Genomic DNA, 113,260 nt, shown 5'->3' with positions numbered 1-113,260 from the left:
TAATGTCTATTGTCTGTACAAGTCCCCTCTATAATTTGTAAAGCGCTGCGGAATATGTTGGCGCTATATAAATAAAAATTATTATTATTATTATTATTACTATCTAACATCTATACTTCCACCTTGCTCTTTTTTCCATATAATATGGCATGACTAAAAACTTGCTCATTGAATGTCCGAGGACTTTAAGTTCCAGAGAAAAGAGTTCAAGTGTATTATCATCTGCATAAACAAAACGTACATTTTTTCTTTCTTCAGGAGACCCACTTTAGCGGCGATCATATACCTCAATTTACTAACAGATATTACTCCTCTTGGCGCCACAGCACAAATGCTGTTTTGAAGTCTAAGGTGCTGAGTATAGGCTGACACAAATCACTGCCGCATACTATTTTAGAAACACTGCCTGACACGGAGGGGAGGTATGTGTTTGATCTCCATCTACTCCAAAATTTTTACTATGGCAAACTTCTATCTCCCTAGTTGTGACCAAATTAAGACATGCCATCAATACTTAAACATATGTAAACATTTTGCAGAGGGCCTTATCATCATTCAAAATGACTTTATTTTGTCATGGATGTTTCTTTAGATGCATCCCTGGGCCGGAGTCACCAATCTAAATCACAAACAAAAGCTTTGCTAAACGTTCTCCGGTCTCTCCAACTGGTTAATGTATAGAGGATATGACATCCAGACATAAAGGATTATATGTATTATTCTCCTATACACAATACATGCCATGCCGTTAACGGCAATAAAGGGGCAGGACGGTGTACTGGGACCCGCACCTGTCCCTGCCACTATAAAGGGGCCCTGGCTTACCCTTATCTCAGGGGTACCTATAATGGTTAGGAGGCCTGAGCCGCCAGCGTATCCCTGTCTCCTGTGTGTCTATCAGTGGTCCCCTCTCCCCCCCCAGGGAGGAGGACTGCACCAGTGTATTAATATGACAAGTAAACAGGGTATGCAGACAAGGTAACTAAAATCTCAAACTCACCAAATGCTCACACAGCCACAGAGGAAACACAGAGAAGGGAAGAGGGGGGAAAACACTAGGAAGGAAAACAGGTTTAACATACAACCAAAACAGCAGACAACAATCTCTGTAGATAAACCTCCAAGCTCCTAACACCACACTCCTTCCCACTTCAAGCCAGGCAGCAGAACTGATCACTGACAACAGTTGTAGTCCAAGCTGAGTCTATATAGGAGAGGAGATTACAAAAACCAATTCAGCTGAGAGACCAAGCTTCATCCCCCTCCTTCATCCGAATGAGATTATATGCCCCCCTGAGGTCTAATTTGGAGAACCACTTAGCCCCCACAATTTGATTAAAGAGGTCCGTAATTGGATTTAAATCACGGAAATCTAAGTAAACCCCCACCCTTCTTCTTTACAAAGAAGAACCCAGCAGCAATGGGTGATGACGAGGGTCTGACATGACCCTTGGCCAGACTCTCCGTGATATAGTCCTTCATGGCCTGTCTCTCTGGGGCAGAGATGTTGTATAGCCTACTTTTAGGCAGTTTAGCACCAGGAATGAGACATATGGCGCAATCATAAGGGCGGTGTGGAAGTAGCTCCTGACTCCCCTCCTCAGAGAATACATCCTCAAAATCTGAGATGAACTCGGGCAGAACCTGAGAACTCAACCCTGCCAGCCGAGTGCCCAGGCAATGTTCCTGACAAAACTCACTCCATCTAGTAACCTCCCGAGTCTGTCTGTCTAGCACCGGGTTGTGTAACGTGAGCCATGGTAAACCGAGAACTACAGGCGACGGCAATGCCCCCAACACATAACAATCTATTGACTCGGAGTGCAACGCCCCTATTTGTAGGCTCACCCCACGGACGATCTTAGTGAAAGTCCCCTGGCTCAAAGGTGCAGAATCAATAGCAATTATAGGTATGGGTCTAGACAACTCTTGAGTTTTAAGCCCCTGTGCCTGAACAAACCCAGCATCAATTAAATTAAACCCTGCCCCAGAGTCCAGGAAGGCAGAGATTATAAGCCTACTTTCACCAAGACGAATCTCGACTGGTAAGAAAAATTGTGGCTTACCTATGGAGGAAACAAGTACACCCGAGTTGCCAACCTCTCCGCAACCCGGGCTCAATAGTTTTCCGGCGGTTGTCTTCTAGAGGGACACACATTCGCATAATGACCCCTTCTACCACAAAAAAACATGCACCTCCCTTACGCCATACTACTGCAGCACCCTTAGAACGAGAAGCGCCACGCAACTGCATAGGTTCCCCTAGAGACTCAGGTTCTGGTAAGTCCAAATCTGTGTTACCCTTGAATAGCGGCAATTCTTTAAGTCTCTGGAGCAGGCGGTGGTCCACACGGATCGCTAGAGACATAGCTGCCTCCAGTGTGGTTGGTGTCTCCTGTAGGGGGAAGGCATCTTTTATCTTATCAGATAGTCCCTTATAAAATTGACTGCGGAGTGCAGGGTCATTCCACTTTGTGTCAGTAGCCCATCTCCGAAACTCAGAGCAGTACTCCTCTACTGGCCGGTCTCCCTGCCACAGGTGGCGTATTGTGAACTCAGCGAGGGAGACGCGGTAAGGATCATCATACACTTGACCTAAGGCTCGAAATAACTCCTCCACAGTCCGTAACGGCAAAGCGTCAGAGGGAAGTGAAAAAGCCCAGGCCTGGAGATCACCCTGTAGGACGATACTACAATTCCAACCCTCTGCTCCTCTGAACCTGAAGTGTGAGGACGCAACCTAAAGTATAATTTACAGGCCTCCCTGAATGTAACAAAATTGTCGCGCCCCACTGAGAACCTGTCAGGTAATGCAATTTTAGGCTCCAGCGAAGCTTGTGGAGGTGTAGCAACCCCTGCAGTGGCCACTGGAGTGTGCTGTACAACCGCCGAGCGGAGGTCAGCCACCTCTAGGCAGAGTTGCTGCAATTGTCCAGCTAAAGCAGCAATGGGGTCCATATTGGACCAAGAAAATTTTAAGGGTCAGTGATACTGTCACGCCGTTAACGGCAATAAAGGGGCAGGACGGTGTACTGGGACCCGCACCTGTCCCTGCCACTATAAAGGGGCCCTGGCTTACCCTTATCTCAGGGGTACCTATAATGGTTAGGAGGCCTGAGCCGCCAGCGTATCTTTGTGAAATCGGTGTAGAGAAGAGCAGGGGTGGCAACGCTTTTGGTTTCATCATTAGTTGTCCTAGTGCAGAATTTCCTAATACATACAGAAATACACCAAAGAACAAGTTTTAGTATTACATACACGACAAGGATAAAGGCAACGATGTGTAACAAACTTTGCAAGATACCAGCTATCCAGCCCCCAAGCCCCTTAAACCAATTGGCTGGATAAAGAAAGGAGAAGGTGTCTGCCCACCAACTGTCCTTATTATGGTCATTGTCTTTATCATATTGATCTCTGAATCTTTGAATGTCCTCTAACTTTAACTTCATAGTGCTATTGGGATTTATATAATGACAGCATGCGGGTCCAATAACCTGACACATACCACCCTGTGCTGCTGTTAAGTAATCCAGTACTACAGTATATTGATTAGTGACTATGTTAAGTTGGTTTCGGACAACAACAGTAGTATTAAGTATATCCAATATATCCCAAATTTGATCATCTAGAAAGTATGTGGCCCTAACCAATTTATCCCACATTTGTGTAATCATAGGGTAAATGAAAATAGAACTGACAATTTTATTGGCTATACCCATCTGTACTACTAATCTTTCATAATATTGTACAAACATATTATTTAAGGATATTCGGGAATTTAGGCTGTCCCATGCGGTTATCAATATTATTATATGGAAATACGAAAAACCAAAACATTATGTCCCCTTATTTTCTACTAGTCTGTTTAACCAGTGTGCATCGCGATGCGTGGATCCACGTCGACCTTCCTTCCAGTTTAGCTGACATAGGAGTAATGAGGAGGACTTGGTAGGGACCGTCATACAAGGGTTCTAGTCCGTGTTTTCTGACATGGCTTTTCACGACCACAAAATCACCAGACTTCAGGTTGTGACAAGTGTCGGTTTCTGCTGAATCTGGAAGGGAAGAAAAAACTAAAGCATGGGGGTTAGCAAGATTTTTACTAAGCTGAATAACATATTGAACAGCATGGTCAGTTTCCTCTGACAACTGCTGAAGCTGGAAATTTACAACTGGGGGCCTAGCACCAAACAATATCTCATATGGGGACAGACCATGTTTTGCAATAGGGGTAGTACGAATGTGGTACAGTACAGTGGGTAGGAGCTCTTGCCATGCAGCTGTAGTCTCCTGCATCATTTTGGTCAATTGTCCCTTCAGTGTGCCGTTCAACCTCTCAACTTTCCCACTGGATTGTGGATGGTACGGAGTATGGAGGGCTACAGTGGATCCAAGCATTGTCAGAACCTCCTGATACACATAAGAATAAAAGGCCGGACCTTGGTCACTTTTGACAACTTCTGGAACACCATATCTGCATATGACTTCCATCACCAGTTTCTTTGCTGTGGTTTTTGCAGTCATGTTGGTAACGGGGAATGCTTCTGGCCAATTGGACAACATGTCGACAACCACCAGACAATATTCATACCTTCCAGACTTAGGCAACGTGATGTGGTCCACCTGGAGCCTTTGGAAAGGATAGTCGGGCTTAGCAAGGTGCTTCGGGGGTACACGTTAAAGTTGACCGGGATTGCAGGTCTGACAGATATTACATGCACAGTTGAGTGCTGTCAGGACTGTAGAAATACCTGGAGCCCAGTAGAATTTTTGTACCAGGGCAAGGGCGTGTTTTTTTCCTCGATGTGTGGGCCCATGTGCCCACGTGGCATTAGCAGGGTACATCCGCTTAGGGAGACACACAAATTGGTCCTTTTTTCAGAGACCATTGTCCATACATGCTCCATCAGCCTTCCACTGCTTCACTTCTTCCTTTGGGGACATTCTCTGCATCGTCATTAAGCGGTCTCGCGGAGTCCGACAGAAAACTTCAGTCTGTCGTGGATCATCAGGCTCCTGTAGAGTCAGTGTTTCTTGTAAATGTTTACACTGAGAGCGTATGGTCAGTTCAATGGGTAGGAGAGCAGCAGCTTTTGCTTGCATATCCGCAAAGCCGTTACCAACAGTCTGTGGACTGTTCCTAGGACCGTGCGCCTTGACCTTGACAATGGCCACCTGGATATGTAATTTGATTGAGTCCATGAGGGTTTTAACAGCTTCAGCATTCTTCACTGGAGTCCCGGCAGTGTTAATAAACCCTCGATTGGCCCATAGGGCTCCGAAATCATGAGCAATATCAAATGCATACTGTGAGTCCGTGTATATATTAGCCCACCTGTCTTTGGCCAGAACACATGCAGTAGACAGAGCCTGAAGTTCTACTTCTTGTGCAGACAGTGAGGGAGGGAGGGAGCGCAGCTGCATGCACTACAGTATCTTACGTAGTAACAGCATATCCGGTGTGGAAGCTGCCAAAATTTTCAGCATATCTTGAACCGTCTTTCAGGGCATTGTAGAGAGGTTGCATTATGCGGGATGCGTCCGGTATCCACTGACGACAATAAGTACATAGTCCAAGAAAACGCTGGAGTTCAGTCTCATCTTTTGTTAAAGGAAGGGAGCTGACGGCTATTTTTCTTTCTTTTATGAGGTGTCTGACACCCTGAAGGAGACAGTGACCCAAAAATATCACTTGACCAAGGCAGAACTGAAGTTTCGAGGCCGAAACCCGACAGTTCAGATCTGCCAGATACTTGAGGAGGCTAACAGTGGCAGCAATGGCTTCCTGTTCTGTTCGTGCACACAACAAAAGATCATCCACACTCGCCCATATTTTTTGCAAACTGATTGGGACTGTTTAGGTCCCCTTGTGGCATAACTCTCCACATCAATTGTCGTCCCTGATAAGGAACGCAAATAGAAACTGGCAATCTGGGTGTAATGGAATGCTGAAGAAGGCATTGGCAAGGTTGATGACTGTGAACCAAGCAGCATCCTGAGGTATCTGGGACACAAGAGTATGTGGGTTAGGCACCGGAGTTTCCAGAACAGTAGCTGCATTAACTGCCCGTAGATCTTGTACCAGCCGGTACACAGGGGGTTGGCCGGGTGGGGTCTTTTTCTTAACGGGAAACAAGGGCGTGTTACATAGGGAAACACAGGGTACCAGAGTACCATTATCAAGTAATGTTTGTATTTGCTCCTTGAGGCCCCGCTCCTGATCATGTTTCAAAGGGTATTGATGGACTTTGGGAAAAGGGGCACCAGGTTTGAGAAACACATTTACTGGTTCTACAGGCATTATTGGGGGTGGATCTGAGCCTATCAGGGCCATCATAACCGTGGGAAGGGCATGTAAGACACACATGTCCTCATTATGCTAATCTGCATAGGGGTTATATAACGTAAGTACCATCTGACCATCATCTTGGAATTATATTCTGGAGCGGAACTGTAATAATAAATCTGCCCCCAGTAAATTTATCGGACATGTGGGAGAGATTAGGAACTTTTTTATAGTAACTTCAGGGAAAGGTCCCACAGGGATGGGTTTTGTAAGAATATATTTATTGGGTCTGCCATCTACACCGATTAAAACAAGCTCTTGGTCTGAGAATTGACATGGCGGGGCTGGGGAGTGACATTCCCAGACATAGGGTTAAAAGGGATATTGGAGTATGGGACTGGATTTGTGTATGGGAGGAGGGCTGGAGCTGGAGCCTGCTACGTGGACCACTGATAAGGAACCAGCTGCGTCCTTGTAGCTGGGGTGGGAGCTAAGGTTGGAGCAGGAATTGCTGTGGCCGTTGATTTAACCTTTAATTTCCCTGCTGATGCAGAGCGGGGTAAGTTCTGAAAACTTTGTACTACTTTTAATGCATCATCCGGAGTGGAAGTCTCAATATCGGGTCCGACTGACATTTTTGCCTCTTTCAATTCAGATTTAAGGCCAGACATTAAAGCTACTACAAAAAGGTGTGTATGGGCTTTATTTTACAATGAGAATCCCAGATCTTTAAATACTACCATAAATCTCCTATAGAACTTCTCGGCAGTCCAGGATATATTGGTGCCTTGGGGTTAAGGGGCATAGGGCTTACAGTCAGGAGTAGAGGCTTAATTTCCTGGGGAGGGACCATATTATCTAGCAAGGAGACCCCCTGTCCCAAATTTTTAATTGTTTGCTTTCCCGACACATTAATCTCAGTCACTTTCTCAGTTCCTTCTAGTACCACAAAACATTCAGTTTTTTTGTCATAGTAATATATCAACCACTCAACTTGAAGCAGGTGAATCTTTTACCAATCTTTCAATCACACTGATAACCAATCACTTACACATTTCCTTCTAAAACTAGGCAACATATTTCACTTTCAACTTCCAACTTCAACTTACAATATTTCTTTCTACTGCAAAACAATACTGTTGCTTTAAACAAAACACAGATCTCCCAGCACATACTACACCAAGGACACAAAATACAGAGAATCGAGAACGCAGCTATGTGCCCCCTCTGTTGTGAATTCTGCTCTTGGGTTCCCTCCGGTGGTTGTAAGTGGGAATGCAGTTGTCTCTGACTCACAGCCCTGGCCAGGTGTATCGGATGATCACAATTCTGACTGGGATATTTAGGTGTGCTGGATCCTTTAGCACTTGCCAGTTATCAATGTTCCTTGTGAAGTGATGGATCACTTTCTGGCTTCCCCTGCTTGCTGCCAAATTCAGCAAAGATAAGTGTTTGTTTTTTTGTATCTGTGGCACACTGCTGTGTGCTTGTTTCAGTTTTATTCCTGCTCTGAATGTAGGATTCACTGGAGTGGCAGATTTACGCTCCTACATCTTTAGATAGATGTAGGAAGTTTTTGTATTTTCTGCTGTGGATGTTTTTGTAGGGTTTTAATACTGACTGCACAGAACTCTGTACTATCCTGTTCTATCTAGCTAGTGTGGCCTCCTGTGCTAACTCCTGTTTTCTGCCTGTGTATGTTTTTTCCTCTCTGACTCACCGCCAATATTTGTGGGGGGCTATCTTTCCTTTGGGGATTTTCTCTGAGGCAAGATAGTATTCCTATTTCCCTCTTTAGGGGTATTTAGTTCTCCGGCTGTGACGAGGTGTCTAGGTGTGTTAGGTACACTCCACGGCTACTACTAGTTGCGGTGTTAAGTTCAGGATTGCGGTCAGTATAGTGGCCATCATCTCCAGTGAAAGTTCTCATGCAGCTCCAATGTCACCGGATCATAACAGTACAACTGGCCCACAATGAGTTAAATGCATCTCAGAAGAAGGGAAGAAAGCTCTTGAGCCATTATTTTTTCTTCAGTCTGTTTTGTGTTCTTTTCCCTCTTAATATCTGGGTGGCTGAGGAGCCAGGTGCAAGCATGAATGTCCAGGATTTAGCTTCTCGTGTAGACCAACTTGCTGCTAGGGTGCAAGGTATTTCTGATTGTATTATTCAGACTCCTGCTTTAGAACCAAAGATTCCTACTCCTGATTTGTTTTCTGGTGACAGGTCTAAATTTTTGAGTTTCAAAAACAACTGTAAACTGTTTTTTGCCTCGATCCTCTGGTGATTCCATTCAGCAGGTAAAAATCGTTATCTCACTACTGCGTGGCGACCCGCAGGAGTGGGCGTTTTCCCTGGAATCTGGGAATCCGGCTTTGCTTAATATTGACTCCTTTTTTCAGGCTTTGGGATTATTGTATGATGAACCTAATTCTGTGAATCAAGCTGAGAAGACCTTGTTGGCCCTGTCTCAGGGTGAAGAGGCGGCTGAATTGTATTGTCAGAAATTCAGAAAATGGTCTGTGTTGACTAAATGGAATAATGATGCTTTGGCGGCAATTTTCAGAAGGGGGCTTTCTGAATCCGTTAAAGATGTTATGGTTGGTAATAACGGGTACTCTGGAGGCTGGGAGGAGGTTAAAGGCAGCTCAGAGTCAGTTGGAGGCGGTCTTGCTGAGTAAGGCTGAAAGGAAGAGGGAATTCATGAATCTGGCCTATTACCAGGAGGGTGAATCAGTGGGTCATTTGCTATCGCTGGTGGCGTCTGCCCAGAGAAATACTTCCTTTGTTCACTCTTTGGTGTCTGGGACTGGTGTTGCTGTTTCTGAGACCTCAGAGATTTTGGAGATTTTTGCAGAATTTTATGCAGACTTATACTCCTCTCAGGTAGATGGGTCAATGGAGGACACGGTGGCGTTCCTTGAGGGGTTGGAGCTCCCGAGGCTGAGTGACATAGCTAGGGAGGATTTGGAGGCTCCCATTACGGAGGAGGAATTGAGACGGGCATTGCAGTCGATGGCTAATGGGAAGGCGCCTGGCGTAGACGAATTTCCTGCCGAAATTTATAAAAGCTTGGGGGAAGTGTTGATCCCTAAATTGAAGGCGGTCTTGGAGGAGGCTAGCAATGGTGTAAGGCTACCGGCATCTATGCGGGAGGCCACAATAGTGGTGATTCCAAAGGAGGGGAAAGACCCGACACAGCCGGACTCATATCGGCCAATTTCTTTGCTTACTATTGACGTTAAACTCCTGGCTAAGGTGTTGGCGATGAGGTTGACAAGTGTTATTTCTGGCCTGATACACTCAAACCAATCTGGCTTTATGCCTGATAGGTCAACTGCGATCAACTTACGAAGGCTGTATATGAACTTGCAACTCAGAGCCGATAACTGTGGCCAGAGAGTTATTGCATCTTTAGACGCTCACAAGGCGTTCGATAGTGTGGAGTGGGGGTATCTCTGGCAGGTGTTGCGGAAAATGGGGTTTGGACCGCAGTTCATATCCTGGATTCAACCAATGTATTCGATGCCGATGGCCAGGGTTAGGGTAAACGGGGAGTTGTCACGGACCATACAATTGGCTAGAGGGACGAGACATAGGTGTCCGCTCTCCCCCCTTTTGTTTGCTCTGGCTGTGGAACCGCTGGCCGCTACGCTTCGACGGTCTGATGAGATGACGGGGTTTAAATATGGGGTGATTGAAGAAAGGGTGGCGTTGTATGCGGATGACATTTTGTTGTTTCTGGCGGATCCAGTAGCATCCTTGGAGGGAGCCATTGGGATTATTGAACGATTCGGATCAGTGTCAGGGCTTAGGATAAATTGGAGTAAGTCTATCTTGTTTAAGGTGGACGATGAGGATGGGGAACCATTGGAGGATGGACGACTGGAGGTGACGAGTAAATTTAAGTATCTTGGAATATGGGTATCTATGCCGGTCACTGAGTATATACATGAGAATCTGACTCCAATCTTGGGTGCCCTCAAGGCAAAGGCGGATGCTTGGCTTAAGCTGCATTTATCTGTGATAGGTAGGGTGAATCTTATCAAAATGATTCTGATGCCGAAAATACTGTATATTCTCCACAATGCACCGGTTTGGATACCACGCGGGAAATTTAGACAGATCAACTCTGTTTAGGAATTTGATATGGGGGAGGCAGCATCCGCGTATCAAACTGGAGACACTTCAGCGACCCAAGGATGATGGGGGTCTGGCATTGACTAACCCTGAATTGTACTTTCTTGCAGCCCAGAGTCAGCATCTAAGGGGCTGGGCGTATGAAGGGTCATCTGGGGCGGTACAGCGGCTGATGGAGGTGGTGACAAAAAGAAGGCCAGTGGTGCAATGTTTGGAGGATGGATCCTTGGAGAGTCTGGGGAAGTTACATCCGACTGTGCTGTTGATACGCAAGCTGTGGAGTAGATTGAGGCACATACGTGGGATCACGGACTTGACTAGATACTCGCCGCTATGGCATAATAACAATCTGAAAGAATTTGAGGCATTGGGGGTACTGATAGAGTGGCTGGGCAAAGGGATTCAGTATGTATACCAAATAATTGAGCAAGGTGAACTGAAATCATTTTCCCAACTGCAGGCGGAATTTGGCCTCGGGACTGCAGGGGAGTATCAGTATTTGCGGATGAGGCATGCCTTTGGAGTTCAGAGTAGGAACGGAGGTATTAGGATTCAAAGGGATATAGTACTGGAGTATGTGTGTAATGATGGGACGACTGGAGGAGTCATATCCACGCTGTATAGGGATCTGTTGCACACTTTCCTATTGGGGTTTCCAATAATGGCGAGAGCTAAATGGGAAAGGGATCTGGGTCCAATGGATAATGAGACTTGGGAGTCGGTGTTGGAATGGGTCCCAAGATTGTCGCTGAGCGAACCGTATAGGCTGTCACAGCTTTATGTGATACACAGAGTTTATAAGTCTCCAATGGTGCTATATAAGGCAGAATTGCGTAATGACTCTGAATGTCCGAGGTGTAAATCTACGGATGCAGATATTTTCCATATGATGTGGACATGTCCGAGGTTGGCTGCCTTCTGGGTGGTAGTTTTGAGTCGTATGGAAGGTGCGTATGGGTGCACGGTGCCAAGGGATCCAGTTGTCTGTTTGTTGGGATGCGTGGATGAGATTGGAGTGGATAAACACCTAAAGATAGCTATAGCCAGATTGCTATACATGGCTAGGAAGGTGATAGCTCGAAATTGGATTAAGGAAGAGCCACCGTCAAGAGGAGAATTCCTCCAGTATGTGAAGCAGGGCCTGACACTGGAAAAGGGGATTTATAAGAAGAGAGGGAAAACCGAAACGTTCAATAAAATGTGGTCTTCATGGATAGCTATGGGATAGTAATGTAAAGTGTGGCTTATACGATTGGTTGAGGGATTAGATAATCTATTGTCTTAATGATGGAAGTAATTAACAAGATGAGCTGCTTTGTGGGGTGGGGGTGGGGGGCCTTGGGATTGAAGGGGGTTGTTTGAAGGGGGAGGGGGGGGAAATACTCTGTATTGAAAATGTGAATGTAACATGTTAATTGTCTTGTTATTCTTAATAAAAATGTATTTGAACAAAAAAAAAGATGTTATGGTGGGGTTTCCCACGCCTTCCGGTCTGAGTGATTCTATGTCTCTGGCTATTCAGATGATCGACGCCTGCGGGAGCGCAGAACTGTACGCGCTGTGGCGTTATCCTCAGAGCAGATTCCAGAGCCTATGCAATGTGATAGAATTCTGTCTAGAGCGGAACGACAAGGTTTCAGACGTCAAAATAGGTTGTGTTATTATTGTGGCGACGCTTCTCATGTCATTTCTGTCTGCCCTAAGCGGACAAAAAGGATTGCAAGTTCAATTACTATCAGTACTATACAACCTAAATTTTTGTTATCTGTGTCCTTGATCTGCTCATTGTCATCATTTTCTGTCATGGCGTTTGTGGATTCAGGCGCCGTCTTGAATTTAATGGATTTTGGGTTTGCCAAGCGTTGTGGTTTTCCCTTGCAGCCTTTGCAGAACCCTATTCCTTTAAGGGGCATTGATGCTACACCCTTGGCTAAAGATCAGCCCCAGTTTTGGACACAGGTAACCATGCGCATGGCACCAGCCCATCAGGAAGATTGTCGATTTCTGGTGTTGCATAACTTGCATGATGTTCTCGTGCTGGGTTTTCTGTGGTTGCAGGTACATAATCCTGTGTTGGACTGGAAGTCCATGTCTGTGACTAGTTGGGGTTGTCAGGGGGTTCATAATGATGTTCCTTTGATGTCATTCTCCTCTTCTTCACCTTCTGAGATTCCAGAGTTTTTGTCTGAGTTTCAGGATGTATTCGATTAGCCCAAGTCCAGTTTCCTTCCACCGCACAGGGACTGTGATTGTGCTATTGACTTGACTTGGCTGTAAGTTTCCTAAGGGTCGACTTTTCAACCTATCTATGCCTGAACATACCGCCATGCGGAGCTATATTAAGGAGTCTTTGGAGAAAGGGCATATTCGACCATCTTCTTCACCGTTGGGAGCGGGGTTCTTTTTTGTTGCTAAAAAGGATGGTTCCTTGAGACCCTGTATAGATTATCGCCTCTTGAATAAAATCACGGTCAAGTTTCAATACCCTTTACCTTTGCTTTCCGATTTGTTCGCTAGGATTAAGGGAGCTAGTTGGTTTATGAAGATTGACCTTCGAGGGGCATATACTGTAATCTTGTTTGTATTAAGCAGGGTGATAAATGGAAAACTGCGTTTAACACGCCCGAAGGCCATTTTGAATACCTTGTGATGCCATTCGGACTCTCTAATGCTCCATCTGTTTTTCAGTCCTTTATGCATGATATTTTCCGGACTTATCTTGATAAATTCTTGATTGTATATTTGGACGATATTTTGATTTTTTCCGATGATTGGAACCGGTCGGTATTCTGAAGGAAGGAGTGGTCCTTTCTGCCATTTCCCCTGATTCGCGACGGGCTCTTCAGGAGTTTCAGGCTGACAGACCTGACCATTGTCCTGTGGGGAAATTGTTTGTTCCTGACAGATGGACTAGTAGAGTGATTTCTGAGGTTCACTGTTCCGTGTTGGCTGGTCATCCTGGCATTTTTGGTACCAGAGATTTGGTTGGTAGGTCCTTTTGGTGGCCTTCATTGTCACGTGATGTGTGTTCTTTTGTGCAGTCCTGTGGGACTTGTGCGCGGGCTAAGCCTTGTTGTTCCCGTGCTAGTGGGTTGCTTTTGCCATTGTCAATCCCTGAGAGGCCCTGGATGCATATTTCGATGGATTTTATTTCTGATCTTCCAGTCTCCCAGAAAATGTCTGTTATCTGGGTTGTTTGTGACCGGTTCTCTAAGATGGTTCATTTGGTGCCCTTGCCTAAATTGCCTTCCTCTTCAGATTTGGTTCCGTTGTTTTTTTCAGCATGTGGTTCGTTTGCATGATATTCCGGAGAATATTGTGTCCGACAGAGGTTCCCAGTTTGTTTCTAGGTTTTGGCGGGCCTTTTGTGCTAGGCTGGGCATTGATTTGTCTTTTTCTTCTGCATTTCATCCTCAGACAAATGGCCAGACCGAGCGAACTAATCAGACCTTGGAGACTTATTTGAGATGCTTTGTGTCTGCTGATCAGGATGATTGGGTGGCCTTCTTGCCATTGGCCGAATTTGCCCTTAATAATCGGGCTAGTTCTGCTACCTTGGTTTCACCTTTCTTTTGTCATTTTGGTTTTCATCCTCGTTTTTCTTCTGGGCAGGTTGAGCCTTCTGACTGTCCTGGTGTGGATTCTGTGGTGGACAGGTTGCAGCAGATTTGGGCTCATGTGGTGGACAAGTTGGTGTTGTCTCAAGAGGAGGCTCAACGTTTTGCTAATCGTCGTCGGTGTATTGGTTCCCAGCTTCGGGTTGGGGATCTGGTCTGGTTGTCCTCCCGTCATGTTCCTATGAAGGTTTCTTCTCCTAAGTTTAAGCCTCGGTTGGTCCTTATAGAATTTCTGAGATTATTAATCCGGTGTCTTTTCGACTGGCGCTCCCGGCCTCTTTTGCTTTCCATAATGTCTTCCATAGATCTTTGCTGCGGAAATATGTGGAGCCCGTTGTTCCCTTTGTTGATCCTCCGGTCCCTGTGTTGGTTGATGGGGAATTGGAATATGTTGTTGAGAAGATTTTGGATTCCCGTTTTTCGAGGCAGAAGCTTCAGTACCTGGTCAAATGGAAAGGTTATGGCCAGGAGGATAATTCTTGGGTTTTTGCCTCTGATGTCCATGCTGCTGATTTGGTCCGTGCCTTTCATCTGGCTCGTCCTGATCGTCCTGGGGGCCCTGGTGAGGGTTCGGTGACCCCTCCTCAAGGGGGAATACTGTTGTGAATTCTGCTCTTGGGTTCCCTCCTGTGGTTGTAAGTGGGAATGCAGTTGTCGCTGACTCACAGCCCTGGCCAGGTGTATCGGATGATCACAATTCTGACTGGGATATTTAGGTGTGCTAGATCCTTTAGCACTTGCCAGTTGTCAATGTTCCTTGTGAAGTGATGGATCACTTTCTGGCTTCCCCTGCTTGCTGCCAAATTCAGCAAAGATAAGTGTTTGGTTTTTTGCATCTGTGGCACACTGCTGTGTGCTTGTTTCAGTTTTATTCCTGCTCTAATTGTAGGATTCACTGAAGTGGCAGATTTACGCTCCTACATCTTTAGATAGATGTAGGAAGTTTTAGTATTTTCTACTGTGGATGTTTTTGTAGGGTTTTAATACTGACTGCACAGAACTCTGTACTATCCTGTTCTATCTAGCTAGTGTGGCCTCCTGTGCTAAATCCTGTTTTCTGCCTGTGTATGTTTTTTCCTCTCTGACTCACCGCCAATATTTGTGGGGGGCTGTCTTTCCTTTGGGGATTTTCTCTGAGGCAAGATAGTATTCCTATTTCCCTCTATAGGGGTATTTAGTCCTTCAGCTGTGACAAGGTGTCTAGGTGTGTTAGGTACACTCCACGGCTACTACTAGTTGCAGTGTTAAGTTCAGGATTGCGGTCAGTATAGCGGCCACCATCTCCAGTGAAAGTTCTCATGCAGCTCCAAGGTCACCGGATCATAACACCCCTCCATACCAGAGACACAGCAGAGATAAGAACAGCAAATCCAGCAGTGGTTTGATTCCCCCCTCCCATCAGGTATTCAGCAGAGATAAGAATTCAAAGCATTCCTCAACACAGAAAGAAGAAAGCAATAGCGCAGCTGTTTGACCCCTCTCATCAGGTATTTTAGAAAATTTCACACAGAAACAGAATACAGCAGTTCTCAGACTTAATTAATTTTTACAAAACCTTCATCACAAAATTCACATGCCAGAACACCTTAGAAGAACCAATGATTGAGAATATTTTACCTGCATTCCTGACAGATTTCTTTCCCCGTCTTTGGGCTAACAGTATCAGATTCATCACATAAATTCAAGGTCTTCTTTTTCTTCCAAACATGATTCTACTTTAGAGCTAAATATCCTTACTTTAGTCGTGCACATTACCAGAGCGGCCGTATAGTCTATTCTACCGGGTCTACCTGTCCTCCACCGGGACAACCCAAAAAACGCGGTACTCAGTGAAAGGAGGAGGGCGTCTCAAACTAACCCTCCAGACACCTCTGGAAATATACATATATATCTATATATTCCTGAGTTACGCATCCTACCCATCTTCGATCACCTCACCGCGCCTGATTCTAACAGTGATTAGGAATTCAGGATATTTTGACTATAAAGAGAATTACATCACTGGTCAATCTGGGGTGTCCGTCCCTTATGAGGTACGGTTCAAGCACTGGGCTCCCAACGGGACTACACCTCTATATGATTCCACCCAAAAATCACCCCACCATCGGGGACAAACCTCAGATCCTCTTTGCAGCAACAAACAATGGAAAACCACACCAAACGGTCAGTCTGGACAGTATAATTGCTAACTTACCGTGGTTGTTGTGGGGGATGATCAGTCCCAATTTTCCAGTGCCTGTGTCCAGTCCGAGGGTCCTTTGTTTTGTTGTCCTCCGTGGGGCAGAGGCGTTCCTGTTTGGGGCCCCACGTTTCGGGCACCAACTGTTGAGGGAGGATCTAAATTGATCCTTCACGGTTGACTCAGTGATTTCCAAATTAATCTACAGGGTGTTGGCAGCAACTGAAAATGACAAGACGGAGACGTGTGTCTCTGAGGGGATCAAGCAGATCTCTGGCCTCCGTTTTATTGTGCATCACTTTTCATAGTCATAGAAATTATACTTCAACCAATCAGCATAAGAACACGCTCAGAGTTCTTAACCTATAAGAATGCAGGAACAGTCTGTATGACAAAGCCTCGTAGAACAATACACCCTCAGTCTCATGTCCTGTTCAGATTGCAACAATCAAGGTCTCATAACAGCTGTGAACTTTAGCCTAGTAACAAAATTTATCTTAAAACAGCAAAATGGAGTCGAAAAGCACAAAATGGAGAATCTTTCTTAATTTGTTCCTTCACAGGATTACCCCGAGGCAGCGAGCTTGTGGGACAGGGGAGAGTGGGCAGCCGTTTACTGTAATGGATAGGTTAGTTGGGGGGTCGCGTGAGATGGGGGAAAGATGATGAATTCTGTTTTGTCCATGTTAAGTTTCGGAGAAAAAGGATGAAATAGTGGACAGACATTGAGGGATTCTGGTTAGTAGGGAGGTGATATCTGGTCCAGAGACGTAGATCTGTGTGTCATCAGCATAGAGGTGATACTGAAAGCCGTGAGATTCTATGAGCTGTCCCAGGCCAAAGGTGTAAATGGAGAAGAGCAGGGGCCCTAGGACTGAACCTTGTGGGACCCTGACAGATAGGGGGTGAGGTGAGGAGGTGGTGTGTGAGTGGGAGACGCTGAATGTCCGGTCTGTTAGGTATGACGAGAACCAGGATAGGGTCAAGTCTGTAATGCCAAGAGATGAGAGGGTCTGTAATAATAGGGAATGGTCCACTGTGTCGAAGGCAGCCGACAGGTCCAGGAGGAGGAGGACAGAGTAGTGTCGCTTGCTCTTGGCGGTTAAGAGGTCATTGGTGACCTTAGTTATGGCAGTTTCAGTGGAATGGTGTGACTGGAAGCCAGATTGTAAGCAGTCGAAGAGGGAGCAAGAAGAGAGATGGGAGGACAGTTCAAGGTAGACGTGTTGTTCCAGTAGTTTGGAGGCATAGGGGAGAAGTGATATAGGGCGATAGCTAGATACAGAGGATGGGTCAAGAGAGGGCTTTTTGAGGATAGGTGTGATGGAGGCATGTTTAAAGCTTGAGGGGAAAACACCAGTTGATAGTGATAGGTTGAAGAGATGGGTTAGGGTTGGGATGAAAACTGTGGTGAGGTTTGGGATGAAGTGGGATGGGATCGGGTCAAGTGCACAGGTGGTGAGATGCGATCTTGAGAGTAGAGTGGAGAGTCGATCTTCTGTAATGGTGGAGGAGTTGGTTTTGGAGGTGGAGGGCTGTGAAGTCGGGAGGAAGGGCTCTCAGGGTTGTTGACCAAAACTGTCTCTGATGTTATCAATCTTCTGCTTGAAGAATGAGGCAAAGTCTTCAGCTGAGATAAGTGGGGGGGAGGAGGTGCTGGGGGACGGAAGAGAGAATTGAAGGTGTTGAATAATTGTTTAGGGTTGTGAGACCGGGAGGATATGAGAGATGAGAAGTAGGTTTGTATAGCTGTGGCAAGTGTGGTCTTGAAAGTAGTGAAAGACTGTTTGAATGCGATGAAGTGCTCGTTGGAGTGGGATCTTTTCCATCTGCGCTCAGCAGCCCTGGAAGCTCTCCTCAGTTCTTTAGTCAGACTGGTGTGCCAGGGCTGTCTGTTGATTTTGCGAGCTTTGGTATGTGTAAGTGGGGCAACAGATTCCAAAGCTACAGCTATTGTGGTGTTATATAGAGCGGTAGCGTCATCCGCATTGTGTAAGGAACTTATATATGTGAGAGGGAGGAGGGATTCAGAGAATGAGTGTAGGTCAAGGTGTTTAAGATTTCTGCGAGGGTGTGAAAGTTTGTGGGGTGGGGATTGTAGACATGGAGTGGAGAGGGAAGAGAATGTGAGAAGGTTGTGGTCAGAAAGAGGAAGAGGTGAGTTAGAGAGGTTAGATAGGGAGCAGAGGCGGGTGAAGATGAGGTCCATTGTGTGGCCATCCTTGTGGGTGGCTGTAGAAGACCATTGAGTGAGGCCGAAGGAGGAAGTGAGAGATAGAAGTTTAGTGGCAGCTGAGAGGGAAGTGTTAATGGGGATGTTGAAGTCGCCCATGATGATAGTGGGGATGTCCGAGGAAAGAAAATGAAGTAGCCAGGTGGTGAAGTGGTCAAAGAAGGTGGTGGCTGGCCCTGGGGGGCGGTAAATGACAGCCAGTTGGAGGTTGGAGGGGGAGTAGATGCGCACAGAGTCCACCTCAAAGGAAGGGAGGGTAACAGAGGTTGGCAATGGGACAGCTCCTTCACCAGTTATCCGACAGGAGAAAACCAACTCGTCCGCTATGTTTGCTGCTGGGTCGGGGTATGTGAGAAAGGTGGGAGCCACCATAAGAGAGTGCAGCAGGAGGGGCTGTGTCAGAAGGGGTGAGCCAGGTTTTGGTGATGGCGAGGAAGAAAAGTTTGGTAGTAACAAAACGATCATGGATGTAGGAAAGCTTGTTGCAGACAGAGCGAGCGTTAGATAGAGCTCCTGTTAGTGGGACTGGGGAAGCGGTGAATGGGTATAAGGTTAGAGAGGTTACGGAAGTTTGCGATAGAGCGTGGATGGGAGGTAGAAATGACTGTGGGGATGTGGTGAGCAGGACCCGGATTTGGAGAGATATCACCAGCAGTGAGAAGGAGCAGAGAAAGTGTTAGCAGGTGGGAGCAGGAGAGGGCATGAGGGGGCTGTCTGTGCTTGGAGACAGAACATTGTATGTTGAGGAACAGTTCTGAGGAGGAGGTGAGATGGATGGGGAGGATTGAAGAAGAGATGAACAGTTCCTTACTAGGTGTAGGGATCAGGGGAGTTAGCAGAAAGTGAAGGATTATAGTGGTGAAAGTGAAAACAAACTACAGCGTACACAGAGGGGTCTTTGACCAAAGCTGGGGGTATATGGGTGTATACAGCGTACACAGAGGGGTCTGTGACCGAAGCTGGGGGAATACGGGTGTATCCAGCACACACAGAGAGTCTGTGACCGAAGCTGGGGGTATACGGGGGTATACAGCGTACAAAGAGGGGTCTGTGACCGAAGCTGGGGGTATACGGGTGTATACAGCGTACACAAGGGGGGGGGGTCTGTGACCGAAGCTGGGGGAATACGGGTGTATACAGCGCACACAGAGTGGTCTGTGACCGAAGCTTGGGGTATACGGGTGTATAAAGCACACACAGAGGGGTCTGTGACCGAAGCTGGGGGTATGCGGGCATATACAGAGTACACAGAGGGCTCCATACACAACACGGCTCCGCTCTGTACACCTCGTACACACGGCTCCGCTCTGTACACCTTGTACACACACGGCTCCGCTCCATACACTTCGTACACACATGACTCTGCTACAGCCACACTGTAAACCCCTCCTGACCCCACACAGAAACTTCCCCTCATCCTGCACCATGACAACCAGCACAGCAGAGTCCTGCATACACTGAGACCCTGATCATGTGACCCCTGACTCCTCCCCTCCTGTGACCTCATCACAGGTCCTGTGCGAACAAAGCAGCCATATATGTGGTGGCGGGCTGGCGGCTCTGCAGGTCAGTGATGGGCAGTCCTGCTCTTCTTGCAGCTACTTTCCCCACTTTTCTCCCTCCATTCCCTTCTCTATAAAGCCTGGGCCTCATTATACAGCTGTACTGGGGTCTAGTGGAGGCTTTTTAGCCATTTCTCAGACTGTAGCTCCTGGGAACAGGCCCTCACTCCAGTCCTTTCACTATAAAGCCTGGGCCTCATTATACAGCTGTACAGGAGCCTAGTGGAGGCTTTTTAGCCATTTCTCAGACTGTAGCTCCTGGGAACAGGCCCTCGCTCCAGTCCCTTCACTATAAAGCCCGGGCCTCATTATACAGCTGTACAGGCGTCTAGTGGAGGCTTTTTAGCCATTTCTCAGACTAGCTCCTGGGAACAGGCCCTCGCTCCAGTCCCTTCACTATAAAGCCTGGGCCTCATTATACAGCTGTACAGGAGCCTAGTGGAGGCTTTTTAGCCATTTCTCAGACTGTAGCTCCCGGGAACAGGCCCTCACTCCAGTCCCTTCACTATAAAGCCTGGGCCTCATTATACAGCTGTACAGGAGCCTAGTGGAGGCTTTTTAGCCATTTCTCAGACTGTAGCTCCCGGGAACAGGCCCTCACTCCAGTCCCTTCACTATAAAGCCCGGGCCTCATTATACAGCTGTACAGGCGTCTAGTGGAGGCTTTTTAGCCATTTCTCAGACTGTAGCTCCTGGGAACAGGCCCTCGCTCCAGTCCCTTCACTATAAAGCCCGGGCCTCATTATACAGCTGTACAGGCGTCTAGTGGAGGCTTTTTAGCCATTTCTCAGACTGTAGCTCCTGGGAACAGGCCCTCGCTCCAGTCCCTTCACTATAAAGCCTGGGCCTCATTATACAGCTGTACAGGAGCCTAGTGGAGGCTTTTTAGCCATTTCTCAGACTATAGCTCCTGAGAACAGGCCCTCACTCCAGTCCTTTCACTATAAAGCCTGGGCCTCATTATACAGCTGTACAGGAGCCTAGTGGAGGCTTTTTAGCCATTTCTCAGACTGTAGCTCCTGGGAACAGGCCCTCGCTCCAGTCCCTTCACTATAAAGCCTGGGCCTCATTATACAGCTGTACAGGAGCCTAGTGGAGGCTTTTTAGCCATTTCTCAGACTGTAGCTCCTGGGAACAGGCCCTCGCTCCAGTCCCTTCACTATAAAGCCTGGGCCTCATTATACAGCTGTTCAGGCGTCTAGTGGAGGCTTTTTAGCCATTTCTCAGACTGTAGCTCCTGGGAACAGGCCCTCGCTCCAGTCCCTTCACTATAAAGCCTGGGCCTCATTATACAGTTGTACAGGAGCCTAGTGGAGGCTTTTTAGCCATTTCTCAGACTATAGCTCCTGGGAACAGGCCCTCACTCCAGTCCTTTCACTATAAAGCCTGGGCCTCATTATACAGCTGTACAGGAGCCTAGTGGAGGCTTTTTAGCCATTTCTCAGACTGTAGCTCCTGGGAACAGGCCCTCGCTCCAGTCCCTCGCTCCAGTCCCTTCACTATAAAGCCTGGGTCTCATTATACAGCTGTACAGGAGCCTAGTGGAGGCTTTTTAGCCATTTCTCAGACTATAGCTCCTGGGAACAGGCCCTCACTCCAGTCCTTTCACTATAAAGCCTGGGCCTCATTATACAGCTGTACAGGAGCCTAGTGGAGGCTTTTTAGCCATTTCTCAGACTGTAGCTCCTGGGAACAGGCCCTCACTCCAGTCCCTTCACTATAAAGCCTGGGCCTCATTATACAGGTGTACAGACGTCTATTGAAGGCTTTTTAGCCATTTCTCAGACTGTAGCTCCTGGGAACAGGCCCTCACTCCAGTCCCTTCATTATAAAGCCTGGGCCTCATTAAACAGGTGTACAGACGTCTATTGAAGGCTTTTTAGCCATTTCTCAGACTGTAGCTCCTAGGAACAGGCCCTCACTCCAGTCCCTTCACTATAAAGACTGGGCCTCATTATACAGGTGTACAGACGTCTATTGAAGGCTTTTTACCCATTTCTCAGACTGTAGCTTCCGGGAACAGGCCCTCACTCCAGTCCCTTCACTATAAAGCCTGGGCCTCATTATACAGCTGTACAGGGGTCTAGTGGAGGGTTTTTAGCCATTTCTCAGACTATAGCTCCTGGGAACAGGCCCTCACTCCAGTCCCTTCACTATAAAGCCTGGGCCTCATTATACAGCTGTACAGGAGCCTAGTGGAGGCTTTTTAGCCATTTCTCAGACTGTAGCTCCTGGGAACAAGCCCTCGCTCCAGTCCCTTCACTATAAAGCCCGGGCCTCATTATACAGCTGTACAGGCGTCTAGTGGAGGCTTTTTAGCCATTTCTCAGACTAGCTCCTGGGAACAGGCCCTCGCTCCAGTCCCTTCACTATAAAGCCTGGGCCTCATTATACAGCTGTACAGGAGCCTAGTGGAGGCTTTTTAGCCATTTCTCAGACTGTAGCTCCTGGGAACAGGCCCTCACTCCAGTCCTTTCACTATAAAGCCTGGGCCTCATTATACAGCTGTACAGGAGCCTAGTGGAGGCTTTTTAGCCATTTCTCAGACTGTAGCTCCTGGGAACAGGCCCTCGCTCCAGTCCCTTCACTATAAAGCCCGGGCCTCATTATACAGCTGTACAGGAGCCTAGTGAAGGCTTTTTAGCCATTTCTCAGACTGTAGCTCCCGGGAACAGGCCCTCACTCCAGTCCTTTCACTATAAAGCCTGGGCCTCATTATACAGCTGTACAGGAGCCTAGTGGAGGCTTTTTAGCCATTTCTCAGACTGTAGCTCCTGGGAACAGGCCCTCACTCCAGTCCTTTCACTATAAAGCCTGGGCCTCATTATACAGCTGTACAGGAGCCTAGTGGAGGCTTTTTAGCCATTTCTCAGACTGTAGCTCCTGGGAACAGGCCTTCACTCCAGTCCCTTCACTATAAAGCCTGGGCCTCATTATACAGCTGTACAGGAGCCTAGTGGAGGCTTTTTAGCCATTTCTCAGACTGTAGATCCTGGGAACAGGCCCTCACTCCAGTCCCTTCACTATAAAGCCTAGGCCTCATTATACAGCTGTACAGGAGCCTAGTGAAGGCTTTTTAGCCATTTCTCAGACTGTAGCTCCTGGGAACAGGCCCTCGCTCCAGTCCCTTCACTATAAAGACTGGGCCTCATTATACAGCTGTACAGTGGCCTAGTGGAGGCTTTTTAGCCATTTCTCAGACTGTAGCTCCTGGGAACAGGCCTTCACTCCAGTCCTTTCACTATAAAGCCTGGGCCTCATTATACAGCTGTACAGGAGCCTAGTGGAGGCTTTTTAGCCATTTCTCAGACTGTAGCTCCTGGGAACAGGCCTTCACTCCAGTCCCTTCACTATAAAGCCTGGGCCTCATTATACAGCTGTAAAGGAGCCTAGTGAAGGCTTTTTAGCCATTTCTCAGACTGTAGCTCCTGGGAACAGGCCCTCACTCCAGTCCCTTCACTATAAAGCCTGGGCTTCATTATACAGCTGTACAGGAGTCTAGTGAAGGCTTTTTAGCCATTTTCAGACTGTAGCTCCTGGGAACAGGCCCTCACTCCAGTCCCTTCACTATAAAGCTTGGGCCTCATTATACAGCTGTACTGGAGCCTAGTGGAGGCTTTTTAGCCATTTCTCAGACTGTAGCTCCTGGGAACAGGCCCTCGCTCCAGTCCCTTCACTATAAAGCCTGGGCCTCATTTTACAGCTGTACAGGAGTCTAGTGGAGGTTTTTAGCCATTTCTCAGACTGTAGCTCCTGGGAACAGGCCCTCGCTCCTCATCTGTATTGTGGCTTATTGTCTAATATCTGATATTTATGGTTTCTCCATTAGTCAGCGCTGTGACATCTGGAGAACATTCTTATTAGTAAATCCTTGGAGACGTGTTCAAGGCTCTAAGGCCGGAGTCACACGTAACGTCTAAAAAATCAGTCCGATTTTGATGGCCGAGAATCGCACCAATGTTCTCCGTATGTAATCCGCTTGAAATGTGATGTTGCGATTTTCTCGCAGCTATGTATCCGTATGGCTTTACATTTCTCACTGCTTTTCCTCATTGAATTTAATAGCTCAATGGGCTGAAATGAGGAAAATATGTGCATAGTTCTCACAAGTCACATGGATGGTCCGTGTGGTGTGCAATTTATTTTCTTGCACCCATAGACTTGCATTGGCAAGACTCAGCCGATATACGCGTAAAATCGCAGCAGCCTGAATACGCACTGGTTACATCCTGACTCTACTGACAGTGAAGTTTTAGTAATGATCATTGAGGTAGTACTGCCTGTAAAAAGGTTTACAGAGGTGTCCACGACTTTACCATTGATAGTCTTAGTCGGGATCACACATGCGAGAAATACGGCAGAGTCTCGCATGTTAATACCCGGCACTGCACCCGGCACTCGGTAGCGGAGCTTGCGGCCGCACAGCAATACATGGAGTGTTTTTCCAGGATAATCTTTTATGCGGCTTAATTCATATATCCTTCGCAAAGATGAACCTGCCCAATTCCAGCCTTGCTGAGGCATCCCCAGATCAACACCTGGTCGTCTAATGGTTAGACGGAGACCTGGAGAGGTGTACAAGCCACAGTGTCTTGCACCCAATGTGACCTTTGGTGGAGGATCGGTGATGATCTGGGGATGCTTCAGCAAGGCTGGAATTGGGCAGGTTAATCTTTGAGAAGGACGTATAAATCAAGCCGCATACAAGGTTATCCTGGAAAAACAGTTGATTCCTTCTGCTCAGGCAATGTTCCCCAGCTCTGAGGACTGTTTTTTTTTCCAGCAGAACAATGCACCATGCCACACAGCTAGGTCAATCAAGGTGTGGATGAAGGACCACCACATCAAATCCCTGTCATGGCCAGCCCAATCTCCAGACTTGAACCCCATTGAATACCTCTGGAATGTAATCAAGAAGAAGATGAATAGTCACAAGCCATCAAACAAAGAAGAACTGCTTAAATGTTTGTACCAGGAGTGGCATAAGGTCACCCAAAAGCAGTGTGAAAGACTGGTGGAAAGCATGCCAAGACGCATGAAAGTTGTGATTAACAATCATGGTTATTCCACAAAATATTGATTTCTGAACTCTTCCTGAGATAAAACATTCGTATTGTTGTTTCTAAATGATTATGAACTTGTTTTTTTTTTTTGCATTATTTGAGGTCTGCAAGCATTTTTTTTTTGTTACTTTGACCATTTCTAATTTTCAGAAAATAAATACAAAATGTATTGCTTGGAACTTCGGAGACATGTCAGTAGTTTATAGAATAAAAGAGCAACTTACATTTTACTCAAAAATATACTTATAAAGAGAAAAATCAGGCAAACTGAACATTTTGCGGTGGTAGGTTTTATTACTAGATGTAAAGAAGGAAACTGAATACTGTAAAATAATAAATCTCCTCATATGTTTCCCTTATTATCTCCAGTAATTGTGTTATTACACAGGATTTTTATGATGTTACATCGGCTCATCTTCTCATTCAGGTCTCTACAATATCGGATCCTCTCAGTGAAGATTTTCTATAGAAGAGAATTTTCCTGATTTACCCATCAATCATTGATATGGACAGAGACAAGATGGGGGAGAGAATATTACACCTCACCCTAGAGATCCTCTTCCACCTTACTGGAGAGGTGAGAGATTCTGATGACGTCACATTACATCATTTTTACCTATGGGAATAACAGATGGACAGAACTGGAGAGGTGAGGACTCTGGAAATGTCTGTAGTGAGATTTATTAATGTGTCTCTCCATAACCAGGATTACACAGTAGAGAAGAAGACCTCTAGTGAGCGCTGTCAGGACCCTGTGTCTGAGGGATGGGGAAGACCCCTGAGCCCAATCACAAGGCCTCCACCTCACCCCCTGATCCATGATGACATCAATGACCAGAAGATTCTAGAACTCACATACAAGATGATTGAGCTGCTGACTGGAGAGGTGACACTGCTGGGAATGCTGGGACATTATACAGTAACGCTATGAAGGGATCTGGTGATGACGGTATCATTGTATGTGCCAGGTTCCTATAAGGTGTCAGGATGTCGCCATCTATTTCTCCATGGAGGAGTGGGAGTATTTAGAAGGACACAAAGATCTGTACAAGGATGTCATAATGGAGGTTCCCCAGCCCCTCACATCACCAGGTAATAGACAGGACTAAATACACACGGCCTATAATTATCTGTATGTAAAGAATGAATTCAGTCCCTTTATGTATTTCCTCCAGATCTATCCAGTAAGATGACAACCCCAGAGAGATGTCCCCGTCCTCTTCTTCCACAGGACTGTAAACAAGAAGATCCCAATGTTCCTCAGGATCATCAGGTAGATGGAGATGGGTCATGAGATCTCCCCTATGATGTGTAGACGGCTGTGAAGGTCTTGTGCTCAGTCTTGTTTTATCCACCAGTATTATATGTTTTATACTTGTGTAATGAGAACGGTGGAGATGGCAGGATTAGAGCTGATCATAGATGTGACCTCCATCTGTCGGTGACTTTTACAATATTTGTTTCAGGGTGAAGATCTGACCCATATTAATACTACAGAGACATATGTGACGGGTGATGAGCGGTGTAAAGAGGAGATTCCTACATATGACTACCCAGGTGAGTAGTAACCACTAAATGCAGAGAAGTCACAGATTCTTCTCAGTCACCGGCTGTGGCTGCTTTATCAGTGGTGTATTCCGGCCGTATTACCATGTTCACCATTTTGCCTCTAGACCACAACATTCTCCTCCACCCAAAACTGTTGAAATGACTTTGGTCATTGAAAGCCCTTTTCTATAGAACTTACAATTTGGAGGATCCACCTACCCCCTGGGATTAGAAGGCTCTGACCGTTACCTGCCCAGATCTGTAAACTACAAAGCCAAATGACAGCATATGTAGAATGTGCTGACAAATTAGAAAATCACTTAAAGAAAAATATTATGATGGGCCTGTAAGAGAAAGTGGAGGGTAATGATGCTGTTGGCTTCCTAGAACCCTGATATCTTATTGGATGAATATTCCTTCTCCCCCTTCTGTGCTGCTGAATGTGCTCATATGGTCCCTACAAGACCAGGTCCAGTCTTTGTGGCCAAACTTCACTTTTATGATCGATAGCATTGAATGTACAGTGAGGCCAAGTGTGAACTTCTGTATAATAACAGCAGAGTTTCCCTTTATCCTGACTTTTCAATTTGTATTCAAACTAATTAATTTCAGGGAGGATTGTGATAAACTACAGGAAAAACATTACTCCTGTGCTATGATCTATCTCTGAGCTGTTCGTGGCTGAAGGCTGCAAAATACATTTATTCCCGCCTGCAGGAGATGTGTTGGCTCAAGCCCTGGTTTCATGGATTCACTCCACGTCATAAATTACATTAAGTTTTCAATCCAAGGAAATTCAGATTACTGCACAATCTCTCCTGAAATGGGGGTGCTAATACTTTCTCTAATCTTCTGGTCAGGACTCACAGTAGCTCCAATGGTCCACCATAAAAGAATGCAACTCCGGATTACTGTTGGAATTCTCCACTCGTACATACGTTGTTGTTGGGGATGTAACATATTTTTTTTATCCTACTTTTTTTTTTTACCTGTTCATTCTGTATGATAGTTTGATTGTGGTGGGATTGATCTGCCTCACTTATGTGAGTCTGTAACTCCCTGATAGTCTTAAAAAAAGCTCTCCATCGCCTTTTCGAAATACCTAAGATTTAAATTTAAAGTGAACCTGTCAGCAGGATTGTGCACAGTAACCTACAGACAGTGTCAGGTCGGTGCCGTTATACTGATCACATAGATACCTGGTGATGAAATGCATCTTGTGGTTGTTGATCAATCTTTATTTGTAGTTTTCAGTTAATGAGATTCTCGTGCTCTGGGGCGGGGCTGTGGGCGGGGCTTTATGTGGTGCCCTGATTACATATTCATCTGTATTGGCTTATGGCAGCTCACTGATCCTTCAGTGACCTGCCCCCTATTTTATGTAATTCACATAATAGCGTTGATAATGCCTATAATATTGTGGTTATTGTGAGGCTTAGAAAAATAAATTACATCCAGCAAAATGACATTGGCGGCGATAGCATTTACCGTATATACTCGAGTATAAGCTGACCCGAGTATAAGCCGACCCCCTAATTTTGCTACAAAAAACTGGGAAAACTTATTGACTCGAGTATAAGCCTGGGGTAGGAAATGCAGCAGCTACAGGTGAATTTCAAAAATAAAAATAGATGCTCCATACCGTTCATTATTGTCCCATAAGATGCTCCATATAAAGCTGTGCCATATATAATGCTCCATACCGTTGATTATTGCCCCATAGATGCTCCATATATAGCTGTGCCATATAGAATGCTCTGCACCGTTCATTATGGCCCCATAGATGCTCCACATAAAGCTGTGCCGTATAGAATGCTCTGCACCGTTCATTATTGCCCCATAGATGCTCCTTATAAAGCTGTGCCCCATATATAATGCTCTGCATCGTTCATTATGGCCCCATAGATGCTCCATATAAAGCTGTGCCCCATATAGAATGCTCTGCATCGTTCATTATGGCCCCATAGATGCTCCTTATAAAGCTGTGCCCCATATAGAATGCTCTGCACCATTCATTATGGCTCCATAGATGCCCCACATAAAGCTGTGCCCCATATAGAATGCTCTGCACCGTTCATTATGGCCCCATAGATGCTCCATATAAAGCTGTTCCCCATATAGAATGCTCTGCACCGTTCATTATTGCCCCATAGATGCTCCATATAAAGCTGTTCCCCATATAGAATGCTCTGCACCGTTCATTATTGCCCCATAGATGCTCCATATAAAGCTGTGCCCCATATAGAATGCTCTGCACCGTTCATTATGGCCCCATAGATGCTCGACATAAAGCTGTGCCCCATATAGAATGCTCTGCATCGTTCATTATGGCCCCATAGATGCTCCTTATAAAGCTGTGCCATATTGAATGCTCTGCACCGTTCAGTATTGCCCCATAGATGCTCCATATAAAGCGGTGCCATATATGCTCTATAGCGTTCATTATGGCCCCATAGATGCTCCTTATAAAGCTGTGCCATATATAATGCTCTGCACCATTCAGTATTGCCCCATAGATGCTCCTTATAAAGCTGTGCCATATATGCTCTGCACCGTTCATTATTGCCCCATAAATACTCCACATAAAGCTGTGCCATATAGAATGCTCTGCACCGTTCATTATTGCCCCATAGATGCTCCTTATAAAGCTGTGCTATATAGAATGCTCTGCACCGTTCATTATGGCCCCATAGATGCTCCTTATAAAGCTGTGCCAAATATAATGCTCTGCACCGTTCATTATGGCCCCATAGATGCTCCATATAAAGCTGTGCCATATAGAATGCTCTGCACCGTTCATTATGGCCCTATAGATGCTCCTTATAAAGCTGTGCCATATATAATGCTCTGCACCGTTCATTATGGCCCCTTAGATGCTCCTTATAAAGCTGTGCCATATAGAATGCTCTGCACCGTTCATTATGGCCCCATAGATGCTCCTTATAAAGCTATGCCATATAGAATGCTGCTGCTGCAATAAAAAAAGAAAAAAAGACATACTCACCTCTCTTGCTGACCGCAGCTCCTCAGCGTCCTGTCTCGGCGTCTCTCCGCACTGACTGTTCAGGCAGAGGGCGGCGCGCACACTAGTACGTCATCGCGCCCTCTGACCTGAACAGTCAGAGCAAGAGGACGGGAAGACGGAGCGGCGCCCGGCGGGTGGAACGTGGACAGGTAAATATGTAATACTCACCTGCTCCCGGCATCCCTGGCTCCTTATCCCAGAGAGATGGTCTCCGGGTGCCGCAGCCTCTTCTTCTGTCAGCGGTCACTGGCACCACTCATTAGAGGAATGAATATGCGGCTCCACCCCTATGGGAGTGGAGTCCATATTTATTTCTCTAATGAGCGGTCCCACGTGACTGCTGAACAGGGGAAGAGCTGCGGCACCCGAATACCATGGGACAGGCAGAGGGAGCCCCGGAAGCAGGTAAGTATGCGACAGACGTCTCTCCCCCTCACCCGCCGACTCTGCCGCCGACCGTGACTCGAGTATAAGCCAAGAGGGGCACTTTCAGCCCCAAAATTTGGGCTGAAAATCTTGGCTTATACTCGAGTATATACGGTATCTCTTACAGTACTTATAGATGCTACTGCGCAGGCGCCGCCATCGCCGGTGACATTTTGCTGCATGTAATTTTTTTTTCTAAGCCTCACAATAGCCACAATATTATAGGCTTTATCAACAATAATATCAACGCTATTATATGCATTATTTAAAAATGGGAGGCAGGTCACTGAAGGAGCAGGGACCTGTCATAAGCCAATACAGATGCATATGTAATCACTAGTGATGAAAGAGCCTGCTTGCCACTACTCAATGCTCGCCACTACTCGGTGCTCGCTATGCTCGGAGCTCGCCGAGTATTTCCGGCTTTGCTCAGCGGTAGTTCGGGTCACCGTCCTGCATGTTTGGCATGCTTTAAAGCACCAATCAATGTGCAGGGATTGCCTGCCACACACTGTAATGCCACAGCCATGTTGGTTGTGGCATTACAGTGATTGGCCGGCCACACAGCATCATCAGGTCTATGAGACACCTGGCGCCGTCCTGCTCGGCACATTCTGCTCCGGACTCAGCTAGTGTAGGGAAAGCTGCTGCTGAGATAGGGTCACTATCGTCCTTGTAATAGTTAGTGTGGTTCTGCTACTGTTCATTTCACAAATCCTGACAAACCAACAGTCCTTTTTAGGGCTAATTCGTGGGTACAGTGATTGCAGCGCTAGGTAGGCAGGAGAGTCTATGTGCGCATATCCACATCAGTGCAGGGCATGCAGGCACTGTATGTGAGTACATAGCTCTCACTGCTTACCTCCAAAAGCTCCATTACTGTCTTATGCTTCTGCTTCTTTAAGGCTACTTTCACACTTCCGTCATTTGGCCACCGTCGCAATGCGTCGCTTTGGCAAAAAAACGCATCCTGCAAACGTGCTTCAGGATGCGTTTTTTTTCCCATATACTTACATTAGCGGCGCATTGCGACGTATGGCCATAGGTCACAAGCGTCGCCCACTGGAAGCGTCGGCCCGTTGTCAAGAAAAAACGTTCAAGGGAACGTTTTTTCATGCGTTGGGACCGCCGTTTCCGACCGTGCATGCGCGGCCGGAACTCCGCCCCCTCCTCCTCGGACTACAGAATGGGCAGCGGAAGTGTTGTAAAACTGCTTCCGCTGCCCACATCTGGCATTATTTTCACAACGTGCGTCGGCACGTCGGGTCGGCGCTAGTGTGAAAGTATCCTAATATATACCTTGCTGCAGTTATCTGTGGCAATTTATTTTTTATTTTTTGCATCTTATACCTGCTCCTTTTATTGTAAAGCAATCCATAGCCCCCTTTTGTTCTACGCTTACTTGCTTGGTCACACTGCAGACTACAGCCTGGTCATTGTAATTGAAGAGTGTGCAAATCTAAGAATTGCAAATTTATTTATTTATTTTTTGTACTAGTCATCAGATGTAAGTGCTCCCCCCAAATTTTTTTTTGGGGTACTATCTAATATTTTGTAATGTCTTACAACATTTTTGGACACCATTTTGCTGCTCCAAATATCTGTAGCTGTTCTAAAAATATTTACTTACAGTTCTTAGATTTATCACTGTAAGCTGTACGCATCGCATATAATTGTGCTAAATATCTTACCATTTTAGTACTCCTTTTTTATTTTTTGTGTCATAGCCAACTTGTTGACAATTTTGTTGGGCCAAAAAAAAAATCAAGGTCACACTTGTTCTACTCATTTTTTATTTTTTGCCAAATTAAAAAAAATTATACAGTTTGTTATCAGAGGTTGAGGCCTGGTGTATCTGTGGTGGAAAAATCGTAGCTTCGCAGGCACACGTAGCATACGGTAGTTCTGTCTGCTATCCTTCTTCTCATTTTTTTTTCCAAATTTCCAAAGAAACATAAATAAAAAATGATACAGTCTATAATCTGAGGCTGAGACCTGGTGTATGTGTGGTGGAAAAATCTACGCTTTTGCACGCATACTGATCACATATAATTTTTCACCAAAGAAATAAATTTGTCATGAGCTTTTGAAATAGTTCAGTAGTCCATTTAAAATGGGCAAGGGACGGGGAAGTGGATGTGATGCTGATGGTGTATGCAGAGGACGAGGCCGTGGCTAAGGTGAAAGTGAGCCACTACAAAGACCCACATCTTGTCGCTCGACCTTCCTGTCCCAATTTCTAGGGGACCGCAGCACACCACTATTGGAGCCAGAGCAGTGTGAAACGGTTGTTGATTGGATAGCGGATAATGCCTGCAGTCACTTAGCCACCTCCACCACCACCATGTCTTCCACATGGTCAAGTCTGAGTAGCCGTTAGTTTGGACCGGATATTCCTCACCCTGATCCTCCTTCCTCCCACCATGCCGAGTACCCTGAGACAACTGATCCCACACTTGGACACTCCGAAGAGCTGTTCAGTTTTCAGTCAAGATTCCGGACTCTCGGCCAGTCAACTTGAAGTGGGGCCAGATGAGGTCGCATGTAGCGATGCCCAAATCTTTGAACAGCCACGGTCACACGAAGGTGATGGTGAGAAAGTGTCAGAAGACGTGGACGATGATGAGACACAATTGCCTGAAAGTCAGGAGGAGGAGCAGGGTGTGGATGTGGAGGACGAGGTGGTGGATGACTATGTGACTGACCCAACCTGGCAGGAGGACATGCAGAGCAAGGACAGCAGCACACATGGGGAAGGAGGCATATCACCCCTACAGTCAGAAAGAAGCAGTGTGGTGGCCACAGACAGAAGTCGTGCATCCGTTCTCCGTAACACCAACATGAGGGAAGTTGCCATTCCAACTGTTAGATCTTCCTGAGTCTGGTTATTTTTTATAGACTCTGCCGATAGCCCCAAAATGGCCATTTGCAGCACCCGCCATGCCTGCATCAGCAGGGGTAGCAAAACTATCAGCCTGACCACCACCAGCATGATAAGCCACATGGCAGCAAAGCACCCGACTTTGTGGGCTGAGCCCCAGGCTCCAGGAACACTGTCTGCAGGTGACACCACTGCTTCTTCCACTGTTTTGCGTAAAAGCCAGTCCACCGTGCATGTGAAGATGCCTCTGGCCCTTCATGTGTTGTTGCCCACAGTCAAGCAGCACCATCCTCAAGCCCGTCCATGTCCTTGTCCCAGCACTGCCTTCAGTTGTCTATACCCCAGTCATTGGAACGCAAGCGTAAATACCCAGCCAACACCCACAGGCCACAGTACTAAATTCTAACATTTCTCCTCTGCTTGCGCTTGAAATGTTGCCTTCTAGGCTCGTTGAGATGGAAGCTTTCCGCAACCTGATGGCGGCGGCCGTCCCAAGGTACTCAGTCCCCAGTCACCACTATTTCTCCCGATGTGCCATACTGGCATTACACCAGCATGTGTCTCACAACATTACCCGTGCCCTCAACAATGCTGTTACTGGGAAAGTCCACCTAACCACGGACATGTGGACAAGTGCTTGTGGGCAGGGACGGTACATCTCACTGACAGCACACTGGGTTAACATAGTGGAAGCTGGGACTCAGTCGGACCTTGGGATGGAACACATCCTCCCCACGCCGAGGATTGCGGGTCCTACATCAATCAGGGTTGCCCCCACAGTCTACAGCTCCTGCACCTCCTCCACCTCTTCTTCAGCCTCCATCTCTGAAATGGACATATCAGTCAGAAGCTGGAAGCACTGCCTCAGCCAAGCGTCAACAGGCTGTGCTGAAGCTAATCTGCTTAGGTGACAAAGCACAATGCAGAAGAGTTGTGGACAGCGCTGAAAGAGCAGTCAGATATTTGGATGACACCGCTGAACCTAAAGCCAGGCATTGGTGTGTGTGACAATGGCTGGAACCTGGTGGTGGCTCTGAGGCAAGGTAAGCTCACACATGTACCTTGCCTGGCCCATGTGCTTAACCTCGTGGTTCAACGTTTTCTGAAAAGTTACACGGAGCTGCCGGATCTGCTAGTGAAAGTACGCCATCTGTCTGCCCATTTTAGAAAGTCAGCTACAGCTTCAGCCGCCCTTGCCGTGCTTCAGCAGCGTTTGCTGCTTTCGGCTCACAGACTGGTGTGTGATGTCCCCACATGTGTGATGTCCTCACTCTACACTACATATGTTGGAAAGGATTTGTGAGCAGAAGAGGGCAGTTGTTGACTACCAGCATTAACAAGGCCGTCGATATTCAGTTCGGACTCCACACATAAGACCTCAGGAGTGGACATGGATGTCAGACATATGTACCATCCTCCAAAACTTTGAGGACTGCACCAAGATGGTGAGCGGCGATGACGCTATAATTAGCATCACCATCCCACTTCTCTGCATTCTGAAAACCTCTCTCCTCACAATTAAAGAGGATGCATTGCAGGCAGAGCATGAGGACAAGGAGCAAGAAACCATACTGGGTGATTACACTCAGCCCAGCCTCATGTCTTCCCAACGTGGATTGGTAGACAATGATGAGGAGGAGGAAGAACAGGAGCTATTTTAATGCACTATAGATAGTACTACAAGCACAGCTGTCATACCGTTTGTCTAGCGGGGATGGCCTGAGGACAGGGAGGTGGAGGACTGCATGGTCAGTCGTCCTGTTGTTGAGGACATGGAAGTTTTGCCTGTTAGCAGTCTGGCACGCATGGCTGACTTTATGTTGCGCTGCATTTCACGTGACCCATTATTAAAATTTTTGACACTCATTACTGATTGGTGACACTTCTAGACCCACGCTACAAGCAGAACTTTCAATCTCTTATTCCAGAGGCAGACAGGTGTACTAAAATGTTGCAGTACCAGAGGGCCCTTGTAGCGGAATTACTTAAAAAATTCCCATGTGAGAACGCTGGCAGTAGGCGTCAGAGTTTGTTGTACAACCAAGGAGTCCAAGCGAGAGAGACAGAAGTGCAATCCAGCTCAGGCAGGGGAACAATGGCAAGTTCTGGGACACTTTTCTCAGACCTTCCCATCGTGCTGGCACAGAGCCAAGGGGTGCTGAGGGAGTACCTTGCAGATCGTACAAACGGCCTCCATGACTCCTCTGTGCCTTTTAATTATTGGGTATCCAAGCTGTACACGTGGCATGAACTGGCTCTCTGCGCCTTGGAGGTCCTGGCCTGCCCTGCTGCTAGTGTTCTGTCAGAGCGGGTTTTTAGGGATCAGCTGACTCTGCACAGTCTGAACAAGGCGGAGGGAGATGAGTGAGAGGCTTAGATATGCACTGCGCATGCCCAGGAATCCCATCCCCGCAGTGAGAATAAATCAGAAGACACTGTGGGGCGGGATGTCTGGCAGGGCGGCCGCACAGGCGCAGTCAGCTAGACTGCAAATGAGGACAGAGGATGGGCAGCACTCACTGCGCATGCCCAAGGCATGAGAAAAGAGCGCAGGCGCCGGCTCATTTGAAAACAGCGCTGAGGAGGCGGCACCCGGCACGCACAGGCCCAGAGTGACTGCTGTGCTGCGTCTGATTAGCAAGGAAAGACCCGCCTCCCTGGCGATTTCAGGGTAAGAGGGGGCACATTTTATAAGTGTTTATTTCAGCATGTGCAGGGAGCATAACTAAAAGAGCCACCTTGTCAGAATGCAGCATTTGTGCTGCAAAAAGTTGCTCTTTTAGCCACAAACGCCTGAGGGGGGTGACAGGTTCCCTTTAATATCTGATTTTTGTAACTTTTACAAGGTCTGGTTTTCTTTGATACGCAAAGGATCGCGCTGGACCAGAAGGTGCGGAAAAGTCACTTCTACTTCTTAATTTTCACAATCTTTGGAGAGTACAGTAGCCACCACCAGCGCCAATCATATTCACAGGTCACATAGCCAGTTATGTGACCCATTGCCAATCTTGTGTGGCCTTCTACCACTTCATGGACTTCACTGTCTTTGCTAAATGAAAAAATCCTTGTTTTTATTTTTTGTTTCACTACATGGGATGACAGTCCAGTATTGCTGAGTCCCTGTGATGGGTTCTGCTTCCTGTAACCGAGATTTTCACAAACTCTCCTCCTCTTTGTAGTCCTGGTTTGTACAATACATGAACTGGAGGTTAAGAATATTTTTCTCAATCCATTTGAAAAGTTGCATGGGTGTTAAGATTTGGTGTGAATATGGCCTCTGGCAGGTACGGACTGGGGCTGAAATTCAGCCCTGGCATTTGAAACCACACAGGCCCATGTTTTCCTCGTCCCCAAGAACCAGATGGGATATATTACTAATATTACCCTGGATGGAGGAAAGAAAGATTTACTACATGACCAATATTTCAAATGATACCCATGGCATGTTGGGTAAGTGATGGAGTCAGTGACTTTGTGCTTCATCACATCTGTTAACAGTATGGGTGTCCTGAGAACATCGATTCTGTTAACAATGTAGCAGACAAAGCAGCCCACAACCAGACCGGCCCTTCTGGCATTTGCCAGAATTGCCCAATGGCCAGTCCGGCCCTGGCCTCTGGAGGCTGGAGTTGTGGGCCTGTCATCTGCTCTGCATGCACTCTCTGCCCCTAACAAAGCTTTCTCCTCTGTCCTCTCCTGCTTCTAAGGCCTCTTTCACACTTCCGTCTTCCAAATCTGCACAGGATCCGTCAACACATTGAAATGACGGATCACGTACAGATTGTGGAAAACGTGTGCACTGGGCCCGTCTTTCTGATGGACCCGTCGAGGCTATGTGCACCTGTTGTGTATGTGTCTTCGCAGCGTTTTTCCGCATAGGCAGCGTCAATAGTAAAAAGAGAAATAGAGCGAGCGAGAGAAAATTTCCCTGATGGGAAATTCTGCGCATGCTCAGTTTGTAAAGACGGGACCCATCGCTGGATTCCTGCTTTTCACAGTCAGCGACGCATCCTGCGCCCATAGGCTTCCATTGTAGCCAGTGATGGGCAGCGCAGGATGCGTCGCTCACCGATTTTCCGACGTGCAGAAAAAACGTTCCTCTGAACGTTTTCTCTGCCCGACGGACCGTTTTTTTTTACACAGGATCCAGTGCACGATGGATGAAACGGATGGCCATCCGTCACAATCCGTCGCTAATACAAGTTTATGAGAAAATTCAGGATCCTACAAATTTTTTTTGCAGGATCCTGCATTCTCAAAAATCGACGTATCTCGACGTAAGCTGAAAGACGGAAGTGTGAAAGAGGCCTAAGGCTACTTTCACATTTCCGTCGGTAGTCGGCCGTCACAAAGTGTCGGTGCGACGTACCGACGGACGTTTGGTAAATAGTGGCAGTGGATGCAGTGTTTCAACGGTTCGCTGTCTGGAAAGCCAAAGAGAGAGATTTCCTGCCGGGCATGCGCAGTAGGAAACACAGGATGCAACGTACAGAAAAACGTTCCCTTTAACGTTTTTTCCAGACGACGGGCTGCCAAATTCCGATGCATCCAGTGCACGACATACGAAACTTGTGTCCATCTGTCGCGATACATCACTAATACAAGTCTATGGGAAAATGCAGGATCCTGCAAATTTTTTTTTGCATTCTGAAAAATCAACGTATCTCGATGGGAGCTGAAAGAAGGAAATGTGAAAGTAGCCTAAGCTGTAACATAATAATACAGTAAGATCTAAAAATCATGGATTATTTGGTATATATTAGACCCCACACTTTTACACCACAGGCTGAACAGATCTGAATTCAAGATTTTCGAATTGACACTGTAATAGTTTTATTTTTTAAAATATGATCCCATCACGATCCCAACTTAATTTTGGTACAAATGTGGCTAGGAGCATAGAAAGCATATGTGGAGTTTTTGAAATTTTTAAATTGAATTTTTTTTTTGGAAATGCGTTTTAAAATTTTGCGTTCGCATGGGTAAAATATTATCAAAGATACTCTTGTGACATATCTGGTGAAAGCCTGTACAGTTCTGAGTAGAATGGTGTTTATTTTGTTTCTCTATCTTTTTTCTAGCCTGAGTTATGAGGAGAAATGTAAAGGCAGGTAACACCGAAATTCGCACTTTTTCCAAACTTTGAAAATCAAAAAAAAAAAATCTAGAATTTTTTTTTCTTCACATTTTGCATTCTCTGACACACTATTACCAAATAACAATATCTCAAAAGAATTAAAACTATAGAGGTAGAAATCATTGGTTCACTTGACATGGAATGACCCCTTCTCACCGAAGCCTGTTTACACCTTAATGACTGGGCCAATTTTTACAATTCTGACCACTCTCACTTTGTGAGTTCATAACTCTAGAACACTTCAATGGATCCCTCTGATTCTGAGACTGTTTTCTCATGACATATAGTACTTCATGATAGTGGTAACATTTGTTTGATATGACTTGCATTTATTTGTGGGAAAAAAAACTCCGGAAATTTGGCAAAAATTTTGCAATTTTCAAACTTCTTAATTTTTACACCCTTAACCCCCAAGGGTGGTTTGCACATTAATGACCGGGCCAATTTTTACAATCCTGACCACTATCCCTTTATGACAGGGGTGGGGAATCTTTTTTCTGCCAAGGGCCATTTGAATAGTGATACCATCCTTCGGGGGCCGTACAAACTCCGCCCACAAAGTACATCCTGACTCTTTGACTGGTTTCAGGACGTAATCTTTCATTGCATGCCCTTCAGTGTTCAGTAGTGAACACTGCATGTGTGCTAACAGAGCAAGAAGAAATTAATGAGCTGGTTGTAATCAAAATACACCTCCCTGCCAAGAATGCGGTCCCTGAGAATCTGCTCGGGGGCCTGATAAAAGGTCATCGAGGCCCGTAAATGGCCCTAGGGCCTGAGGTTCCCCACCCCTGCTTAATGAGATAATAACTCTGAAACGCTTGCATGGATACCGGTGATTCTGACAATGTTTCCTCATGACATATTGTACTTTATGATAGTGGTAAAATTTCCTCGATATTACTTGCATTTAGGGCGGTTGCACAATTCCAGATATTTCCGGTTCCGGAAAAATCGGTACTGGAAATATCTGTGTCTGTGTGCTCACGTGGCCCATCAGTGTGGCACACATGCGGCAGCTGTGTGCCGCATGAGGACCACTCGGACTGCCGCAAGAGAGGCAGCGCTACAGTAAGCGCTGTCCCCTGCATGTGGTGCTGAAGCCGGCATTCATCCCTTCTCCCGTGCTCGGCCGAAAGCAGCGCGAGCAGGAGAGAAGGGACAAAAAAATCAAGTTTTTTATTCTGTTTTTTTTTTTTAAATTAAAGTTTGGGGTCATATCACAGAGTCATATCACACAAATAGTTAATAAATAGCATTTCACACATGTCTCTTTTACATCAGCACAATTTTGGAAACATAATTTCTTTATCGCTTCATTGGGGGACACAGGACAACCATGGGTGTATGCTGCTGCTGCTAGGAGGCTGGCACTATGCAAAAAAAGGATAAGGCGTAGCTCCTCCCTGGCAGTATACACCCACCGACAGGCACCAAGCACCTCAGTTTGTGCTTAGTGTCTGTAGGAGGCGACATGGATCTTCAGATCCGCTGCTAACCTTGATTCCTTTACAGGTTTTGTTGTTTTTATTAACGTTTTGGCTTTCCTTTTCAGATCACAGCATTCAGGGATTCAGGGTGCAATCTTCCACCCTGCCTCCCCAGGAGGGTGGCTGAGCGAGCAGTGTGGTATCGTCCGCATCGCAGCTCTCAGACCGCCGGCAGGACATTATCCCCTGTCACCCTCCCAGGTGCTCCAGGGTCTTTATGGTGGCAGTCCTTGCCAAATGGTCCCCCTCACCCCTGTCCTCGGAGAGGGCTGAGAGGAAGACGGTGGTCACCAGCGGTGACCCTCCCCCTTGTCTTTGGGGTCGAGGCCGTCTTCTAGACGAAGGATTCCGTTTCCAGCGACCCCTCTCTCTTTGGGCCCCTGGACGATCCTCTCTCCCCACTCTACCTGCGGAACCGGACATGCAGGTACCAGCGCTTCAGCAGCCGCTCCACCGCAGCAGTAGCTTCCCCTGTCTAGATGTACAGTGCTCTCACACAGAGTCCCGGCCATTTTTACTTTCACTTTCATTCTCACACAGAGTCCTGGCTGTTTTTACTTTCACTTTCACAGCTGTGGCCGGCCACGCCCCCAATAGACCACGCCCCCTTTTCAGGCGCTCTTTTTCAGCGCTCTTTTCCTTCTCCACTCAAGATGGCTCTTACATCTGGGGCACACCCTTCCTTTTCGGTGCGGCCCTGTCAGGAGCCTTGGCTTATTCCTCGCAGCACAGCACCGCCCCTTTTTCACCGCTGGCACTTCCTGCCTCAGCAGCTTCGTGCACAGGAGACATCTTGCGTTGGGGGACACAGAGAACTCTGCTCTGTGGTGCGGTAGGATTGCGACGCTATATTGGCCCCTCCCTCGGTATTATCCATACCACTGTAGGCCCCTTAGTCTTTTCTGTAGTATAGTACTGCAGAATATCCTTATGTCCAACTCTTCTGGAGCCTTCCCTACCAAACCTACCATAACTCACTACGCCTGTGCTCGTTGTAAGATAAAGTGGTCAGTAGGCCAATCGTCGCCCCTCTGCCAGTCCTGCAGTCCTCCTGCCATGTCTGCCCCGCAGGAAGCTTCTGACTCTCGGGATGGGGGCGCTCCCCCTCCCCCTGAATGGGCCGTTGCTATCTCGCAGTCGGTCTCTGATTTGACTAAGGTATCTCAGTCCCTGATGCAGGCGCTTAAACGTCTTCCACAGCTTCCTTCAGCCACCAGTGCTCCGACCGTCTCCCATGTCGAGTCGGCTGCACCTGACCCTGAACCACAGGGAGACAAATCAGCCAGCCGCTCTAGAAAGAGGACTCTGGCTCTTCGTCTGGTTCTCCGGGTCCCTCCGCAGCGCTCAAACTTCTCTCCTCCTCCCAATTTCCCTCTTCGGAGGAGGACATTGGGTCTGATGTGGATTCCCTGTCCGGTTCTGACTCAGATTCAGACCAGGCTTCTAGCATGCAGGCTGTTGTCGATAGTCTTATTTCGGCTATCTCGCAAACCCTCAAACTAAAACAAGACGAGGTTTCCCCCCAGGATTCCTCTGTCTCTCTTAAGCGGGTGAAGCATCCCTCTCGCTCCTTTCCTACCCATGATGAGTTTGATTCTACCCTGTATAAACACTGGGAACATCCTGAAAAATGTTTTTCGGGTAGAAAACATCTGGATGTGCTTTATCCCTTTAGCGCCGATTTTCTCTCCCAGTGGGCTGAGTCCCCCAAGGTCGATCTGCCGATTTCCCATCTTTCTTCCAAGACGGTTCTCTCCTTACCGGACGGCGCATTGCTTAAGGACGCATCGGACAGACAAATTGAGGCACTGGCTAAGTCAGCTTTCGAGGCAACGGGTGCTTCCCTCTGTCCCAGCTATGCTTCCACCTGGGTGGCTAAGGCCATCTCTGCCTGGGCCAAGATCCCCCGTCGGGGCATTTTGGCTTCTGCCTCCCCTACCGAGCTGGCTGACCTCGCAGACCAGATTAATCACGCAGGGAAATACCTTATCACTACCTCCCTAGATGCAGCAGCCTTTTCGGCCAGGGCAAGCAGTAACATTGTCGCTATTCGCCGCATTCTTTGGCTCAAAGCATGGAATGCAGATGCTACTTCCAAAAAGTCTCTCACCAACCTGGCATTTCAGGGTTCCAGGCTTTTTGGTGCTCGTCTGGATCAAATTATCTCAGACGCGACTGGGGGCAAGAGTACCTCTCTCCCCCAGTCCAAGCCAAAACGCTTCTTTAACCCAAAGGGTCCTCGAACATTTCGCCCGTTTGCAGCCTCAGATTCCTCATCGCAACAAGAGCGACCCACTACCACGGGTGAACGTAGAAAACCCTCTTACAAGCCAGCTCCCTTGTGGAGATCCAGGGCTCCACCTCCCAGGTCTTCCGGACCTCGTTCCAACAGATACCGTTCCAAGTGACGGGTCACCCCCACCTGGGAGTCTTTCCAGGGTGGGAGGCAGGCTTCTTCTCTTCAAAGACACCTGGCTGTCAGTGATCAGCGACGCCTGGGTCAGAGAGATTATTACCTCCGGGTACAAGATCAAATTTTCTACCCTCCTGGAAAATCGCTTTTTTCTCTCTCGTTCCCCAAAGCAACCGTCCAATTTACCCGGCTTGCTTCAAGCCGTAACGTCTCTGGTCGCCGCCGGAGTCGTAGTTCCCGTTCCTTCCGAAGAACGTTTTTCCGGGTTCTACTTGAACCTTTTTGTAGTCCCAAAAAAGGACGGGTCTCTTCGGCCTATCCTGGATTTGAAGCTTCTGAACCGCCACGTCCGACCTCGCCATTTCAGAATGGAATCCCTGCGGTCAGTGATTGCCGCCATGGAACCCGGGGAGTTCCTCGGCTCGGTCGACATTCAACATGCGTACCTTCATGTTCCCATCTGTGTACGGCATCAGAGATTCCTTGGGTTTGCAATCGAAGACAGTCACTACCAATTCACGGCTCTCCCTTTCGGGTTAGCGTCTGCCCCCAGGGTCCACCAAAATCATGGCGGCGGTCATGGCTCTCCTCCGTTCCAGGGGGATCCTCGTTATCCCCTACCTGGACGATCTGTTGATCAAGGGGTCCTCTCGTCTAGACTGTGCTCACAGTCTCCAGGTCTCTCTGGACAATCTGACCCGTCTCGGCTGGATTGTCAACCGGACCAAGTCCTCCCTGATCCCGTCCCAACGACTGTCCTTCATGGGCATGGTGTTCGACACGAACTTAGCTCGGGTCTTCCTCCCAGAGGACAAGTTCTCAGTGCTCCTCAAGGCAGTCCGCCTTCTCAAACGCCCAGCTCCCCAGTCGCTTCGGTTCTGCATGGGAGTCCTGGGAAAGATGGTGGCCTCCATGGAGGCTGTTCCTTACGCCCAGTTCCATACCCGCACCCTCCAGCTATTCCTCCTATCCACCTGGAACAGGTCTTTGGACTCCCTGGACTGTCCCGTCCACCTTCCTCTCCAGGTCCATCAGTCCCTAACCTGGTGGATGCTGTCCTCCTCTCTCCTGAGAGGAAGATCATTTCTTCCCCTTCAGTGGCAGGTCATCACCACCGATGCCAGCCTTCTCGGGTGGGGAGCAGTCTTCCGACAGCACACGGCTCAGGGCCGTTGGACCACCCAGGAAGCTCTCCTTCCCATCAACCTTCTGGAGATCAGGGCAATCTTCCTTGCGCTAATCCACTGGCAGTCTCTTCTGACGAATCTTCCCGTCCGCATACAGTCGGACAACGCCACGGCCGTGGCGTACTTAAACCACCAGGGCGGGACTCGCAGCGACCAAGTAATGGCAGAAGCAGCAAAGATTCTTCGGTGGGCGGAACGCCACGTTACGGCCATATCAGCCGTTCATATCCCCGGGGTCGAAAACTGGGCAGCCAACTTTCTCAGTCGCCAGGGCCTAGCAGCGGGCAAGTGGTCTCTCCACCCAGCAGTCTTCAATCAAATCTGCCTCCGCTGGGGCACGCCAGACGTCGACCTTATAGCGTCACGGATGAACCACAAGGTCCCTCAGTTTGTCGCCAGATCCCGGGACCCTCTTGCCATCGGCCATGACGCTCTGGTAATTCCATGGTCCCAGTTTCGGTTTCCCTACCTGTTCCCACCCCTCCCCTTGATTCCAAGGGTGATAAAGAAGATCAAGTTGGAAGGGATTCCAGTCATACTGATAGCGCCAGACTGGCCGAGGCGGCTGTGGTACGCCGAGCTCGTAAACATGCTCGCGGACACTCCTTGGAGAATCCCGGATCGCTCAGACCTCCTCTCGCAGGGACCTCTGTACCACCAGAGTTGTCAGTCGCTGAGTTTAATGGCATGGCTGTTGAAGCCGCAGTCTTGAAGAACTCTGATCTCTCTCCCCAGGTCATACAGACCATGGTCAGAGCCAGAAAACCGGCATCTTCCCGTATCTACCATAGGTACTGGAAAGCATTCTTCCGGTGGTGTGAAACTAATGAAGTTTTTCCAATGTCCTTTTCTCTTCCGGAGCTTCTCGGTTTCCTCCAGTCTGGTCTCGATTCGGGCTTATCCCTCAGCACACTCAAGGGACAAGTGTCCGCTCTGTCGATCCTCTTCCAGAGTGACCTTTGCTCCATTCACCAAGTTCGGACCTTTCTACAGGTAGTTGCGCATATCACCCCTCCTTTCCGTCCTCCCTTGGAACCTTGGGACCTTAACCTGGTCCTTGGCGCTCTTCAGGCTGCTCCCTTTGAGCCTCTTCATGACGTGTCCTTTTCCCTTCTTTCTTGGAAGGTCGCCTTCCTCATTGCCATTACATCTATTAGGAGGGTCTCCGAGCTGGCAGCCCTGTCATGCCATTCCCCCTTCCTGATTCTTCATCAGGATAAGGTCGTTCTTAGACCGGTTCCCGAATTCCTTCCCAAGGTGGTCTCGGCTTTCCACATCAACGAGGACATTGTCCTTCCATCATTTTGCCCTTCTCCGGCTCATCCCTTGGAGAAGTCCCTTCACAAGCTTGACGTGGTCAGTGGCATTTGGGTCTATCTTTTTAGAACCGCTCCTTTCCGTCAATCCGATTCTCTCCTTGTCGTTTCCGAAGGCCGTCGGAAGGGCCTTCAAGCGTCTAAATCCACTATCTCGCGCTGGATTCGCTCGGCAATTTCAGAATCGTACCGTGTTCATGAGGCATCCTCCTCCAGGAGTGCGAGCTCACTCCACCAGAGCTGTCGGAGCTTCTTGGGCTATTCGCCACCAGGCCTCCGCCTTGCAAGTTTGCAAGGCCGCAACCTGGTCGTCTTTGCACACGTGTACGAGGTTCTATCGAGTTCATACCCAAGCCTCGTCCGATGCAGGTCTTGGTAGGAAGGTACTGCAGGCGGCGGTCGCACACCGGCCGACCTGAGACCTTTTCTCATTTCCTTTCTACCTGCCCTTTTCCGGGACTGCTTTTGGACGTCCCATGGTTGTACTGTGTCCCCCAATGAAGCGATAAAGAAAGAGGGATTTTTGGTGCTTACCGTAAAATCTCTTTCTTGGAGCCTTCATTGGGGGACACAGCACCCTCCCTACTTGTTTGTTCTGGTACCGTGTTTGGGGCCTGGATGCCCTAGTTGAGTTGGTACTTTTACTATTATGAGTTCTGTCTTTTTGCACTAACTGAGGTGCTTGGTGCCTGTCGGTGGGTGTATACTGCCAGGGAGGAGCTACGCCTCTTCCTTTTTTTGCATAGTGTCAGCCTCCTAGCAGCAGCAGCATACACCCATGGTTGTCCTGTGTCCCCCAATGAAGGCTCCAAGAAAGAGATTTTACGGTAAGTACCAAAAATCCCTCTCTTTTTTGTTAGGAAGTTATAAGGGTTAAAAGTTTACCAGCGATTTCTCATTTTTACAACACAATTTGCAAAACAATTTTTTTTTTAGTGACGACCGCACATTTGAAGTGATTTTGAGGGGCCTATATGACCGAAAATACCCCAAAATGACACCATTCTATTCTAAAAACTGCACCCCTCAAGGTGCTCAAAATCACATTCAAGAAGTTTATTAACCCTTCAGGTGCTTCACAGGAACTTTTGGAATGTGGAAGGAAAAAATAAACATTTACTTTTCTTTCACAAAATATTTCCTGTCATGATCCCAATGGCAGGGGATCACTAAAGGACAAGCACAGATACAAACAAGCTCTAGGGCGATGGAACCTGAGCTGACCGCGACCCTGAACCTAACACACAAATAAAAGTAGCCGGGGAACGTGCCTACGATGATCCTAGACGTCTCGCTCCAGCCGAAGATCTAACTTCCCCTATTAGAAGAAACACAGACCTCTCTTGCCTCCAGAGAAACACCCCACAGAAATAGCAGCCCCCCACATATAATGACGGTGAAATGAGAGGAAAGCACATACGCAGTATGAAAACAGTTTCAGCAAAATGAGGCCCGCTAAAGCTAGATAGCAGAGGATACAAAAGTGATCTGCGCGGTCAGCGAAAAACCCTTCAAAAAAACCATCCTGAAATTACTTGAACTCATGTGCCAACTCATGGTACATGAGGAGCAATTTCAGCCCACTAGAGCAACCAGCAGCAAAGAAACAAATATCTGCAGGCTGGACTAAAAACCAAATAAAGCAAAACACCAAAACAGGAAAATCCAAACTTAGCTTGACCAGAAGGTTCTAGGAGCAGGGAGCAGAGGTAACAAGACACACTGGATACATTGATAACCGGCGAGGAAATGCCAGCAAAGCCAGGTTAAATAGGAAACTCCCATATCCTGATGGAACAGGTGGAACCCAGAGACCCAGGAAAGACAAGTCACCCAGTACCATCAGTAACCACCAGAGGGAGCCCAAAAACAGAACTCACAACAGTACCCCCCCCTTGAGGAGGGGTCACCGAACCCTCACGAGAACCACCAGGGCGACCAGGATGAGCCCTATGAAAAGCGCGAACCAAATCATCAGCATGAACATCCGAGGCAACCACCCAAGAATTATCCTCCTGACCATAACCCTTCCACTTGACCAAATACTGGAGTTTCCGTCTGGAAACACGAGAATCCAAGATCTTCTCCACAACATACTCCAATTCTCCCTCCACCAGCACTGGAGCAGGAGGCTCAAGCGAAGGAACAACAGGTACCTCATACTTCCGCAACAACGACCGATGGAACACATTATGAATAGCAAACGATGCCGGGAGATCCAAACGAAACGACACAGGGTTAAGAATTTCCAAGATCCTATAGGGACCGATGAACCGAGGCTTGAACTTAGGAGAAGAGACCTTCATAGGAACAAAACGAGAAGACAACCACACCAAGTCCCCAACAAGAAGTCGAGGACCCACGCGGCGACGGCGATTAGCAAACTGCTGAGCCTTCTCCTGGGACAACTTCAAATTGTCCACCACATGACTCCAAATCCGATGCAACCTATCCACCACCATGTCCACTCCAGGACAATCAGAAGGTTCCACCTGACCAGAGGAAAAACGAGGATGAAACCCCGAATTACAAAAGAAAGGAGAAACCAAGGTAGCAGAACTAGCCCGATTATTAAGGGCAAACTCGGCCAGCGGCAAAAAGGTAACCCAGTCATCCTGATCAGCAGAAACAAAACACCTTAAATAAGTTTCCAAGGTCTGATTAGTTCGTTCCGTCTGGCCATTCGTCTGAGGATGGAATGCAGACGAAAAGGACAAATTAATGCCCATCTTAGCACAGAACGTCCGCCAAAATCTAGACACAAACTGGGATCCCCTGTCAGAAACGATGTTCTCAGGAATCCCATGCAAACGAACCACATTCTGAAAAAACAGAGGGACCAACTCAGAGGAGGAAGGCAACTTAGGCAAGGGTACCAGATGAACCATTTTAGAAAAGCGATCACACACAACCCAGATGACGGACATTTTTGGAGAGACAGGGAGATCCGAAATAAAGTCCATGGAAATGTGCGTCCAAGGCCTCTTCGGGATAGGCAAAGGTGACAACAATCCACTGGCCCGAGAACAGCAAGGCTTAGCCCGAGCACAAACCTCACAAGACTGCACAAAAGAACGCACATCCCTCGACAAGGAAGGCCACCAAAAAGACCTGGCCACCAAGTCTCTAGTACCAAATATTCCAGGATGACCTGCCAACGCAGAAGAATGGACCTCGGAGATGACTCTACTGGTCCAATTATCCGGAACAAACAGTCTCTCAGGCGGACAACGATCAGGTTTACCCGCCTGAAACTCCTGCAAAGCACGTCGCAAGTCTGGGGAGACAGCAGACAAAATCACCCCATCCCTAAGGATACCAGAGGGCTCAGAATTTCCAAGAGAGTCAGGCACAAAACTCCTAGAAAGAGCATCCGCCTTCACATTCTTTGAACCTGGCAGGTATGAAACCACAAAATTGAAACGAGAGAAAAACAGTGACCAACGAGCCTGTCTAGGATTCAGACGCCTGGCAGACTCAAGGTAAATCAAATTCTTGTGATCAGTCAAGACCACCACACGATGTCTAGCACCCTCTAGCCAATGACGCCACTCCTCAAATGCCCACTTCATGGCCAAAAGTTCCCGATTACCAACATCATAATTCCGCTCAGCCGGCGAAAACTTTCTAGAAAAAAACGCGCATGGCTTCATCACTGAGCCATCGGAGCTTCTCTGTGACAAAACCGCCCCCGCTCCAATCTCGGAAGCATCAACCTCAACCTGAAAAGGGAGCGAAACATCTGGCTGACGCAACACAGGAGCAGAAGAAAACCGGCGCTTAAGTTCCTGAAAGGCCTCCACAGCCGCAGGAGACCAATTAGCAACATCAGCACCCTTCTTAGTCAAATCCGTCAAAGGCTTAACAACACTAGAAAAATTAGTTATAAAACGACGATAGAAATTAGCAAAGCCCAAGAAAGAAATCTTCTGGACTCCAAAGAGACACTTTGAGCCTTTTACAAACAAGGAATTGGCCCGCAGGACCTGAAACACCTTCCTGACCTGCTGAACATGAGACTCCCAGTCATCAGAAAAAAACAAAATATCATCCAAATACACAATCATAAATTTATCCAGATATTCACGGAAAATATCGTGCATAAAGGACTGGAAGACTGAAGGAGCATTAGAAAGTCCGAAAGGCATTACCAAATACTCAAAATGGCCCTCAGGCGTATTAAATGCGGTTTTCCACTCATCACCTTGCTTTATTCGTATAAGATTATACGCACCCCGAAGATCAATCTTAGTGAACCATTTAGCCCCCTTAATGCGAGCAAACAAATCAGTCAACAATGGCAAAGGATACTGATATTTTACGGTAATCTTATTCAAAAGACGATAATCTATACAAGGCCTCAAGGAACCATCTTTTTTGGCCACAAAATAAAAACCTGCTCCCAAAGGGGACAAAGATGGACGGATATGTCCCTTTTCCAATGACTCCTTAACATAATCCCGCATAGCAGTATGCTCAGGCACTGACAGATTGAACAAACGACCTTTAGGAAATTTACTGCCTGGAATTAAATTTATAGCACAATCGCAATCCCTATGAGGAGGAAGCGAACTGAGCTTAGGCTCCTCAAAAACATCCCGATAGTCAGACAAAAACACAGGAATCTCAGAAGGAGTAGAAGAAGCGATAGAAATCGGAGGTGCATCATCATGAACCCCCTGACAACCCCAGCTTAACACAGACATTGATTTCCAGTCAAGGACTGGATTATGAGTTTGTAACCATGGCAGACCAAGCACTAGGACATCATGCAAATTATACAGTACCAGGAAGCGAATCACCTCCTGATGAACAGGAGTCATACGCATGGTCACTTGTGTCCAGTACTGAGGTTTATTCATAGCCAAAGGTGTAGAGTCAATTCCCTTCAAAGGAATAGGGACTTCCAGAGGCTCCAGACTAAACCCACAGCGATTGGCAAATGACCAATCCATAAGACTCAGGGCAGCGCCTGAATCCACATAGGCATCGACGGAAATGGATGATAATGAACAAATCAGAGTCACAGACAGAATGAACTTAGACTGTAAAGTACTAATGGCAACAGACTTATCAACCTTTTTTGTGCGTTTAGAGCATGCTGATATAACATGAGCTGAATCACCACAATAAAAGCACAACCTTTTTTTCCGCCTATAATTTTGCCGTTCACTTCTGGACTGAATTCTATCACATTGCATTATCTCAGGTGACGGTTCAGACGACACCGCCAAATGATGCACAGGTTTGCGCTCCCGTAAACGCCGATCAATCTGAATAGCCATAGTCATAGACTCATTCAGACCAGTAGGCGCAGGGAACCCCACCATAACATCTTTAATGGCCTCAGAAAGGCCATCTCTGAACTTTGCAGCCAGGGCGCACTCATTCCACTGAGTAAGCACCGACCACTTCCGAAATTTTTGACAATAAATTTCTGCTTCATCTTGCCCCTGAGAGAGGGCCAACAAAGCTTTTTCAGCCTGAATCTCTTGGTTAGGTTCCTCATAGAGCAAACCCAATGCCAGAAAAAACGCATCCGCATTAAGCAACGCAGGGTCCCCTGGTGCCAATGCAAATGCCCAATCCTGAGGGTCACCCCGCAGGAAAGATATAATTATCTTGACTTGCTGAGCAGGGTCTCCAGAGGAGCGAGATTTCAAAGAAAGAAACAACTTGCAATTGTTCCTAAAATTCAGAAAACGAGATCTATCTCCAGAAAAAAACTCTGGGACAGGAATTCTAGGTTCAGACATAGGAGCATGTACAACAAAATCCTGTATATTTTGAACCTTAGCGGCAAGATTATTCAGGCTGGAAGCCAAACTCTGGACGTCCATGATAAACAGCTGGGATCAGAGCCATTCAAAGATTAAGAGGAGGAGGAAGTAGCCACGCTGCAATAAGGCTAGGCAGCAAACTCTGAGGGAAAGAGAAAAAAAAAAAAAACTTCCTCAGACTACTTATCCTCCTACTTCAGCCAATACAATTAACACTTTGTTGGCCGGTTATACTGTCATGATCCCAATGGCAGGGGATCACTAAAGGACAAGCACAGATACAAACAAGCTCTAGGGCGATGGAACCTGAGCTGACCGCGACCCTGAACCTAACACACAAATAAAAGTAGCCGGGGAACGTGCCTACGATGATCCTAGACGTCTCGCTCCAGCCGAAGATCTAACTTCCCCTATTAGAAGAAACACAGACCTCTCTTGCCTCCAGAGAAACACCCCACAGAAATAGCAGCCCCCCACATATAATGACGGTGAAATGAGAGGAAAGCACATACGCAGTATGAAAACAGTTTCAGCAAAATGAGGCCCGCTAAAGCTAGATAGCAGAGGATACAAAAGTGATCTGCGCGGTCAGCGAAAAACCCTTCAAAAAAACCATCCTGAAATTACTTGAACTCATGTGCCAACTCATGGTACATGAGGAGCAATTTCAGCCCACTAGAGCAACCAGCAGCAAAGAAACAAATATCTGCAGGCTGGACTAAAAACCAAATAAAGCAAAACACCAAAACAGGAAAATCCAAACTTAGCTTGACCAGAAGGTTCTAGGAGCAGGGAGCAGAGGTAACAAGACACACTGGATACATTGATAACCGGCGAGGAAATGCCAGCAAAGCCAGGTTAAATAGGAAACTCCCATATCCTGATGGAACAGGTGGAACCCAGAGACCCAGGAAAGACAAGTCACCCAGTACCATCAGTAACCACCAGAGGGAGCCCAAAAACAGAACTCACAACAATTTCCTTTAGACCTAATTTTTTTTTAGTTTCTCAAGTGTAACAGGAGAAAATGGACCATACAATTTGTTGTGCAATTTATACTGAGCATGCCGATACCCCATATGTGGTGGAAATCTATTGTTTGGGCACACGGCAGGGCTCGGAGGGGAAGGAGCGCCATTTCACTTTATGAATGTGCTGGCATAATTAGCGGATGCCATGTTGCGTTTGGAGAGCCCCTGATGTGCCTAAACAGTGGAAACCCCCCACAAGTGACCCCATTTTGGAAAATAGGCCCCTTTGCAATTGATCTAGATGTGTGCTGAACACCTTGAGCCCTCAGGTGCTTCACAGAAGTTAATAAGGTTAAGCCGTGAAAATTTAAAAAAAATCAAATTTTTCTCGCAAAAATCTTTTTTTAGCTCCAAATTTTGTATTTTCACAAAGGTAACAGGAGAAAATGGACCCCAAAAATTGTTGTGCAACCAGTAACATGGAAGACACTATATTTCCGATAACAGATAACAGACCTGAGTGAGGGCTTGCTTTTTTGGGTATTGAGTTGAAGCTTTTATTAGGAACATTTTACATAACATTTATGATCAGTTATCCGGCGCTCTACGCTGAGCACTTACATTGGGGTTTCCTTCTAAATACCCGAGTGACATGACAGATGAAATCCCCGATGGATCCATTCACTATAATTAGGCAGCAGTTACTCTGGACTCCGTCTGGTCTCCGTTGAGCGGTGTAATTTTCAGAAGTGCACAAACCTGTGGCTGCAATCCTAAAAAGACGGACACCCCCGGATCACAGGTTAGACGGTGTCCACAGTGCCTCCATCTGCCTCATAGGGAATCTTCTGCCAGAGGTTCCTTCTGAATTACATATTTCAGAGATTTAGATGGAAACTGCAGTGTAAGCGCTCAGAGAACCGAACAGGATAAATGTGCGCTGAGCCTTACTGCAGAATGAAAAAATCAACAGCATGTGAAGAATTGGTTTTATTTATTTTTTATGGCCTTCCTTGTGCGGTATAAGTGATTAGGTGACTTTATTCTTCGGGTCGGTGCGATTCTAGTGATACCAGATTTATATCACGTTTTTATGTTTGGCTGCTGTCACACACTAAAAAATGCTTTTTATTGCAAAAACTAGTTTTGCATCACAACACGTGTGGTAAAATTGGTAAGGCAGCCTTTTTCTTCAGTTCAGTATGATTACAGCGATACCCAATTTATATTTTTTTATGTTTTGGCGCTTTTACACAATAACATCTAATTTTACAGAAAAAATAATTATTTTTGCGTCGCTTTATTCTGAGAGCTATACCTTTTTTTTTCTTTTCTGCTCATGGAGCTGTATTATGGCTTGTTTTTTGTGGGACAAGATGACATTTTCGGTGGTACCATTTTTATTTGCTTTTGTCTTTTTTATCGCGTTTTACTGCACTTTTTGTTCTGCGTATGATGATAATGCATTGTTTTTTGCTTTGTCTTTTGTTTTTTTACAGTGTTCACTGAAGGGGTTAACTAGTGGGACCGTTCTAGAGAGTGTGTTGTCACGGATGCGGCGATATCAAATTTGTGTACTTTTATTGTTTTTTTTATTTACATAAATGTAATCATTGGAAAAAATATTTGATTTTTTTTCTTTATTTAGGTGTGTATATATACATACAGTCATGGCCAAAAGTATTGACACCCCTGCAATTCTGTCAGATAATACTCAGTTTCTTCCTGAAAATGATTGCAAACACAAATTCTTTTGTATTATTATCTTCATTTAATTTGTTTTAAATGAAAAAAAACACAAAAGAGAATGAAGCCAAAAGCAAAACATTGATCATTTCACACAAAACTCCAAAAATGGGCCAGACAAAAGTATTGGCACCCTCAGCCTAATACTTGGTTGCACAACCTTTAGCCAAAATAACTGCGACCAACCGCTTCCGGAAACCATCAATGAGTTTCTTACAATGCTCTGCTGGAATTTAAGACAACAACAATTTCCTTTAGACCTAATTTTTTTTTAGTTTCTCAAGTGTAACAGGAGAAAATGGACCATACAATTTGTTGTGCAATTTATACTGAGCATGCCGATACCCCATATGTGGTGGAAATCTATTGTTTGGGCACACGGCAGGGCTCGGAGGGGAAGGAGCGCCATTTCACTTTATGAATGTGCTGGCATAATTAGCGGATGCCATGTTGCGTTTGGAGAGCCCCTGATGTGCCTAAACAGTGGAAACCCCCCACAAGTGACCCCATTTTGGAAAATAGGCCCCTTTGCAATTGATCTAGATGTGTGCTGAACACCTTGAGCCCTCAGGTGCTTCACAGAAGTTAATAAGGTTAAGCCGTGAAAATTTAAAAAAAATCAAATTTTTCTCGCAAAAATCTTTTTTTAGCTCCAAATTTTGTATTTTCACAAAGGTAACAGGAGAAAATGGACCCCAAAAATTGTTGTGCAACCAGTAACATGGAAGACACTATATTTCCGATAACAGATAACAGACCTGAGTGAGGGCTTGCTTTTTTGGGTATTGAGTTGAAGCTTTTATTAGGAACATTTTACATAACATTTATGATCAGTTATCCGGCGCTCTACGCTGAGCACTTACATTGGGGTTTCCTTCTAAATACCCGAGTGACATGACAGATGAAATCCCCGATGGATCCATTCACTATAATTAGGCAGCAGTTACTCTGGACTCCGTCTGGTCTCCGTTGAGCGGTGTAATTTTCAGAAGTGCACAAACCTGTGGCTGCAATCCTAAAAAGACGGACACCCCCGGATCACAGGTTAGACGGTGTCCACAGTGCCTCCATCTGCCTCATAGGGAATCTTCTGCCAGAGGTTCCTTCTGAATTACATATTTCAGAGATTTAGATGGAAACTGCAGTGTAAGCGCTCAGAGAACCGAACAGGATAAATGTGCGCTGAGCCTTACTGCAGAATGAAAAAATCAACAGCATGTGAAGAATTGGTTTTATTTATTTTTTATGGCCTTCCTTGTGCGGTATAAGTGATTAGGTGACTTTATTCTTCGGGTCGGTGCGATTCTAGTGATACCAGATTTATATCACGTTTTTATGTTTGGCTGCTGTCACACACTAAAAAATGCTTTTTATTGCAAAAACTAGTTTTGCATCACAACACGTGTGGTAAAATTGGTAAGGCAGCCTTTTTCTTCAGTTCAGTATGATTACAGCGATACCCAATTTATATTTTTTTATGTTTTGGCGCTTTTACACAATAACATCTAATTTTACAGAAAAAATAATTATTTTTGCGTCGCTTTATTCTGAGAGCTATACCTTTTTTTTTCTTTTCTGCTCATGGAGCTGTATTATGGCTTGTTTTTTGTGGGACAAGATGACATTTTCGGTGGTACCATTTTTATTTGCTTTTGTCTTTTTTATCGCGTTTTACTGCACTTTTTGTTCTGCGTATGATGATAATGCATTGTTTTTTGCTTTGTCTTTTGTTTTTTTACAGTGTTCACTGAAGGGGTTAACTAGTGGGACCGTTCTAGAGAGTGTGTTGTCACGGATGCGGCGATATCAAATTTGTGTACTTTTATTGTTTTTTTTATTTACATAAATGTAATCATTGGAAAAAATATTTGATTTTTTTTCTTTATTTAGGTGTGTATATATACATACAGTCATGGCCAAAAGTATTGACACCCCTGCAATTCTGTCAGATAATACTCAGTTTCTTCCTGAAAATGATTGCAAACACAAATTCTTTTGTATTATTATCTTCATTTAATTTGTTTTAAATGAAAAAAAACACAAAAGAGAATGAAGCCAAAAGCAAAACATTGATCATTTCACACAAAACTCCAAAAATGGGCCAGACAAAAGTATTGGCACCCTCAGCCTAATACTTGGTTGCACAACCTTTAGCCAAAATAACTGCGACCAACCGCTTCCGGTAACCATCAATGAGTTTCTTACAATGCTCTGCTGGAATTTAAGACCATTCTTCTTTGGCAAACTGCTCCAGGTCCCTGATATTTGAAGGGTGCCTTCTCCAAACTGCCATTTTTAGATCTCTCCACAGGTGTTCTATAGGATTCAGGTCTGGACTCATTGCTGGCCACCTTAGAAGCCTCCAGTGCTTTCTATCAAACCATTTTCTAGTGCTTTTTGAAATGTGTTTTGGGTCATTGTTCTGCTGGAAGACCCATGACCTCTGAGGGAGACCCAGCTTTCTCACACTGGACCCTACATTATGCTGCAAAATTTGTTGGTAGTCTTCAGACTTCATAATGCCATGCACACGGTCAAGCAGTCCAGTGCCAGAGGCAGCAAAGCAACCCCAAAACATCAGGGAACCTCTGCCATGTTTGACTGTAGGGACCGTGTTCTTTTCTTTGAATGTCTCTTTTTTTCTCCTGTAACCTCTATGTTGATGCCTTTGCCCAAAAAGCTCTACTTTTGTCTCATCTGACCAGAGAACATTCTTCCAAAACGTTTTAGGCTTTTTCAGGTAAGTTTTGGCAAACTCCAGCCTGGCTTTTTATGTCTCGGGGTAAGAAATGGGGTCTTCCTGGGTCTCCTGCCATACAGTCCCTTTTCATTCAGACGCCGACGGATAGTTCGGGTTGACACTGTTGTACCCTCGGACTGCAGGGCAGCTTGAACTTGTTTGGATGTTAGTCGAGGTTCTTTATCCAACATCCGCACAATATTACGTTGAAATCTCTTGTCAATTTTTATTTTCCGTCCACATCTAGGGAAGTTAGCCACAGTGCCTTGGGCTTTAAACTTCTTGATGACACTGCGCATGGTAGACACAGGAACATTCAGGTCTTTGGAGATGGACTTGTAGCCTTGAGATTGCTTATGCTTCCTCACAATTTGGTTTCTCAAGTCCTCAGACAGTTCTTTGGTCTTCTTTCTTTTCTCCATGCGCAATGTGGTACACACAAGGAAACAGGACAGAGGTTGAGTCAACTTTAATCCATGTCAACTGGCTGCAAGTGTGATTTAGTTATTGCCAACACCTGTTAGGTGCCACAGGTAAGTTACAGGTGCTGTTAATTACACAAATTAGAGAAGCATCACATGATTTTTCGAACAATGCCAATACTTTTGTCCACCCCCTTTTTTATGTTTGGTGTGGAATTATATCCAATTTGGCTTTAGGACAATTCTTTTTGTGTTTTTTTATTAATTTAAGACAAATTAAATGAAGATAATACAAAACAATTTGTGTTTGCAATCATTTTCAGGAAGAAAATGAGTATTATCTGACAGAATTGCAGGGGTGTCAATACTTTTGGCCATGACTGTATATATTAATATTTTTACACTGCAGAGTATCACATCAGCATGTGAAAGGCAGGGAAGAAGGCATGTAAGCACCTGCTCTCAGCAGGCACTCACAAGCCACCTTCCCTGCAGGACCCCGCAGCCATCTTGTGGCCAGGGGTATCCATGGAGACCATCAAGACAATGCGATCGCATTGCTTTTTCCTGATGGAAGCGCGCAGGGAACTCATTCTCTGCACGATGCTTATCTGTGCCTCTGTCATTACAGACAGCAGCATCAGATGGGTTAAATGCCTGTGATCAGTGCTAGCACCGAACGTGGGTGTTGCTGCGGGGTCTCAGCTATCACACAGAGCGGACACCTACACCCGATCGCCGCGTCGCTCAGTGTGAGGCCGCGCGATGGGTGCGCCGGTCCTGTACTGCTGTTTGCGGGAACACAGCTCTTGCAGAGCAGTACATGTACAACACATGTTGGGAAGGGGTTAGAGAGGAATAAAAACAAGACGAGACAAAGAAACCCAGGGATTAGAAGGAAAAGGGGCAGGTAGAAAACCACGGTTATTACAGATATCTTGCCATATCACCACGTGCAGCTGTAGACTTGAACCCCTTTCCGTCATCGGGTGTAATAATACGCTAATGTCTGATACCCTCCCTTTAATGGGGGTTCTGGCGGTGAGCCCACATCTTTTCCGGCACATGTCAGCTGACATGTTCCGCTAACAGATGCTGGAGGAATTGCAATCCTCCCGTTAAACCCGTTAAATACCCGTTAAATACCGCTGTCCAACTCTGATAGCGGCATTTAACTCGTTCTTCCGGCAAGTGCTAAAGAAATCCCGCCCATCGGCGCTCGTGACACATGACCGCGGGTGACCGATGGGTTGGCATGACAACCAGAGGTCTCCAGCAGACCTCTATGGTTGTCACTGCCGGATTGCTAGGAGCGCCGTCCTGTGGTCGGCGCTCATAGCAAGTTAGCAATTCTGCTACGTACAGGCAATCTGATCATCGCCTCTATGTAGCAGAGCCGATCGGATTATGCCAGCTTCTAGTCTCCCAAGGAGGCTAGTGAAGCATGCCAACAGTAAAAAAAAAAAAAATGTTTTAAAAATATATATATAAAAAAATTCAAATCGCCCCATTCAAAATAAAACAATAAAAATAAAATGAAACCTACACATATTTGGTATTGCCGCATTCAGAATCCCCTGATCTATCAATATTAAAAAAAATTAACCCGATCGCTAAATGTCGTAATGAAAAAAAAGTCAAAATGCCAGAATTACTTTTTTTTTTGTTGCCGCAACATTGCATTAAAATGCAATGGCGGGCAATCAAAAGATCTTATCTGCATTAAAATGGTATCGTTAAAAACGTCAGCTCGGCGCACAAAAAATAAGCCCTCACCCAACATGAGATCATGAAAAATGGAGACGCTACGGGTATCGGAAAATGGGCATTTTTTTTTTTTAAACAAACTTTGGAATTTTTTTTCACCACTTAGATAAAAAAGAATCTGGTTTGGCGTGTATAAAATCGTAATGACCTGGAGAATCATAATGGCCGGTCAGTTTTAGCATTTAGCGAACATAGTTAAAAAGCAAAACAAAAAACAATTGTGGAATTACACTTATTTTGGAATTTCACCACACCTGAATTTTTTTTCCATTTTCCAGTACATATGTTAAAACCAATGGTGTCCTTCAAAAGTACAACTCATTCTGCAAAAAAATCAAGCCCTCACATGACCATACTGAAGGAAAAATAAAAAAGTTATGGCTCTGGGAAGAAGGGAAACAAAAAACAAAACCGCAAAAATGAAAATACCTCCGGTCATGAAGACCCAATATAACCCATAGAGTCCACACCAACCTGTGATGCTCAATGTGTTATTATTATGGCTATAAGATAATTTAAGACCTTATTTAATGTGATGTATTGGTATCATATATCTATATATTTTCTAAATAATTTTTTTTAGAGATTTTAAATTGTAAACTATACGGATTACTAAGGTGGGTATAAATTTATCTTTATTGATTTTTTTTTTTTTAGGTTTTCCAACAATTCTATTCATTTTTTTCATTATGTTTTTAAATGAATTATCAATATTTATATTTCTAGAGTCTCTTTTTTTTCTGCTTTTAATAGCAAAACTTTCCCTAACCAAAAAACTAGAAAAAGAAAACAAAAAGCAGCACCAAAAGAAGACAGAGGGTGCAAAAAATCCTTCCAGGTATATACCAAACCTCATGGCTTGAGAAAGGTCCACACTCTGGACTGAAACGTCGCACATGGGCCAATAAAATACTCTTATTTTTTCTACTGGAGTGCTGCCTTCATCTTTCTGGACAATAACCAAAAAACTACATAGAAAAGAAATATCATAGATTAGATTTAATATAACAACCCATCTAATATATAATTGGCCGGAAGTGACAAAAACGGCACCGCTATTCCATCGGGAGATCAGGGGTGCTAGCCGCTGATCTCCCGACGGTAGCCGCGGCTCATCTCCTGCTGCAGGGAGCTCATCTCCTGGCTGCTTGCATCGGAACTACGCCGACCGCCATATTGGAACACCCAAGTTATGGGTATTCCGATATGGCGGCTGGGATTCATATCCCCCGCCAAGCGCCCCAGGCCTCAGCCAGTAAGCGGCACAGGATTCAAAGCCGCGCGTCACCGTTCATTGGCTCAGCCAGCGGGGAATTTGAATCCCATGGCGCTCATTGGCTCAGCCGGCGGGCGGCTCAGCCAATGAGCGGTGCCGCGTGGCTTTGGGGGGGGATTTTAATCCAGCGCCGCTCATTGGCTAATCGAATCCCGCGCTGAGCCAATGACAGTGATTAACACATTAGTCAATGATGGGACAGTAGTAGTCCCATCATCGGGCTAATGTGTTGAATGTAAAAAAAAACAAAAAACGCATACACACATACAGTACATACAGTACACACAACATACAGTACACACAGTTGGCACGAATCCCTCCGTGCTGTCACTATTTTGTCACGTACCCGCTCTAAGCACACGACTTCGGGTTGCGCCTGCAATGGTTAATATATCTCCCCTCTCTGTCCAGCATTCAACCTCTGTCCTATGCTGTAATGGGAGTATAAATCATACACTGACCCAGGACACACACCCACTCATACACGCTGCCACCACGCACCGAACACACGGGCGATGAGTCCCGGAAATATTACTACTACTGTCTGCCACTCCTTAGGATCATATATGGAAAATTACCGCACACTCAACACTGGTATAATGCAAAAAAGGTATATGCCAAGTTTATTTAGGATAACAAAAAAAGGTTGCCACACAGAAATTGTCGATAGAAACCCAACGTTTCGACCCTCCCGGGTCTTACTCATGGGGTTACTTAATCTCTAAATAAATATACATAAGTGGCAAAAGTAGAGGGTGGGCGAACAGTCCCCTTAGTGCATATCCTGTTGTGAATTCAGCTTTTGGGCTCCCTCCGGTGGTTTTAGAGGGTAATGCAGTTGTGCCTGGACTGCAGGAGTGGACAGGTGTATCTACTAATTGCAAAACTGACTGGGGTATATAGCTTTGCTGGATCCTTTAGTCAGTGCCAGTTGTCCATTGTTCTTGAAGGATTCACTTCCCTGCTGGTGTCTCCAGTTTGCTGTGTTTTTCTACAAAGATAAGTCCTGGCTTTGTTTTTGCTGTCCACCTGCAGTGGACCTTATAGTTCTGTGCATTTTCATGTTTTTGTCTTGTCCAGCTTGGTCTGTGAAGGATTTTTTGCAGCCTAGCTATTTCTCTGGAGATGCAGATATACCCCCCATGTCTTCAGTCAGATGTGATGATCCGTATTTTCTGCGGTGGATATTTTCTAGTGTTTTTATACTGACCGCATAGTACTCTGTTCTATTCTTTCTTTTTAGCTAGTATGGCCTCCTATGCTAAAATCTGATTTCATATCTGCGTATGTTATTTCCCTCTCCTCTCACAGTCAATATTTGTGGGGGGCTATCTATCCTTTGGGGATTTTCTCTGAGGCAAGATAGGTTTCCTGTTTCTGTCTTTAGGGGTAGTTAGATCTTAGGCTGTGTCGAGGGGTCTAGGGAGAGTTAGGTACCCCCCACGGCTACTTTTAGTTGCGCTGCTAGGTTCAGGGTTTGCGGTCAGTACAGGGACCACCTTCTCCAGAGTATGTCTCATGCTGCTCCAAGGCCACCAGATCATAACAATATCCTGTCACTTGCTGTGTAGCCAGTAAAGGCCTAAGTGTCCCAGGGCGCGGGAGCGCCACTTATCCCACAGTTTGCATCTCGGCTTCAGGAAAATGGCCGCCGCGATCTCCATCTGTGCACGCGCGGCATCCCACGGCCATTTTCCTGAAGCCCCGTGCAGCAGAGCACTCCATCTGCGCACGCCCGGCCCCAGGAAGATGGCCGCCCCCACCGATGACAGGGGTAATAACGCAGATCGCGCGCTGTTTCTTCACGTGCGCGCAGTGGATTCGTAACTTGGATATGCGCACACCACTATGCCACCAACGGAAAGCTGGGGAAGAAAAGAGCGATGTCACCACGCCCACCTGACCTGACCAGCCTGATTGACAGGCGAAAACGGCGACTTTGGTAATGTATTTCGCAGCATAGGTGGGGAATCAGGGTACACTACATACACTATTGTAACGCACAGCGCAGGCCCTATTTAACAATATTTTTATCTCAATCTGAAAAAACGGGGTGACAGGTTCCCTTTAAGAAAAATTAAATATCAATATCAGGTTGCTATAAATAAAGAGTACTATAAAAAATGTAAACAATAGATCATTAAAAAATAAAGAGTGCAGAGTGCAATCATCTCCATTATTATAAATATAATACCCAAGTTGATGGTATATAATGTATTTAGGAGGAACCTAAAGAGGTACTAACTAAAGTCTAAATAAATAGCAGCTACAATGATTACATAAGTGCTGTTACATTTAAGCCTTATCTGTGGAGTGAGATGGCAAGAAAAATAGTCAGGTAGCCAGGTCAAAGAATAGTCAGGTAGCAAGGTCTGATCCTGGAGTGGAGATAAAATGCAAAATCAGAATACACAAGAGTAGTCAGTAAAAGGCAGGGGCCACAACAAGAAACAAATACACAAGCCAGGAGCTAAGCACAAAGGACTGAACCAGAGGAGAATAAGGCTGTATCTGGCAGATTCTGTCAAAATGTTCCAAGATTTAGTAGGATGTGGTGCTTTCCAGTTGGCTGAAGTAGGGAGATGATTACTAAAGATGGACAGGGCACACATACTGTCAGACTGAATGGTACTACAGGTCCCGGGCACCCTAATCTTAGAGCTTCTGGTTCAGACGTCTCCTCCATCACCAGCGCCACCTGCAAAATGAATAAGGCAGCTCCTGGTAACAGAACCAGACATCACAGGAGCAGATCCCATAGGAGATGGAACACACCATTTGCAGAAGCCCTAATATGACAAAATGGCAGAAAACCAGAGCAGTAGAAATCCCCATAAAGTGACTCCATTTTGGAAATTATAACCCTCAATGAATTAATCTATAGAAGTAGTTGCAATTTTGACTCACTTTCCTGAAATTAGCACACAATGGATGTTGGAGAGTGAAAATTGCAAATAAACCATTTTATTACCCAACACACAGTGCCCAGATTGTGTTCCAGGAGACACACACACACCGTAAATTAAGTGGGTTCTTCTCACTATAGTAATGCCAAATACATGAAGGCAAAATGTGATTTAGGCACACTGCAAGGCTCAGAAGTGAGTGGAGATTTGACTTTGGGAGAGTGAATATTGCTGGATTGGTTTTTGGAAGCCATGTTGCTTTTCAAGAGCCTTTGAGCCACTAATAATAACTAATAACTTCTGTTTTTCCATCGATAGATGATGGACCTGAGTTGGGGCTTGTTTTTTATGGGATGTGTACAAGATTTTATTGGTATAATTTTCGCTTACATAACATTGGTAGCTTTATATTCCATATTTGGAAGGCAGAATGAACAAACAGTTGAACACCATGCTCCACTGATTCATCCTATAAGTTTTTCTATTAGACTGTGAACTGTCGTTGTCTTGGTGAATAATTCAATGTTTGTACATAACTTGCCATTTTTATGAACAGTTTACGTATAAATGTTCAAAAATATGAATTTCAAGGATTTTATTAAAAAATAATAATGTTTGATCCGTTAAGTGCCTCAGAGGTGAAACGATCCATAGAAGGTTTTGTGGCGGATCATGCATCAGACCCCACATCTCCTGCGATAAAATGGGAGGCTCTGAAGAGTGTCTTGAGGGGTGTCCTTATCTCCCACGGTGCCCGCCTCAAGAGGATCCGCATAGCAGAAATAGCTGATCTCTCTTCTAAAATATCTAAACTCGAGTCACAACATAAACAAGACCTTTCTCCAGCTACCTTGTGAGATCTAGCCACGGCCAGACAAAAATTACTCACAATTCTGGATCAGAAGTCCCGGTGTCTTAGGGAGAAAATTAGGAGCCGTTTTTATCATTTGGGAAACAAGAGCGGCAAATTCTTAGCAAGGGCCTTACGCCCAAGAGGTCCGCAGACTTTTATCCCATTCATAAAAACCGCCATGGGTAAGATAGCACATAGTACACGGGATATATTATCCAGCTTTCATGATTACTATAACTCCCTATATAATATAAAAGGTCACTTTGGGGATCTCCCGACTCACTTGTTCCATGATAAAATAAAATCTTACATTCAATCAAATAGGTTGCCCGCGGTCTCGGAGGAGTGCCTAGTGGGTCTGGAGGAGGACTTCTCATTAGAGGAGGTCACCTCAGTAATTGGAGACCTGAGGTCAGGAAAAAGCCGTGGTCCTGACGGCTATTCAGCAGGGTTTTATAAGCAATTCTCGGACCTTCTGGGCCCTCCATTTCTGGCCGCGTGCAATTTTGTTGCCTCGGGGGGGTCGTTTCCCCCACAAGCTTTAGCCGCCCATATAACAATTGTTCCAAAATCAGATAAGGATCCCTCCCTTTGTAGCAGTTATCGTCCCATTTCACTCATCAACATAGATGTCAAAATATATGCCAAAATGATCGCTAAGAGATTAAATGGTCTCTTGCCTCATTTGATTAATCAAGATTAGGTAGGATTCGTCCCGGGAAGAGAGGCCAGAGATAATACTATTAGATCCATTTCGTTGATAGACAGAGCAAACAGAACAGGGGACCCCATGTGCTTATTATCAATTGATGCCAAAAAGGCATTCGACAGGGTGGATTGGGATTTCATGTATCAAACCCTAGAGGGTATTGGATTAAAACGGAAAATGCTGAGGAGCATTATGGCCCTCTACGAGTCCCCATTGGCGCAAATCAAAGTTAATGGCTCCCTGTCGGACCACCTCCACATTCGAAACGGTACAAGACAGGGGTGCCCTCTATCACCCCTGTTGTATGTACTAACCATGGAACACTTGGCCAATGCGATTCGCAATAATATATCAATCAAAGGGGTGCAGATCTCCTATGGAGAACATAAGTTTGCTCTATTTGCTGATGATGTGCTTATGTATATCACCTCGCCCTTAACCACTATACCCAATGTCTTATTGGAGCTGCATCGCTTTGGCCGATTGAGCAATTTTAAAATTAACTTACACAAATCGGAAATGCTAAATATCTCCTTATCCCCTGAATTAGTCTCTCAACTACGATCCTTCCCTTTTAAATGGCGCCCTGACTCCCTCAGATACCTGGGTATAGCTCTGACTGCCAAGACGTCACAGCTGTACGAAACTAACCATAAAGTGGCCCTCCGTAAAGCTGAGCTTGACCTGGAGCGTTGGAATAAATTGCACTTGTCCTGGCTTGGTAGGATCAATACTATAAAAATGGATCTATTGCCACGTCTTCTCTATTTCTTTCAGACCATCCTTATGGTTCTGCCTGCTTCCTTCTTCTCCAGACTCAAATCGGCTATCACAAGATATATTTGGTCAGACAAGCGACCTCGCCTATCATACTAATTACTGAGCAGACCTAAACAAGAGGGAGGTCTGAGTCTGCCTAACTTCCTGCTCTACAATTATGCCTCCATCGGAACCTGCCTACTAGATTTATATCATAATAAATTTTTAAAAAAGTGGGTGGACTTGGAGACGAAGATTTCAGGGGTCAATCCCAGAGTTAACATCTGGCGGGGGGGGAGCAGGGGGGTGCCGGGGTTCAGGGGGGGAGCCTTCCCTTTCTTACTAGAAATCTGATTCTTTTTGTCAACCGCAATCATCTAAAGCTTAATTTGTCATCAATACCAGGTCCCTTGACCCCGATCTCTGACAATTCAGATTTTCCTGTGGGCCTGGATAAAATCATATTCCTTCATAAGCAAAGGGATAGCCATCCAATAGTTTATGATTATATTACCCCTTCATCTGTAAAGCCTTTGCACTCCCTCTTTGAGGGTTTAGAGATCCCGCCTGGGGTATGGCTACTTTATGAACAAATCAAAAGCTATGTTCTCAGAGTATCCAAACAGGTCGACCTATTCCGGCCGCTTACTTCTTTCGAGTCGGCGTGTCTGGGTGGGGACTCTCCATCACACACAGTATCACTCCTGTATAAAATGTTCCAGGGGCACCAGATATCTACATTAGATCCTCCTGCTTTCTTTCAGAAATGGGAAATCGACTTGAATAAGTCGTTAATACCAGATGACAGGAATAGGAGTCTTCTCTATACACTTAGATCCTCACTGTGTGCGGACTACCAAGAGAGAGGTTATAGACTTCTGGCTCAGTGGTATAGATGCCCAGACAGCATCCACACTATGTTCCCAAATACCCCAGACACGTGCTGGAGATGTTAGAGGGAGAAGGGATCGTACATACACATTTGGTGGTCTTGCCCATGCATTAAAGGTTTCTGGGAGGACGTTTTTAACCTACACAATAAGCTATCTATGCACAAAGCCCGACCCACAATAGAGGTGGCTCTGCTATCTATCTGTGAGCTTTCCATAGTTAAAATTAAGAAAGGCCTCCTCAGACATTTCTTGACAGCTGCGCGTAACTTAATACCTCGCTACTGGAAACAGACGAATACCCCTTCAAGATCCGAGCTTGTGGTGGAGCTGAACCACCTCTTTAGAATGGAGCAACTGGTTGGTCAGGACACCGGGACCTTGGACAAGGTCCTAAACATATGGGCCCCTTGGATAATGTTTAGGGAGACCGCGGGTCTGGCTGCATGGCTCAGCGGAGTCTCTGACTCAAATCTTTAATTTTTTCAAATTGTACCCCTTGGGTTGTGAATTAATAAGCACTGATTTTGATTCCAGGCTGAGTTGGATGGGACAGCGGAGATCGGTTCCCCCCCACCCCACCTTTCCCCTCTTGTCTCTTCTTTTCTATCTGTCCCTCCCCACTTTCTTCTCTTTGTCTGTTAATTGTTGTATGGGTTATAAAGGTGTTATGGCTATGATTAGGAATTAATTTGGATAATTTACTCCAGTGATATATCTGAGCCTAGCTTGTAGTGGAAAGGGGGCACCACGGATCGTGGGATACCACCAGGACCTGAGACATATGAGCATACACAAAGAGAAAAACAGACAAGGGGATCACCACAACAAGGATATGGCAAAAAATATATATACACAGCTTTATTGAAATATATATACAACAGGTCAGACCGTCTTGTACACACCTGTCGTTTCTATACTTTAGGCAGGTTTGTGTATTTGTATCCTTTATTCAGCACTTGTTGTGCAGGGATTAATATGTCAATGTGGGCTTCACAGTTTGTTATCGTGTATTCACACTATCAGCGGTTTCTTTCCCATTTGTAGTACCCAGGGGAGTGCCTAGGTAGCTTGGCCTATATATATCACTCTATGGCCATTCTGGTTCTATGTTAGTATATCATGTGTATATAGATCGAGTCCTATGTGGGGTACGGCCGTATTAGGGGCTGTTGTGTATAGCATTTGTATGCTTTTTAAGTTTTTTTATATGTCTATGTGTTTGTTACCCTTTCTTGTATATATATTTCAATAAAGCTGTGTATATATATTTTTTGCCATATCCTTGTTGTGGTGATCCCCTTTTTTAGGACCTTGTCTGTTTTTCTCTTTGTGTATATCTGAGCCTAGCTGTTAGGGCTTGTTTTCACTTGCGAGGAACACGTCCGTGTCTCGCATGTGGAAACGAAGCTCTTGTGCCGGCACTCCGGAGCAGAGCATGCGGCTCCATGTGTTGCTATGCGGCTGCACGCTCCGCTCCGGAGTGCCGGCACCAGAGCTTCGTTTCCACATGCGAGACACGGACGTGTTCCTCGCAAGTGAAAACAAGCCCTTAAACTGAGTTCCGGAGATGCAGATCAACACTGTGACTATGACTGTAGGCATATTCCGCCATCATTGGTTACAGCAAGAAGATAACGGAGTCATGGTGTGGGATTATAGAGTATTGTTTATTATATTTTCTTTTGGTTACAGTGTTAATAACTCAAATGTCATTTCAAGTTGTATCATTTTGCTATTATCTTACTTCTATGGTTTTTGTAAAAGTGACTTCATTCAATAAACTTGATTTACACAAAAAATAATAATGTTTTATTTTTGGCAGATGACTGTACCAGGAGATCAGAGGGACAGCTGACATGTTCAATTTTTAAATCAGATGATCTTGAGATCCCACAGTATACAATTGAAGTGAATGCCATTACTCCAGATATACCATCAACCCTTCACAGCAAAGATCTATCCTCTGATCCTTTCAAACAGGTCCTGTCTTCCGATTCATTACCGACTACTAATGAAAATCAAAGTCACAAAATAAACATTAAAAAACAAACTGCTCCTAAAGCAAAGAAGCCATTTTCACGTTTAGAATATGGAAATAGTTTTCTTAAACATCAAAAAATTCACACAGCAGAGAATAGATTTTCTTGTTCGAAGTGTGAGAGATGTTTTAACAAGAAATCAAGTCTTGTTAGTCACCAGAGAACTCACACAGAGGAGAAGCCTTTTTCATGTTCACAATGTGGGAAATATTTTAATCGGAAAGCGTATCTTGATGGTCACAAGAGAATCCACACAGGGGAGAAGCCTTTTTCCTGTTCAGAATGTGGGAAATGTTTTACAAATAAATCAAGTCTTATCAAACATCAGAGAACTCACACAGGGGAGAAGCCTTTTTCATGTTCAGAATGTGGGAAATGTTTTTACGATAAATCAGAATTGGTTAATCACCAGAGATCTCACACAGGGGAAAAGCCTTTTTCATGTTCAGAATGTGGGAAATATTTTAATCGGAAATCGCATCTTAATAACCACCAGAAAATCATCCACACAGGGGAGAAGCCTTTTTCCTGTTCAGAATGTGGGAAATGTTTTACAAATAAATCAGGTCTCATCAGACATCAGAGAACTCACACAGGGGAGAAGCCTTTTTCATGTTCAGAATGTGGGAAATGTTTTTACGAGAAATCGGATTTGCTTAATCACGGGAGATCTCACACAGGGGAAAAGCCTTTTTCATGTTCAGAATGTGGGAAATATTTTAATCGGAAATCGCATCTTAATATCCACCAGAAAATCCACACAGGGGAGAAGCCTTTTTCCTGTTCAGAATGTGGGAAATATTTTTCACAGAAATCAGATTTTGTTGTTCACCAGAGAATTCACACGGGGGAGAAGCCTTTTTCATGTTCAGAATGTGAGAAAAGTTTTACCCGGAAAGACCATCTTGATAGCCACCAGAGAACTCACACAGGGGAGAAGCCTTTTTCATGTTTAGAATGTGGGAAATGTTTTACCCGGAAACAGCATCTTAATAGCCACCAGAGAACTCACACAGGGGAAAAGCCCTTTTCATGTTCAGAATGTGGGAAATATTTTACCCGGAAAGATAATCTAGATAGCCACCAGAGAACTCACAGAGAAACAAAGCTTTTTTCATGTTTAGAATGTGGGAAATGTTTTAACCGAAAACCGCATCTTGACAACCACCAGAGAACCCACACGGGGTAGAAGCCTTTTTGATGTTCAGCCTATGGGAATGTTTTAAGTGGAAAGATAATCTAGATAGCTACCAGAGAACTACCACAAGGGAGGAGATTTTTTTTTCTGTTCAGAATGTGGAAAATGTTTTGTGAAGAAATAATATCTTCTTAGTCACCAAAGAATTCAAACAGTGGAGAAGCCTTTTTCATGTTCCGAATGTGGGAACTATTTTAACAACAAAAAGCATCTTAATTAGTGATGAGCGAGTGTAGTCGTTGCTCGGGTTTTCCCGAGCACGCTCGAGTGACCTCCAAGTATTTATGACGGCGTGGAGATTTAGTTTTCATTGCGGCAGCTGAATGATTTACAGCTACTAGCCTGCTTGATTACATGTGGGGATTCCCTAGCAACCAGGCAACCCCCACATGTACTCAACCTGGCTAATAGCTGTAAATCATTCAGCTGCCGCAATGAAAACTAAATCTCCGAGCAGTCATAAATTCTCGGAGGTCACCCGAGCGTGCACAAGAAAACCCGAGCAACGAGTACACTCGCTCATCACTAATCTTCATAGCTACCAGAGAACTCACACAGGGGATAAACCTTTTTCCTGTTCAGAATGTGGAAAATGTTTTGTAAAGAAATTATAACAAACTTGTCACTCCTTGGCCTTGCTAAAATGAAAACACTCATATTTACCTCCTGTGCTGTCGTTCTAGGAGTGTCCGGACTCATGTTCCCGAGATTCACTTGAGGTTGGTGCATCACACGGATCCAGCTCCTAAGCAGTTACTACTTTACTACCCCTACTTGTGGATGTATTGAACAAAAGGAAACCAGTGTTGCTGCTGCTCTTTGACTTCCTCTTGATGTTTGATTTGTCCTAAGTTGGGGATAGTGATGCCAGCACTGATTGGGTGCAGGGATCACATGGCTTAACAACCTTACATGAGCCCCGGGAATGCAAACGCTGACACCACTAAAACGGCTTCAGCATGGGAGGTTTGTATAAATGTTTTTATTAATTTTTTTTTAAACTGTAAATTTTTATTAAATTTTACATAAATTGAAAACAAAAATCCAAGTAATTACACTCTGAACATTTTCCAGAAGTCAATGAAAAGAACAAATACAGAAATCGAAAGGAGCCACAAGTACAGAAGACAATAAACTGAAATATGTATAGGGGAACACTTTTCCTGGCGGTGGAAACTAACATGTTAAATGATTAATTAAATGTCAATAAATCTAAAGATATTTGTCAGTGGAGAATGATTTAACACCACCTTGAAAGGGCTCCATCTATTAACTATTTGATGACTAAACCACACATAGAAAGATAAGACAAACAAGAGGAGGGGGGGGGGGGTAGAGGTAAGAGTCCCTACGGAAAAGAGAAGTGAAACCCCTTGTCGCTATTCTGCGGCCAGAAATAGTCCCACGGGGCTCAGACTGTATCAAATCTGTTCACACTCGCTCACAGTAAGGTAGTCATATATTCCATCCTGAGAATCTCAACAATTCTATTCAGTAAATGTTGATATGAGGAGAGAGGTCTGCTTCCAGTGTAGGGCTATCAAGCACCTAGCTGCAGTAAGAATGTGGAGTAACAATCTAGCTGAATTCCTTCCCATCACCCTAGGAGAAAGATAGCTGGGTCCAACTCAACCTCCATGAAAAGAAACCTGTGGATTAAGGATCTAATGTCTTCCCAGAAACCAACAATCTCCAGGCAGGACCAAAAAATGTGATACTAAGATCCTACCTCCAAGCCACAACACCAACAGAGGTTTGAGAGCTGAGGATTTAGTCTTTGGAGGAGCTCTGGGGTATGATACGAGAATATCAGAATTGTATACGTATTCTCCTTTAAAGAGTACATATAGAACATTTAGCCACCTTCTCCCAAATGTGCTACCAGGTCTGGGGCAAGAGTCCCCTACCTAAAATAGACTCTCCTCTGCTCATGAATGAATGTTTAAATTTTTGACCTCCTTAAGGGCTATTTATAATCCTACATATTTCTGAGATCAATCCTTTAGTTGACGGGCCTCTTTTGCAAATCCTCTCAAAATCAGATGGTAGAGACACCTTTGACCCTCTGTATAGCGATAGAGCAAGATGTTTAATCTGCATGTATTAAAAGAACTCCCTATTAGATATGGTAAATCTAGATTTAATATCAAACGAAAGGACCTCCAGCATGTCCCTCTCTACCAGATATGCAAATCTGAACAACCCCGCTGAGATCGAAGGCTGGACAATCAAAAGGTCCATGCTGTTTGGTATTAGTGGTTGCTAAAATATATCATTGGCGAATTGGGAGAAGACAGTTTAAACCTTCATACACGATAGCCAAACCTCCCTCGTAAACTGCATAGTACCCAATAACAAAACTGGAACCTTAATAGGTTTAGCTTTCCATAGTAGGGGATATTGGATGGATTGGGGCCAGACATAATTTTTCTATTTCCGTCCATTTGTTAAAAGCCAAAAGAGAGGCCCAAGAGGGGATTCTATGCAAATGGGCCACCCCACAATGTCAGGAACGGAAAGGCCCCCCTTTATGGGAGATGAGGACAAGATGAGGACATTCTTAGAAATCTGGTGACTCTTACCATTCCAGATGAAAAGGCAATTTAATTAAGGCCAGAGGAGCTCTGTATAGTGCTTTTATGGCCGTTAAAACGTCATCCAAGATACCAAAAGACTTCAGTCATAAATAAAAAAGACCAGTTTAGACAATCAAATGCCTTTTCTGCATCTAGGCTCAATATAAGGGTTTGTACATTATTTTTATTGGAAAACTCTATCAAGTCTATCACCCTTCTAGTATTGTCCCCACTCTGATGAAAGGGGACAAATCGCACCTGATCCTTGTCAATATGTCGAGACCGCCAACAATTAAGCCTATTGGCCAACAGGCAGGTGAAAATTTGTAGATCCAAATTTAATAGGGCTATTGGATGATAGTTAGAGCAATCCAATGGATCCCTCCCAGCCTTAGAAACAAGGATCAGATAGGAATGTAACAGTGATTCCAGAATGGGGGAACGATACATAAAGGAATTGAACATCCTGATCATATGGGGAGTAAGCTCCTCTGCAAAAGTTTTATAATACAAATACGTCAGCCCATCCGGAACAGGGGATTTATGCAGGGGTAGATCTTTTCAGATGTCTACAATTTCCTCGTTAGTAACTGGTTGGTTAAGAAATGTTATAACTTCTGGGGGAACCACTGGAAGGTCTAGACCTACAAAATAACTTTGCAATAGGTTGTCTCTAGCATCCTCATCTAGGGGAAGGGTATCCTTCAGGTATAATTTAGAATGGGGATTTATATATATTAATGGCCATTATTATTCCATAGGAACGTTGTTTCCAGTATACATTTTATGTATGGTCTATTATATTATCACACCTTCTATCAGGAGATACTAAGGGGCTGCTTTGTTATTTATGCAAATTGGTACCGTTAGTCTTATTGCATTCTATTGTCATTCTCCGACTTTGATGTTGCTCCCAGCTGTCTCATATAGAGGTCTCATTGTTTAAATATACTGTTTTTTAAAATATTTCTTATTAAAATATATTTTTATTGAACTGGTTACTTTTTGCTTTAGCCTCTTTTTCCCCGTATTATTCTGGTATGGGAAAGTTGGTTTATTATGACTACTGTGAGGTATGCACAATACGGTTTGTGGACATATGATAAAACTAGGTTATATAATTTGCAGTAGAAATAAAAAAATAAGTTTGAGATTTCAGCTGGATTATAATGAATCGCACCGTCACTCCCCCTAAGAGCCTGGGGATTAGAAGACAAGGCCTTCTCCTTCAACTACCTAGCAAAAAATATATGAGCCTTGTTACCCTTTTCATAATACTTCTGTTTTGTATATAGGAGTAGTTTATCTACCATCATATAGCAATATCTTTTGGCCTATTCCTAATCCTCACCACCTTCCTCAATACCCCTAAAGAGGGTGAAGCTGCCAGTTTTCTTTCAACTTCCCTAAGTTGGGAGGTTAGTTTCTCATATTCAAAGTTAGCATTTTTTCCATTCTGGAGCCCTCCTGTATACAATAACCCCTCATCACTGCCTTGTGGGCTTCCCACAGAACTGAAGTAGAAGAAACTGAACCCTCGTTAAGATAAAAGAACTCGGTAAGACGGCCCAATAAGGTCTTTCTAATAGAAGGGTCTTTAATTAAGAACTTGTTCAGACTGCAATGACAGGCCCAAGAGTGAGGTTGATCAGATCTAAGATCTAGCACAACCGTGGCATGATCAGACCAGGTAATTTGATCCATCTCCACTCTTTACAAGATATCCTAAGAGATATGAAATTAACAAAAAAAATAATTCTGGTATGAGAATGATGGGGAGGGGAATAAAAGGAAAAGGTCCTTTCTTCAGGATGATCTATCCTCCATAGGTCAAAGAGAGAATTAGCCCTAATTAATTTCCTAAAGTCTAATGCTAATAATAATAATCTTACTGTGTTGTGTGATGGGGGCCTATCCCCAAGGAAATGCCTATTGAATACCTCTGAAAACGGAATATTGAAGTTCCCTCCAACTAGCAAAGTCGCTGGTGGAAGCTTCTGTATGAGGGAAAACACTTTCCGTAAAAAACGAATCTGCCCTGTATTTGGGACATATAGATTACATAGGATAATGAGCCTGCCCCTCAGAGAAGCCTTCAGATCAATAAATCTACCCCCAGGGTTGATATGTGTCTTATTCACCTGCCAAGGGTATGATGAAGATATAAAAATTGCTACTCCTCCCCTCTTACTATTATTAAACGCTGAATAAGACTCAGGAAAGGAGCTGAGGGCAAACTTAAAAGTTCCAGTATTATCGTAATGAATTTCCTGTATAAAGGCAATATCAGCTTTCTGAGACTTCAATTCCCAAAAGGCAAGCTTCCTTTTTCTAGGGGAATTGAGACTCCTAACATTCATTGATACTATACGAGTCATGTTGAGCAAGTGAAATACATAAGCAGTAAACCCCAAATGTCTCCCTACTCAGGCTTCTCAGCAGACATTGATTATCTGATCTCTTCAAATATTTTCCTTTCATCCCTCCAAGAGACTGTACCTGAACAAAAGGGAAGGGTGAACACAGAAGGGCAAGGAAAAGACAGGAACAGACGAAAGAACAGATGTGAACTTTAGTAACATAATTACCATAATTCTCCTGGCCCAGGACTATTCCTGTGGTTCAAACTGAACCAACCATGAGTGAGAACTTCAACTAAACCCCGGGGAAGTTACCAAGGGGGGAAGGGACTGGGCACAAAGTCCAAGCCACTCAGAGGCGAAGCAAAAGAGGAGTTAAAGGAAACCTTCTGAAAAAGAAAAATATAGTTCCTTTCCAAAAATTCAGGACCAAAGCTCCCCCAGGCCACTAATAATGAAATCATTCTGCAAAGCATTTAAGCAGCTACATAAAACTATATTACTGTCATGAATGTGCCTGTACTGGCTAAATCTTTTCTTCTGGTTCCTAACTGGGGGTGGAGGTGCACCCACAAGTAGCGGAGCAACCAGTCCTCATGCTTAGGGATCTGCACCCCATAGCTTCACAGAAAGCTAACAGGTCTTCCAAAAAGTGCAGAATTGCCGAGTTTCCCTCCTTGTGAGCAGTCAGTGCAAAGGGAAAATCCCATCTGTACGGGATACGGAGGTCTTTTAAACAGTCCAGCAAGGGTCTGAGGACCCATCTTTTCTGTAGCGTGAAACAGGACAGGTCCGGGAACAGCTGAACCAAAGTACTAGAATATGTTATCTCTTTCTGACTCCTGGCCTTTGCCATGATCTTTTCCTTAGTCTCATGTAGACAACATAATATCATGGGGGTATGGAGATGACATGACACTTTAGACTGTAGGGCCCAATCTGCTCTGTCAATTTTGGTACGCATTAAGGGAGGATCTCCGAGTACTGAATTAAAGATTACCTGAAGAAGTGCTTTGAGATTTTCTTGATCCTTAGATTCTGGGACGCCCTAACCCTAATATTACACATCCTTCCCCTATTATACAGGTCTTCTAGTTGAACTTGTAAATCTCTAACAGTCCTTTGTTGTGAAATGGTTAACTGATGGAATTCAGTAACATGAGAACTGGTGGTATCATGGTCCCCTTCTAAAGAGTCTATGCTGCCAGATAGGTGCTGCAAGTCCTGTCTCACACAAGCAGTTTCAGACCTACAGATCTCTTTGACTTCTGTAATTAGTGACTTAAAGTCTTCCTTGGAAGGAAATTGAGAAAGAAGTCTCTTCCAGGATGATAATAAGAGGGAGCTCCCATTTGACTCTCCTCCTCAGAGGACTCCCCAGTGTAATCACTTCAAGACCTTGCATTATTAGCAGTAAGAGCTATATTGGGGGAAGCCCCCACTCTTCCTTCCCGGACCATTCCAGCCTCACACAGGGGTGTCTTACCTCTGGGGGGGCTTTGGAGACTCAGGTGTACGATAGTGGAGTAAGGGGGAGAGGTATCCACTCACACCTCTCTGCGGTGATCCGTCATCTTGGAAAGGATGATGACCCAGGGAGCTCTCCCTGAGCCTGCCTTTGCTGTGATGTACCTCCAAGCTGTGCCTTCTCACCCCCCTCAGGCATGCACACGCCAAGAGATTTCTGAGAATCCTTTCCTCTTGTACCTCCTGGAACAGCCTCCCGGGGCTTCAGGAAAATGGCCGCCGCGATCTCCATCTGCGCACGCGCGGCCTCCCGTGGCCATTTTCCTGAAGCCCCGGGAAGCAGAGCGCTTCATCTGCGCACGCGCGGCCTCAGGAAAATGGCCGCGCCCACCGCTAACAACAGGATTCACCCAGCTCTGCTGCATACCGGGCTGCTGCATCACCTCACCGGAGAAAGGGACCCAGCTTACTGCGCCTCCTCTGCCCCCACACCTCTGCCGCCGCACCTCTGCCGCTGCACCTCTGCCACCGGACCTCTGCCGCCACGGTAAGCCTGCATTGCGACTATTAGACGCACCCCCCATTTTCCCCCCTTTTTTGGGGGCGAAAAAGTGCGTCTTGTAGTCCGAAAAATACGGTATATATGTTATTGACAAATTGTACAAAAACATAACAGACAGCCTTATAATTAAATGAGAAAGGAAAATTACTTTAGAACCTACTGTATTTTTTTGCAGTACAAGACACTTTTAGCACTTTCTGCGACAGAAGAACGCTGAGACAGTGTCCTTCCTGATCACTAAGAGAACTGTGCTCTCTACTCCAGCCCCACGCTTATCTTGCAGATTGGTGCAGAGCAGGATAGGAAGGTACTGGGACCTAGACAGAGCCTGCACATCCTGAGTGAGCAGCTCAAGCACCTTTCACATCGTGTAATCAATCACATGACTTGAAAGGAACTACAAAATTGGGTAATGTATGTACAGTCTATGTGCATAGTTAGTAGTGTGTATGTAAATGTGCATATGTAGTAGAGCTTTGCGTGTGTTTGTAAATGTGTATAGGTAGCAGAGCTATATGTGTATGTAAATGTGCATATGTAGCAGAGCTTAGTGTACATCTGTCCATGAAGCAGTGTTGTGTGTGTATATATGTGCGATGTAGTGTGTTCAATAAAATTAGTGATGTGAAGCTATACAGTATATGAATAAAACACATGGTGCAGAAAAACATTAACAAAAGATTTATGGTATTTTTCAGACTTTTTTCCCCCAAATTTGGGAGGCAAATGGGGGTACGTGTTATATTCCAACCATAGCTTACTGGATAGGTGGGGGTCACAGAATACAGGGTCGCTACTGCAGGAAGCCGGTGACAGCAGGAGTAGGGCAATGCTGCGGACCCCAGGATGGGAGGAGGACGTGTATCAATGGTGCGAGGCTGTGGGCCCTGGGTTTCCAGAAAATGAAAGCAGTGAGGCAGGAGAGGAATCCTCGTTCTACCCATTGATTTCCCAGTAGTGGGCATCAGGAAAATGAATCTCAATCAACGCATTTTCCTTCTCCATTTTACTGTATTGAAGTATTGAACACTTCACCAATTTACTAAATAAACCTATTTCTATTGCTATTGACATGAAGTTCTTGCCAGAATTCCACACAAGAAACCTCTCATGATGGGAAAAACCAGTCAGCTGTCTTAAGACCTTTGCAAACTTTTTGTTGCAAAGCATGCTGATGGCGTTGGTTACAAAAGTATTTCTAAACTAGTGAAGATTCCAGTTGCAGCAATAATTTGATAGTTGAAAGAACATTTCAATTTCACCATGAATCGGTCACTATCAGGTTTCAGACAATTTCATGCAGAGGAGGGAAAAGAATTATCTAAAAAGTTGTCCAAGAGCCAAGGATTACCTGAGAAGAGCTACAGAAAGACCTAGACTCAGAAGGAACAATTGTTTCAAAGAAAACTATATGTAATGCTCTCAACCTACACGACATGCAGTCTTGCTCATCACACCAGACTGCATTGTTGAACAAAAAGCATGTTGAAACACGTTTAAAGTTTGTTCAACAACATTTAGACCAGTGGTTCTCAACCTTTCTAATGCCGTGACCCCGCAATACAGTTCCTCATGTTGCGGTGACCCCCAACCCAAAAAATAATTTTGGTGGCTACTTTAAAACTGTAATTTTATTAGTTATGATTCGGAATGTAAATATCTGATATGCATTATGTATAGAGGTAATACAGAGATCACTGGTGACATTATACACAGGACCTCTATATAGTATACAGTGTATAGTGTCAGTGTATAGGTAACACTGACTCACCAGTGACGTCTCTAGGTGAAGTCCTTCATCTTTCATCCAGCACAGACCGCCATCATTCCTTCCAGCCAGGACTCGTTTCTGCAGGAAATAACAGTTATCTAGAGCTCCGCTTGCAGAACACATTACTTAATTTTTCACAACTTCTACATTACACCACATGAAGATGAAAAGGCGATATAGTGTCACTCTGCACAGTAACAGGACCGCCCCCCCATTTAAAACAGTATACTCAAAAAATAAAATAAATACATCACTGCAGTAATAATATCCCTTAATTATCCCCTATTATGCCTATGGTAACACTATTCCCCACCCTGGCCCCGTTTATCTCATTCCTGGCTCCAGCCATATGTTCTCGCATCCTGCCCTCATGAGTATCCATTCTACTCCATATGATCTCCCCATCCTGCCCCACCAGCCTCCATCGTATCCGTCCTGCCCCATGATCCAATCCTGCCCCGTGTCTCCAATCATGCCCCATATCTACATTCTGCCCATGCCTCAAGTCCTGCCCCCAGTGTGTCCAGCATATTACCCCCATGTTGTCCAGCAATCTGCCCCAGTGTGTCCAGCATATTACCCCCAGTTTCCAGCATTGCCCCAGTGTGTCCAGCATATTACCCCCAGTGTGTCCAGCAATCTGCCCCAGTGTCCAGCATTGCCCCAGTGTGTCCAGAAGTCTGCCCCAGGGTCTCCAGCATTGCCTCAATGTGTCCAGAAATCTGCCAAAGGGTCTCCAGTATTGCCCCAGTGTGTCCAGCAATCTGCCCCATAGTCTCCTGTATTGCCCCAGTGTGTCCAGCAATCTGCCCCATGGTCTCCAGTATTGCCCCAGTGTGTCCAGCATTCTGCCCCATGGTCTCCAGTATTGCCCCAGTGTGTCCAGCAATCTGCCCCATAGTAGTCTCCTGTATTGCCCCAGTGTGTCCAGCAATCTGCCCCATGGTCTCCTGTATTGCCCCAGTGTGTCCAGCATTCTGCCCCATGGTCTCCAGTATTGCCCCAGTGTGTCCAGCAATCTGCCCCATAGTCTCCTGTATTGCCCCAGTGTGTCCAGCAATCTGCCCCATGGTCTCCTGTATTGCCCCAGTGTGTCCAGCATTCTGCCACATGGTCTCCTGTATTGCCCCAGTGTGTCCAGCAATCTGCCCCATGGTCTCCAGTATTGCCCCAGTGTGTCCAGCATTCTGCCCCATGGTCTCCAGTATTGCCCCAGTGTGTCCAGCAATCTGCCCCATAGTAGTCTCCTGTATTGCCCCAGTGTGTCCAGCAATCTGCCCCATGGTCTCCTGTATTGCCCCAGTGTGTCCAGCATTCTGCCCCATGGTCTCCAGTATTGCCCCAGTGTGTCCAGCAATCTGCCCCATAGTCTCCTGTATTGCCCCAGTGTGTCCAGCAATCTGCCCCATGGTCTCCTGTATTGCCCCAGTGTGTCCAGCATTCTGCCACATGGTCTCCTGTATTGCCCCAGTGTGTCCAGCAATCTGCCCCATGGTCTCCTGTATTGCCCCAGTGTGTCCAGCATTCTGCCCCATGGTCTCCAGTATTGCTCCAGTGTGTCCAGCAATCTGCCCCATGGTCTCCAGTATTGCCCCAGTGTGTCCAGCATTCTGCCGCATGGTCTCCAGTATTGCCCCAGTGTGTCCAGCAATCTGCCCCATAGTAGTCTCCTGTATTGCCCCAGTGTGTCCAGCAATCTGCCCCATGGTCTCCTGTATTGCCCCAGTGTGTCCAGCATTCTGCCCCATGGTCTCCAGTATTGCCCCAGTGTGTCCAGCAATCTGCCCCATAGTCTCCTGTATTGCCCCAGTGTGTCCAGCAATCTGCCCCATGGTCTCCTGTATTGCCCCAGTGTGTCCAGCATTCTGCCACATGGTCTCCTGTATTGCCCCAGTGCGTCCAGCAATCTGCCCCATGGTCTCCAGTATTGCCCCAGTGTGTCCAGCATTGCCCCCAGACAGTCAGACATAAAGAAAAAAAAAAAAGTAAAATCCTCACCTCTCCCGTTCCTAGCGCAGGTCCGGTGCAGCCAGTCAGCGTCTCTCCGGCTCTGCGACGCTCAGGACAGAGAGGCAGAGCGGCGCGCACAGTAGTGACGTCATCGCGCCCTCTGCTCTGAGACGTCGCAGAGTCAGAGGACGCTGCAGCTGCCGGTGCCGCAGGAACCAATAGAGGTGAGTACTAGAGCGGGGGCGGGGCCCGGGGGTGGGGGGAGCTGGCCCTGGTCGTGGCGGCGGACGGCGCCGCCTGAAGATTTAAAGGGGCGTCTTTTTTTTTTTTTTTTTCTTCTTCTCCCCCCTTCCTACGCCACTGGTGGCGACCCCTGTGTTTTGGTCGTTCGACCCCCCTCGGGGTCGCGACCCCCAGGTTGAGAACCGCTGATTTAGACAATAATGTGAAATACTGGGCGAATATAGTTTGGTCAGATGAGTCCAAAATGTAATTATTTGGATGCCATAATACACACCATGTTTGAAGGCTAACATACATTGCCTAACACCCCCAAAAACATCATACAAACAGTGAAGGAACATGTTAAAAATGCTTATTTTGTATATTTATTCACAGCTCTTTAACAGATGCAATACTCTAAAATGAAAATATCATGATATTTCTTATAAAAAATGTAGTGGTTTATTGGATTGTCCACCAAAAAGCATCATTGCAACAAAACATAAAATAGGTGAAATAGTTACAAAGAGTTTGTCCATATCAAAGTTAGTTCCCTACCTTTCCTGAGATTCTGAATGGTAAATGGCGTCTGTCTCTGACACGGAGCATGGTAGAAGCCATCGAGAAGCACGTGGCTAACTCACATACCAGCTGTTCATTCCGTATGAAGTCTTTGTGGAGTCTGAAGTCCGCAAAGAGTGAAGAAGAAGCCCCCCAAGTGACAGCCCCCCTCCTGTGAGTTGTGGATATATATATGTCCCATAGAGCATGTGTTCTCTCTATATGGTGTTAACTTTTACTCTGAGCTAAATATACAGGAATAGCACATGTAATGTCAGCGAAACCTTCCATGCGGCTCAGTACAGAATTGAGTGTAATAATAAGTCAATTATTAATATTTAACAATTTCCCTTTTGAGGATGACAGACATTAATTGGAACCCTCAAAGTAGATATATTGATAAAATCTTTCTTTCCTTCTTCTTTGGTAAAATAATTTAATGTCCATAATACTAATAATTATTGTTTTTATACGTACTCAATAACAATGATATGTAAATTCATGTTATGGTAAGCCGTGACCAATATTCATATAATATGTTATACTTCCCTATATCTAAATTGAAGCATCTCATGTCCGATTATCAACATCTAATGTCATCTGGTCTTCATCTTGATGTCTTCTGTCTTCTTGGTTCTTTTAAAACTATCTGTATTATAATTCTTTTGAAATGGCATGTAGATATTGTAGAGACCGTGTATCATGTGTCAATCAAAGTCCATAAGTTTAAATGTTGATAACAAAACAAAATCCATAAATGAAATGAAGCTTTAATATCTGTGCAGTGTCACCTTTAAAGACCTGGACTTACATTGGCCTTGGACATTTCTGGAATCCTCCATGTCATCCGCACTGGTCTTGGAACAGGTGTGACATCTTTGGTCAGCAAAGCAAGGGTTAAAATGACTCTTCCTTGCTAAACATAGCACCATAACCAGTCCTTAGTCCTAATGCACAGGACACATGTCAGGGTTGTAGCTTTCTGACAATTACCTTATTGTTCATCAGCTTCCATTGAAGCTTTGCAGGTGATAGGAAACCACTGCAACGTGATAAAAATCTGATAACTCAGTTCATTTTAGCATCATAGGATCATCATCCTCTTCAATTGTGGTTGTCAGTTTTGATACTGCAATCATGGTTGTCAGTAATGGATGCTGCAGTCGTGGTTGTCAGTGGTAACATGAATTGTAAATGACACAGTCTATTATTACTCAGAAATCATAGCATTGTTAACTAGTGGAACTTCTGGATAGCAGCTTTTTCTTCTTGCAACTTTTAAGAATCATTTAAATTTAGAAATATGAAAAGTCTTTATTAATGTAACTCCAGTATCTTGATTGAAGTCTTCATTCCCTAATTCAATACCAAATCTGGTAATTTTCCTAACCTATAATATCACAGCGTACCATAGCAATCAATAATATGCATATAATTATTATCAGAATATTAATATCGAATTCATATATGGAAAAAAAACAATAAATGATAATACATTATTAACCATACTAGATGGTGGCCCGATTCTAACGCATTGGGTATTCTAGAATATGCATGTCCACGTAGTATATTGCACAGCCCACGTAGTATATTGCCCAGCCACGTAGTATATTGCCCAGTCTCGTAGTATATTGCCCAGTAACGTAGTATATTGACCAGCCACATAGTATATTGCACAGCGACGTAGTATACAGCACAGAGCCACGTAGTATATTGCCCAGCCACGTAGTATATTGGCCAGTCACGTAGTATATTGCCCAGCTACGTAGTATATTGCCCAGCCACGTATGTCACAGGTTAAAAAATAAAAAATAAACATATACTCACCTTCCGAGAGCCCCTTGTAGTCCTGTTGTCTGTGCGGTGCAGGCGGCAGCTTCCGGTCACAGGGTTGGTATGAGGTCGCGGTCACATGACCGTGACGTCATGGCAGGTCCTTCTCGCATACCATCCTTGCCACCGGAACCTGCTGCTTGCATGGAGCGGTCACCGGAGCGTCGTGAGGAGCGGGAAAAGCGGCAGAAGGTGAGTATATAATGATTTTCATTTTTTTTGTTATTTTTAACAGATATTTTTACTATTGACGCTGCATAGGCAGCATCAACAGTAAAAACTTGGTCACACAGGGTTAATAGCGGCGGTAACGGAGTGAGTTACCCGCGGCATTAACCCTGTGTGAGCGGTGACTGCGTGGAGTATGGAGTGGACACCGGGCACTGACTGCAGGGAAGTAGGGAGGGACTAATCGGACTGTGGCCATCGCTGATTGGTCGCGGCAGCCATGACAGGCAGCTGGGGAGACCAATCAGTGGCTTGGATTCCATGACAGACAGAGGCCGCGACCAATGAGTATCCATGACAGACAGAAAGACAGACAGAAAGACAGACAGACAGACGGACGTGACCCTTAGACAATTATGTAGTAGATTCTTCATGTGATAAAACCTTTTTATGTCATTAGTTTCAACCTATAGATGTCAGTGTGTTTTTTATGTAACAAGTGTTTCTATCTTTATTACTAAAACTTTATTAACAAGCTATATTTATTAGACCAATAATATGTAAGAATGTATAGCCATGAACCAAAATAAGAATATATATCAATAAAGGAATGAAGAATTGTTGTATTTAACTCAGAATTGAAACATTTTTCCTTATAATGGAACCATATCATCACTATATTTAATGAAGACATTACTTTATTAAATATTGATGTATTTCTTCTTGAGATAAAAAACTAAAATTAAGAATAAAAATGAAGTAATAATAAAATTAAAATGAAAAATAAAAATTAGAATAAAAAGAAGGCCTTTATATGTTGATGACAAATGCAGAGTAGTTATGTTCTCAGTAACACATTCCCTTAATATTTCCATTATCTGGATGATTTCATATTTGTCATAACCTTGTATTACCAAAATATTGAAATTATGCAACTTTGCATGTAATACCCTTCATTACAGTAAAAAAATTACTCTTTTATAATACTTAATGTTATTATACCCAATAGTACCTTATTAATATTTCTTCTTTATTAAAATGTGTGAAAAGGTATTGATGAAATGTGATGATGTAATCAGTATCAAAAACACATTTCCCCCTTAATACCAAAAAATATTATTTTATGAAAAAATTCATTTATAAAGACTAAAATTAAAAATAATTATTTTATAACTGTCATATCAGCTTTATGCCATATATTTTTCTGAAGATGTGTACACATCTATGTAATCATTAAAAAAAAACACTGAATACCATAAAATTATCATTTGGAAAAAATGTTTTAAATGTAGATTTTCTTGATAAGTAATTTTGATGTGTGATTACGGTTATCCACTATTAACTACATCAAGAAATAATTACTAAAGAAATATAGAAATATATGTTGATTAGTTAATATGTCATAGCATACCATGAAACATACCATGAAACATGAGGCCTCTCATACATCAAACGTATCACATTCCACGTTACTCTTGTAAATTATTGTATCATAATTATCAATGCGCATTGTATGCCATATATTTAATATCTTAATATTTCTTTGAATATTCCCCAAATACACATTACCTAACACTTTGTAAACCATTCTATAGATAGAAGGACTCATAAGAAAATTGGGCATGAGTTGTAACCATATATTTAGTGCAGGGGCTGCAACTGAATCCAAACTTTGAAACATAGGCCTAAAGAATTCCTTTGACTTGCAAAAATGGAAGCCTCAGTTCTTTTGACTGAGGTTTCAAGAGCTTTAAACTGAAACAGGGGTGCATGGTATCCTTGTTATTAGCCCACAGTTTAGATGTTACCTGACTGTCAAGTCATGCCATGCAGTAAAGATATATTATTACCATGCAAAGAAAGAAATCTGCATTATGTTGCAAAAAAATGTTAACAGCACACAAAAAAACTAAATTTAAATTGTTAATTATATATTATTTCTTTTAACTGTTGAATATATATAATCATGCAGTTATTACAACTTCCTGTGTAAATAAAGACAAATCCATGTAAGAGGTTTTTTGTTCAAATTCTGCTTTGAAATTAAAATTCTAAAGAAAAGTAGATAAAGGTTAAATATCACATTCATTAAAAAAAAGGGTAATTAGACCTACCGGTAATTGTATTTCCAGGAATCCATCCTGACAGCACCATTGGAGGATGTCCTTCTTACCCTCAGTGGGACAGGAATAATAGGTGGTTAAAAGGACCCTTCCCACTCCACCCACCAGTGATTTTCCAAGTACCACATCTGGATGGATGCAAAAAGAGAGTTTATTAACAATTTTACACCAATAATAACATCACATTAGTCTATATTACAAACTTGCAGTGGGAGGGAACTAGTAGTGCTGTCAGGATGGATTCCTGGAAATGCAATTACCGGTAGGTCTAATTACCGTTTTCACCACCTGACAGCACCATTGGAGGAATACCAAAGAATGGCAACCTAGGGTGGGACTACTGCATGTAAAACTTTTCTACTAAAAGCTAACTGCTCTGATGAGACATCTAGTTTATAGATTTATAGTAGTTTTAATCCACCTTGCAATGGTTGATTTTGCTGCCTTACAACCTTTATTTGGTCCCCCGTACTGTATGAACAGGTTTGTATCTCGTATCCAACCTTCCGTCGCCCCCAGGTATTTTAAAACTGTCTCTCTAATGTCAATGTTGTGATAGACCCTGTTGTGAGTTCTGTTTTTGGGCTCCCTCTGGTGGTTACTGATGGTACTGGGTGACTTGTGTTCTCTGCGGTCTCTAGTGTCCACCTGTTCCATCAGGTTATGGGAGTTTCCTATTTAACCTGGCTTTTTTGTCATTTCCTCGCCGGCTATCAATGTAATCAGCGTGTCTTTTTACCTCTGCTCCCTGAGTTTGTTATCTTCAGGACAAGCTAAGTTTTGATTTTCCTGTTCCACGTTTTGCTTAATTTTTGTCTTAGTCCAGCTTGCAGATATGTGATTCCTTGCTGCTGGTTGCTCTAGTGGGCTGAAATTACTCCTCATGTTCCATGAGTTGGCACATGAGTTCAAGTAATTTCAGGATGGTTTTTTGAAGGGTTTTTCGCTGACCGCGCAGTTCACTTTTGTATCCTCTGCTATCTAGCTTTAGCGGGCCTCATTTTTGCTGATTCTATTTTCATAACTACGTATGTGCTTTCCTCTCATTTCACCGTTATCACATGTGGGGGGCTGCTATTTCTGTGGGGTGTTTCTCTGGAGGCAAGTGAGGTCTGTGTTTCTTCTAATAGGGGAAGTTAATCCTTCGGCTGGCGCGAGACGTCTAGGAATCATCGTAGGCACGTTCCCCGGCTACTGCCAGTTGTGTGTTTAGGTTCAGGATCGCGGTCAGCTCAGGTTCCATCACCCTAGAGCTTGTTTTGTTTTTGTGCTTGTCCTTTTGTGATCCCCTGCCTTTGGGATCATGACAGTATAGCCGGCCTGAAAAAATTGGTCATCGTTTTGGCTGAAGTAGGAGGAAAAGTAGTCTGAGGAAGTTTTTTTTTTTTTTTTTTTCCCTCCTCAGTGTTTGCTGCCTAGCCTTAATTGCAGCTTGATTGCTTCTTTCCTCCTCTTAATCCTTGAATGGCTCTGACCTCAGCTGTTTATCATGGACGTCCAGAGTTTGGCTTCCAGCCTGAATAATCTTGCTGCTAAGGTTCAAAATATACAAGATTTTGTTGTACATACGCCTATGTCTGAACCTAGAATTCCTATCCCAGAGTTTTTTTCTGGAGATAGATCTAGTTTTCTGAATTTTAGGAACAATTGCAAGTTGTTTCTTTCCTTGAAATCTCGCTCCTCTGGAGACCCTGCTCAGCAGGTCAAGATTGTTATATCTTTCCTGCGGGGTGACCCTCAGAATTGGGCATTTGCATTGGCACCAGGGGATCCTGCGTTGCTCAATGTGGATGCGTTTTTTCTGGCATTGGGTTTGCTCTATGAGGAACCTAACCTAGAGATTCAGGCTGAAAAAGCTTTATTGGCTCTCTCTCTCAGGGGCAAGATGAAGCAGAAATATATTGTCAGAAATTTCGGAAATGGTCGGTGCTTACTAAGTGGAATGAGTGCGCTCTGGCTGCAAAATTCAGAGATGGCCTTTCTGAGGCCATTAAAGATGTTATGGTGGGGTTCCCGGTGCCTACAGGTCTGAATGAGTCCATGACTATGGCTATTCAGATTGATCGGCGTTTACGGGAGCGCAAACCTGTGCACCATTTGGCGGTGTCTTCTGAACAGGCACCTGAGATAATGCAATGTGATAGAATTCAGTCCAGAAGTGAATGGCAAAATTATAGGCGGAAAAATGGATTGTGTTTTTATTGTGGTGATTCAGCTCATGTTATATCAGCATGCTCTAAACGCACAAAAAAGGTTGATAAGTCTGTTGCCATTGGTACTTTACAGTCTAAGTTCATTCTGTCTGTGACGCTGATTTGTTCATTATCATCCATTTCCGTCGATGCCTATGTGGATTCAGGCGCTGCCCTGAGTCTTATGGATTGGTCATTTGCCAATCGCTGTGGGTTTAGTCTGGAACCTCTGGAAGTTCCTATTCCTTTGAAAGGAATTGACTCTACACCTTTGGCTATGAATAAACCTCAGTACTGGACACAAATGACCATGCGTATGACTCCTGTTCATCAGGAGGTGATTCGCTTCCTGGTACTGTATAATTTACATGATGTCTTAGTGCTTGGTCTGCCATGGTTACAAACTTATAACCCAGTCCTGGACTGGAAAACAATGTCTGTGTTAAGCTGGGGATGTCAGGGGGTTCATGATGATGCATCTCCGATTTCTATCGCTTCATCTACTCCTTCTGAGGTTCCGGTATTTTTGTCTGATTATCGGGAGGTTTTTGAGGAGCCTAAGCTCAGTTCGCTTCCTCCTCACAGGGATTGCGATTGTGCTATAGATTTGATTCCTGGCAGTAAATTCCCTAAAGGTCGTTTGTTCAATCTGTCAGTGCCAGAGCATACTGCTATGCGGAATTATGTTAAGGAGTCGTTGGAAAAGGGACATTTCCGTCCATCTTCGTCCCCTTTGGGAGCAGGTTTTTTTTTTTCGTGGCCAAAAAAGATGGTTCCTTGAGGCCTTGCATAGATTATCGTCTTTTGAATAAGATTACAGTCAAATATCAGTATCCTTTGCCATTGTTGACTGATTTGTTCGCTCGCATTAAGGGGGCTAAATGGTTCACTAAGATTGATCTTCGGGGTGCGTATAATCTTGTGCGGATAAGGCAGGGTGATGAGTGGAAAACCACATTTAATACGCCTGAGGGCCATTTCGAGTATTTGGTGATGCCTTTTGGACTTTCTAATGCTCCTTCTGTCTTCCAGTCTTTTATGCACGATATTTTCCGTGAATATCTGGATAAATTTATTATCGTGTATTTGGATGATGTTTTGTTTTTTTTCTGATGACTGGGATTCTCATGTTCAGCAGGTCAGGAAGGTGTTTCAGGTCCTGCGGGCCAACTCTTTGTTTGTAAAGGGTTCCAAATGTCTCTTTGGAGTCCAGAAGATTTCTTTTTTGGGGTATATTTTTTCCCCTTCTACTATTGAGATGGATCCCGTCAAGGTTCAGGCTATTTGTGACTGGACGCAGCCTACATCTCTTAAGAGTCTACAGAAGTTCTTGGGCTTTGCTAATTTTTATCGTCGCTTCATAACTAATTTTTCTAGTGTTGTTAAGCCTTTGACGGATTTGACTAAAAAGGGTGCTGATGTTACTGATTGGTCTCCTGCGGCTGTGGAGGCCTTTCAGGAACTTAAGCACCGGTTTTCTTCTGCTCCTGTGTTGCGTCAGCCAGATACGTCGCTTCCTTTTCAGGTTGAGGTTGATGCTTCCGAGATCGGAGCGGGGGCGGTTTTGTCACAGAAAAGCTCCGATGGCTCAGTGATGAAGCCATGTGCGTTCTTTTCTAGAAAATTTTCGCCCGCTGAACGGAATTATGATGTTGGTAATCGGGAGCTTTTGGCCATGAAGTGGGCATTTGAGGAGTGGCGTCATTGGCTTGAGGGTGCTAGACATCGTGTGGTGGTCTTGACTGACCACAAAAATCTGATGTACCTTGAGTCTGCCAAGCGTCTGAATCCTAGACAGGCTCGTTGGTCACTGTTTTTCTCCCGTTTCAATTTTGTGGTTTCATACCTGCCAGGTTCAAAGAATGTGAAGGCGGATGCTCTTTCTAGGAGTTTTGTGCCTGACTCCCCTAGAAATTCTGAGCCCACTGGTATCCTTAGGGATGGGGTGATTTTGTCGGCTGTCTCCCCAGACTTGCGACGTGCTTTGCAGGAGTTTCAGGCGGATAAACCTGATCGTTGTCCGCCGGAAAGACTGTTTGTTCCGGATAATTGGACCAGTAGAGTCATCTCCGAGGTCCATTCTTCTGTGTTGGCAGGTCATCCTGGAATATTTGGTACTAGAGACTTGGTGGCCAGGTCTTTTTGGTGGCCTTCCTTGTCGAGGGATGTGCGTTCTTTCGTGCAGTCTTGTGGAGTTTGCGCTCGGGCTAAGCCTTACTGTTCTCGGGCCAGTGGATTGTTGTCACCTTTGCCTATCCCGAAGAGGCCTTGGACGCACATTTCCATGGACTTTATTTCGGATCTCCCTGTCTCTCAAAAAATGTCCGTCATATGGGTTGTGTGTGACCGCTTTTCTAAGATGGTTCATCTGGTACCCTTGCCTAAGTTACCGTCCTCCTCTGAGTTGGTCCCTCTGTTTTTTCAAAACGTGGTCCGTTTGCATGGCATTCCGGAGAACATCGTTTCTGACAGGGGATCCCAGTTTGTGTCTAGATTTTGGCGGACGTTCTGTGCTAAGATGGGCATTGATTTGTCCTTTTCGTCTGCATTCCATCCCCAGACGAATGGCCAGATGGAACGAACTAATCAGACTTTAGAAACTTATTTAAGGTGTTTTGTTTCTGCTGATCAAGATGACTGGGTTTCCTTTTTGCCGCTTGCCGAGTTTGCCCTTAATAATCGGGCTAGTTCTGCTACCTTGGTTTCTCCTTTCTTTTGTAATTCGGGGTTTCATCCTCGTTTTTCCTCTGGTCAGGTGGAGCCTTCTGATTGTCCTGGAGTGGACATGGTGGTGGATAGGTTGCATCGGATTTGGAGTCATGTGGTGGACAATTTGAAGTTGTCCCAGGAGAGGGCTCAGCAGTTTGCTAATCGCCGTCGCCGCGTGGGTCCTCGACTTCTTGTTGGGGACTTGGTGTGGTTGTCTTCTCGTTTTGTTCCTATGAAGGTCTCTTCTCCTAAGTTCAAGCCTCGGTTCATCGGTCCCTATAGGATCTTGGAAATTCTTAACCCTGTGTCGTTTCGTTTGGATCTCCCGGCATCGTTTGCTATTCATAATGTGTTCCATCGGTCGTTGTTGCGGAAGTATGAGGTACCTGTCGTTCCTTCGCTTGAGCCTCCTGCTCCGGTGCTGGTGGAGGGTGAATTGGAGTATGTTGTGGAGAAGATCTTGGATTCTCGTGTTTCCAGACGGAAACTCCAGTATTTGGTCAAGTGGAAGGGTTATGGTCAGGAGGATAATTCTTGGGTGATTGCCTCTGATGTTCATGCTGCCGATTTGGTCCGTGCTTTTCATAGGGCTCATCCTGGTCGCCCTGGTGGTTCTCGTGAGGGTTCGGTGACCCCTCCTCAGGGGGGGTACTGTTGTGAGTTCTGTTTTTGGGCTCCCTCTGGTGGTTACTGATGGTACTGGGTGACTTGTGTTCTCTGCGGTCTCTGGTGTCCACCTGTTCCATCAGGTTATGGGAGTTTCCTATTTAACCTGGCTTTTTTGTCATTTCCTCGCCGGCTATCAATGTAATCAGCGTGTCTTTTTACCTCTGCTCCCTGCGTTTGTTATCTTCAGGACAAGCTAAGTTTTGATTTTGCTGTTCCACGTTTTGCTTAATTTTTGTCTTAGTCCAGCTTGCAGATATGTGATTCCTTGCTGCTGGTTGCTCTAGTGGGCTGAAATTACTCCTCATGTTCCATGAGTTGGCACATGAGTACAAGTAATTTCAGGATGGTTTTTTGAAGGGTTTTTCGCTGACCGCGCAGATCACTTTTGTATCCTCTGCTATCTAGCTTTAGCGGGCCCCAGGAAGATGGCCGCCCCCACCGATGACAGGGGTAATAACGCAGATCGCGCGCTGTTTCTTCACGTGCGCGCAGTGGATTCGTAACTTGGATATGCGCACACCACTATGCCACCAACGGAAAGCTGGGGAAGAAAAGAGCGATGTCACCACGCCCACCTGACCTGACCAGCCTGATTGACAGGCGAAAACGGCGACTTTGGTAATGTATTTCGCAGCATAGGTGGGGAATCAGGGTACACTACATACACTATTGTAACGCACAGCGCAGGCCCTATTTAACAATATTTTTATCTCAATCTGAAAAAACGGGGTGACAGGTTCCCTTTAAGAAAAATTAAATATCAATATCAGGTTGCTATAAATAAAGAGTACTATAAAAAATGTAAACAATAGATCATTAAAAAATAAAGAGTGCAGAGTGCAATCATCTCCATTATTATAAATATAATACCCAAGTTGATGGTATATAATGTATTTAGGAGGAACCTAAAGAGGTACTAACTAAAGTCTAAATAAATAGCAGCTACAATGATTACATAAGTGCTGTTACATTTAAGCCTTATCTGTGGAGTGAGATGGCAAGAAAAATAGTCAGGTAGCCAGGTCAAAGAATAGTCAGGTAGCAAGGTCTGATCCTGGAGTGGAGATAAAATGCAAAATCAGAATACACAAGAGTAGTCAGTAAAAGGCAGGGGCCACAACAAGAAACAAATACACAAGCCAGGAGCTAAGCACAAAGGACTGAACCAGAGGAGAATAAGGCTGTATCTGGCAGATTCTGTCAAAATGTTCCAAGATTTAGTAGGATGTGGTGCTTTCCAGTTGGCTGAAGTAGGGAGATGATTACTAAAGATGGACAGGGCACACATACTGTCAGACTGAATGGTACTACAGGTCCCGGGCACCCTAATCTTAGAGCTTCTGGTTCAGACGTCTCCTCCATCACCAGCGCCACCTGCAAAAATGAATAAGGCAGCTCCTGGTAACAGAACCAGACATCACAGGAGCAGATCCCATAGGAGATGGAACACACCATTTGCAGAAGCCCTAATATGACAAAATGGCAGAAAACCAGAGCAGTAGAAATCCCCATAAAGTGACTCCATTTTGGAAATTATAACCCTCAATGAATTAATCTATAGAAGTAGTTGCAATTTTGACTCACTTTCCTGAAATTAGCACACAATGGATGTTGGAGAGTGAAAATTGCAAATAAACCATTTTATTACCCAACACACAGTGCCCAGATTGTGTTCCAGGAGACACACACACACCGTAAATTAAGTGGGTTCTTCTCACTATAGTAATGCCAAATACATGAAGGCAAAATGTGATTTAGGCACACTGCAAGGCTCAGAAGTGAGTGGAGATTTGACTTTGGGAGAGTGAATATTGCTGGATTGGTTTTTGGAAGCCATGTTGCTTTTCAAGAGCCTTTGAGCCACTAATAATAACTAATAACTTCTGTTTTTCCATCGATAGATGATGGACCTGAGTTGGGGCTTGTTTTTTATGGGATGTGTACAAGATTTTATTGGTATAATTTTCGCTTACATAACATTGGTAGCTTTATATTCCATATTTGGAAGGCAGAATGAACAAACAGTTGAACACCATGCTCCACTGATTCATCCTATAAGTTTTTCTATTAGACTGTGAACTGTCGTTGTCTTGGTGAATAATTCAATGTTTGTACATAACTTGCCATTTTTATGAACAGTTTACGTATAAATGTTCAAAAATATGAATTTCAAGGATTTTATTAAAAAATAATAATGTTTGATCCGTTAAGTGCCTCAGAGGTGAAACGATCCATAGAAGGTTTTGTGGCGGATCATGCATCAGACCCCACATCTCCTGCGATAAAATGGGAGGCTCTGAAGAGTGTCTTGAGGGGTGTCCTTATCTCCCACGGTGCCCGCCTCAAGAGGATCCGCATAGCAGAAATAGCTGATCTCTCTTCTAAAATATCTAAACTCGAGTCACAACATAAACAAGACCTTTCTCCAGCTACCTTGTGAGATCTAGCCACGGCCAGACAAAAATTACTCACAATTCTGGATCAGAAGTCCCGGTGTCTTAGGGAGAAAATTAGGAGCCGTTTTTATCATTTGGGAAACAAGAGCGGCAAATTCTTAGCAAGGGCCTTACGCCCAAGAGGTCCGCAGACTTTTATCCCATTCATAAAAACCGCCATGGGTAAGATAGCACATAGTACACGGGATATATTATCCAGCTTTCATGATTACTATAACTCCCTATATAATATAAAAGGTCACTTTGGGGATCTCCCGACTCACTTGTTCCATGATAAAATAAAATCTTACATTCAATCAAATAGGTTGCCCGCGGTCTCGGAGGAGTGCCTAGTGGGTCTGGAGGAGGACTTCTCATTAGAGGAGGTCACCTCAGTAATTGGAGACCTGAGGTCAGGAAAAAGCCGTGGTCCTGACGGCTATTCAGCAGGGTTTTATAAGCAATTCTCGGACCTTCTGGGCCCTCCATTTCTGGCCGCGTGCAATTTTGTTGCCTCGGGGGGGTCGTTTCCCCCACAAGCTTTAGCCGCCCATATAACAATTGTTCCAAAATCAGATAAGGATCCCTCCCTTTGTAGCAGTTATCGTCCCATTTCACTCATCAACATAGATGTCAAAATATATGCCAAAATGATCGCTAAGAGATTAAATGGTCTCTTGCCTCATTTGATTAATCAAGATTAGGTAGGATTCGTCCCGGGAAGAGAGGCCAGAGATAATACTATTAGATCCATTTCGTTGATAGACAGAGCAAACAGAACAGGGGACCCCATGTGCTTATTATCAATTGATGCCAAAAAGGCATTCGACAGGGTGGATTGGGATTTCATGTATCAAACCCTAGAGGGTATTGGATTAAAACGGAAAATGCTGAGGAGCATTATGGCCCTCTACGAGTCCCCATTGGCGCAAATCAAAGTTAATGGCTCCCTGTCGGACCACCTCCACATTCGAAACGGTACAAGACAGGGGTGCCCTCTATCACCCCTGTTGTATGTACTAACCATGGAACACTTGGCCAATGCGATTCGCAATAATATATCAATCAAAGGGGTGCAGATCTCCTATGGAGAACATAAGTTTGCTCTATTTGCTGATGATGTGCTTATGTATATCACCTCGCCCTTAACCACTATACCCAATGTCTTATTGGAGCTGCATCGCTTTGGCCGATTGAGCAATTTTAAAATTAACTTACACAAATCGGAAATGCTAAATATCTCCTTATCCCCTGAATTAGTCTCTCAACTACGATCCTTCCCTTTTAAATGGCGCCCTGACTCCCTCAGATACCTGGGTATAGCTCTGACTGCCAAGACGTCACAGCTGTACGAAACTAACCATAAAGTGGCCCTCCGTAAAGCTGAGCTTGACCTGGAGCGTTGGAATAAATTGCACTTGTCCTGGCTTGGTAGGATCAATACTATAAAAATGGATCTATTGCCACGTCTTCTCTATTTCTTTCAGACCATCCTTATGGTTCTGCCTGCTTCCTTCTTCTCCAGACTCAAATCGGCTATCACAAGATATATTTGGTCAGACAAGCGACCTCGCCTATCATACTAATTACTGAGCAGACCTAAACAAGAGGGAGGTCTGAGTCTGCCTAACTTCCTGCTCTACAATTATGCCTCCATCGGAACCTGCCTACTAGATTTATATCATAATAAATTTTTAAAAAAGTGGGTGGACTTGGAGACGAAGATTTCAGGGGTCAATCCCAGAGTTAACATCTGGCGGGGGGGGAGCAGGGGGGTGCCGGGGTTCAGGGGGGGAGCCTTCCCTTTCTTACTAGAAATCTGATTCTTTTTGTCAACCGCAATCATCTAAAGCTTAATTTGTCATCAATACCAGGTCCCTTGACCCCGATCTCTGACAATTCAGATTTTCCTGTGGGCCTGGATAAAATCATATTCCTTCATAAGCAAAGGGATAGCCATCCAATAGTTTATGATTATATTACCCCTTCATCTGTAAAGCCTTTGCACTCCCTCTTTGAGGGTTTAGAGATCCCGCCTGGGGTATGGCTACTTTATGAACAAATCAAAAGCTATGTTCTCAGAGTATCCAAACAGGTCGACCTATTCCGGCCGCTTACTTCTTTCGAGTCGGCGTGTCTGGGTGGGGACTCTCCATCACACACAGTATCACTCCTGTATAAAATGTTCCAGGGGCACCAGATATCTACATTAGATCCTCCTGCTTTCTTTCAGAAATGGGAAATCGACTTGAATAAGTCGTTAATACCAGATGACAGGAATAGGAGTCTTCTCTATACACTTAGATCCTCACTGTGTGCGGACTACCAAGAGAGAGGTTATAGACTTCTGGCTCAGTGGTATAGATGCCCAGACAGCATCCACACTATGTTCCCAAATACCCCAGACACGTGCTGGAGATGTTAGAGGGAGAAGGGATCGTACATACACATTTGGTGGTCTTGCCCATGCATTAAAGGTTTCTGGGAGGACGTTTTTAACCTACACAATAAGCTATCTATGCACAAAGCCCGACCCACAATAGAGGTGGCTCTGCTATCTATCTGTGAGCTTTCCATAGTTAAAATTAAGAAAGGCCTCCTCAGACATTTCTTGACAGCTGCGCGTAACTTAATACCTCGCTACTGGAAACAGACGAATACCCCTTCAAGATCCGAGCTTGTGGTGGAGCTGAACCACCTCTTTAGAATGGAGCAACTGGTTGGTCAGGACACCGGGACCTTGGACAAGGTCCTAAACATATGGGCCCCTTGGATAATGTTTAGGGAGACCGCGGGTCTGGCTGCATGGCTCAGCGGAGTCTCTGACTCAAATCTTTAATTTTTTCAAATTGTACCCCTTGGGTTGTGAATTAATAAGCACTGATTTTGATTCCAGGCTGAGTTGGATGGGACAGCGGAGATCGGTTCCCCCCCACCCCACCTTTCCCCTCTTGTCTCTTCTTTTCTATCTGTCCCTCCCCACTTTCTTCTCTTTGTCTGTTAATTGTTGTATGGGTTATAAAGGTGTTATGGCTATGATTAGGAATTAATTTGGATAATTTACTCCAGTGATATATCTGAGCCTAGCTTGTAGTGGAAAGGGGGCACCACGGATCGTGGGATACCACCAGGACCTGAGACATATGAGCATACACAAAGAGAAAAACAGACAAGGGGATCACCACAACAAGGATATGGCAAAAAATATATATACACAGCTTTATTGAAATATATATACAACAGGTCAGACCGTCTTGTACACACCTGTCGTTTCTATACTTTAGGCAGGTTTGTGTATTTGTATCCTTTATTCAGCACTTGTTGTGCAGGGATTAATATGTCAATGTGGGCTTCACAGTTTGTTATCGTGTATTCACACTATCAGCGGTTTCTTTCCCATTTGTAGTACCCAGGGGAGTGCCTAGGTAGCTTGGCCTATATATATCACTCTATGGCCATTCTGGTTCTATGTTAGTATATCATGTGTATATAGATCGAGTCCTATGTGGGGTACGGCCGTATTAGGGGCTGTTGTGTATAGCATTTGTATGCTTTTTAAGTTTTTTTATATGTCTATGTGTTTGTTACCCTTTCTTGTATATATATTTCAATAAAGCTGTGTATATATATTTTTTGCCATATCCTTGTTGTGGTGATCCCCTTTTTTAGGACCTTGTCTGTTTTTCTCTTTGTGTATATCTGAGCCTAGCTGTTAGGGCTTGTTTTCACTTGCGAGGAACACGTCCGTGTCTCGCATGTGGAAACGAAGCTCTTGTGCCGGCACTCCGGAGCAGAGCATGCGGCTCCATGTGTTGCTATGCGGCTGCACGCTCCGCTCCGGAGTGCCGGCACCAGAGCTTCGTTTCCACATGCGAGACACGGACGTGTTCCTCGCAAGTGAAAACAAGCCCTTAAACTGAGTTCCGGAGATGCAGATCAACACTGTGACTATGACTGTAGGCATATTCCGCCATCATTGGTTACAGCAAGAAGATAACGGAGTCATGGTGTGGGATTATAGAGTATTGTTTATTATATTTTCTTTTGGTTACAGTGTTAATAACTCAAATGTCATTTCAAGTTGTATCATTTTGCTATTATCTTACTTCTATGGTTTTTGTAAAAGTGACTTCATTCAATAAACTTGATTTACACAAAAAATAATAATGTTTTATTTTTGGCAGATGACTGTACCAGGAGATCAGAGGGACAGCTGACATGTTCAATTTTTAAATCAGATGATCTTGAGATCCCACAGTATACAATTGAAGTGAATGCCATTACTCCAGATATACCATCAACCCTTCACAGCAAAGATCTATCCTCTGATCCTTTCAAACAGGTCCTGTCTTCCGATTCATTACCGACTACTAATGAAAATAAAAGTCACAAAATAAACATTAAAAAACAAACTGCTCCTAAAGCAAAGAAGCCATTTTCACGTTTAGAATATGGAAATAGTTTTCTTAAACATCAAAAAATTCACACAGCAGAGAATAGATTTTCTTGTTCGAAGTGTGAGAGATGTTTTAACAAGAAATCAAGTCTTGTTAGTCACCAGAGAACTCACACAGAGGAGAAGCCTTTTTCATGTTCACAATGTGGGAAATATTTTAATCGGAAAGCGTATCTTGATGGTCACAAGAGAATCCACACAGGGGAGAAGCCTTTTTCCTGTTCAGAATGTGGGAAATGTTTTACAAATAAATCAAGTCTTATCAAACATCAGAGAACTCACACAGGGGAGAAGCCTTTTTCATGTTCAGAATGTGGGAAATGTTTTTACGATAAATCAGAATTGGTTAATCACCAGAGATCTCACACAGGGGAAAAGCCTTTTTCATGTTCAGAATGTGGGAAATATTTTAATCGGAAATCGCATCTTAATAACCACCAGAAAATCATCCACACAGGGGAGAAGCCTTTTTCCTGTTCAGAATGTGGGAAATGTTTTACAAATAAATCAGGTCTCATCAGACATCAGAGAACTCACACAGGGGAGAAGCCTTTTTCATGTTCAGAATGTGGGAAATGTTTTTACGAGAAATCGGATTTGCTTAATCACGGGAGATCTCACACAGGGGAAAAGCCTTTTTCATGTTCAGAATGTGGGAAATATTTTAATCGGAAATCGCATCTTAATATCCACCAGAAAATCCACACAGGGGAGAAGCCTTTTTCCTGTTCAGAATGTGGGAAATATTTTTCACAGAAATCAGATTTTGTTGTTCACCAGAGAATTCACACGGGGGAGAAGCCTTTTTCATGTTCAGAATGTGAGAAAAGTTTTACCCGGAAAGACCATCTTGATAGCCACCAGAGAACTCACACAGGGGAGAAGCCTTTTTCATGTTTAGAATGTGGGAAATGTTTTACCCGGAAACAGCATCTTAATAGCCACCAGAGAACTCACACAGGGGAAAAGCCCTTTTCATGTTCAGAATGTGGGAAATATTTTACCCGGAAAGATAATCTAGATAGCCACCAGAGAACTCACAGAGAAACAAAGCTTTTTTCATGTTTAGAATGTGGGAAATGTTTTAACCGAAAACCGCATCTTGACAACCACCAGAGAACCCACACGGGGTAGAAGCCTTTTTGATGTTCAGCCTATGGGAATGTTTTAAGTGGAAAGATAATCTAGATAGCTACCAGAGAACTACCACAAGGGAGGAGATTTTTTTTTCTGTTCAGAATGTGGAAAATGTTTTGTGAAGAAATAATATCTTCTTAGTCACCAAAGAATTCAAACAGTGGAGAAGCCTTTTTCATGTTCCGAATGTGGGAACTATTTTAACAACAAAAAGCATCTTAATTAGTGATGAGCGAGTGTAGTCGTTGCTCGGGTTTTCCCGAGCACGCTCGAGTGACCTCCAAGTATTTATGACGGCGTGGAGATTTAGTTTTCATTGCGGCAGCTGAATGATTTACAGCTACTAGCCTGCTTGATTACATGTGGGGATTCCCTAGCAACCAGGCAACCCCCACATGTACTCAACCTGGCTAATAGCTGTAAATCATTCAGCTGCCGCAATGAAAACTAAATCTCCGAGCAGTCATAAATTCTCGGAGGTCACCCGAGCGTGCACAAGAAAACCCGAGCAACGAGTACACTCGCTCATCACTAATCTTCATAGCTACCAGAGAACTCACACAGGGGATAAACCTTTTTCCTGTTCAGAATGTGGAAAATGTTTTGTAAAGAAATTATAACAAACTTGTCACTCCTTGGCCTTGCTAAAATGAAAACACTCATATTTACCTCCTGTGCTGTCGTTCTAGGAGTGTCCGGACTCATGTTCCCGAGATTCACTTGAGGTTGGTGCATCACACGGATCCAGCTCCTAAGCAGTTACTACTTTACTACCCCTACTTGTGGATGTATTGAACAAAAGGAAACCAGTGTTGCTGCTGCTCTTTGACTTCCTCTTGATGTTTGATTTGTCCTAAGTTGGGGATAGTGATGCCAGCACTGATTGGGTGCAGGGATCACATGGCTTAACAACCTTACATGAGCCCCGGGAATGCAAACGCTGACACCACTAAAACGGCTTCAGCATGGGAGGTTTGTATAAATGTTTTTATTAATTTTTTTTTAAACTGTAAATTTTTATTAAATTTTACATAAATTGAAAACAAAAATCCAAGTAATTACACTCTGAACATTTTCCAGAAGTCAATGAAAAGAACAAATACAGAAATCGAAAGGAGCCACAAGTACAGAAGACAATAAACTGAAATATGTATAGGGGAACACTTTTCCTGGCGGTGGAAACTAACATGTTAAATGATTAATTAAATGTCAATAAATCTAAAGATATTTGTCAGTGGAGAATGATTTAACACCACCTTGAAAGGGCTCCATCTATTAACTATTTGATGACTAAACCACACATAGAAAGATAAGACAAACAAGAGGAGGGGGGGGGGGGTAGAGGTAAGAGTCCCTACGGAAAAGAGAAGTGAAACCCCTTGTCGCTATTCTGCGGCCAGAAATAGTCCCACGGGGCTCAGACTGTATCAAATCTGTTCACACTCGCTCACAGTAAGGTAGTCATATATTCCATCCTGAGAATCTCAACAATTCTATTCAGTAAATGTTGATATGAGGAGAGAGGTCTGCTTCCAGTGTAGGGCTATCAAGCACCTAGCTGCAGTAAGAATGTGGAGTAACAATCTAGCTGAATTCCTTCCCATCACCCTAGGAGAAAGATAGCTGGGTCCAACTCAACCTCCATGAAAAGAAACCTGTGGATTAAGGATCTAATGTCTTCCCAGAAACCAACAATCTCCAGGCAGGACCAAAAAATGTGATACTAAGATCCTACCTCCAAGCCACAACACCAACAGAGGTTTGAGAGCTGAGGATTTAGTCTTTGGAGGAGCTCTGGGGTATGATACGAGAATATCAGAATTGTATACGTATTCTCCTTTAAAGAGTACATATAGAACATTTAGCCACCTTCTCCCAAATGTGCTACCAGGTCTGGGGCAAGAGTCCCCTACCTAAAATAGACTCTCCTCTGCTCATGAATGAATGTTTAAATTTTTGACCTCCTTAAGGGCTATTTATAATCCTACATATTTCTGAGATCAATCCTTTAGTTGACGGGCCTCTTTTGCAAATCCTCTCAAAATCAGATGGTAGAGACACCTTTGACCCTCTGTATAGCGATAGAGCAAGATGTTTAATCTGCATGTATTAAAAGAACTCCCTATTAGATATGGTAAATCTAGATTTAATATCAAACGAAAGGACCTCCAGCATGTCCCTCTCTACCAGATATGCAAATCTGAACAACCCCGCTGAGATCGAAGGCTGGACAATCAAAAGGTCCATGCTGTTTGGTATTAGTGGTTGCTAAAATATATCATTGGCGAATTGGGAGAAGACAGTTTAAACCTTCATACACGATAGCCAAACCTCCCTCGTAAACTGCATAGTACCCAATAACAAAACTGGAACCTTAATAGGTTTAGCTTTCCATAGTAGGGGATATTGGATGGATTGGGGCCAGACATAATTTTTCTATTTCCGTCCATTTGTTAAAAGCCAAAAGAGAGGCCCAAGAGGGGATTCTATGCAAATGGGCCACCCCACAATGTCAGGAACGGAAAGGCCCCCCTTTATGGGAGATGAGGACAAGATGAGGACATTCTTAGAAATCTGGTGACTCTTACCATTCCAGATGAAAAGGCAATTTAATTAAGGCCAGAGGAGCTCTGTATAGTGCTTTTATGGCCGTTAAAACGTCATCCAAGATACCAAAAGACTTCAGTCATAAATAAAAAAGACCAGTTTAGACAATCAAATGCCTTTTCTGCATCTAGGCTCAATATAAGGGTTTGTACATTATTTTTATTGGAAAACTCTATCAAGTCTATCACCCTTCTAGTATTGTCCCCACTCTGATGAAAGGGGACAAATCGCACCTGATCCTTGTCAATATGTCGAGACCGCCAACAATTAAGCCTATTGGCCAACAGGCAGGTGAAAATTTGTAGATCCAAATTTAATAGGGCTATTGGATGATAGTTAGAGCAATCCAATGGATCCCTCCCAGCCTTAGAAACAAGGATCAGATAGGAATGTAACAGTGATTCCAGAATGGGGGAACGATACATAAAGGAATTGAACATCCTGATCATATGGGGAGTAAGCTCCTCTGCAAAAGTTTTATAATACAAATACGTCAGCCCATCCGGAACAGGGGATTTATGCAGGGGTAGATCTTTTCAGATGTCTACAATTTCCTCGTTAGTAACTGGTTGGTTAAGAAATGTTATAACTTCTGGGGGAACCACTGGAAGGTCTAGACCTACAAAATAACTTTGCAATAGGTTGTCTCTAGCATCCTCATCTAGGGGAAGGGTATCCTTCAGGTATAATTTAGAATGGGGATTTATATATATTAATGGCCATTATTATTCCATAGGAACGTTGTTTCCAGTATACATTTTATGTATGGTCTATTATATTATCACACCTTCTATCAGGAGATACTAAGGGGCTGCTTTGTTATTTATGCAAATTGGTACCGTTAGTCTTATTGCATTCTATTGTCATTCTCCGACTTTGATGTTGCTCCCAGCTGTCTCATATAGAGGTCTCATTGTTTAAATATACTGTTTTTTAAAATATTTCTTATTAAAATATATTTTTATTGAACTGGTTACTTTTTGCTTTAGCCTCTTTTTCCCCGTATTATTCTGGTATGGGAAAGTTGGTTTATTATGACTACTGTGAGGTATGCACAATACGGTTTGTGGACATATGATAAAACTAGGTTATATAATTTGCAGTAGAAATAAAAAAATAAGTTTGAGATTTCAGCTGGATTATAATGAATCGCACCGTCACTCCCCCTAAGAGCCTGGGGATTAGAAGACAAGGCCTTCTCCTTCAACTACCTAGCAAAAAATATATGAGCCTTGTTACCCTTTTCATAATACTTCTGTTTTGTATATAGGAGTAGTTTATCTACCATCATATAGCAATATCTTTTGGCCTATTCCTAATCCTCACCACCTTCCTCAATACCCCTAAAGAGGGTGAAGCTGCCAGTTTTCTTTCAACTTCCCTAAGTTGGGAGGTTAGTTTCTCATATTCAAAGTTAGCATTTTTTCCATTCTGGAGCCCTCCTGTATACAATAACCCCTCATCACTGCCTTGTGGGCTTCCCACAGAACTGAAGTAGAAGAAACTGAACCCTCGTTAAGATAAAAGAACTCGGTAAGACGGCCCAATAAGGTCTTTCTAATAGAAGGGTCTTTAATTAAGAACTTGTTCAGACTGCAATGACAGGCCCAAGAGTGAGGTTGATCAGATCTAAGATCTAGCACAACCGTGGCATGATCAGACCAGGTAATTTGATCCATCTCCACTCTTTACAAGATATCCTAAGAGATATGAAATTAACAAAAAAAATAATTCTGGTATGAGAATGATGGGGAGGGGAATAAAAGGAAAAGGTCCTTTCTTCAGGATGATCTATCCTCCATAGGTCAAAGAGAGAATTAGCCCTAATTAATTTCCTAAAGTCTAATGCTAATAATAATAATCTTACTGTGTTGTGTGATGGGGGCCTATCCCCAAGGAAATGCCTATTGAATACCTCTGAAAACGGAATATTGAAGTTCCCTCCAACTAGCAAAGTCGCTGGTGGAAGCTTCTGTATGAGGGAAAACACTTTCCGTAAAAAACGAATCTGCCCTGTATTTGGGACATATAGATTACATAGGATAATGAGCCTGCCCCTCAGAGAAGCCTTCAGATCAATAAATCTACCCCCAGGGTTGATATGTGTCTTATTCACCTGCCAAGGGTATGATGAAGATATAAAAATTGCTACTCCTCCCCTCTTACTATTATTAAACGCTGAATAAGACTCAGGAAAGGAGCTGAGGGCAAACTTAAAAGTTCCAGTATTATCGTAATGAATTTCCTGTATAAAGGCAATATCAGCTTTCTGAGACTTCAATTCCCAAAAGGCAAGCTTCCTTTTTCTAGGGGAATTGAGACTCCTAACATTCATTGATACTATACGAGTCATGTTGAGCAAGTGAAATACATAAGCAGTAAACCCCAAATGTCTCCCTACTCAGGCTTCTCAGCAGACATTGATTATCTGATCTCTTCAAATATTTTCCTTTCATCCCTCCAAGAGACTGTACCTGAACAAAAGGGAAGGGTGAACACAGAAGGGCAAGGAAAAGACAGGAACAGACGAAAGAACAGATGTGAACTTTAGTAACATAATTACCATAATTCTCCTGGCCCAGGACTATTCCTGTGGTTCAAACTGAACCAACCATGAGTGAGAACTTCAACTAAACCCCGGGGAAGTTACCAAGGGGGGAAGGGACTGGGCACAAAGTCCAAGCCACTCAGAGGCGAAGCAAAAGAGGAGTTAAAGGAAACCTTCTGAAAAAGAAAAATATAGTTCCTTTCCAAAAATTCAGGACCAAAGCTCCCCCAGGCCACTAATAATGAAATCATTCTGCAAAGCATTTAAGCAGCTACATAAAACTATATTACTGTCATGAATGTGCCTGTACTGGCTAAATCTTTTCTTCTGGTTCCTAACTGGGGGTGGAGGTGCACCCACAAGTAGCGGAGCAACCAGTCCTCATGCTTAGGGATCTGCACCCCATAGCTTCACAGAAAGCTAACAGGTCTTCCAAAAAGTGCAGAATTGCCGAGTTTCCCTCCTTGTGAGCAGTCAGTGCAAAGGGAAAATCCCATCTGTACGGGATACGGAGGTCTTTTAAACAGTCCAGCAAGGGTCTGAGGACCCATCTTTTCTGTAGCGTGAAACAGGACAGGTCCGGGAACAGCTGAACCAAAGTACTAGAATATGTTATCTCTTTCTGACTCCTGGCCTTTGCCATGATCTTTTCCTTAGTCTCATGTAGACAACATAATATCATGGGGGTATGGAGATGACATGACACTTTAGACTGTAGGGCCCAATCTGCTCTGTCAATTTTGGTACGCATTAAGGGAGGATCTCCGAGTACTGAATTAAAGATTACCTGAAGAAGTGCTTTGAGATTTTCTTGATCCTTAGATTCTGGGACGCCCTAACCCTAATATTACACATCCTTCCCCTATTATACAGGTCTTCTAGTTGAACTTGTAAATCTCTAACAGTCCTTTGTTGTGAAATGGTTAACTGATGGAATTCAGTAACATGAGAACTGGTGGTATCATGGTCCCCTTCTAAAGAGTCTATGCTGCCAGATAGGTGCTGCAAGTCCTGTCTCACACAAGCAGTTTCAGACCTACAGATCTCTTTGACTTCTGTAATTAGTGACTTAAAGTCTTCCTTGGAAGGAAATTGAGAAAGAAGTCTCTTCCAGGATGATAATAAGAGGGAGCTCCCATTTGACTCTCCTCCTCAGAGGACTCCCCAGTGTAATCACTTCAAGACCTTGCATTATTAGCAGTAAGAGCTATATTGGGGGAAGCCCCCACTCTTCCTTCCCGGACCATTCCAGCCTCACACAGGGGTGTCTTACCTCTGGGGGGGCTTTGGAGACTCAGGTGTACGATAGTGGAGTAAGGGGGAGAGGTATCCACTCACACCTCTCTGCGGTGATCCGTCATCTTGGAAAGGATGATGACCCAGGGAGCTCTCCCTGAGCCTGCCTTTGCTGTGATGTACCTCCAAGCTGTGCCTTCTCACCCCCCTCAGGCATGCACACGCCAAGAGATTTCTGAGAATCCTTTCCTCTTGTACCTCCTGGAACAGCCTCCCGGGGCTTCAGGAAAATGGCCGCCGCGATCTCCATCTGCGCACGCGCGGCCTCCCGTGGCCATTTTCCTGAAGCCCCGGGAAGCAGAGCGCTTCATCTGCGCACGCGCGGCCTCAGGAAAATGGCCGCGCCCACCGCTAACAACAGGATTCACCCAGCTCTGCTGCATACCGGGCTGCTGCATCACCTCACCGGAGAAAGGGACCCAGCTTACTGCGCCTCCTCTGCCCCCACACCTCTGCCGCCGCACCTCTGCCGCTGCACCTCTGCCACCGGACCTCTGCCGCCACGGTAAGCCTGCATTGCGACTATTAGACGCACCCCCCATTTTCCCCCCTTTTTTGGGGGCGAAAAAGTGCGTCTTGTAGTCCGAAAAATACGGTATATATGTTATTGACAAATTGTACAAAAACATAACAGACAGCCTTATAATTAAATGAGAAAGGAAAATTACTTTAGAACCTACTGTATTTTTTTGCAGTACAAGACACTTTTAGCACTTTCTGCGACAGAAGAACGCTGAGACAGTGTCCTTCCTGATCACTAAGAGAACTGTGCTCTCTACTCCAGCCCCACGCTTATCTTGCAGATTGGTGCAGAGCAGGATAGGAAGGTACTGGGACCTAGACAGAGCCTGCACATCCTGAGTGAGCAGCTCAAGCACCTTTCACATCGTGTAATCAATCACATGACTTGAAAGGAACTACAAAATTGGGTAATGTATGTACAGTCTATGTGCATAGTTAGTAGTGTGTATGTAAATGTGCATATGTAGTAGAGCTTTGCGTGTGTTTGTAAATGTGTATAGGTAGCAGAGCTATATGTGTATGTAAATGTGCATATGTAGCAGAGCTTAGTGTACATCTGTCCATGAAGCAGTGTTGTGTGTGTATATATGTGCGATGTAGTGTGTTCAATAAAATTAGTGATGTGAAGCTATACAGTATATGAATAAAACACATGGTGCAGAAAAACATTAACAAAAGATTTATGGTATTTTTCAGACTTTTTTCCCCCAAATTTGGGAGGCAAATGGGGGTACGTGTTATATTCCAACCATAGCTTACTGGATAGGTGGGGGTCACAGAATACAGGGTCGCTACTGCAGGAAGCCGGTGACAGCAGGAGTAGGGCAATGCTGCGGACCCCAGGATGGGAGGAGGACGTGTATCAATGGTGCGAGGCTGTGGGCCCTGGGTTTCCAGAAAATGAAAGCAGTGAGGCAGGAGAGGAATCCTCGTTCTACCCATTGATTTCCCAGTAGTGGGCATCAGGAAAATGAATCTCAATCAACGCATTTTCCTTCTCCATTTTACTGTATTGAAGTATTGAACACTTCACCAATTTACTAAATAAACCTATTTCTATTGCTATTGACATGAAGTTCTTGCCAGAATTCCACACAAGAAACCTCTCATGATGGGAAAAACCAGTCAGCTGTCTTAAGACCTTTGCAAACTTTTTGTTGCAAAGCATGCTGATGGCGTTGGTTACAAAAGTATTTCTAAACTAGTGAAGATTCCAGTTGCAGCAATAATTTGATAGTTGAAAGAACATTTCAATTTCACCATGAATCGGTCACTATCAGGTTTCAGACAATTTCATGCAGAGGAGGGAAAAGAATTATCTAAAAAGTTGTCCAAGAGCCAAGGATTACCTGAGAAGAGCTACAGAAAGACCTAGACTCAGAAGGAACAATTGTTTCAAAGAAAACTATATGTAATGCTCTCAACCTACACGACATGCAGTCTTGCTCATCACACCAGACTGCATTGTTGAACAAAAAGCATGTTGAAACACGTTTAAAGTTTGTTCAACAACATTTAGACCAGTGGTTCTCAACCTTTCTAATGCCGTGACCCCGCAATACAGTTCCTCATGTTGCGGTGACCCCCAACCCAAAAAATAATTTTGGTGGCTACTTTAAAACTGTAATTTTATTAGTTATGATTCGGAATGTAAATATCTGATATGCATTATGTATAGAGGTAATACAGAGATCACTGGTGACATTATACACAGGACCTCTATATAGTATACAGTGTATAGTGTCAGTGTATAGGTAACACTGACTCACCAGTGACGTCTCTAGGTGAAGTCCTTCATCTTTCATCCAGCACAGACCGCCATCATTCCTTCCAGCCAGGACTCGTTTCTGCAGGAAATAACAGTTATCTAGAGCTCCGCTTGCAGAACACATTACTTAATTTTTCACAACTTCTACATTACACCACATGAAGATGAAAAGGCGATATAGTGTCACTCTGCACAGTAACAGGACCGCCCCCCCATTTAAAACAGTATACTCAAAAAATAAAATAAATACATCACTGCAGTAATAATATCCCTTAATTATCCCCTATTATGCCTATGGTAACACTATTCCCCACCCTGGCCCCGTTTATCTCATTCCTGGCTCCAGCCATATGTTCTCGCATCCTGCCCTCATGAGTATCCATTCTACTCCATATGATCTCCCCATCCTGCCCCACCAGCCTCCATCGTATCCGTCCTGCCCCATGATCCAATCCTGCCCCGTGTCTCCAATCATGCCCCATATCTACATTCTGCCCATGCCTCAAGTCCTGCCCCCAGTGTGTCCAGCATATTACCCCCATGTTGTCCAGCAATCTGCCCCAGTGTGTCCAGCATATTACCCCCAGTTTCCAGCATTGCCCCAGTGTGTCCAGCATATTACCCCCAGTGTGTCCAGCAATCTGCCCCAGTGTCCAGCATTGCCCCAGTGTGTCCAGAAGTCTGCCCCAGGGTCTCCAGCATTGCCTCAATGTGTCCAGAAATCTGCCAAAGGGTCTCCAGTATTGCCCCAGTGTGTCCAGCAATCTGCCCCATAGTCTCCTGTATTGCCCCAGTGTGTCCAGCAATCTGCCCCATGGTCTCCAGTATTGCCCCAGTGTGTCCAGCATTCTGCCCCATGGTCTCCAGTATTGCCCCAGTGTGTCCAGCAATCTGCCCCATAGTAGTCTCCTGTATTGCCCCAGTGTGTCCAGCAATCTGCCCCATGGTCTCCTGTATTGCCCCAGTGTGTCCAGCATTCTGCCCCATGGTCTCCAGTATTGCCCCAGTGTGTCCAGCAATCTGCCCCATAGTCTCCTGTATTGCCCCAGTGTGTCCAGCAATCTGCCCCATGGTCTCCTGTATTGCCCCAGTGTGTCCAGCATTCTGCCACATGGTCTCCTGTATTGCCCCAGTGTGTCCAGCAATCTGCCCCATGGTCTCCAGTATTGCCCCAGTGTGTCCAGCATTCTGCCCCATGGTCTCCAGTATTGCCCCAGTGTGTCCAGCAATCTGCCCCATAGTAGTCTCCTGTATTGCCCCAGTGTGTCCAGCAATCTGCCCCATGGTCTCCTGTATTGCCCCAGTGTGTCCAGCATTCTGCCCCATGGTCTCCAGTATTGCCCCAGTGTGTCCAGCAATCTGCCCCATAGTCTCCTGTATTGCCCCAGTGTGTCCAGCAATCTGCCCCATGGTCTCCTGTATTGCCCCAGTGTGTCCAGCATTCTGCCACATGGTCTCCTGTATTGCCCCAGTGTGTCCAGCAATCTGCCCCATGGTCTCCTGTATTGCCCCAGTGTGTCCAGCATTCTGCCCCATGGTCTCCAGTATTGCTCCAGTGTGTCCAGCAATCTGCCCCATGGTCTCCAGTATTGCCCCAGTGTGTCCAGCATTCTGCCGCATGGTCTCCAGTATTGCCCCAGTGTGTCCAGCAATCTGCCCCATAGTAGTCTCCTGTATTGCCCCAGTGTGTCCAGCAATCTGCCCCATGGTCTCCTGTATTGCCCCAGTGTGTCCAGCATTCTGCCCCATGGTCTCCAGTATTGCCCCAGTGTGTCCAGCAATCTGCCCCATAGTCTCCTGTATTGCCCCAGTGTGTCCAGCAATCTGCCCCATGGTCTCCTGTATTGCCCCAGTGTGTCCAGCATTCTGCCACATGGTCTCCTGTATTGCCCCAGTGCGTCCAGCAATCTGCCCCATGGTCTCCAGTATTGCCCCAGTGTGTCCAGCATTGCCCCCAGACAGTCAGACATAAAGAAAAAAAAAAAAGTAAAATCCTCACCTCTCCCGTTCCTAGCGCAGGTCCGGTGCAGCCAGTCAGCGTCTCTCCGGCTCTGCGACGCTCAGGACAGAGAGGCAGAGCGGCGCGCACAGTAGTGACGTCATCGCGCCCTCTGCTCTGAGACGTCGCAGAGTCAGAGGACGCTGCAGCTGCCGGTGCCGCAGGAACCAATAGAGGTGAGTACTAGAGCGGGGGCGGGGCCCGGGGGTGGGGGGAGCTGGCCCTGGTCGTGGCGGCGGACGGCGCCGCCTGAAGATTTAAAGGGGCGTCTTTTTTTTTTTTTTTTTCTTCTTCTCCCCCCTTCCTACGCCACTGGTGGCGACCCCTGTGTTTTGGTCGTTCGACCCCCCTCGGGGTCGCGACCCCCAGGTTGAGAACCGCTGATTTAGACAATAATGTGAAATACTGGGCGAATATAGTTTGGTCAGATGAGTCCAAAATGTAATTATTTGGATGCCATAATACACACCATGTTTGAAGGCTAACATACATTGCCTAACACCCCCAAAAACATCATACAAACAGTGAAGGAACATGTTAAAAATGCTTATTTTGTATATTTATTCACAGCTCTTTAACAGATGCAATACTCTAAAATGAAAATATCATGATATTTCTTATAAAAAATGTAGTGGTTTATTGGATTGTCCACCAAAAAGCATCATTGCAACAAAACATAAAATAGGTGAAATAGTTACAAAGAGTTTGTCCATATCAAAGTTAGTTCCCTACCTTTCCTGAGATTCTGAATGGTAAATGGCGTCTGTCTCTGACACGGAGCATGGTAGAAGCCATCGAGAAGCACGTGGCTAACTCACATACCAGCTGTTCATTCCGTATGAAGTCTTTGTGGAGTCTGAAGTCCGCAAAGAGTGAAGAAGAAGCCCCCCAAGTGACAGCCCCCCTCCTGTGAGTTGTGGATATATATATGTCCCATAGAGCATGTGTTCTCTCTATATGGTGTTAACTTTTACTCTGAGCTAAATATACAGGAATAGCACATGTAATGTCAGCGAAACCTTCCATGCGGCTCAGTACAGAATTGAGTGTAATAATAAGTCAATTATTAATATTTAACAATTTCCCTTTTGAGGATGACAGACATTAATTGGAACCCTCAAAGTAGATATATTGATAAAATCTTTCTTTCCTTCTTCTTTGGTAAAATAATTTAATGTCCATAATACTAATAATTATTGTTTTTATACGTACTCAATAACAATGATATGTAAATTCATGTTATGGTAAGCCGTGACCAATATTCATATAATATGTTATACTTCCCTATATCTAAATTGAAGCATCTCATGTCCGATTATCAACATCTAATGTCATCTGGTCTTCATCTTGATGTCTTCTGTCTTCTTGGTTCTTTTAAAACTATCTGTATTATAATTCTTTTGAAATGGCATGTAGATATTGTAGAGACCGTGTATCATGTGTCAATCAAAGTCCATAAGTTTAAATGTTGATAACAAAACAAAATCCATAAATGAAATGAAGCTTTAATATCTGTGCAGTGTCACCTTTAAAGACCTGGACTTACATTGGCCTTGGACATTTCTGGAATCCTCCATGTCATCCGCACTGGTCTTGGAACAGGTGTGACATCTTTGGTCAGCAAAGCAAGGGTTAAAATGACTCTTCCTTGCTAAACATAGCACCATAACCAGTCCTTAGTCCTAATGCACAGGACACATGTCAGGGTTGTAGCTTTCTGACAATTACCTTATTGTTCATCAGCTTCCATTGAAGCTTTGCAGGTGATAGGAAACCACTGCAACGTGATAAAAATCTGATAACTCAGTTCATTTTAGCATCATAGGATCATCATCCTCTTCAATTGTGGTTGTCAGTTTTGATACTGCAATCATGGTTGTCAGTAATGGATGCTGCAGTCGTGGTTGTCAGTGGTAACATGAATTGTAAATGACACAGTCTATTATTACTCAGAAATCATAGCATTGTTAACTAGTGGAACTTCTGGATAGCAGCTTTTTCTTCTTGCAACTTTTAAGAATCATTTAAATTTAGAAATATGAAAAGTCTTTATTAATGTAACTCCAGTATCTTGATTGAAGTCTTCATTCCCTAATTCAATACCAAATCTGGTAATTTTCCTAACCTATAATATCACAGCGTACCATAGCAATCAATAATATGCATATAATTATTATCAGAATATTAATATCGAATTCATATATGGAAAAAAAACAATAAATGATAATACATTATTAACCATACTAGATGGTGGCCCGATTCTAACGCATTGGGTATTCTAGAATATGCATGTCCACGTAGTATATTGCACAGCCCACGTAGTATATTGCCCAGCCACGTAGTATATTGCCCAGTCTCGTAGTATATTGCCCAGTAACGTAGTATATTGACCAGCCACATAGTATATTGCACAGCGACGTAGTATACAGCACAGAGCCACGTAGTATATTGCCCAGCCACGTAGTATATTGGCCAGTCACGTAGTATATTGCCCAGCTACGTAGTATATTGCCCAGCCACGTATGTCACAGGTTAAAAAATAAAAAATAAACATATACTCACCTTCCGAGAGCCCCTTGTAGTCCTGTTGTCTGTGCGGTGCAGGCGGCAGCTTCCGGTCACAGGGTTGGTATGAGGTCGCGGTCACATGACCGTGACGTCATGGCAGGTCCTTCTCGCATACCATCCTTGCCACCGGAACCTGCTGCTTGCATGGAGCGGTCACCGGAGCGTCGTGAGGAGCGGGAAAAGCGGCAGAAGGTGAGTATATAATGATTTTCATTTTTTTTGTTATTTTTAACAGATATTTTTACTATTGACGCTGCATAGGCAGCATCAACAGTAAAAACTTGGTCACACAGGGTTAATAGCGGCGGTAACGGAGTGAGTTACCCGCGGCATTAACCCTGTGTGAGCGGTGACTGCGTGGAGTATGGAGTGGACACCGGGCACTGACTGCAGGGAAGTAGGGAGGGACTAATCGGACTGTGGCCATCGCTGATTGGTCGCGGCAGCCATGACAGGCAGCTGGGGAGACCAATCAGTGGCTTGGATTCCATGACAGACAGAGGCCGCGACCAATGAGTATCCATGACAGACAGAAAGACAGACAGAAAGACAGACAGACAGACGGACGTGACCCTTAGACAATTATGTAGTAGATTCTTCATGTGATAAAACCTTTTTATGTCATTAGTTTCAACCTATAGATGTCAGTGTGTTTTTTATGTAACAAGTGTTTCTATCTTTATTACTAAAACTTTATTAACAAGCTATATTTATTAGACCAATAATATGTAAGAATGTATAGCCATGAACCAAAATAAGAATATATATCAATAAAGGAATGAAGAATTGTTGTATTTAACTCAGAATTGAAACATTTTTCCTTATAATGGAACCATATCATCACTATATTTAATGAAGACATTACTTTATTAAATATTGATGTATTTCTTCTTGAGATAAAAAACTAAAATTAAGAATAAAAATGAAGTAATAATAAAATTAAAATGAAAAATAAAAATTAGAATAAAAAGAAGGCCTTTATATGTTGATGACAAATGCAGAGTAGTTATGTTCTCAGTAACACATTCCCTTAATATTTCCATTATCTGGATGATTTCATATTTGTCATAACCTTGTATTACCAAAATATTGAAATTATGCAACTTTGCATGTAATACCCTTCATTACAGTAAAAAAATTACTCTTTTATAATACTTAATGTTATTATACCCAATAGTACCTTATTAATATTTCTTCTTTATTAAAATGTGTGAAAAGGTATTGATGAAATGTGATGATGTAATCAGTATCAAAAACACATTTCCCCCTTAATACCAAAAAATATTATTTTATGAAAAAATTCATTTATAAAGACTAAAATTAAAAATAATTATTTTATAACTGTCATATCAGCTTTATGCCATATATTTTTCTGAAGATGTGTACACATCTATGTAATCATTAAAAAAAAACACTGAATACCATAAAATTATCATTTGGAAAAAATGTTTTAAATGTAGATTTTCTTGATAAGTAATTTTGATGTGTGATTACGGTTATCCACTATTAACTACATCAAGAAATAATTACTAAAGAAATATAGAAATATATGTTGATTAGTTAATATGTCATAGCATACCATGAAACATACCATGAAACATGAGGCCTCTCATACATCAAACGTATCACATTCCACGTTACTCTTGTAAATTATTGTATCATAATTATCAATGCGCATTGTATGCCATATATTTAATATCTTAATATTTCTTTGAATATTCCCCAAATACACATTACCTAACACTTTGTAAACCATTCTATAGATAGAAGGACTCATAAGAAAATTGGGCATGAGTTGTAACCATATATTTAGTGCAGGGGCTGCAACTGAATCCAAACTTTGAAACATAGGCCTAAAGAATTCCTTTGACTTGCAAAAATGGAAGCCTCAGTTCTTTTGACTGAGGTTTCAAGAGCTTTAAACTGAAACAGGGGTGCATGGTATCCTTGTTATTAGCCCACAGTTTAGATGTTACCTGACTGTCAAGTCATGCCATGCAGTAAAGATATATTATTACCATGCAAAGAAAGAAATCTGCATTATGTTGCAAAAAAATGTTAACAGCACACAAAAAAACTAAATTTAAATTGTTAATTATATATTATTTCTTTTAACTGTTGAATATATATAATCATGCAGTTATTACAACTTCCTGTGTAAATAAAGACAAATCCATGTAAGAGGTTTTTTGTTCAAATTC

General features: G+C 44.5%; 1 protein-coding gene across 1 annotated transcript; it reads left to right on the top strand.

The window, feature by feature from the left end:
• The first annotated feature begins 19,959 nt into the window (after positions 1-19,959).
• On the top strand, positions 19,960-97,894 carry LOC138666417 (zinc finger protein 585A-like). Its single transcript, XM_069754640.1, has 11 exons — positions 19,960-20,019; positions 25,506-25,655; positions 25,785-25,964; positions 26,047-26,170; positions 26,254-26,351; positions 26,545-26,635; positions 67,146-68,550; positions 68,696-68,779; positions 69,099-69,159; positions 69,244-69,279; positions 96,327-97,894. Exons 2-11 carry the CDS (start codon positions 25,584-25,586, stop codon positions 97,746-97,748), a joined length of 3,573 nt encoding a protein of 1,190 aa, XP_069610741.1. The 5' UTR covers positions 19,960-20,019; positions 25,506-25,583; the 3' UTR covers positions 97,749-97,894.
• The last annotated feature ends 15,366 nt before the right edge of the window (positions 97,895-113,260 follow it).

The sequence above is a fragment of the Ranitomeya imitator genome, chromosome 2 (genome assembly GCF_032444005.1).
Source record: "Ranitomeya imitator isolate aRanImi1 chromosome 2, aRanImi1.pri, whole genome shotgun sequence".
In the NCBI taxonomy this organism is placed as follows: domain Eukaryota; kingdom Metazoa; phylum Chordata; class Amphibia; order Anura; family Dendrobatidae; genus Ranitomeya; species Ranitomeya imitator.
This window is presented reverse-complemented; position numbering and strand designations above follow the sequence as displayed.

Bases quoted from the DNA above. Each gene is read 5' to 3' on its own strand.
- LOC138666417 (XM_069754640.1), top strand. From the start codon at position 25,584: ATGGACAGAGACAAGATGGGGGAGAGAATATTACACCTCACCCTAGAG. The intron at 26,171-26,253 runs GTAATAGACAGG...TATTTCCTCCAG, and splicing joins CCAGCCCCTCACATCACCAG to ATCTATCCAGTAAGATGACA. The intron at 69,280-96,326 runs GTTGGTGCATCA...AAAAATAATAAT, and splicing joins GTTCCCGAGATTCACTTGAG to GTTTTATTTTTGGCAGATGA.